Source organism: Lonchura striata, chromosome 12 (assembly GCF_046129695.1).
Source record: "Lonchura striata isolate bLonStr1 chromosome 12, bLonStr1.mat, whole genome shotgun sequence".
In the NCBI taxonomy this organism is placed as follows: domain Eukaryota; kingdom Metazoa; phylum Chordata; class Aves; order Passeriformes; family Estrildidae; genus Lonchura; species Lonchura striata.
In genome coordinates this window covers 1,503,688-1,646,858 of record NC_134614.1, presented here as the reverse complement: position 1 = coordinate 1,646,858, position 143,171 = coordinate 1,503,688, and the positions used below count along the sequence as shown (strand labels likewise).

At 45.8% G+C, this 143,171-nt stretch overlaps 2 protein-coding genes across 2 annotated transcripts; one reads left to right on the top strand and one right to left on the bottom strand.

The window, feature by feature from the left end:
• The first annotated feature begins 36,469 nt into the window (after positions 1–36,469).
• Positions 36,470–129,205, top strand: FBLN2 (fibulin 2). Its single transcript, XM_077786039.1, has 17 exons — positions 36,470–36,748; positions 60,279–61,733; positions 98,453–98,564; positions 100,679–100,808; positions 105,030–105,216; positions 106,017–106,223; positions 108,181–108,297; positions 108,727–108,828; positions 115,644–115,778; positions 116,846–116,983; positions 117,292–117,435; positions 120,712–120,840; positions 121,498–121,623; positions 122,222–122,338; positions 123,312–123,440; positions 125,601–125,724; positions 127,128–129,205. Exons 2-17 carry the CDS (start codon positions 60,404–60,406, stop codon positions 127,483–127,485), a joined length of 3,585 nt encoding a protein of 1,194 aa, XP_077642165.1. The 5' UTR covers positions 36,470–36,748; positions 60,279–60,403; the 3' UTR covers positions 127,486–129,205.
• Positions 129,206–138,400: 9,195 nt separating this feature from the next.
• LOC110479433 (histone H1.5-like) lies at positions 138,401–142,991 on the bottom strand. Its single transcript, XM_077786206.1, is given in 5 exon segments — positions 138,401–138,675; positions 138,678–138,845; positions 138,848–138,940; positions 138,943–139,026; positions 142,892–142,991. Coding segments are annotated over 5 exon segments (720 nt in total).
• Positions 142,992–143,171: the final 180 nt, after the last annotated feature.

Genomic DNA, 143,171 nt, shown 5'->3' with positions numbered 1-143,171 from the left:
GCAGCGGAGCAGCCTGGGCATCCCTGGCAGGCAGGGCCACGGCCAGGAGCAGCAGGAGGAGGAGGCACAGAGCAAGGGCCATGGTGCCTTGCCCTGTGCCAGTCCCGCTGCTCTTGCTGCCACCACTGTCCTGACACCGCTGTCCCAGTCTCAGCACCACTGCTGCCACCGCCGCTGCTGCCACAGCAGTTCTGCTCAAGGACTGCCTGCTCGGGCGTGGTGGTGCTGTGCAGCCACGGGGCTCGGGGACCTCTGTGACCTCAGAGCCTGCTGTGACCTCAGCCTGCTGTGACCCCAGAGTCTGCTGTGACCTCATGGCCTTAGCTGTAACCCCAGAGTATACCCCCTTCTGTACAAATGGACTGCCCTGACTGTAAATGTTTAAAATTAATTAATGGCTTTATACAAGGGCCATTGCTCAGCAAACCTTTTTTTTGCCTGGTGATATTGCTGGTCAAGGTGTGTCCCCGGAGATGCTCTTGTTGTCTTTCGTTTTTTCCTGGATAATATTTTTCAGCAGATCCATGCTGAGATATCCTACTGTAATAAAAAGAATCACTGTTTCACAGAATATTCTGAGTTGGAAGTGCTCTACACGGATCTTCAAGTCCAGCTCCTGGCCCTGCACAGTCACACCAGGTGCTTGAGAGTATTGTCCAATTGCTTTTTGAGCTCTCTTAGACTTGGTGCTGCCCTGATGTTCCTGTTTCAGTGCCCAACCATCCTCTGAATAAAGAGCCTTTTTTCTAATATCCAGGCTAAATCTCCACTGACAAAACTTCAGGCTATTCCCTGTCACTGGAGACAACAGAAGGAGATCAGTTCTTGCTTCTCCTCTTCCCATGCTGATGGAGACCCCAATCAGGTCTCCCCCAGTCAGGTGGGGGGAACACCGGCTTGGCCAGCGGCAGCACCACTGCTGCTGGTCCCGGAGCTGGGAATGAGGGGGCCGGGGTCGCACATCAGGGAACTGTGCGGGGACAGGAGAGCAGCCCCTTGTATCGGGCGGACGTGGGTGGTGCAGGGAGTCTGGAAGCCCGGGTGAAATTCTGTATTCCCGGGGGAACAGCCTCTTCTCACACCCTGCACGTCCTGCTCTGGTGGTTCGCAGAGCGGGATGCCAAGGAGCTGTGGCAGAAACCATGGTTGAGCGGGGTGGAGGAAGGGCAGAAGCTCCGAGGAATTGCTGGGTTTCTCACAGCCTGTTGGGAACGTGCACTGATGTATGAGGTCGGGAGAGGTTTCTCATTTATCAGTGGTCTTGAAATGTCCCAGGGTCTCAGAAGATACGAAAGAGAAGCTGGGGCCCAAGCCGGGTAACTCTTGGCTCAGCAGAGAGTCTCGGCTCCCCTCGGCCGGGTTTGGGACACATGGCCCTGCCCATGGGGCCAGGTCCTCCACCTTGCCCAGCATCGCCAGGTCCCAGAGCCTGCTGCTGGCTCTTAAAAAAAAAAAAAAAAAAAAAAAAAAAAGGCGGAAAGAGCTGTGTTTTCACTAACAGCTCAAAGTATTGGGAAGCCACGAATCAACCTCAGCCCAAGTGATTGAATTAAGGGCTGTGGCCATGGCATTTCAGAGATTTCATGGCATTTCAGAGGTTTCTCAAGTGTTGTGAATTTGGTCCTTTCTGAATTGGGTCAATTTCACTCAATTGTTTTGAAAGCCTTGAGTACATAATTTGGATCTGAATTCAATTTCATCATTCAAGCTGTCCCTTGAGGACATGATTGCATTGGCAGAGCCTTGCATGATTCTTCTATTAAGTGCACACACCTTGCAAAAGCAATTCTGATGAATGCCAATCAAGGCAAACCGGCTGCACCTTACTGGCTGGGACAAATCCCAGAGGCCTAAAGGCTTTGCAGGCTGTGGCGCGGTCCGCCTCTGGGATACCGAAACGTTCCGGTCGGAATCCCTGTCTGTGTACAAGGTTATATCGATGCCCGCCCAGATTGCAGTCAGGTCGGATGCAGCGGTATCTCCTTTGCACATTTATGCCGTACAGCGTCCAAGGTTGAGCCAGACCTTATGATCAAAGGGGAATCTGGGATTTACAGAAAATCCCCATTCCCAAGCCCAACACAAAAGTCTGATCAGGTCCTCTTCAGAAAGCCAAGCTCTGATAAGAGGGATGCTGGCTCACCAGGCAGTCAAGACTGCTTGCTTGACCGCCGATGGCTGGTTTCTCATTTTTAGGGAACCTTTCCCTAGCAGACATCAACTTCAAGAGTCTGACAGTTCACTATTCCAAGGAAAACCTGTCCCACTCAGTTCCAGGCTCTTAAGAGCCTGTCCACAGTCCAAACAGGACCCAGCCTTCTCCAGAAGGTGTGGACTTCCAGCATTACCTTTCTCAAGAAGGCAGAGGTGTCTGTTCACAGCCTCCAGGCTGTTGGCATGGAACCGCGCCAGGGGAAACCCCCCCACGAGACGCTGAGGTTCAGGTCTGCTACCGAGGCTGCAATTCCACTTCAGGTCACCAGACCCTGTCCCTTCAGGGCAGGGTGCAGTGCCACATCGGGCAACACCAGACCCTATTCCGCAGGGTAAGGTGTAATTCCACGTCAGTGGTCACCAGATGTTGTTGTTGAGGCATGACAGGAATGAAGTGACTCTGACTCAGAAGGCTGTGAGAGTAAAACTCCAATTTATTTAAAATACACTGTTCTTTTATACAGAGCTCCGCAAGGACCCAATCCATTGGTTCTGAAGTGAAAACAACCCACCACCATTGGTGCAGAGTGCTTGATGCACAGTGATAGAACTTAACTATAAACAATGTGAAAAACAAGAGATATAAAGAATTATTTACATTCTTTCCCAGCTCTTTCCCAGGCCTCTGCCTGGATAGAAACTCTCAGTTTCTTCCTATGACTGAATCTGAGTCCCACACGCCTGGGGCAGCTGCTCCCTGGCCAGTGTCTGAGGCGATTCCTCTCTGCTGGGGAGGCAGAGCCCACCAGAGCTGGTGCCCAGCTGGCAGCAAGCAGCACTGCTACTGCTGCTGAGACACCCACTTTGGGCCTCTTCTGGCATTCTGTGCTCTCCTGCTCCTCCTGGCCCAGCTTGAGGCTAGACTGGCTTAGTGTATGTGGCTGCTGAGGCCACACTCCTCCTACTCACCTTGTGGAGCCAAGAGAATCAAAAATTGCTGCATGTGGCTACTGCCTCCCAAGGAGGTTTCTGGTGCAGGCACTGCTGCAGCATCCCTCCTGAACAGCCTTCTGGTCTTGTGTTCGGAGGTGGGATCCCACCCCAGGGCTCTGCTCTGACATGGGGGACCCTGGCTCACTCCAGGATCTCTCCTAGGTCTCCTCCCTGAGCTTCATCCCATGGCTCAGCCCCAAGGGCCAGACTGGTATCTAGGAATTTCACAGCCTACCATTGGTGACTCATAGTCAGGATGCACAGGAAAACTCTAGCTGTGTTTCAAAATACCAGATGCTGTGTTGTTTCCTTCCCACTGCAGATTTTCCATCACCCCAGCCTCAGCCCCTGGCAGCCTGCCTGGGTGTTCTCCCTGCACCACTTCTGCAATCCCACTCATCCAGGTCCTCCTGGTTCTGTGGGCAGCTCTTTAGGCCACTGAGGCCCGGTTCCTCCTTTGTCTGGGAGCATGTCCGAGTGAGAGATGATTCAGGGGCTCAGCACCAAGACCTCCAGCAGCAGTGGTCAGTTCCTGAGTGCACTCAGTGGTCACAGGCAGTTACCCACAGCTCTGGCAGGGATGTGGAAGGGAGACTGTGCAGGCGAGCAGCCCCCATGCCCCAGCCCTGCCCATGGGGGCCTGCAGCCCATGGGTATGGAGCAGCAGGCCCTGGCATGACAGAGCCAGCGGCCGGGACAGCGGCTGGGCAGTGCAGCACACATTGCACACATCTACTGCAGGGATATGATTGCAATATTGTGTGCACATACACTCCAAATTGAAAAAATTCGGGCAAAGTGTAGCTTAATTTCAGAGTCATTGGGGAAGAATTATTACCACTGCTTTCCTGGCTGATTTTTGGAATATTATACTTTTTTTAATACTTTATAAAACAATCTCTAAGTCTGGATAGGGAGTTTTTCAATCACAAGAGTTCTTGCTTCACTCCAGGAAAAGCATAATTCAGTGTACCAGGGAGATTTTCTCTTAACACATTGCTGAGTTATCATGCTGCCACTCATTAGTAGAGATGAAATAATTTCTCACTGTTTATGTTTGATTTTTGTTTGGAAACAGTAGGAAAAAAAATGTACCCACTGTGAAGATTTGGTTCATGTGGGTCAGTTACTATTTCAGCTGCGTAAGTTGAGGGAGGAGTTTGCAGAGTTTTTCCCAGGCAGGATCTGGTGCTGATGCTTGTGCTATTGGGGTCTGGAGTGGGCTCTTTCCTAGCACAACTCACCATGCAGAGCTGCTGGGCATATCTGGTTTGTTTTCTGGTTTTTACTGACTAAGAGAAGCCAGGCATCATTTAAAAGTACCTAAAACAGATCTGTTGGTTCCTCTGAATCAACTCAAACTGTGGGTGTTCAGCCTGGAGAAACGGAGGATCAGGGGGAGTCTCGTGGCTCTCCACAAGTCCCTGAAAGGAGGGTGGAGCCAGGTGGGGCTCTGTTCCCAGGGAGCAGGGACAGGACGTGAGGAAATCGTCTCAACTTGCACCAGCGGAGGTTTCAATTGGAAATTAGGGAACATTTCTTCTTGGAAAAAGTTGTAAAGCATTGGAACAGGTTGCCCAGGGCAGTGGTGGAATCACCATCCCTGGAAGTGCTCAAAAGACATCTTGATGTGTGACTTGGGATGTGGCTTAGGGGTGAACATAGTGATGGTGGTAGTTGATGGTTGGAGTTGATTATTGTAAAGGTCTTTCCCAACTTTAAGGATTCTGTGATTCCACAATTCTAAACAACCCAGTGATAACATATCCTAATCTCTCTGATGTTTTTTCCACATCCATCCTCCAATGCATCTTCCAGCACATGGAAGGAATAAACCAGGTATGAAGACTGGAGAAGGAAAATGAGCCCACATCACTTTCCTTGGGAAGGGAATAGAAAATTCTGCAACTTCTACAAGGGAGAAGAAACAGAAAAAAAAGGTTTGAGAAGCTGATGTAGTGGAAGAGGTACCAGGGAGAAGAAATAAGAGGTGAGAGAAATTGTGTCTATGGATTGCAGGGCAGGCAGAGGGCACCTGTGACCCAAACAGTTTGGCACCTCCTGGCCATTAGGCAGCTGATCCCAAAAGTTCATCTCTGCTCAAAGGACACGCACAGCCTTGCTCACCCAACACAGGTGAAGGAACAGGATGAGGAAAATGGGAGGTGAGTGTCATAAACAACCTAAATACTATTGTGTATTTCCAGCAGGTTTTGCAGCCTGTACTGAGCACCTTGGTCCTGATTGCACTGTTCCCAGATACCAACACCATTAGATCAGAGGGAGCTGATTTAATCAGTTGTCAAAATAGTCAAATCATTTGAATTGAATGATAAGGACCATTTAAATCTTGCTGCTGCTGCTGCTGCTCAGAAGGCAGAGGATTGGGCTGAAGACAAAGCTTTTGAGGAACAGATAGTGACAGGTAGAGCCAGAGAATCATAGCATGGCATCCACCTCCATTTGGGAAGAATTATTTGCCCAGCAGGAGCCCAGCTCCAGAGCAACATCCCTGGAAACTCTGCATCATAAATAGTAGGGAGTTCATTCATACAGTAAAATATTTCCTGGCCTTATTGACCCTTCCACATTTGCTACAGCTCTTCATCTCAAAAGCCACCATGGGAGTACTCCGTCCATGCTGGAAGGCTTGTCTTTCCCCTGCTCCTGCTCTGCACCAAGATGTTCTCTGTTTTGCTGCTGCTCAGTGCATCTCCTGGCTCCCTACCACTGAAGGAAAAGAAATCTGTTTACAAGATACAAACAGCTTTGTGTAAATCACAGCCGTGGGCTGCCAATTGCATGTTCTCCCAGCCCAGCAGTACCTCCTTCCCCTAGCACAGAGTGCTGCAATAGCGCAGCACCAGGGGTGTGTTGCTATTAGGTCATGTCACCGGGGACTGAAAAGCACCAGACTATACCCTGTCTCTTAAAACTCCAGATGTGTGATGATTATCTCATTATAGTCATCATAGGTCCTGTGGTAATGGTATTTCTAATAATTTAGCCTTCAGGAGCTCTTAGGCTGGGATGAGCCTGTGCTTGGAGCTGGAGCAAACTGTGTGCTCAGGTCTGCTCTGTGAAACAGTCACTGAGGTCCTGGTGCTGCCTGTTCCCCAAAAAGATGGAGGGAACAGGTTACATTTTCCTGAGTCCACATGGGTTAAGCAAATAATTTCTAGTTGGGAGGATGGATAGCAATGCTCAAACCACTAATATCACTAAACATATTTGCATGAGATTAAATAAGAATACTCTTACTGTCAATCACACTCTTCTCCTACCTGCTTATATGGTAATATGTTGTTATAATTATTTCCTTATATTTTTTCTTTCTATATGTTGATCATCTCAGGGCTGCAGCTGCAGCAGGGGTGGAAGCACTCGGGGAAATGACTCATCTCCCTTGGGCCAGATGTGGATTTTGACCCAGCAGACCAGAGGAACACTGACATAAAGGTAGAGTGTTGTGTTAGTCAGGGAACAAAATGTCACAGCAAATGACTGCCTTGAGTTTGGTGTATTTCCTAACAGACTTGTGAAGTAAGTATGAAGGACATGTCCTTACTGTTTATTACAAAAGGTCAAGTGTACAAACACCTGCAGCTGCAGACATCTGAAGGATGCTGTGGTTACACTAGGCAGTGCCCTGCTCTGCTGCTGGGAGTCTCTAGCCTCAGAGCTTGTTCAGGCTGGGGGAGGTTCCAAGAGACAGCAGGAGGCTCTCTTTTCCTTTATACTCCCTTTTTCTTTATGCTTCTTAAAAATCCCTCCCCTCTTCCCACTAAATGTGCAAGCACTGTTGGATGCAGCTTCCAGTGGCAGATTTCTTCTTCCCGTGCTAGCGCCAAGCTCACAGGGCCCCACAGGAGGGACTCTGTGAGCGGTGGGATTTGCCCTCTTTAACAGCAGTAATGTCCCAGAGCAGTCCTGGCACTGCAAACATGTTTTCCCTCTGCAGTTTGCAGTAACACTCAGGAATATCTGAACTCTTGCAAAGCAAAGCTTGTTTAAAGGATGGGCTTAGTCCCCGGTGAGCTTCTGAGGACTCCTCCTCTGAAGCAGCGTGTGCAGGGGGATCTGAAGTGTTCCTGTACCCTCCGAGTTTCAGACGGATCTTGGAGAACATGTAACCCTCCCCTAACCATCCCCAGGAGCAGACAAGGGGAGTGTGATTGACAGTAAGGGTATTCTTATTTCATCTCTTGCAACTATGCCATCCCCCTTTCCCGGAGCTGGGAGGTGGAAAGGAGGAGGCTGAAATGGCAGTGAGGGGTGGGTTTGTGGCCGTCCCACTTCCAGCAGGCTCTGCCTTGAGGGGGCTCTGCAGCTCCCCCCGTGAGAATACCCTCTGTGCAGAATTCAGGAGTAATGCACAATCCCTACCCTCCCCAGAAATCAGACTGAGTGTATTTGCATATGTGGACGTGCCAATTTTTAGCCCAAAGAGAGTTTTATACCTGACTTATAACCCGCTGAAATAACTTTATTATGGAAGCAGTGACATAACTTTATAGTAATGCACACACACCACTCCAGTACTGGGAGTTTATAAGGCTTTTATGAGGTCTGTGTGCTGGAGGTGACATCCCCAGCACAGACAGAGCTGTCAGTACTTGGCCCGGACCCTTCCAGCAAGGGGCTGGTGGCCCCAGGGTGTCTGGCAGCACTGTGGAGGTGGCTCCTCACACAGCAGACCTGGGAAAGGGACAAGGACATGAGTTCAAATAGCTCATGGTAATGAGCTATTTGAATGGTAATGGTCAGCAGGAGCTCCTGAGAAAGTCTTCTCCTGAGTTCTGACGGACAACAAAAAAAAAACAATTTTGTGGGTGCAGCTGTTGATCAGCTGCAGGTGAGATCAAAGCAGAACTCCTCCAACCCCTGCTGGGGACTCTCTGCTCTGCACTGTGGCCCACTGGCATCAGTGGGTTTTTGCTGCCATGTCCTGCTTGAGGGAGCTGGGACATCTCTGAACAGCCAGGTAACTTGAGAACATCCCTGAGGACCAGGTATTAATTAGAATGTAAAATTTAATCTGCAGCCATCTTGCATTACTGCTGTTAAGAGGGTAAATCTTCCATTACCATATGATTTCCGAATGTGCTAATGGCTAAAGCTGGGGACAAGAAAGAGAAGCTTTGGTCAATTGGCCACTAATTCATACGTGGGTGGCATTCAGCACCCAGTTTGCTTTGCAGAACCAGTAAAGGTGAGGGGCTATTATAAACCTGAAAAAGCATGTTTGTTCTACAGCACTTGATTCCAAAATTGTCCTAGAAAAGAACAAATATGCCTTCATAAAAAAAAAATTGTGTGGGTTCTATTGCCCATCCCTCTACTGTGTGAGAAGCTGCCTGGAAGCAATACTTGTTCAGCTGATGTTCTGAAGGGATTGAATCAGAAACTATTACACAAATGCAGTATGAGGAAAACAGCAGCTTCAGTTTATAGAGTCATGGCGTCCTGAAGGCTGGAAAAGATCTCCAAGGTCAGGGAGTCCAATCTTTGACTTGGTATCTGCACTTACCTGATCTGCAGGAATCTCTGTGCTGTTGCAGATGATAGATAGATATGATTGTTCTCTCAGCTAGCCGGATGTCACTTCTGCCCCTAGATGAATCCTGGAGTGAAATGGACTGTTCCATCCCAACCCCCAAAAGATGTAAGGCTCATCCCACACCTCTGTACCTTCCCCTAAAACATTAGTGTCTGTAACCCCATTGGCCCATGCCTTGTCCCGGCCCACCTGGGAGCCCCTGATAAGGGGGCTCCGAGAGGCCATGCGGTCTCTTGGAACTTCTTCCCCCTCTTGGACCTCTCCCCCTCCCTTAGAACCTCCTCCCCTCCTGGGGCTTCCCCTCTCCTAAACCCTCCTTTTGTCTCTCCCGTCCCCCGCCCTCCTAAGCCCGGCCACGTGCTACGCCTGAGAGCACGAGGCATGGGCCTTCCTGCACCCCCAATAAAACTCTTTCCCCAAGAGCAAGCTTCAGAGATCTCTGCCTCCCTCCACCCACACCGTGCTGGAGCGTGACCCTTCTCACACTGTGCTGCTGTTTTTAGTGAGTTCATCTATGGAGTTTATGGGGTGAGCATAGGAAACACAGCCCAGATTTGACACATGAACAAAATATATGCGTTTTACAATTCCCCACGGACCTCAGGTCACCTGTGCAGCTGATCACCTCTTGCCTGGGACCAGCTGCTGTGAATACCCCAGAGACACAGGATTTTAGCCTCCAAAGATCTCTGGTGGTTTGACTCCCTTACCTGTGTGTCAGAGGGCCTAGAAGATCAGCTCTCTGCTGCAGGGAGCTGGCACATCTATTTAGCACTTTCCTGGCAGTGCAAGAGGTAAGAATGGAAGAAGTGGATAGCAAAGTCCAGCTTCATAATTTCTAGTAAGATCAGATGAAAATACCAAGGAATTATTTTGTTTAACATGAAAATAGGGAATAGTTTTAATATTCAATATGATTAATTTACAACAAATTCTAAATAGATTAATTATACATACACCATATTTCTTTTCCCAGATGATAATTTATCCAGGTAACTTTGCAAACCAACAATCAGAGCAGCATCTCCCCAGTGCTCCGATAATATTCTCTGGTGCTCCCAGGCTCAGGCTGCTCAGCTGAACGATGGATGGGCTGTGCAGCAGCTGAGCATGGCTGTAACAGCATCGTGGAATGATAAAGCATCATGCAGGAAAGCCTAGGGCTCCTGTGCCAAAGGAATTTCAGGACAAAACTTGCGGTAAACTGGTGTTTTCTTGCTTCCAGTCTTTTCCTCCTGGCATTTAAATAATAGCCAGAGGATAAGGCTGGTTGTGGCCTGGTTTATCTGCAGTTCCAAAGCAGTGCATCATTCCACAGTCCTGTGAGGGAAAACCTTTGGTATCTTTCCAGTCTTTAGTTTTTCTCAATTGTTAATCTGAGGGTTGCTTAGTCTCCTTAGTTGCTAAGTCTCCTACTTTTAGATAGTGTGGGGAGGTGTGAAGGAGTGCTGTTCAGACACAAACAGGTCCCTTCTCAGCTTCAAATGGCAAACAGAAATTCTTTCCCCATTCTTTCTCTTGGGCTGTGGTGACACCAATGGCTCTTGCTGAGCTCTTGCCAAGGCTGCAAGCAGGGCACAGCCCTTTCCCACCTCCTCCTGGGCAGCAGGAGCACTCTGGGAATGGTTTTGAGGGCTGTCTCCTGAGAGGAGTGCAGGCAATGCGTGCAGGAGGAAGCTGTGGTGGATTCTGTGGGTCATGTTTCAGCAGACATTTACTGCAGCCTGCAGAGTGAGGCAGTTCCTGGTGTCTGTGTAACCAGGTACTTGGGCAGATGTTAAGAAGAAATTCCTCCCTGTGAGGGTGGGCAGGTTCTGGCACAGGTGCCCAGAGCAGCTGTGGCTGCCCCTGGATTTCTGGCAGTGCCCAAGGCCAGGCTGGACAGGGCTTGGAGCAGCCTGGGACAATGAAAAGTGTCCTTGCCATGGCAGGGGCGGCACTGGATGGGCTTTGAGGTCCCTCCAACCCAAACCAGACTGTGATTCTTTGATTATTCTGTTTTATTTTCACTTGTGAACTGATTCCAAGTCTACAGTGGTTTCAATACCTGCATCACACAATGGGGCTGCTCCATCCCTTTGTGCACTTGGAGGAGGAGATGGTGAGCATGCAGCTTACAGTCCTGCTGTCCGTTCTCCAGGAACTATAAACACCATGCTTTTCTCAAGTTTTCTATTTGCATTATGTATTTTTATAATTAATTCTCTCACCCCTCAAAATCTTGCCTATTTGTCAGTCCTTGCATATGCTCCATTCCTCTCTGGCATGGTGGGAATGTGCAGGATTTCTGCTGGGTAACTTGATGCCGTAGGTTTTGGGCTCAATGAGCTTATGCAGAGCTGTGCTCATGCTGGAAGTTAAACTTTGTCTTTAAAGAGTCTGGAAGAGCAGCAAGGAGGATTTTAAGTTCCTCACAGCAGAAGCTGTGTCCACTTGGCACCTACAGTCATTCCAAGGCAGACTGTGAAGTCTCCAGAACAGTTTGATGATGCAGTGTTAAAACAACTTTCTGCCAGTGCTGGTAACCTGCCATGGCTTGGCTGAACTACCTATAGCTAAAGAACCACATATGAATTTGCATTTTCAGAGGGAATTTCCTGTGAAGTCTGAAAGCACTTTTTTTGTGACAGCAGCCTATTCGACACTGCCTTGGCTCACCTGAAGCACTCTTGGCTTTCAGTGAGTGTCCACGTTCACATTGTGGGTGTTGAACTATCAGAGAAGCTGTTTCATGTTTTCTAAGAAGTTGTTTTGAATTCTCCACTAAATGCTAAGCAAAGCTCTGTTGTGCTGCCAGTTTTGGTGAGGTTTCAAATGGTTTATTTTTGTGCTATGATGAATTTCAGTAATTGCTATAAGTATGCCATTAGTCAAAATGAGGGAGAAAGAAACCCAATTATTAAACTAGACTGCTGTGACTGGAATCTATAGTTGATATATTAAAGCCCAACTGTCATGCTTAATAATTAACTCAACCCACTGGCAATACTGGAAGAGAAAATGAACATTAATAAAGTGATAACTGGTCATTATTTCTTTTCCCTCCTACCATTAGAACAATATCTTGCAGTATATCAATTAAACAATAATTTTACATTATACACACTGTGTGCTTTCGCCAGTGCTTTGCTATCTTCTGCTTTCCCAACACCACTTTTGTGGAGTTAATGTTTTTTTCCAAGTCTTCCTTTGCTGCGTTGGGGTGTGTAAGGCCTGGGGGAGCTAAAAATGTTACTCAAAATGCCCTGTTTGCACCTGAACTGAAGAGGAATGATCCACATCCCCATTGACAGGTACCTATTTGTGAGGGCTTTCTGAGGCTTCTGATTCAGGTTTTCTCTCAGCACAGCTCACCCTCCTGCTGCAGCCAAAATCTTGGCTTTGATGTGGAGTAAATGCCCCCCAGGCCCAGCGGGTTGGGAGACAGTTCTCTGCACAGGAAGGCACCTCCCCACCCTGAAAGGTGTGCTGATATCCTGGAAAGCCCCACCTTTGGTGGAGAAGCTTCACAACCAAGATTTTCCCCAAATTATTTCAGAAAACTGGGGTCTTTCAGTGATAAATGTTCTTGCAGGGATGATGGATAGGCTTTCCTTAAGCAGTGCCCGTAGTCACAAGTGGGAGCAACCTCAAGGGACTCATTTTAATTTGGATTTTATCTCTGCATCTTGGCAAGCTCTGCCAGCTTCATCTTGCAAAAAGCACCATTTGGGCTCTGAACCTGCTCATATTTGCAAGGGAGTCTGAGAAACAGTAGAAACATTGCACAAATTCAGAGCACTACCTGAAGTAATTGCAGAGATGATGATTCCCTGGCATTCCCTGGCATTCTCTGTCACACATATCCCTCTGAAGTGTTTTGAGGTCTTCAATGCCCATCAGAGTGCTTGGGATAAGCCAGATCCCTTTGCACATTTACCTTTTTGTTTGATTTGGGTATTTATTTGAGGATGAGCCCAAACTCTCCAAATAGAAACCTGGATTTAATGATATCAGTAAGAGCTTATCAAATACAGGGCAGTGCCCATGGTGTCCCAGGGGGCTGGAGGGATTGATTTCTTTTGCCCTTGCTGTTCCTGATGAGAGGGCTGGCTTTAGACACAGCTGTGTTTGGGGGATGGCTGAACTTGAAAACACCTTTGGTGTTTGTCCATCCTCCACAAAGGCAGCGTGGACTTGGGCAAGAGCACTCACTCCCCACTGCTGGCCTTTGCCATCCCCCCCCCTGCTGTCCCCTGCTCCCCTGGGCATGCTCTGCAAGGTCCCTTCCAACCCAAACCAATCTGTGATTCCCCCTGCAGTCCCACTTCCCTCCTGGTTTCCCAGTCCTGCTGGGAGCCACACACAGCTCCGATGGCCGAGTGTGACCAGCTCCAGCCCGGCTGGGGAAGCCCCAGGGCTGGGGATGTTGTGTCCAGGAGGGCAGACCTGGGCTGGCTCCAAAGCAGCAGCAGCAGCCCCTGTTCCCAGTGGCTGGGGCAGCTGAATCCATTTCCTGAAGGACATTGAGCTCCAGCTCAGGGTTTCAGCTTATTCCAGGAAATCTCCCAGTCAGCTTGCCCCAGAGGTCAGCTGCTCTTGAGCACAAAAGTAGCAGGAAAACGACTTCCAGCCTTCACCTTGGTGCCAGCAATAAATTAAGTGATGAAATACCAGAAAAGCACCTCTGAAAGAAGTTGTCCTGCAGCTTGAGAAGGAAAAATAAAGGAAATCCCTGGACTTAGGAGTTGGTTGTAGGACTGAGAATGGAGGGAGTGCTGCTTTTGCATGTGAAAGAGACATCAAAGTACCTTTAGACTGAAAAGGGATAAACATTTGTAGAGAAAACTTTCCCAAATCAGAAGTTAGCTGCAGCAACGGGGGCAGTTCGGAGCGGTGACTCGGTGCATGGAGGTTATTTACCCATTTGCTTTAGATAAATCCCCCTGATGCTGATGTTATCTACCACTTTTCATTTTTCTATATTTAACAGGAACCAAAGTACAAGTCTCTACTCCAGGAACCATTGCCAAAGAGATGATTATTCATTAACTCTGGCTAAGGAAAAATGGGCAGTTATTAGGGGGGATTTCAACATCTAAGATCTCTGGAGGGAGTCTCTACGTTAATTTCCTGTCAAATTCCTGTTGGTATTCTGTGTAAGCATTACTCCAAATTAATAATGCAAAATAAGTAGAAAGTAGCAGGAACCCCAGGGCAAATATTGCAATTTTTAGCCAGAATGGGTTTAATTAGTATTGTTTTATGCATCTTTTGCCTCTGAAAAGTGAACTATTTCTGGTGCTGTTACCTGAATAACTGACTTTCTAGAGAAACTACAGCTAAACTAAAGCTATTACAGGAAATTTCACCTCTCAATTAGAAATGGTGGAATAATAATTGCTAATAAAGTGTTTGATTGAAATTCACCATCATTGTTGAGCGTACTTCTTATTATTAAAAGCCTTCATTAGTAAATCAGTGTCATATGATATAAATTAATTATTTGGTATGCTTCCCCCTATCAGTCATTGAATACATTATTCTTGACTATGTCTATTAATTAAGCCAGCTGCATTTCATTAAGAAAACAGTATAGTTCAGGGAAAGACTCTGTAATGATTTAAAAATCCACAGGGAATATTTCTCTCATATCAACATTTTTATAGCTATAATCTTTTACCCTGAAATGCCGTGTCCCAGGTCTAATTTGAGGAAATCACCAGAACCATTGGGATAAACAACCCTGTGTGTGTGAAGCCCAGCTCTGCCTGGGACACAGAGGGGTTGTGAGAGGAGAGGGATGCTGGCCTCAGGGTGTGCATGGGCTGAGGTGTCTAAAATAAGCACTTGGCTCTAGGGGCCATGCTGAAATGCCTGCAGGGCAGCAGAACCTGAGCACAGCCCCGTCTGTGGAAGATTTCCCATTAGGAAATGCAGGAAGGCTGGTACTGTTGTCCCTTCCTGCCCCAGAGCTGGACATCAGCATCCTTTTACATTGAAATCCCCCCTAATAACTGCACCAGTTAATGACTATTTGGCTGTAAGAGGTCAATGCAATTCATACTTACTGCTTAAATCTTGGGAGAATGTCTCACCCTGGCAGCAGCCTCATAGTACCCACCAAAGCACCCACTATCACTTTTCTCACAGTTAAATGGGAAACCTTTGAGCATTTAACATTATCTCCTATAAATTCTCCGCCTAATCATCCAAAGAGGAGCCAGCATCATTTTGATGTTTAAGCAGGAATAATCCTCTTTTCATTTCGAGAGTCTACTCCGTCATTTTTATTCCTGTGACTAATTGATCATGCATTCCTTGCTGAAAAATGCCCGTTAGTGTGGTTCATGGCAGGAATTAATGAAACCATAAATTGCACGTAGTCTGTGGTGATTCTTCCCTTTGCAGTCTGTCTGGGAGATGAAATTCCTTGGCAGTGCACTGTGTCAGGGGATGAGAATGCCTTTGTTCTGGGGAGAGCTGCAGAACCACAAGGACTTCAAAGGTGGATAAAGAGAGAGAGAAGGGTGAAAGCTCTGATCTGGTGTGACACAGCACTCCCTAGTACTGCAAAGCAATGATGGAGGTAGGTGAGAAAGAAAAGGGTCACATACCATCCACAAAACAACCTAAACCCATAAACCTCCAGCATAATTTCCATTCAATTTCATTAGTTTAACTTGGCTGGAGATGATGGAAAAGAAGCAACAGTCCCATTAAACAAAACACCTTGTCTTTCACCCATAGTAAGCAGGAGCAGAGAGGAGTTGAGCATCATCCCTTTAAGTGCTGGACAGGGCTTGGAGCACCCTGAAGTAGCAGGAGATGTCCCATGGTGGGGTGGAATGAGATGAGCTTTCAGGTCCCTTCCCACCCAAACCACTCCATGATTCTATGATTCATCCCAAGGTTTATCCATATGCATTGATGTTTTGTTGCTGCAGCAGCTCCCTGGCAGCTCTGAGAACCCCAGCACCCACAACAACTTGCAGGGAAACCTCTCTTGGCCTTGCAATCATCAGGGTGAACACTGCAACAACAGTGGCTCCTTGTGAAATACCCTCCTGCTCATTCCTGCTGTTTGGCTGGATGTGCCTGAAGCCAACCTCACTTCCAGGCTCTTTGTCAGGCTGCATCAGAGTTGCTGATATCAGTAGATAAAGAGATTCCTCTGTGCTTTCTTGCCAGAGCAGCCCTGTGCTCCTGCCAGCAGGGCTGCAGCACCTTGTGGTCTGCAGCTCCAGGCAGAAGGGGCTGACTGATGGTCTTTGGGCAGTTCCTGGGGCAGAGGCAGGTCAGCCAAGAGGATCCCATGGCTCTGAGGGGAAAAATAGAAAGGAAATGAGGAAAATAAATAAAACAAAAAGGCCAAACTCACTTTTGTAAGTGCTGTCTTGGGCTCTCTAACACCACTTGGGTCTCCATGAAGTGTTGGCTGCATGAACTTCCAGCACTGTACCACAGAACTGAAGCTGAGCTCCTGAAGGCATTTCCTGAACTACTAACTCCAAAGTACATAACTTTTTTTTTCTTTAATCATCAAGATTTTTCTCTTACATCTTTCTCATTCCCTAGGTACAACATATCTGATGTAAATCTTGACAGGAACGTGGAATGTTGCCCAAAGGTAGTGGCCAGTGATACCACCCAGTGCCTTTTTCTCCTCAGAGATTTGCAGGTTAGACTGATGCACGTGTACACCAGTGTGCTCTTACAAACTGCTGTACTGATTTGGGCTTACATAGTGTCCTAGGTTGTAAGATAAGCTTGTATTATATTTGCCATCTGTCGAAAGGTTGGGCAGGTTTTGTTATCTCTCCCAAAGACAATGGTTTGCCCCGTAGAGGCAATGGTTTGTTTATACACTATTGACTGACTCACTGCCGGGCTGGTAAATGTAACACCTTCCCATTGTGAGGGGTCCCACCCAGAGGGGGAAGCCAAGCACTCTATTATTGTATAAAGGGGTAGCTTTTGGGGAGAGAGGCAGCTGGCTCTCTCTCTTCGCGGGATTGCCAGAGAAGCAGCTCTTCTTCGGCGGCTCTTGCAGCGGAGCAGCCGGAGCACAGGGAGGCGGCGGCGGCGGAGCTCGGAGGCAACCCCGGCACAGAGGAAGACCGGCCCCACTGCCACCAGATCTTCAGAGGAAAACTATACCCTTCTAAAGATCACCACTGCAGCTGCAGTTCATCAACCACTGCAAGGGGAGCAATCGTCCCAGCAGGACTGCTACTGGCACCCCGAATCCTCAGGTTCTGGACTTTTTTTCACTGGTTTTGTTTGTACCGATTGCATTTGCCTTTTTAAATTGTTATCTAGTTTTCTCCTAGTAAAGAATTGTTACTCCCATTCCCATATCTTTGCCTGAGAGCCTTTTAATTTAAAACTCCTAGTAATTCGGAGGGAGGGGGTTTACCTTCTCCATTGCACAGGAGGCTTTAGCCCTCCTTCGCAGATTCCTGTCTTGTCGAACCTAGACACATAGTGATGCTGGTTTTCTATTAAAGTTTTAATGTGTTCTCTATGCAGTTATGCTCTGTGTGGTATCACGTTATTTTCAACTTGGACTGCTTCGATCATTTAATGAATGTACTGAAGAAATTCTGTTTACAATTGTCTTGAAAAATCTGGAGAGGTTTTTTTTCTCCTACTGATGGACCCTGATATAATATCACCTATGGGACACAAATTCTATTGTGAGACCAATGTTCAAGTCAAAGACAAAATCATGATGTGTTTAAAAAAGAGCCTGTGTCTCAGGAATATCAAATAACATTTCATAAACAGACAGCATTTCTAATTACAAGTTTATCCTGGGTCACTGCTTTTTAAAAGATTTTTTCTGGGATTGACAAACCAGGGAAAAGAGCAGCCAGCTGCCCAGAAAGGGCTGAAGGTTGTCTCTGCCAGTCTTTCACCTTGGGGAGTCACATTTACTGGGTGCTTTATGGGGGGCTCAGAATTTGCAGTAATTCATTTTTTTTTTTTTTTTCTGCTAGGGTTTTAGTAAGTTAAAATAGGAATGTTTCTCCCAAATTCATTAAATCACATCAAAACTTAAGTTGCTGGGAGAAGGGAGGTTCTTCACACCTGAGAAGAAGCAGAGGGGTGAATTTCAGACATGTGCTGTGGGTCTGCTGCAATCCTCAGTTATTTTTGGGTAGTGCCTGCCAGAGCACCTTGCTGACATATTCATTTGATGATGACAACTCTTGGATGAGTTTCCCAAGCAACAATTCAATGGCTGTGCTGCTCCCCACTCTCACTAAAGGCAAACCAGGTGCTTAAAGGATAACTGAAACAGAACAAATATTTAAAATTTGTAAATATGAGTGAGAAGAAATGAATTACACAAAGTAAAAAGGCAAATTAGTGTGTCATTAAGGAAAAAAGAAAGTGTGAATTTTGTATTAGAAACATCTTCAGAGATGGACATATCAGGCTGTGACAAAAACCAGTCAGAAGTTTCAACAGATGAAAGGCTGGATGAGTTGTTGTTATGAGCCAACATTTGATAGCTTGTATGGGAATCTGGAAGACAAACTAGGGATATACTATCAGCCCATTGTAGTGCTGGACTAAAAGGGCTCTTGATAGGTTTTGTTTCAAAGTGAATGAAAGTGGGAGGCAAACTGGCTTGCCAAGAGGAATAGTTAGCAATTAATGAAAAATAGCTCTGCTCTTTGTAGGCTTTACAGATGCAAGGATGGGACAAACACTTCTTTGGCCCTGATTCAGCAGGTTCACGGGGGTCACACAATTCACAGCACAAAACTCCGGCCTGACCTGTGGAGAGCAATCTGCTGGAGAGCCAGGGACCACAGGAAAGCCTTTGATCTCTGTGTATGCCTGCCAGTTGGCCTCTGCTGTGTCAGAAATGCCTCTGCTGTTAGCAGGGAATGTGAGTGTGATAAAGGAGGATTTCTGAGCCTGCTGTATGCTGAGCTCCAGCTCACAGCATCCAGAATGTTCTGTGGCTCCAGAACCAGCTGGATGGTCACACTGCTCTGTACTCCTCCACACACCACGTGGAGAAATACACAAAGCCAAGCTCAGAGACCCTCAGACAAGCTGGATTAAATAATTGGTGGCCACAGAACATTTCCTCTGGCTGCACAAGGAGATTCTCATCATTTCTAGGGCTGCCTCAGCTGCCAGCAGAGACAATGGTGGGTGTGCTGTCCCAGTACTGCCCACAGTGCAGTCCAGCTTGCAAGGATGGGCACCGTGCACTCAGCCTGCGGCAAGGAAAAGATGGGAAGGTGAGTGTGCCTGGGATTTGCAGGGAGACATGAGGTCGACTGCCCTGAGTGCTCAAAGCACATTTAAAAGTGCTTGCTTTGATGAGTTGGCCATGCAGAATTTCTCTGAGGAGCTGAGCATTGAGGAAGAAGAGGTGCAAAACTGAAGGCCGAGATGCTGCAGGTATAATGAGGTCCCAGCAGCCTCCCCAGGGCTGGAGCTGGGAGCAGGAACAGATCTAAAGGATGCGTTCCCTGCCTGCAGCCAGGGAGGGTGTGGGGAATGTGTGCTGCTGGAGGGGGGTGAGCCGAGGGGCATGGAGAAGAGGAGAGGGATTATTTTTGGGGAGAGACTGAATGAACTCTCCTGGGGGCCGGAAGGTGACCCAGAACAGCCCTGCTCAGCTGGGAAAAGTCAGGCTGAGGAGCACAGGGCTCTGGTGGGATGGCAGCAGCAGCTCTGGGAACAAGATGATTGAACTGTCTGCCTCAGCCTGTTCTCTGACTCACAACAGCCTCTCCTCTCCTGATTGCTGAGATCTTGCAGACAGCTGGTTCCTTGGAAATAAGAACTAGACCTCACAGCCCTGGACTTTACTGAAGGCATGAGTATTCTGGTCAAGTAGAAGGCAGAGACACTTATGGATGAGTGAAAAAGTGTTAGCATTTATTTATTTGTTTCTTTGTTTGTTTGCTTGCTCGTTTTTGTGAGTTGTTCTCTGTTTGCTAAACTGCCTTCCACTTTAAATTGGCCTTTGACTCTTTGTGACTGGTTACACCAAAGGACAGGGAAGAAGATCACGACTGCCTCTTGTGAAACCCCAGTGGTGTCCTTGCCTAGCAGGAGCATGAACCATGAAGGAAGGCCCCAGCATTTCTGAAATCCAGTCCCAAGCTGACACGGTGCTGGAATGTCTTTCCATTGCACAACAGCATGGTGAGCTGCTCTGGGATAGAGGTGAAGGAATTTTCTCTGTAGCTCTCCAGGAGCTGGATAAACCACATTTATTTTTCACACCACATAAGGATTTATGAGAAATGTTGATGTGGTCATGTCTGCCTGTCAAGGGTACAACAGCAGCTTCAGCATTTTTTCGGCACAGCTCTTTAAAATCCAACTGTTTACTGACTTGTTGTCTCTGTCTTACAGTAAAAAAGGGTAAGTTTGTTTTCCACTTCAGGGATCTATTCAGATAATCTCATCTCCTTAGTTATGAATAAAATGAGGTGTGATTTTCACATGTATATATTCAAACTGCAGCTACCAGCCTGTCCCTCATGTTCCAGGAGCAATTCGTCCAGCTCATACATTGATTTAATATTTTTATGGGTTTTTATAGCAGTTTTCTTTCCATAACAGGTACAGAAATCTGAGCATACATTCCTTTGTACTGTATATTGCATTATAAACAGGAACGAATTTCTCTGGGCATTAAATTCAGTTTACAAAACAATGTTCTTACTGCAGCCAGGACTGCCAAGAAAAATATTTGCATATTTACTGCTCTGATAGCCTGGCACTTGGAGTAGGGTGGATGGAAGCAGAGCCACATCATTTACCTTTGTTAAGAAGCAAGTGCCTGAAAGAGGATTTTATACATTAAAAGCCTAAAAAGGGCCGAGGAGAGAGGGATGAGGCTCAGGGTGATAAATGTCTGAGAGACTTACTGTAGGAACTTGGGTAGAATTAGAGAAAAACCAAAAATTCAGATCAGCCTCTGAGATAAAATCCTTGGGGAGTGGTGCAAAGGCTGGAAACTGAGACTGGGGCTAAAGCAGGGAAATGAGAGAACCAAACAAAGCCTTTGTTTTTGCTCAGTCAAAGCTTTTGCCTTTTATCCTGTAAGTCTAAATAACTCTGGATAACTGAATGCTGCAGTTCTAATAATCACCTGAATTTTCATGTGAAATAGTTTCTGGTTTTCATTGCTGAAATCAAAATGTATTAAAAATATTTAAGCTTATTTAAAGCCTGCCTAGTTTATGAAGGTGCCCATTGGTGAAGGTACAATTCCAGTCCATGGTGCTTACCCTGCCCTTGCTCTGTCCTCTCCTCCCTCCCAATAATTCAGCCCCAAGAGCTTCAGGAGACAGAGCTTGGGATGGTTTTCATTAGGCAGAAAGGCTTAAGGGAGGATTTGCTACAGATCTGTACAGCTACAGGATGTCCAGGAAGGAATCCAGCTTGGCTTTCAGATCCCAGATTTGAGTCTGTAGTCCTAGCAATAAATAAAGAGAAAAAGGAAAAAATCCCCCTGTGAACTGAGCATGCATTATCATTTCCTATGGATTCCCAGGGCGTTATGAAACCCCACCAGGCCAGCTACCCAGTGTCCAACTGGAACTGCACTGGGAAAAAGCAGTCACTGACAGGAGTTTGGAGCTGAACCAAGGGCTCTATGCACAACAGGTTCTGTGGGATCAGGTGCCGTGCAGCCTCAGCTTTGTGTCTTCCACCACCGTGGCTAGGCAGTGCCAGGTTAAGTACTGCATGAAAGACTTCTTAGAAAATCACAAATACTTTTGAAAAGGCCAAGATTTGCCCATTATTTTGGAAATACCGGTACCAATTCATGTGTGTGTCCTCAGCACAGAATGTCAGCAATTACTGACCCCACACTAATGGTGTTGAAGGGAAAGGGAAATGCAGATGAGTGTTCAGTCACTGGCAAGTAATGGCTCCTTTTTGTGGTTAATTCAGCAAGAAAGCACAGCAGACCCTAAAATTCAGGCACCTGCTGCCATCCTCCAGCTGTATGGAAGCTGCCTGCACTGTGAGACAACCACAGGAACACCTCGGTGGGGGTACCCAGCTGACAGACGCTGTGAGTGAGGAGGCAGACTGGTGAGTGTCATCCTACCAAAAACCAGCAGGGGCAAGACAAAACATGCAAATTTTTTAAGTAACCCCCTATGATCTTCTGAGTTCCAAAAGCTCTTCAAGCTTGAGGAATTCCGATTAGAAGGAGAGTTTGAGTGAGAAGGAATCCTGTGGTTTGGCAGGGCAGGAGGAAGCAGGGCTGGAAGTCCCCAGGCAGAGCTGTACTGCACGGGCAGTGCCTGGAGATGCTGCTGCAGAGGGGGTGTCAACATGCCTATGGACAGCTCTCTGGGAAAAGTTTTGTTGCAAATTCTAAATCAACACAAATAACTTGTGTGAGTGAGTTTCAGGAGCCGTGGAGCCTCCAGTGAGTAGGGGTGTGTATCACAGATGCCTGTTGAGGATCCTCTCTGTCACACTCCAGATAAGCCTGCGGGGGTCAGGACAGCCTCAGCTGCTCCAGTCGCAGCCATTCCTTCCTCAGTTGGGCACCAGGCAACTCCAGTATTCTGTGGGTACCTGTGAAACTAGGTGTTTGGAAAAACTTGATAATATGGGAGTATACTAGAACATTTATTGGATCAGGCTGCTGCATTACTCATGTGTCATTAATTCTCCAGATATTAAGGGAAGATTTCCTAATATTGGGTCGTAATCTGTTCAAGAGATACAGAACAGCTTGCTCAGGTTAAACCATGATGTCAGACACGCCCTTGGCCAGGCAGCTCCGGGGCAGGAGGGGAGGGAGAACCCCAGATGGGGCTGCTGGAGTGGGGGAGCCTGGCTGTGCTCACACATTTCACACTGCAGGCTGCACATGTACGTGTTTTACCAGCCCCCACCTGCAACATCTCATTGTTGGTGTTCACATTGCCCGAGTCCCAGGCAGGATCCTCTAGTGTCACAGCAGACCAATTTAATGCTCTTTATGGCATTCCATCTATAACTAAAACAACTGCTAACCTTGCCTGAGTTTGCAGAGAACAGGGCCATAGCACTGATGGCATTGGTACTGCAAAGTCACTACCTCTGGTTTTTAATTCCTGCCATTCTGGTGAGAATCTTCTCTTTTCCTCACTTACACATGCCCTGGCACTTTCACTGCACTTGTTTCTGCCATGCCAGAAGCACAAGCAGAATGTCAAATGAGCCTCTTTTCCTCTCTTCTCTATGTTGGTCCATAATGATGCTACCCACTGCTTTACAGCTCCTGTGAAACTGATAGCTGTGCACAACACTTCAGAACTGAGAGAAGCTGGGGGTGTGTCAGCAACCAACTGCTTTATTAGATTATTTTTCTGGATGGGTGAAGCTCTCCCCGCATTTTAAGGTCATCTATTAAGATGGAGTGCGGAACTGGTAAATGACAGAAGAAGGGCCCCCAGGGAGAGGCTGCTCTGAGCTCAGCATGAGTTCTCACTGCCAGAACTGTGTCATATTTCATTACTTTCTCCAGTTTTTAGGTGCTTTGTAGGTAGATACCTATTTAATTACAGCCCTAAATGGACATGGAAAGCAACCAAAGTGGCAAGGGCCATGTATGCAATGAGGAAAATCAGCTAAAGATGACTTGCAATGCCAGGAGGCTGGAGGTGTGCAGCACATGTGACCTGCCAGGAGCTGCCTGTCTTCTCACAGAGTCCCTGGGAAAAGTGGAGAGCTTCTGCCTTTGGGATCTATCTAGGATGGAAGCAGAGATGTGTGCAAACCCAGCCATCCTCGTGAGGAAAGGCTCATAACTCTGCTTTGCCTCTCTGAGCTAATGGAAATGGGTCTCTGCTGGGACTGCAGCCCTGGTGAGCTCAAGCACCCTGAGCTGGTGGAGCCTCTCCTGTGGGAGATGCAGAAGCAGGGGGGAAGAGGGAGTAGGACAGGTTGGATAAGCCATGTAATCCATGGGACCCAGTGACATTTCTTCTGCAGCAGAGTGAATTTTGCTGTCAAAACATATAATCTTCATTTGCCCTTGAATATAGAAGACTTTAGTTTGGAGGGTGCATTTTTTTCTTTTTTTCTTTTTTTAATATATTTTAGTGGAATTACTTATTATAGATATCCCTGCTGGCTATATGAAGAAATCTGAAAGGAAAGTATCTCTGCTTTTGGGAGCTGCTGGCTCTTTGTCACGGCACCAATTTCTTGAAACACAACCAGTTTTCTATTTAATCCATCCCATGTGTTATTTCTCTTTATGCTGCAAAGTTTTGTGGTGTTTTTTTTTTGTTTGTTTGTTTTGGTTTTTTTTTTTTTTTTTTTTTTGAAATGATGCTCTTGTGTATCATGTACAAAGCAGACTTTAAATCAAAAGATAATTTTGGCAGCTTACCAGATGGAATTTGGGAGGCACAATGAGGGCAGGTGAAAACCTAGAAAGCCCCAGTGGCAGGGGGTTTGTGGAGCTTTTAAACCAACGCTCCATCACTACAACCTGCTGCATAGTTAAAGCTCCTCAGCAGCAATGGAACTACAGAAGGATAAAGTGAGAAACTCCAGTGTGAAATCTGAAGGTGGAGGGAAAGGCTGTTCAGCACCACTTGATGAGCCAGGAAATTCAGTTGCTGCAGTTTTCAACAATTTTTTCATCTCTGGCATGTCAAGGGGGTGTTAATGCTTCCACAGCATTGCCACCACAGGGATTTGCTGTGAAAAAGAAGTCTGTGACAGCAGCCCCAGCCAGGTGTCAGCAGCAGAGGGGCAGGTGGTGCAGGGCGGTGCTGGAGGGGTCCTGCCTCCAGATCTGTCATTGCCCAGGCTGCAGGACAGATGAGAGAAGAAGTACAAATAGCCATGGAAGTAGTAAAGTAAACAATTTATATGGACAGTCAAAGCTGCTTTATTGTTTTTATCCATTGGATTAGGGTGAAAAATGAGACATGCTGGGAGTGTTCCTGCAAATGTTGCACGGGTCTGGGGCTGTGTAATACACACAACACCGAGGCCACCAAGCCTGCCAGGGTCCAAGGAGAGTTTGGACAATGCTCTCAGGCTCGTGGTGGGAACCTTGGGGTTCCGTGCAGGGCCAGGAGTTGAACTTGACATTCTTGGTGTGTCCCTTCCTTCTCAGGACACTTTATGACTCTCTGTCTTGGTCAGTGGTGAATTACCCACATGTTTCCTGGGCTTGTGGGCTCAGCCTGGACTGTTAAATGGCTGTGGCAGAACTTCCTTAGCAGAGACAGCTGATTTGTTTCCTCAGTAGCTTTTCCAAGCAGCACTTCTTCCTTTCCCACCTTCTCTCTGTGGGCTCTGAGGCTGTTGAACATTATCTAAGCACACAGTTTTTTAATGTGTCCCAGGAGCTGGCTTAGTCACTTAATGATTTTATGTATCTATAGCTCTTTTCCTTCAGGGAAGAGGTGAAATATCTGCTTTTCTGTCACTATCAGAGCCATGATCCCATGGAACTCACCGAGGGGACTAGGGAACCTGCAGACACATCAAGGGAAATCTCATGGAGCTTAAAGCAAAGCTGGAGGTGGCCATGGGACCTACAGAGTAACTGCTCTGGGGGTTGCCCTGGGCTCCATGGAAGCACCTGTGACACCCCAGTGTCCCCTGGGACAGGGAGCAGCTCACATGGTGTCTGTGTTAAGCTGGGGACTTCCAGCTCCTCCCTCCCCCCTGGGCTTTGCCCTCTTGCTCGAGCAGGATGTGAACTCATCCAGCAGGAGGGATGTTTCTTTCTGGGGGTCTCATTGGACCTGAGGCAGCTCACTCAGAACATGAAAACCTGGATGCCACGAGCCCTGAGGCACCCTCAGGAAACAGTTCAGCAGTGCTCGATGCCTTCCCTCTCCAAAGCCTCTGCTTGGCACAAAGGTGCCACATCTGACCCAAAGAGAGCAAAACAAAGATGATCATCACCTAAAGTCTCCTTGGGATCAATGACCTGCTAATCAGGTTAGCTATGATGAGGATAATTGTGAATATCAACACAGTTCACCTAACAGCCCCTGTCCTGCAGAAAAGAAGTGCCAGCAAGGATGAAGGATAAATAAACATGTCATTGAGCTAATGAGACACATATGCTTTTGCAGTGAAAGAAGAGTGAACTACATGCATGCAAGAACCAAAATGCAGATGAATGAACCATGACAGACATCCTGAAATCATGTTTAAAATGCAAATATTGATACTTCTCAGGCTTTTTTCCCTTATGTAAATCATATCTAAATAAGGCGTCTGGTGGAAGAGAACATATTTTGCCTTTGAGCTCAGACACAAATAAAGCAAACCCAAGTGGAGAGAACTCCTAGAAGCCGCTGTGATTCCTGAAAACCACAGACAGTTGGGAGTCACAAACCAGACTTGGCATCATGATGGATGCTGAGCCTGAAAGTCATTTATACACAAATCTGAACAAATTAATCAGAGGGGGGTTTTTACTAAAAATGCAAACGACATATTTTTCTCCTGGGATCAAACTGCAAATGTTGGGTTTGAGGAATCCAGAAATAATTGCAGTCAAAAAGCACTTCAGTACCAGAGAAATTATCCTCTTTCTTCTGTTTCCGTATTACTCGTACAGAAGAGGAAAAAATGAAAAGAGAAACAAACCACCAGCATTAATGAACTTACTATTATTTTTCAGTAAAGATGTAACTCAGGGAGAATTTTCACTCCTTTGTGAAAGGTTTGGGCTACTCGTTGCAATGCACTTGCTCTCTATTTCTGCTGGAACTGACATTTATTGTTTTGCAGGTCTGCAAGATCAGCCCACCTTTCTCCACCAGTGACATAATTTAATTGGGCAAATTATGTCTTACACATAGTGCTGGCAGAGGGCTACAAGGTTCAGGCTTCCCACCTGAGAAAATGTGCCAAAATCCTTCTCCTTGCCTTAGAATGTGCCACTTTGAGTGAATGGAGCTCCCAGCTGAGTTGGTGTGGGGTGGAGCAGCCACTCTGCCTGTGAGAGGCCGTCATTGCACCAGGCACGGCTGTGACAGCACAGGCTCATGGGTGCTGCTGCCTGTGATTAACATTTGCATTGTGAATTTGGGGCCAATAGGCTTTAAGGTCTCTTCCAACCCTAAACATTCTGTGATTCTATAATATATCACATGCCTGGGTTATGGGAGCAAGCTGAGGATCCTAAATAAAGTTTGGCTCCAGGGCAGTCATATCTGTTTTCTTATCTGCTTTTCTTCTCATATATATGCATTTTTGATGATATTCTTATACAATATGCCTTTTGATGATATTCTTATTTTTCTGACCACCCTTTCAGAGAACAGAAAAAAAAAAAAGAGACACCCTTTTGCTTTCCTTGGCTTCCCTTTGGACTATCTTCCTGAAGAGCACAAAGCTGTGAGTGCTCATCAGATTGAGTTCCACTGCCAATGCCCTCTCAGCTGGAGGGCTGTGCTGGGCAGCAGGTGTGGACACACTGACAGAAACAGACTACAAACACAGTAGCCACAGCATCAAGAGATGGAAATGTTTGGAAAATGCATTTGTGGGTTCCAGCTGAGCAGAGATTTTCACAAAACACAGTTTCAGGTTGGTAGCCCAGAGTTTCTAGATTTCTGCATGCTGAAATAGGAAGGTAGAGCTTTAAAGCTAAACCCAAAATGGAGAAATTGAGTGTAGAAAGAGCTATGCTGGTTAGCACCAGCTACGGACTTGGCTCCCAGCTCCTCTGTATGATCTGATTACACATGTTGTTGTTATGGTTTGTGTTTGTTTTGTTTCTATCTCTGCTGTTCTGGGATTTGACCACATTACAACATCTCCAGCTTGGTGCCTGCTGCAAAGGGCTCCTCTAATCACTGAAATATGACCCAGCACATGGGCTTAGAGAGGATGCTCCAAGTGTGACCTAAGTGTTGCTTATCAGAAACTTCTCCAGCCTAGTGTGGCACTGTCCCGTGCTGCCATCGGCTGCCAGGCCATTACAAACCACCAAGGACAATCTCCTTCCCTCATATCATCATATCATATATCATATCATATCATATCATAAATGATTAATAGACCACAGCAGTTGCTTATATCTCACTTGGCATGTGAAAGGAAATCCCCCTCCTCCAGGTTAAGGGAATTAAGATGGGAGTGTCATTCCTGCTTCACGAGGACTACAGCAAAGGCTTTTTTTATGGTTCAGGATAGAGGAGAATAGTTGCATTTTCCTGTTTCTTCTCACACACCCAAAAGGTTCAGTTTGGGATCTGATATTAACCAGCCTCATGAAGTGCACCATATGTTTTAGTCTCTTTTAATTACTATAGCCTTTACAGCCTCAGCTAAATGTCATATTAGTGCTTTGTTTTGCAATTAAATCTCTCCTTTGGGGAGATCCTAAGATCTTTTTCTCTCATCATATGTGAAGTGTAAATGAAAACTGCAAATTTACATTACTGTAGGCAAACAACAGTTCTGTTTGGAAAATAAACTTCCAAATATTATTATATCAAGATGCTTTTTATTAAATGCTGTGTTGATGCCACATAACAAGAATGTAGGTGATAAAGGATATTTTCACTGTTTTTCATTGCCGTGCATAAGGCAAAGTGTTGGTTTATTATTTGAAGATAACGGTCTACACAGAATAAAAAAAAAAAAAAAAAAGACAGTATCAGCTCAGGTCTCCACACCTTCTAAAGATCTTGGTGCTAAAAGGACAAATTCACATCTTGAGCAGACTGTTGGTTATTGCTGAAGGACTTGAATCTATTCACAGCTTTCTCCCACTCCTCAAACCCACACACTCTTTCTGCAAAGAGCTTTTTTGCACACAGATAAGTCTCATTAAAATAAAAAATAAAAAAAATCTTAACTAACAGCAAAGTAGCTGTTAAATGTAGCCCTTCTGAGGCTCCTGTGGAGACTACTGAAGGTCTGCTGGAACACTTCTCACTGCAAGCCAGTTCCTGGGTGCAGGGGTGGGAATGTGACTGTCCTTGGCTCCAGAGGATCCCTGAGTTGCTCCCAAGCTCTGGTTAAACATCAGAGCTCCCTTCTATGCTAGAGAAGGGATTTCCCCACACCTTGAGGGCATCCCCTCAGGTGGGATATAGGGTGCTGGTCCTGGGATTGTCTGGGACTTGTGAGGAGCTGTGGCGACTCTCATCACAGATTTCACCAGGCCCTCTGCTTGTGGCACTAATTCCTAACTACACTTTGTGCTACTCTGTGTAGGTAACACTGAAGAGGGAAATATCCATTATCTTTTCCAGTTTCTCTGTGAGTGGTGCTGATTTGCCATAGAAGCATTAACACTGCAGTTTGGGGGAAAATCAGTTTGATTTATTGCTGATTAAAATAGAGATGGTCAGAAACAAAAACATAAAATACCTTCCTCCCCTTCCCCTCTTCTGAGTGTCAGTGGGCTGCTTCTGATACTTCTTTCCTCACAGTCCTGTGGCATTTTAACCTTTCTCTGCTCCCTCAGCCTCAGGAACAGAGAAAAGGGATCCTTTTTTCCATCAGAAATGGAAACTGCCACCCTGCTCTGAAGGGCTTTCCAGAGAAGAAAGCAAGAAAGCAGTGTGGCAGGAGGGGTCTGTGCTGATGAGCAGCTACTCCAGGGCATTGGCAATCCCATTGTTCAGGTATCACCTTAAGGACAACCATAAACAAACACAGTGTTCTGCATGACCCTTGATTTTTCCCAGAGATGTTCACAGCTGACACTGGGGACCGCTGGAGTGGGACCTGTGGGCAGCAGGGATCTGCCCATTGCTGCCTGAAAACCTCTCCAGAGCAGCACTGCCCCAGAAACTGGAACATGCTGAGGAAGCAGACTGGGCTATTATGGGTCAAACCCTCACTGCAGGGTTTCTTACCTATTTTTTTTTTTTTTCTTTCTGATGGTTATAACACTAATGGGCCACATTTTTCATTCTCTCTGGCACTTTTAATGAGAAACAGGGATATAGGAATATCCCTAAACAGTTTACATGTGTGCTCTGAATCTCAAAGTAAACACCCAGCCAAATTTCAGGAGAGAAACTGGAGACAGCTGTGAAAGGGGAGTTGCTGCTGTCTGATTTATAGGGTCAGCTATTCCCTTCAGTAGGAACTGGAGCCATGTCTAAGGCAATTGTGGGCTGGCCTTTGAGCATGAGCTAACCAGGGCTGCACAGCATTCCAGCCCTGTTATGTTCCTGCACAGCAGCACCCATAAATTCAGCAAGTGAGTATGTGCTGTACGTGGATGCCTCTTGCACGGATCCAGCCCCAGTGCTGCAGTTTCAGCTGCGGTGGAAAAGTATTGCAGTTGGGTTTTTCAGAGCAGGTAACATTAGGAGTAACTTTTAACTTTGAATGGAGATGAACTGAGTATATTTGTGCAGGATGAGATGTCCAAATAGTCCCTGTGGGGCTTGTGAGCTGGTTTTGTTCAGAATTTGGCTGTCTGTGCGACTGTGCTGCCCAACAACAGGGATGTTTGCCTGATGAGATGATAACTTTCACATGTTAGAGATTCATCACAGCACAAGTCAGAACTAACCAGCTCACATGGCCTTCAGCTTTTCAAGATTTAATCATCAGGTTTTGAGGCTGGTTCAAGTTTTTATTAGCTCCACACCTTATCCAATTTGCAAAGCCTCTAATGTGAGGCCTTCCTTCTAGCTAGAGGACAGAGCTGGTCTGCCAGCACTTGGTGACTGTCACCCTTTTTCCCACAGCACTCACAATGCAGCTTTGCTTTTTGCTTTGGATCATTTGCATTTTCAAAGAAGTGAGGCAACAGTGGTGTCAGTAACTGCATATTCAAGAAAACCACTTTAGTTTCTATCCCAATTGGTTTATTTTAACAGAAAACTGGTTTTCTGTGCAGAGGTGCTACAAGCCTGAGGCTGGGATAGCAGGCAGCATCAAAGAGCAGCTTGTGCACAGGGTAACTTCATGACATCTGGGGAAACAGCCATTCTGGTAGTTTATTTGTGTAGTAGGTATTTATTACCATTGCAGGATGTTGCCTGGCCTCAGACCCTGCATTCTTGGCCTCAGTGCAAACATTTTTATTTAAGCCATTCACCAGAAGAAAACAATAATCTGTGATGAGTAATTTTAAGGGTTTGTGGACTCCTTTGTCAAATGGGACCTTGCTGTACCTTCCAGCTTGCCAATGACCCACACTCACTGGCAGCAGGTCTCTGCCTGTGTGGGCTAAGCTGGAAATGTCTCCTCAGCAGTGCCAACCCTTCCTTTGTCCGGTGTGTCACCTGGCTGGGCTCACAGCAGGGTCCTCTACAAAGTGCAGGTGCTGCTTGGGACAGAGTCGTGTGTGAGGACAGGGCAGCAGCAGGGGTTGGAGGGGATGAGACAAAGCCCCACCCTCATTAACGAGGTGGTGTGAAATGCTGCTGGGATTTGAGATCCTGCTGCAGAGCAGGGAGCTGTGGTAGGCTTAAGCGGCGTTACCCTCCGTGTTTGTGAGCACTGGGAGGAGGCAGAGGTAGTCCTACTCATGATTTGAGTGGTTTTGAAGAGCTGATGTTTTTGGCAATTTTCTCGTAGTTCAGTGAGTGGGCAAAGGCAGCAGGGAACACCAGACAGCAAAGCAGAGCTTGGGAGATGAGACTTCCTGTGCAGTGAAATGCAGAAACAGCAGATGGAAATCACACCTCACCTCAGGGATAAAAACACAATCCACTCATTTTAGGTGAGTAATGGAGTGTGTTACAGGGGAGGTGAACTTGCAGCTGGAATCCAGGTGGGACTATCCAGGCTCAGAATGATGCCTTTATAACGTTCTAGACTTCCTCCTGTTTCCCATCTTCCTCCTCTCTGTGTCCCTGCTGGCTTTCCCACTGGAGTCTCTCCGGTGTCCTAGCCCCTGCCATACCCAGCTGACAGAGCTCTGCACCCACAGAGGATCCTGCTGATGGAGCAGAGCTGGGTGTGGCTGCAAGAAAACCACATAAAACCAGCCCACACAGAAAGAGCCCGTGGGCTCTGGGTCCTGGTTGGCAGCCTTGCGTGTTTGTAAAGTTCTGCTGAAATGGGTTTTCAATACTTCAGCCTTGCTAAATTAGGAGCATGTTTCAGAATCATAAAGGCAGTCTGGTGGCTCCACGGGATGCAGCCTGCTGGTGGTCACTCTTATCTTGGATATTTGTTTTGTTTACAACCTGCTGCAGCAAATCTAAAGTGGATTTTGACAGTCTGCATTAGTCAGCTTATCCACCATGGAAAGAACCAGTGCTTCCCCTGTTCTTTGAAAACTTTCAAGGTCAATACTGACAGTCTCAAAATAGAATACAATAAGAAGAAATGCGTTATTTCAGTTACATTTTCGACTTCCTCACTCAAAATATTCAGGTACAATGGATCCAGTGAGAGGAGCTGGGATGGCCAGGAGGAAATGGGAGATAGACTGGGAAAAAAAACACCACTCTGCCTGCTCACTGCACACCTGTATGGATGTCAGACTTGAGCCTCTAATGCGTATTTGGAAATCAGTCCAAGCTAAAGTGTGTCTGACATACTTGGTTTGGGTTTCTTGGCAGCTTTACATTGACAAAACTGAAGATAACCAGCCCTGGCAGAGGGACTCTTTCTGCAGCTATGGGAGCTGGAGGGCTCACCTTGGCTGTCCTTGCAGCCTTTGCCACCTGAAAGCTCCTCACTGAGGTGACATCTGCTGGTGTCTGATTTCCATCAATTACTAATGATGAAAAAGTTTGAGAACCAGGAGCAGTTTCAAATCAGATTCCATGAGAAAGATTATTTTCCTGCTATTTCCCTTGAAGAGCCTTTTGATGTTAGATTTGGGTACATTTCTCAGACACTGGCAGTAAAATGTCAGAATCTGAAAGAATACTTTATCAAATGCTGCTTTTAAGTGCCCTTGCCTTGCCAGTACATTAAATTAATGGCAAGTCACTCTTAGACACGCTCACACCCAGCTTGAAGAATTAGGCTTTACTCTTTTTCACATGTACAACCTGATTTCCTCTCAGGGCACTGAAATGGGTGTAGCAGAGAGTGAATGTGACCAAATACCTGCAGAAAAATTGGCTGGTGATAAGGAAAGGGAGATGCCGTTTCCTTCCTAAACCGTGGTTTTCTTTCATTCAGAAATGATGGGTATTTCCATTTAGCCTCTCTTCTTTAAATCCTGGTTCTATTAGTTCTTCAGTGTCACTTGAAGTCAAAGCAAAATATTTTAAGTGATCTTATGTTGTTAAAAATATGGCTCAGAAACAGAGTAATTACTGTGGGTACTTTTCACACTGCAGGAATCTTCTCCTGTAAACTGCTTCTTTACCTTTTCCTTGTCACAAGTTCGGCTGTGCAGCTTGCAGCAAACCTTTACAAGTTGTGGTGATCAGAAATCCCTAGAATGGTGTGAGCTTTTCTGCATGGCCTCAGAGTAAGCATAGACTGTAATAGATTTGTTTGGATTGAGCTAGCCAATTTCTCTTGTATGAAATGTGCTAGAATAGTGACTCTCTGGTATTTTAAAGCAGCAACATCCATCTGCTGAAAGCTTTTCCTGTGTGAGCTGTGCATTTCTTGCTTCTCAACCATGCACTGCAATGAAAGGCATGCTCTGGAGTGGTTTGACTTTGGCCAAGGGGGCATTGTTTTCTGTTGCTTTGTGGCATCTTCTCAAATTCTGAAAAACTGTGGTTGGATGAGGACATGCAAACAAATATTTCAGTCTGAGTCTGCTCTGCTCCATGGCTATTCAACCAGAGTAGCACCACTTTCAAGTGGGAATGCCAGAGCCATGTGAAAGGCAGGGTCACAGAAGAGATGTGGCAAACCAGGTCCCACAATTTACAGGGCAGAAGAAAGGGGCAGATGACACTGGTGGTGTCATTCCACTGGTCTGCAATTAGGAAATTGTTGTTTAGGAATCACTAGAGACTTTTTTTTTTTTTTTAATCTTAGCTCTGGAACTCTTTCTCTTCTGGTTTGGTACCACTTCTGTGGGACTTTTATTTGGAAAATAAGTTGTTTCTAGGTGGGTCAAGGATTAACACCCCATGTACAGAGGTTTCTCTATGCTCTGGTTCCCTGCCTGTCCCTTAGAAGGGGACAGTGCTACCCTCTGTCCTTTGGTGCAGAGCTCAGAGCTTCAGGAGAGTTGGAGATGCAAAAAAAAGGGGCTGGATTCAAATCTAAACTTTTTTCCTGAAACCAGGCTTCCAAAGAGTTTTGCTTTCCAAAGCTAGTCCACGAGTGGGTATGTGCTTATCCCACCCATGAGGATGTCTGCTGTGGTTTTGTGTGGATTCACACGACCTATCTTATCCTTTCAGTCCCCAGACAATGTTGTCGGTTTCTTTCATTCAGAAATGATGGATATTTTCATTTAGTCTCACTTCATTAAATCCTGGATGTATTAGTTCTTCAGTGTCACTTGAAGTCAAAGCAAAATATTTTAAGTGATCTTATGTTGTTAAAAATATGGCTCAGAAACAGTAAGTTTTTACTTGGATAAATTGAGTGAAAGAGCTGCCTGAGGACAGGCCACCAGCATAGGGCTCCAATTTTTGGGTTAGGTTTAGGACTTCCTGAGTTTATCCAGGTGTGTGGTGCTCTGGTGAGATGCAGCTTCTACCCCCTCTTTGATCTGAGGAAGGATTTGGGTGCCTGAAAGTATTTCCCATGTCCATCAATTGGTCTGATGAGATAATTTAAACCTGCCTACAGCCTCTACCTTCCTTAGGGCATCATGGCTTTGACAGTAAAAGCTGCTGGAGTGATTTTGGGAGTCTCCTCTAATTCCTGGTTTAGTTTTATCACAGTCCTGACTCCTTTGGTCTCTCCTGGTGTTCCTCAAACACACAGCTCAGGGTGTTGAGCTGGCAGATGTGGGCTCACTGTCACCTCAGTCCCAGTCTCTGTGCAAACCCAGGTAAAGCACTACCCCAGCTCTGCTGCTCCCCTCTGCTCCTGCTGCAATGGGGGCCAGCAAGGGGCACTCATGGGCTGTCACCAGGCAATTTAAGGGAACTGTAACCCTGCTTTCAGGGCAGTAGTGCATCTCCACAGAGGGAGAGAGAAATCAGAGTCCTCTGCTCCTTTTATGCTTTCATTTTTCCTCCAGATGAAATTCAAGACTGTGTAGGAACATTTTGGGAGTGCTGATTATTTGCTTACAAAGTAAATAGCATTTTTCTCTCTGGCTATAGTTACACAATGATTTTGTGTAGTTGGTCCATCCCTCAGGGTGTCCAGCAGCAATCGGCAGGACCCTTCCCACATACACTGCAGCATCACACAATAACACAGTCCCGCTTTCCCAACCACTGGCTGTGTTGGAGACAGGATGCCACATTTCAGAAATGGAAACTCTTACCCTGCTACTTTTCCCTAATTGTATGCACATTTTGTCTGTGCAGACTTCAGTCTTGCCTGTGAATGGGAGTTGAGAGCCAGGACCAGCTCCAAAGTTTCCTCAAATGTTGCATTTATAGTGTCATAGATTGGGCCAGGCTGACTGTGCCATGAGGAGGAAGGTGCCCAAGCACTGTGGGGAGCTCCCACCTCTGACTGTAGCAGTGGATTCTGCTGCATGCCTTGCCTGTTGGGAGGGGCAAAGCTGGCAGCCATGCTGTGGATGCTCTGGTGCCTCCACCAGCTGTTTGCAGCTGTCCCCAGGGCCCGGCCCGGCCAGGCTGGTGCTGCAGAGCTGCTGGGCTGCGGGTTGGACAGGTGGCCTTGGTGGGCCATGGCCGTGCTCCTGCTGTTCTTCCCCGCTGGCTTGGGCAGAGCTGTCCTGCCAACAGCTCCGGCGGGCACCAAACAGGGTCTCTCCTTCCCATAACCAAATGCCCGAGAAGACAGAGGAGCCCTTCAGTGTGAAAACATCCCAGCTGTGTCTCAGCGCTGCGTGCCCCAGGAACAGGGCTCCTCCAGCCTGAGGGCCCGGATGGGGACAGCTGGCACTGAAGGGACAGAAAGGCAGGGCCAGCCGAGCCTGGTGCCCAAGGAGAGGTGCCTGAGCTCTCGATCCAGGACCAGCAGCTCGCTCTGGCCGAGCGCCCTGAGCTCACAGGCACGGCACACTGGGCTCGTTCCCGAGACCCTCTGAGGAGGGATGCTTTCCTGATGACATAGTGTTTGTTGCAGGGGCTTGGTTCGTCCCAGGGACTTGTCTCTAATTTATCCCAGGATGGGTTTCTATGAACAGTCGCTGTTGTCACACGACAACGACGGGACGCTCTCCATGAGCAGGTCGGGGGCCGAGCACCAGGCGCTTCCCTGAGGGCTCACAGCCAGGTGAGTCTGGGGCTACTTACATCTCAGTAAGCAGCTGTGGGACAAAAAGAAATCGAAAAGCCCTGCTTACAGTACAATCTGGAAGCCACCTTTGGTCGACAGAGCGGCGTTAACCTGCGCAGAGCCAGGTGAGGCCCCTCACCCCCGGCTTTTTCCTTTCCTTTGCAGTGCGGGCCCCGGGAGCCCGCCTGGGGGCTGCTGCTGTCCCCGTGAGCCTCCCCGCACAGCCCATCCCATCCTGTCCCCCTGTCCCACTGTCCCGGCCGCTGTCAGGTCGGACAAACGCCGCCGCCGCTCGGCCCCGGCGCCGCTTTCCGGCCCCTCCCTCTGCCCCGGGGTCCCGCGGCCCCTTCCGCGGAGCGGAGCGAGCGGCGCGGTAAGTGCGGGGCGGCGCGGAGCCCCTGCGGCCAGAGCCCTTTCCGGGACAAATCACGGATAGTTCTTTGCGCTGTTCCTCTCTCTCTGTCTCTTCTCTCTCTCTCTCTCTCTCTTTTTTTTTTTTTTTTTTCCTGTTGGTTTCAAAGCGGCAAATTGTCAAAGGAAAAGAAGTTGCTATGGATGTTTCGGAGCTGTTGTTGGTTTACTGCAAACAACTCACTGGGTGGAGGCGAGAGCAGCCCACGGGGCGGGGGGAGTGTTTGGAGAGCAAATGTCATTTGGCTGGAGGGAGAGCTGGCCTGATTGTTCCTCAAAGGCGTCCGCCGAGTCGTGCGGGCTTGTGAGCCGAGCGAAAACCAATGGGGAGTCCGAAAGGAAGAGGAGAAGGTATATGGCAGAGCTAAGAAAAGAGCTCTCTGCCTGCCCGTGCTGGTATGCTCGGATTTCTGGAGTGAGCGGCGTTTAAATGGCCCGGGGGCTGTGCCGGGAGCTCCGGGGGACAGGGAGGGATGTGCTGGGGAAGGTTGGGCAGCCAGGCTCGTAGGATCAGCGGAGAAATGGAGCTGCCGGCCGCACGCACACAGCCAGCCGGTTCTCGGCCCCCGTGCCTGCCCTCACCTTATCTCTGCCCTGTCGCTCGGAGCCCTGTGCGGAGCCTGGCGGTCGCCCCCGCTGAGCCGCCCCGGGGATGAGGTCGGAGGAGGAGGGTTTGGGCGCACGGTCTGTAACACCTGCGGGAAGGGCCTTGGAGCTGGTGTGTGCCCCACTGGTATCGAATTTTCTCTCTCAGCCTTTGGTTTTCTTTGGAAAGGAAAGTTGCCGTTATTGCCAAGTTATATTAGCGTCCAGTTTGGTTTCTTTGCACCTACAGGCAATAAGCAGACGGGCGGTGTTTGGAGTTTGTGTGGTTTTCTAACAGATCATCAGCACCTGAGTTCTGTCCTTTCCTGCTCCTCCTCATGACGCATTCTTGCTTTAGGCATCCTGGTCCTTTCAGATGCAAATGGAAGCTATGGGTACATCCCATAAACGTGGCTTTACTTGTAGCTTACGTCATTTAACAACAAAAACGACAGCTCGTGCTATACATTTAAAGGGTTTAAAATTGTCTGGGAAGATTTTGGACAGAAACCCCCCTTATTAGTGGAATTGATGAAATTAGTTTTATTATGAAAAATTTTCCCCTAATGACAGAATGGAGCCTACAGAGGCCAAACCCTAGTCTTTTAACTAGTTCTTCTCCCAAATGGCGTCAGCTGGACCTTCAAAAATCACTTTGAAGGCAGTTATACCAGCATTAATAGGGCTGATGTTGGCCTAAAAATATATTCCAAAAATCACACTCTTAATTGGCATTGCTTAGTTGGCAAAGCTTTCCCGGTGCTGCCTTGCTCTTCAGGAGCCATGTTATTTTAATTGCATCAATGTATTATGTCACAAAGTCAGTGCTCTGATCAGGGTTTATTGAGTTTAGTGTAGAGCCTAGAGCTTTAACTTTTCCACTAAAGACAAGAAACTGATGGCAAAACCATGGAGCTCTTCACCCTGGGAGCTCCTCAGAGACCCCACTTCTGTGGGACTGCTGATCCGAGCACACTGCATCAGGCTATTCTGCAAGTGACACTGGAATAAATAATAAGTAAACAGTAGCCTTGCAGTGTATATAAATACTAGGATAAATTGTTTTCTTTTAGTTTAAATCAGTTTCGGTGACTGAAGAGATCTCTCTTTACTTTCCATCCATCTGTCCATTGTGAACGGGAGTTGAGAGCCAGGACCAGCTCGGAGCTGGAAGAAATGGTGTTCTGCAGTTTTGTGCACTGAGTGTAGGTGGCCTCTGAGAAGTGATGGTGGGCAGAGTCCCCCGCAGTGCCTGGTGGCATTAAAGATGACATTACAAACAAAGCTCTTTCTGTCCCTCTCAGGCATGAGCTCGTGGGAGGGCAACAACAACCCCCATCTCTGGGGGCTGGGGGGTGAGTGTGGCTGAGGATCAGCAGGATCCCACTGGAAGAGGCTTGTGAGCTCCCAGGGAGTCTCACCAGAGTGCTCCTGAGTGCAGCTTCACTCCTGCAGTGTGTGAGATGGAGCCCTCCAGGCACCCCAGGGTGCTTTTTGGGACTCAGGTGGTAGATGGCAATGGAGCAGCAGCACAGTCGGGAAGTGGCATCTTCTGCATCTGATCATCTGTCCCTGGCTGGGATGGAGTCCTGGTGTTGCACTACCAGGAAACTGTTTTGCTGGACAGTTCCAGAGGGGACACTGCCGGGGCTTCCACGCTGCCAGAACCCCTCCAGCACTGCAGAAGGACATCCCTTCCTCTGGATTTGCAGGAGCAGAGTGGTTACAGCCCTTCCATCCAGGCTGCTTCCATGCCATGATTTTGTGCCTTTTTTGTGTGTACTGGAAGCTCTCCTGTTGCTCTCGCTGCTGTCATGTCTGGTGACTCAGGTCTCACAGGCTGCATGGAGGCTGCTGGGGATGGAAAGGACCTTGGCTGTCCCCCCCCCATCATCCCTGTGCCTCCAGAGTTTGCATCTCTTGTAAACCAAACCAAGCCTCCTGCCAACCACACCTCTCTCTGCTGCCTTCTTCTCTTAATCCAGGGAGATAAGGATTGGTCTTCTCTTTCAAACTGTTTTTTGAAATGTTTCCATGCCTGGGAGTTTCTTCCCATAGTTTGTGGGTACAAGGTGAGATTTAGCTGCTTGTGCCAAAACCAGAAGTGTCTCTTATATTCTGCAGAGATTTTGGTGGTTGCTGAAAGACTTGCAGTGGGCACATGCTTTCCTCCAGCTGCCTTCTGGCTGTTCAGCAGAAGAAACCAGGGTGCTGCTGGCTGGGGTCTGCCTCTTCCATGAGCCTTTGACCTCAGGGCACTGTGATCTCAGGTGGCCTCACAGTGCCCTGGGAGCTCCACTTCCTCCTATGTCCCAGGGCTGAGCATGCTGAGGTGTTTTTCTTAGTTGTATGCAGATCCCTAGTGAAAGAACGAACTGGGACTCTTAATTATTGTGCCTCTTATCTCCTTTTCGATGTGCCACCAGCCCATATGTTTAGAATAAGGCTCTGATCTCGTGATATGGGCTCATGCATTCACTTTTGTTTAGCTTTTCCCCCCATTCTCATGCATTAGAAATTTGGATTTCCTTCCAGCTCATTGGCATAACATAACCTTTCTTTATGCTGGAAGTGACATGTTGCCTTTAATAACAGGGGCCTGTATTTAATATCCCAAGAAGTCCTTTCCAATTCCACATTCATACAGATTAAGAGTTAAACAGAAGAGACTTGCAAAAGGGCTTTCCAAAAAGTGGTTTGTTTTCTCCTTCTTATGTTATTGTGTTCTTTCTGTTGGAAATCAAACAGTCAAAACAAACTTAGGTATGAAGAAATGCAGCTCACTTGTGGCCTGGCCACTCCTCCTGCTGAACATGAGCTGAGCAAGACCAGACCCTTTAAGCTACGTTTTGATTCTAGTGCATTACAAACCTAACCTACTATTCATGAAAATTAAGCTGTGTTAATCACATCCCTTGCTTTGCATTGGGGCAGGCATACATTCCTGTCTGTCTTGTTTGCTAAGGAGCTCTGTGGGTTGGAGCCAGAGGCAGGGGGAAGTTTAATCCCTGTCACTGATGCACTGACTCCAGCATGCAGAGGAGATCAGGGCAGTGTGCTTGAGCAGAGATGTCAATGGTATTTGCTGTTGGGTGTACTGGAGCCTGGGGCTTTCCCCAGTGTGGGCTGGTTTTTATGAATGAAGGCAGGCAGGGAGTGCCCAGCCCCATGCCAGGAACGCGCTCTGGGAGGTATGGGGTCCCTGGCACGGCTGCACGGACAGACGGACAGCCAGCTGCCATGGGCTGGGCTTGGGCACCCTGACAGACAGTGCAGGGTGAGGGTGCACTTTGTGCACTCCACACCTCACAGACCTTCTGTCTATTTTGGTACGATTTTTTTTTTTTTTTTTTTTTTTTAATGATCCTTGGCATGAAACTGTTTTTAGTTTAGTTCTGGTTTTTGCTCCTGACTATTCACTGAGAATACCTCAGAGACAAGGAGCTCATTTTTTCCTGTATCCAGAAAACCTTTTAGTAACTGCTAACCCCTTACACCTGTACACATAAGTCAAAAAAGGATCTTAATGCAGTTTTGTCTAGACTGGTGCTGGAGAGAGAGAGAGAAAGCAATTCCTGGGGAAGGCATACATGAAATTTTGGAAATAGAAAATACAACCAGCAAATATTATATCCCCACCAGAGCTGGCTGAAGGGGTCTGATGGGTGTTCTTAATCCACCTCACTGCAAATCCAGCCAGGTTAGCTCAAACCACCTTTGTTTTTGACTTGAATGTTCCCTCTGTCCCTCCTGCCAGACCTGTGGTGGGGGACTACCAGCCAGCTGCTGGTCCTCAGCCAGCTCCTGCTGTAGCCACGTCTAGGAGACACTGTGTGTCCCTGGGCTTCACTGAATGAGAGCTGGGCTGTTTGGCCAGCAGCAGCTTAAAGTGTGCCCCTTATACTCTGTTTGTGCTGTCCTAAATCATCTCAGCTTGGTACCTGTCCCTCCTGGGAAATTCCATAGGTCCATGGTGCTCAGGGTGGGCCAGCTGAAATCCTTCAGGGCATCAGTGTGATTCCTACTGAACAGCTGTTTTACCCACGGAGTGACAGACCTGTTCTGCCCAAGCATTGGTGAACCTTTTAGGATGGTACTGGATATGCATGGACAGAGGTTTAGGGGATGCCTATGAGATCTGAATTCCCATTTAAGTTATAAGGCAATTTTTTAATCTGAGTTTCTGTGGCAATCACATTTGAAGTGTCTTATAGAAAAAACTTCTAGGACTGCTGCTTTTCTGTGCTATGCTCTGGGCTTTGGAGGTGAGGTTACTTATAAAAAAAATAAGGTAAAAGCTGGAAAAACTCTTTTGCTGGTGTCACAAATCAGATCAGAATGAGAGAATGCATTTAAAACTCTGAAGTGAAACCTTTTCACAGGGGAGTGTTACTTTAAATATATGTCTGGAATGGGGAAAGCATCCACTTTTGCAAATGATTTTTTAAAAAATAATTAAATTCCACTGTTTAGAAATTATTAATTATTGTAACATGTGAGTGCTGCAGTTTCATCTACTCACAGTAGTATTTCAAATGATTTAAAGTTGTTTGTTCAAGGTTTGCTTTTAGTATGTCATTAAATGTCATGGATTTATTCCAGCTGTCCTCCACAAATGTATCACTTGTGAAGGATTTTGCATGGGAACAGGCTGCCAGATTTTAGTTTTGATAGCAAAGCCCAATTTTGTTTTATTTTTAATCTAGTTTTGCTTTGCTAAGTGTATTACTGGCTCAAAATGGAGTTGGAAGAGAAGATGGTAGCAGCTCTGCTGGGCAGAGTTACTGGAGTGGCGTGCACCTCCTGAAACCCCCTGAGCCCAGGGTCAAGGGTGGGCAGCTGGTGCAGATCCATGACCGCAGTGACCACTGCCAGCCCTCCCCTGCTCCAGGCCCTGCTGGCCACTGCCTCTGCACAGCTCCCACGAGCACTCCTTCATTTGCTTTAGACAAAGCCAAGTGGATTATCTCTAGCCACTAACTAGACTATTGTAGATAATCCTGCTGCCTTTTGAGTTTGTCTCTTTCTTTCCTGAAGTTAACTAGCGAGGACTGAGAGATGCTGTTCTTCCATCCACCTGAAGGAGCTGAGCTGCTGAGCCTGCCCAGAGGCTCTGCCAGCTCTGTGGAGGCCAACTTTTTATTTATTCAGTTTTCATCACCAGGACACTCACATCTGGTGGCACGGTACGTCCTTTTCTGATTTTGTCTGCCTCATGTGTGGAGCTCTGTCCTACGATCAATACAACATCCAGTCTGATGATCCTGAATGTAGGAGCTTGGGTATGATTAATGAATAAGAGTTGGATGGCTATTTGGAAAGGATATAATGTGATAGAGAGCATATTGGTTTGGGGGATTTACCCCTGAGTTCTGAGCTGGTGAAGTAGACTAAATTGTTCTGCTCAGGGGAGTTGCAGAATGCTTGGAAATGTTCATTTGCCTTCAGAGCAAAACCAAAAATGCATTCTGCTTTCTGACACACTGTTTGGTTCCTGGCATGGCTGCCTGCATATCCAGGAGGATATGTCCTGTGGAAAGTGTGTGTAATAATTCGTGAGCTTTTGTGAAATGCAGATGTTAACAGCAAGAGTGCACGATAAGCAATCTCTCCTTGCTTTTACTAAGATGTTTGCATTCTTCTCAAGGTGTTGACATAGCACACTATGCCCTGGGGTGCTGCAAGTGTCTGAATATTTAAGATGTGTAAAAGAACATTTAATAATGTCTCTCCAGTCTGGGCAAACAGGTTAACTTGAGTGCATCACTTCTATTCCTGCATTTAAATATAATGAAGTGAAAGAAACTCACTGGGGTTTACTTAAATTTACTAAACCCTCCATAACGATTTAAAAAATAAATCAACACTTCATGATGTTTGCCATGAAGATGAAGCATATGTCTAGACCAGACAGAGACAGTTCATGTATGTAGCTTTTGGTTACGTTTGTGTGGTTTAGAGTTGCTTGTCTCTGAGGGTGTAAATAGCACTTAAATTGTGTAAACTGTGTGTGTTGCAGTGCTGGGCACTGTGGCACTCCAACATGCAGCTGCATGAAGTTGCTGCCACAGCCTGGGGATGGCTTTGCACTGGGAAAAAACTCACTAACTGGGAATTTGAACTCGATAATTGTGTTGGATCTAGATGAACTTTAGGTCCTTTCCAACCCAAACCATTCTGTGAAAACAGGCAGTGAAGTGTGTAAGGCAAGCATGTGTGTGTTTCAAATAACCTCCAATGGGTTCAAAATGAAATGTTTCCATTTGGTTTTAAGCCTGCTTTTTGAAAACTCATTTAAAGAGCCTAAATAACATCTGCCATCAATAATGTTTGGGCCTTAACAAAGGACAGGACTCTGATTTTGGTGACTAAGGTGGCTGCAGAGCTGGGTGTTCTCAGGAGCAGAGACAAGGATTTCTCTAATATCTCAAGTAACAACTTCCAGTTTTCCCTCAATGCTGTTTTTTCCTGATGGGTAAAACAAGCAGGTCTTGTTTCCTCATTAAAAAGAAAAGCTAAGCAAAAGAAAAAAATGCTTTCTGCAAAACATCCTGTTTTCATCTTTATTTAATTAACAGGTTTTAAGTTGCAGAGTGACTGTCATCCATCTGACCTGCCTCCTGTCCCCTCCCCTCCTTATTGACACTGATATTAGAAGTATGGGAAAACTTAGACTGTTGGCAAAATGGGTGGAAAATCAAATGTTTAATGTTTTACTTGAACATTTTGTGGTTTCTCCTGAAATTCTTCATCTGAAACAAAGGATGTTCTTTGTTCTCTATTGGGAGGCTTGTTTTTACTTGAAAAAAAATATGCAATGTCATTGTGGATTGCAGAAGTTTCTACAGAAATGACATAAGTTCTCTACAAAAACATTTTTTAAGACCTGGGAAAAAAAGGAGACAGTTACAAACTGCAAAAAAAATTGACTAGTTTTGATGTTTTTTTGGCAGATTCTTACAAATACATTCAGAGTCAAAATGTTAGTGATTTGGAAAAATCTTGAAATAGAGTAATTTCACATGACCCCCTCTTGGAAACTTCTAGGTTTTGCATTCTTTGCTCCAACACAATTCCCACTGAAGAAATACTTCAAAAAACCAAGTTTATGGATTCTTTTTAAAATGTCATCCCTTGCTTTTCTGATAACTGCACTAAGTTGTGTTTATGTATCTTAATCATACCCTGATTTACATGATCAAAAGAAAGCATTTGTGGATTTGTTTGGAGTCTGCAAAGGATGTGAACTGAAACACGGGACAGGCCCTGGGTGCCCAGCTCCTCCAGCTGGATGTGGGGGTGCTGTGGGGTCCCTGGGCACCCCATCCCCTGTTCCCTGGGCACCCCATCCCTGTCCCCTGGCTCTGTGGCACTATGAGGACCCCCTGTCCCTCCACACCGGTGGGCACAAAGGCCTGGGAGCAAGCAGTGAGGATGGGGTGGTGATGGTGATCTAAAGTGGGAAAGAAAGGTGCCTTTGGGACGATGTGGTGGTCACACACCTCCCACCCTTCCACCAGGCTGGCTTTCACTGGCTTTTGGCCATGCTTGTGCTGTTAAATAGCTGGTAGTTGTCACTCCATGAGTATTCCTTTGTTATTTGAGGATTACTGAGACACTTAACTGGCTGTTCATTAGCTGCTTTAGAGAAAAATAAGATTTGATTAATCATCATTTCAGCAAATTATAGCCTATTCTGCAGGCTAATGGAATTAGGCAGTGAAGAGCTGGCTTCCTGCAGTGAGCCTCATTCTACCTGGCCTCACCTGGAGGGCTGGGTGGGCACAGAAATCGGGGTCACCCACACCAGTCAGGGATGGGGCGCCTGGGCTGCCAGGGTGGTGTGAGGACCACGGAGTGCTGCTGGGCGCAGTGCAGGTGGTGCCTGGGGCTGTGGATGCCTCGCAGCCAGGCCCTGGCACAGGTGCCCAGAGCAGCTGTGGCTGCCCCTGGATCCGTGGCAGTGCCCAAGGCCAGGCTGGACAGGGCTTGGAGCAGCCTGGGGCGGTGGAGGGTGGCCCTGCCCATGGCAGGGGGTGGAAGATAATGAGCTTTAAGATCTCTTCCAACTCAAACCATTCCATGATACTGTGCTATAAACACAGCCATCAGCATCTATGTTGGCGTCTATCCTAACCTTTGAGGTCACTTCACTTCCTTTTTGTTGTTTTTGGTTTGTAAGGAATTGTCACCCAATCAAGATCAAATTTCTGAGCTGACTGTTGAATTCATCCTTGAAAAATATATGTTTTCTCTGAATAGTCCATTACATTATTCCAAGTTTTACCTTACCAACATGCTAATTTCAAACATAACTGGGTTTAGTAAATTATGCAACAGGGAAGATAGAGCCCTCACCTTTGCTTTAGAGTAAAGGTCAAGAGCTTGAAGACAGGAAAGCTCAAAGGTGCAGAATGCAGTTGTTAGAAATCCCACACAAGGTATTTGTAGATGTTAAATACCAGGGCAAGGATTTAAAAAGCAGGGTTCTTTGCATGAAATTGCTTTGCTGCCTTCTGGCCAAGAGTTAAAAGTTCCCCCAAAGGTTTTCTGTTTTCTGCCATCTTCTTGTCTTACATCTTTCCTCTTCAGGTTCCCTGACTGTTGCTTCCCTTTAATCTGTTTTAGGGGCCCTCTCGTGGCTGTTGAAAAGCCCCTCTATCTGCTCCCCCATCAGCCCAGGGCTGGTGGAGAGGGAACAGAGACCTCCCTTCCCCTTTCCAAGTGGGACTCCCTCGGCCTCCCTGGCTTGATTTAGCAGTGGTTGGCCATTGACAATGTTGACATTGGGATTACATGGAATTTGCTTGCACAAAAGCTGGGGAATAGCACAGCCCGTGTCAGTTTGCACTTCACCCTTCTCGAGAGCAGGCACTCAGGATATGCCTGCACCACGCTGGTGCTGGTTGTTATCCCTGGGGTTGGTGCCCAGTGTTGGGGACCTGAGACTGGGGCTGGACCAGCAGCAGTGACAGGATTTGAGGACTATTCTCCCTCTGCTCCTCTGCACCTTCTCTGGTGCATTCGTGCTTTGCCAGCTTCACAATGGGTGTAACTCTCCCCTGTGCAGAATTTGGGAAGAAGAGGCATTTCCTCCTTCTCTCAGTGTAGTGTTCTTGTCAAGCATGATGGTAATTGCAAGCTCAAACCAGAAGTAGATTAATAACAATAGAAGATTATTAACAGAAAAGTTAATTGACAAAATTTAGAGGCTTCGTTTTTGGACACTGTTAATTGCTTAGCTGATGGCATCCCTGGAGAGAACAGATTGGACTCTTCCAGCCAAATACATGCAACATCTTCACTGCCAAAGATCCCAGACGAAATGCCCAGGGCTTTGCTGGGTCTTGAGGGGCCTCACCAGGGCCACCTCAGTGACGAGCCTTGGCTTTGGCCATAGGGATGGTGGTGGCCCCAGCACGGTGGTGGTGGCCCTCAGCAAGGAGTCCCCTCTGTGCTGCTACTGCAGTCCCTGCTGCACCAGACACGCAGGAGAAGGGAGAAAAGGGCCTCAGCAGCCCATGAATCCCCTCTGGGGTCTGGGAGGGGAATGAGATATTTTAGGGCCCCAGTGGGGTGGAGGAGGCAGCCCCAGCGCTGCCCTGGCTTCACCTGGGTCAGGCAGCCCTAGGCTCAGCTTTGAAATGTGAAGCAGCTTCCTTAAGCATTGCAGGGGGTAAAAAGTGAATTAACCATATCATAGGCACATGGTACTTCCCTGCTCAGATTACACTACAAAATCTGGGCAGTTCAAGATAGAGCTGGAAAAGGGGATTTGGGAGTGTGAGCAGCACTTGGAGCAGAGCACAGCTGACATGGCTGGGAACAAAAGGTGACAGGAGAACTCGCCACATCTGCACTGCTGCTCATATACAGGTCAGCAGAAATCTTTCCTAACTGGACATTTGTTATAAATTTGCTGGGAGAAGTGTAAAATAGCTTTGTTTGAGTGCTGGCTTTGCTTTGTGCCTTGTGTTCTGCTAGTTGCAGAGCTTGTGCTGGGTTTCACTTCGGTTTTTGTACTTTGTTTTCCAGATTTACTTCTTAACTGTTCTTTAGGCTCTAAAGCTGTTAAATATCTCCAGTTTGATGCAGTTTAAAGACTTAAGTAGAGAGGGGCAGGTTTGCTTTCTTAGTTAAGGCTGCTAAAGCTGCTCGTGGACAAAGCTTTTTGCTTTTTTGCAGAATTCTCCATAGGCAAAACGTGTTTGTGCTATTAGTCAGATCTTCATGGGTTATTTTTTTTGTTTTCACCTCAAAGTGAGCTTCTTATAAAAACAATTATTTTTAATGCCACTTCTGGCTTTTTGACTGGGAATTCAAAGTTTTACCTCACAGACTGGAGCGAAAGTTAGGTTTGTTTTTGTTAATGCAAGTCAAGGAGTAGCAGTGATTCACTGTGACAGGCTGAATGTGAGCCATATGAACCGAGCTGCACGGGCATAAAGGAGGATTGTGCTGCAAAATATCTCCAAGTAATTTAGATTTTGACACACTTACCACTTCTCAAGTTGCATTTCCCCCTCTCCTCACACTCCTGCCCTTCCCCCACCATCCAGGATCTGATGTGATGGAAAAATATAGGCATTGTCTCTGGGATTAGGAATGGCTGGGCTAAAAATGCTTTTTGCTTCTGCAGATTTTACTATAGTAGTGTGCCAGCTTCCCAAAGACATGGTAATGATTATATACACTTACATACAGGGTCTTAAATGACAACTTTCTGGGCTGAAATAATTTGAGTTTTGAGATGATCATTCCTATCCCTGGAAGCGTGCAAGTGTTATGGGCTGGTTTGTGTCACTGGGACGGTCTGTGCTGGGTTCCTGCTCCAAGGAGTGTGAGATGTATGGATTTGCTGGAGCCCAGCTCTCACAGCTGTAGGTGGCAGGGGACAGAGGGTGCCTGGCCCCAGGAAACCCTAGGAACTGGGGCATGGGGCCACTGTGTCCCACTCTGGAGGCAGCATCCTACAAAGCCCTTTTTTTCCAGTTAAATACTACTGATTCCTTTTGTGTGTATTTTGGGTTTTTTTGCTGTAATTTTCTTTTTCCCCTTCTTTATTCTGCAGTTTTCTTGTATGAATGGCAAATGGAGGCTATCTCAGTGTTGTCTCAGATGATACATACTCATAGCAGGACTTTGTCCAGCCTTTTTATTGATTAAGTATTGTAGCATTGGGATGTAGAAAGGAATGGCAAATGGCAGTTCATACCATTATGAACATGAGGTTTCTTACCAGTCAGTGAAAGGCAGAGTGTAGAGCTGTGTGTGAATGCAGTAAGTGTAATATTTATAAACTAAGACATACTTTAATGGCTCTTAAACTTGAAGATTGAATTCTGTTCTCTTAGAAAGTGTAGATACAACAGACACATGCCATGGGAAAGGAGAACAGAATTTGGTGTTGCAGTGAATTTGTTGTAACCCAGTGGCTCACTCCAATTCTCTTTCTCCCTGAAGTTATTAGCCAGGACCCTGCTGGAAGTGGGGATTAAGCCAGACGTTAAGGTGACATTGCGACCCACCTTTGCTGTTTAATGTCAAATGTGAAGTTTTAAAAGCAAACCAAAAATAATACATTGGATACTATTTTTAAGACAAAACCCCACCAAAATGTCTGTCATCAGATTCCAAATGATGCCTTGCTTCATTTCAACAAAGAGCTATCCATTATATGGTCTTAATTTATGGAATGTTAAACAGTTTCTGGCATTACTGTGCCCCTGCAGGAAGAACAGATGGTACTTTTGAATGAGTTTTGCTATGGGATAAAATGTTCCAGGTCTTCACCAGATCATATCCATCTGTAAGGAAGGAATAGCATTTTTGTAAAATAAACAAGATAAAGTCAAAGAACTCAAAATCTCCTACTGAAGGAAGAACACTGCCTGTGGGCTGAGGTGGTTGTACAGTTTGGAAGGTAATGTGGAAAGTACTGCTTAGTACTATTTCAAAGGTGAACACTTATCTTGATGAAACATTCCAAACAGGAAATCTCTTTTTATCAGGCCTTGGGAGGCAGTGGTCAGGGTGTGAGTGGTCAGCGTGTACTGACAGGAGCCTGTGCATAACAAGAGCACCTTATTTTTATATCTTGTTTGATTTATAAAGCTTTGACTCTCTGAGAAGAGCATGGAAACAATGAAAATCTAGATCCTGACAGTCTTTATTGTGTCCATGTATAATGTGGCCACCCCCACATTTCTGAGAGGAACATCTCCATCTGGAGGCACACCTTGCACCCTTCATAGAAGTTTGTCTTGTAGGTGAAACAGAGGATTGGCAGAATTGTGAGGTGTTGCACCATTTTCCTTCTCCATTCCTCTGGATGACCAGGAACTGTTGAAATGATGGAGTCCATAATTTTTTTCAGGGCTCTGCTGGGATTCTCCCAGTTGACCTCCAAGGGAATGACTGCTTTCTCCTCCTTGGCCTCTGCAGTGCTGTGGTCCACATCTGGTGAAGGAATATCCGCTTCACTTTATTTGTGTTCCTTACAATTCTGTAAGCTTTCTCCATATTGCCCATAGAGTTCTCCTTTGCAAAGTGAAAAATCACACACTCTGCAGCTTTATCCTCCCAAAACTAAGGTATGTATCATGTAAATCATGTACAGTCTTTGTATGATGCACAGCTGTGGGCTTCCCATCCCTGGAAGTGTCAAGGCCAGGCTGGACACGGCTTGGAGCAACCTGCAGTTGTGGAAGGTGGAACTGGATTATCTTTAAGGTCCTTTCCAGCCCAAACCAACCTGGAATTCTGTGGTAAAGCTCAGAGCAAAGGGATAATGCATCCCTCCCAGTTCATTAATTGCCTTCTGAAGTCTTACCCAGCCCTCTCCTGATTGTAGAGAACCTCATCAGCAAGGTGACTTCTAGAAAACTGATGTTAAACTGCACCAGTGATCTTCTGAGAACTTAAACCCATGGACCTCTTTGTTCTGTTTTTGTTCTTTGGTTACCCAAGATCATGATATCATCCGCTTGCTTTCAGAATTGAGCCTTCAAAATCCATGTACGGTTTATTACTGAAATCCAGTGAAAATGCTCCCCCTGCCAGGCTCCAGCTCAGTCAGCTGGGTGTGCACGTCTGGCTGGGCTGCCAGAGCGTTTCCATCGTGGCGGGTGAGGCAGGGTCGTGCCACAGGAAGGCTCCCTGCAGGTGCCTCTGGCTGCCGGGCAGCTGCACCTCAGAGAGCACTGACAGGGGAGTCTGGAAAGCTGAAATACCTCCCACTGCACCTCCTCTGCTTTCCTTGGTGGGGTTTTCATCCTTCTTTAATTGTTTTAAATACCAAATATTCTATACTCTTGGGAGACTTTATTTCATCTCTCATGTTAGTAACTTTTCTATCTTAATTTTCCTTCTCAGTCATGTGCTGGACTGTACATAACTAATGTGGAAGGAGGGACTACAACCTCATTCTTCTGTTGTACTAAATACTTATTTCGCCTTGTACTAATTATTTACTTCCCCTTGTATTAATTATCCTTACAGTTATAGGATTTCCACAGCTGGAAAATAAAATACTTTCCTTCCCTTCCAGAAGATCATTGACCAAAACATAAATATGTATTTTAATGTGCCAAGACCAAACAAATTGTTTGTACTAGTCAATACTACTTTAGCTGGAGTATTGTTTGCTGTGATGAAACTCAGATTGAATTTACTGTTTTGTCAGTGTGTTCAACAAAACCAAGATGATGATAAAGAAGAAAAAAGTATTCTTGTTTAAATTATGTGTGTGACTATAAGGTAACATATACAATTATTATTCAGTCAGCATTTTTTATTAATGCAGTGTCATCTGATTTGCTGGGATTTCTGTTTTGAGTATTTCACCTGTAGTTGCAAGTGATCATGGGTTTACTTGTATTGGGTGATGATTAGCAAATTAACATATTCAAGACCCTGGGTTGCAAGCTTCCCCAACAGATCATAGTAACTTCCTGTAGTATTAGAAAATGTAATGTGTAATTTACAAAATAAACAAGAGTTGCTTTTCTAATCTCAATCTGGTTTGTAGATTGAATATGGTACAAACCACAAATTGTTCTGAACACAAGTGCAGATGTGCATCTGAGGGCAGAAGCTGTCCCAGTGCATGTGGACACTTGGAAAACTATCACTGAGTGTGCTAACTTGGAGTTCTGTGCAGAAACAGGAAAAACCCATGCTCCTATCTTCAGGAAGTTATACTGCGAATTAAGGTTACCCCTGGACAATTGGGATCTTTTCCCTATCAAAGTAAGGGAGTCAAGATACACGATTCCACATCTGCTGTAGGCAAAAGTGCAGGATAAACCCGACATGGGACTTGTGTTAGCCCCTCCTGGAATTATTGTTGTCTCTGCATGATGGGCTCCGAGATGGAACAGCAGAGTAGCCTTTTTTCATTTGCAGTTTGGTACTCACCAAACCAAATTAATTCCATTATCTTTTATGGAAAGTTTGTGCAGGAACACTTTGGATTGATGGATTTCATTTGTGGTTGCTGACTGATTAGCAGCATGATAGATGCAGCTTCATTTACAGTGATTTACTTTCATTCATGAGAAAAAATCTGAAGGTTTCTTTCCAGCTTTTTTTTTGCACTAAAACTTTTCAAAGTGCTCAACCAATGGTAGGCTTTGATTTCTATTTTTTTAATGCATGTGGTAACCAACATTTCTATGAGAACATTTTAATCAAGTGTTCTAGTCTTTCCTCCATTAAAATATTTTTTTTTTTTTTACTTTAGCTGAAGAATTTAGTTTCTATATATAATAACCCTGATATGAACATTCTTTTGTCACCATGAGAGGGAACTGTTCCCAGGGAATGATCACTGCTGCTTTTTCTGGGTTTTATTAATTTATAATTGGCAATATGCCTTGTGGTACATCCAATCCATACTCCACATATGATCTTGTCTGCAGTCCATGGAGGTTGAGAAAGCATGTGCACGAATGCTGAAACAAGTCTGAGTTCCTTTTCTCCAGACCAAAATATACATGGGCAGATGCTCAACCAGATTCAGTAACTGGACATTTTTCAATGCCCAACAGATAGACTTTCACCATTTATCATGATAAGAAAAAAGTCAGGATGCAATTACAGGAAAATAATTTGCTGCAAACCTGCTGTATTGACATTTTGTTTTGACACTGATTTGGAATTAATTGGCAGACTGAAGTAAATCTCTCTGAGTTTTGGAGAGTCTCAAATCTATTCCTCAGTTCTGATGCTGAAGTTCAGGTGATGGGGGCAGCTCTGCCTCTCAGGTATGCTGTGCAAAGCTGCCTGGCAGCTCCCTTCAGCCTTCCCTGTATGAAAACTGTTGTTAATTATTTCCAAATTGCCACATGGCAGCGCACAGGGCAGGAAAGGCCACTTGCTAAGCTGTCAGCTAAATAGTAGGCTTTCTTTGGCCTAATTTGGATTTTAGATGGGGGTGGGGGACTTTTCAGTTTGAACTGTTTGGAAAGAGCTGCCTGAAATAGGTAGGGAGTGCTCAGATGTTCGAACCAACACATTTCCCAAGAAAAGGTCTGTATTACTGTCACTGCTTAGGGCAGTGGGGTTCAAAGTGCATAGCAGAAGATTGGATTATGAAAAAGAAACAAATGCAAAACTTAAATCTGCTGCTTACAGAGAGTTCTAAGTAGTATCAAAGTTCTTTCATGGAGAAAAGGAAAAATGGGGAGAGACAATCACAGAGGGAGTGAGAATGATATCTCAGGTTTTGCATGCCACTGTCCCTGCTGCAGGCTCTTTCCTTGGTGAGAGGCACTGCAGCCCTGCAAATGGGAGCTCTGTAGAACTGTGGGAAGGGGCAGGGGGCTGGAGCATCCTGCAGGGAGATTAGAGAAAGGAAGCAGAGAGAGAGAAATCTAGTCCAGGATCTTGAAAGGATATATTTAAGTGGCATGGTTATGAGATTGTGCAGGGGTTGTGCTTGAGTTAATTTTGAGAAATGGTAAATATCTAAATAATGAGGAACATCTTGGAAACTAGGGATTTGTTCCTTCCTGAGAGGGAAGAGAGGAGTGCAGCTCTTAAAATAAATGAGAAAAAAAAATATTTCTTTCACTTATCAGAGGAGCCTCCAGTACTGACAGTGCTCACCCGAGCCTGGAGCTGGTGCTGGCTCCTGGGAGCTGTACTGCCCCATCTCAAGGCTGTCTCCACATATCTGTGGCTGCTCAAGGTGCTGTGGAGCTCAGGGACCTGCCTGCTGCCAAAAGAGCTCTCCCTGTGCAAATTAGTTCATAACTTATGAGCTTTGACAAGTTTTTGTTGGCTGTGCCTTGGGAAACATTTTTGAGTGGCTGTTGCTGAGTTAGCTTTAATCTTTTCCCAGATTTCTTTGGCTGGTGTGGAAATAGCTGGATTATTTAATTGTGTTTTTAGGGAGTATATATAGTCACCTGAAACTTGGTGATGTAAAAAGAAGAGGAAAAAAGTATTTCAATAGCAAAGACATTTATTTTCACTCCAGTGTAAGAGTTTGGCTCCTTCTGCAGCAGAGCTGTGACCCTGGCCCAGCTGTCAGGTCTTGCTGCGTCCCCTGTGCATTGTCCAGAGAGGAACCTGGCTGTGGTCAGTTTGTCAGGGATCCCGTGGTGGGTTTGTCAGGGATACAAGGATTGCTTTGTCAGGGTTCTCGTGGCAGAGTCCTGGGCCTGTCCCCACAGTGCTGGCCCCTGCACAAGCCCATGCTGAGCTCCTGTATCCCATGTGAGCCTTTCCTCTCTGGCTCCTGGGCAGCTGCTGTGCTCCCCATGAGTCACTTTGGATCTGCTGCACCGGCAACTCCCAATGACACAGAATTTCACTCCTCTGGAATCCAAGTACCTGCCCTGTTGTGCTGGGCTGGGCTGAAGGGCTGCACTGACACAATAGCCCCAGGACATGATTCTCCTCTCCCTGGCTCTGTCATTCCCTTGGAAAAAGGCTGCCTTTGCTCTCTGGGACTTCAGAAAGCCCTCAGATACTGCACATTGTGGAAGAGTAAGTCCCAGAGCTGCCTGGTCACTTCTGTTAATGCTTGGCTACTTCAGCTGAAATACCTCGGGTGATGCTTTTCCATTACTGCAGCATGTTTGGATTTGGGCATGGGAAATGTCTTGGGAAGCTCCTGCAGCCTCTCTGCTTGAGGGTGCTTCTGCTGGGAAGGGAGTTCTTCTTGGAGTTCTTCTGGGAGACTGCGTGAGTTTTGATCCCATCCTGCTTTCTTCTTGTTTGTCTCCTCTTGAGTTTGCTGTTGAATTAAGTAAAAATCCTCCAGACTCCCAAATGTCCATTTTTAAAAGCTTTTCTATGAAAAAGGGGTTAATGCAACTGATTTCCTATTGAAAACAAAGCTGAGGAAAATGGCCTGCAAAAGCTATGACTCCTGAACACAGACTTGTTTAGCCAAGAATTGGAGTGTTGACAACTCCAGAGTGCTTTATTTTCAATAGCAAAAAGCAGCTCATTGGATTGGGATTTACCCTGAGGTTTATCCTACCCCTCTGGTCCTTCTGCCCAAACAGGGGTTCAGCTCAGCTCGGATTCCAGCAATTTGCAGGCAGAGGTGATGGGCCCTGGGCCTGAATGTTGCATAAGAGCAGTGATGGAAACACTTCTCCCTTTTCATTCATCCTCCCGGTGAATAGCCCTGCAGTTCCCTCTAGGAGGAGAGCAGCAGTCCCTTCCAGCAGCAATCCCTTCCAGCGCCTGGTGAGATCACAAATTTCCGGATTGAGAGGGTGTGAAAGGAAGATCTAATCCATGGGCTGGCACAGTCCAGTCAGGAGTGACTGGGTTTGGGGTTTTTTCCTGGTTTTCATACAAGATTCAAATGCTCTCACAAATTTCCATTTTTTTCTTGCATTTAAAAGGGATTGTTTTAAAATTGTTGTTTCCTTCTGTCTCCTCCCTTCCTCCTCCCTCAGTCTAAACTGTGACCGCAGGCAGTGAGAGCTGCTGGCAGCTGCAGCAGCCCGGAGCTCTGGCTGGGGAGAGGTGTGAAAATGCTCGGACGGGAGAAATACATTCCCCTTGCTCCTCGGGACGGGTGTGCACATGTCCTTCTGCCTGCTGCCCTGCTTTCTGCAGAGCTTTCACCGCTGTGAGAGAGATTCAGCATCGCCAAAAGATTCACCAGCACAGAGCAGGGCTGTGCTTCGTCCCTGCCTATGTACAGCTTGAACCTGCAGGGCCAATTTCAGCTGGCTGGCACTGGGAAACCCAGGAGAATTGTTCGTGGCAGCTCTGTGGGCTGATGATGTAGGTGAACTTAATGGGAAGAAATGATAATGTTTGACTCAATTCAGAAGGTTGAATGATTTATTTATTATAACTGTGGTAAAATACATTAATATACTATATAAAGGAAGATATTAAAATTACATACTCCTTTCTCTAATTCTATATCTAACTCTAACACAACTTCTGACTCTCTCTCTCGTCCAGACACAGGTTGATTGGATTGGCCACCAGGCTCAAACAATCCTCATTAGAATCTAATTAAGTATTCACTCTAGGTAAACAATTCTCTAAACATATTCTACATGAGAAATACAAGGAAACAGAAATAGAAATTTTCTCTTTCATTTCTCTCTGCGTACCTCTATGAAAAATCCTGAAAGAAAGTAAAATGTACTCCCACAATGGACTTGCTTTATGCACAGGTGGTGAGTGCCAGCCCTTCACTGGCTTTCCAGTGGTTGTTTCTTTATGTGTCTCAGCCTTAGGTGTGGATTCCTGGCAGGCTCAGATGCTGCCCCCTCGGTTACACCCAGCAGGGCCTATGCTCCCAGCGCCCAACACAGGAGGGATTGCACAGATGGCTGCCACCTTCTGTTCTTACATCAGCCTGGCATCTGGCCCTGCTCACTCTCAGAAGTGGAAGATACACATCAAACCAGCATTTCTGTTACTGTCATCCTCAAAAATGGCAATTTATTGAGGGACTGAGAGGTGGGACAGAGAAAAGAATTGTTCTGTCTAAACCTTTTCACAGGAGTCTGCAGCTGGTGAACTTGCAGGTACACCTTAAAGATGGAAGTCAGTGGGTTCTCCTACAGTGCACTGGATTTATTTTCTTTACTGCTTTTTGTTTATAAATGGCTGCCTCCTTTTGTTCAGTGAACATTTGACAGAATGCTGTTGCTCCTGTGGTATCTTTTTCACATGTGCCTACCTTCTGTATGTCTCTGGGGCACCCTTCACACAGAGACATTGTCTTTGTGTCAAATCTTTGAAGGAGTGTGCCTCCTCTCACCTCTGCTTACCTAGAATAAGCTTTCTGGTTCAGCACTGAAATGAAACCATCTGGAAAAAGAATCTCCCAATAAAATGCTCCTCTTAATTTAAAGAAATTGCACATTTAAAATGTCTAGATCTTCTGTGGGAACACACTGGTTTCATCAACATTTTAGAGTAATACAACTGAACAATTTTAATCAAGTCAACATTCTTCCTTTTGGTTTTATGTTATGGCTTTGAATGAAGTAAATCACTTGGAGTATATTGTTTTGCAAAAATGTCAAAATTTATAACTTTTTGGCCCTAAACCGAATTGAAATAAGCATCTTGAAATCTTGTTTTATTCCCCTGCCAGGAGACAGGAATATGGTATTTTTCAGCCAGGACTAGTTATAATTTTGATGGCTGCTGCTGCTGTTAGTCTTGAATGTCCCATCAGACAGATACTGGGTTCATCTGCTTTCATTTCCCATGAAAATGTGTGCCTGCAGTTCATACTTATTTGGACTCTTTTTAAAAAAAAGCTGATTTTCCATAAGGTGTCTTTAGTCTGCCTTTCCTAGGAATACTTTTTGAAGAAGGAAGCGAGGCATAAGAAACTGCGGCAGTGTAACCATCCTCTGTTTACTGCTGGTTTACCTCACATGTTTACATGGGTAGAATTTGAGGGACTCACTCTCAGTCCAGGGCATTGCCCCTCTCTTGCATGGACTATCCTGCTTGCTCAGGAGTTATTATGAGCACAGGAATGGCAACAAATTCTTTAAATGTTACACCAGTAAAATCCAGTAAAGCCAACAGGATCTGCCCTTGAACCAAAGCAGAGCAGGAGATACAGGTTAGGAAATTCCATAATGGAAATGAATGGAATTCTTGTGGGACATGAAGCAGGGCAGGAGGGCTGGCACAGGTAGCACATGTGCTTGCTGTAGAGAGCTCTGCAAAGCCTTCAACAGAGCCTTTGAAAGACTTTTATTTTAGGTGTGCAGGACGTAATTTGTCACTCAACGGAACAGCAAAATCAGTGATGTTGGCAAGAGTGGGTGAAGGACATTGGTGAGAGTACAAAGAATCAATTCTCATTTTAGTGAAACCCTTGTGTATTGCCCCAGTTGTGTAAAAGGATATCAAGGAAAACATTCAAATAGTTAATGGAAGCAAATTATTGCAATAAGATCTGCTGGTATCAAACTCTCCTGTCCTATAGAGATAATGTTTTTACCCTCTTTGTTCAGACCTTTATTTACAGCTCCAGCTTTGAATGCCGTTCCCCAGTAATGAGCTGCTGTCCCCAGAGCGTCATTACAGTGCTGGGACAGGGCAGGGATACAGCGGGGGAGCACATCAGCTGCGGGGCTGGCAAAGCACAGCTCTGTGTGCAGGGGTGGGGGCTTAGTGAGGCTCAGCAGCCCTCTCTGTTCTTCAGAGATGGTTTTCTCTGTGCCTGAAGTAGAGGCTGTTTCTTTGATATGTGAGTTTATGGGTTGGGGGGGAGTGATGGGTGTGGGAAACAGATGGAGAAATCATGGGGAAACACAGTGGTTTAAAGGAATAAAAAGTTACTTTTTTATTTGAGTCAGTGCACCAAAACAAGGAGCCTCTGAAGAAGGAAAGTGAGCCTGAGGAAAGGGAGGGTTGTGGTGTCATTCATGGAGGAAGGGCTTAGAAGGATTTCAGCCTTATCAGTTAAGCCTGAAAACTCAAATGCTGAAGGTGTGGGAATGGTGGGAAGAGGAAGGCACAGGGCGCTGAGCAGGGCACGGAGCAGAAGGTGTGAGAAGCAGGGACAGGGCTGGCCATGAGCTCTCTGGGCTCTCCAGGGGTGAGAGGCAAGGGAGCAAGGATGGGAACAGAGCAAGGACTGGCAGTGACCCAGGCAAGCAAACAAACCCTTGGATAGAAATGGGTGGGGGTGAGGGGGCAGGGGTGACGGCACAGGGGAGCAGCTCCTTTCACCAAAGCAGGACTGTCCTGTGGTTACCCTTAGCTGTCCTTGAGCACTCTCCCTGTGAGGGATGACTGCTTTCTGCCTCTTGCTTCAGCACCGGGTTTCTTTTGGGAGTTTGAGCATGTGCCTGAGGCGTTTTGGGGACCCCTTTACCTGGAGCTGTGCCCCAGCATGGGCTGGCTGGGCTGGGGTGTTCACACCAGCTCACCCACAGGTGATGCCTGGCCCTGCCCTGGTGCACACAGAGGCTGTCAGACCTGTGCCTCTGACACCCACGTGGCCCATGCTGGGCTCTGAAACTCTCTGGGAGGCCTGATGTAAAAAAGGGGGCTATGGCCAGGGCAGAGCTGAGCTCAGCTGCCTCCCCATGGGGTTTGCACTGAGGCATCATAGCTAGGAGGTACCATGGGAGGGCATGTGACAAAGTCCTGCTGTGAGCCCCTTGCAGAAGTCACGTGTAGTTGTCCATTATTTCCCAGCTAAAGCAATGTAGAGTTAAAAATTTGGATTACCTGGAAAAGCTGCTGAAAGCAGGATAAATTATTAATTCCCAGGCTGCATTCTGAAGAATTAATTTCAGCACCATATATTGAAAATTCTCCTTCATGAGAAATAGCCTGGTTTCGAGAGCATGAGATTCTGAAAAAGTGAAATCGTTCCAAGCCATTATTGTATTTTCTGACAATTTTATTTTTTCTTCAATCACTCTCCTTTAGCACACTCAGCTAATATACTTAAATTAGTAGTAGGAAACCCACATTCATAAGAATTCTGTATCTGTGTAAAGTACTGAAGTAATTTGGATTCCAGGGCAGAACTGTGGAAATTCTTAGCACGTTTCTCCGTATCTTATCAGAACAGGCATGCATTTCCCACAGCCTGGCCTCTTGCCAGAGGGACTGAGCAGACTTGTTGGAAGGCCACTTTGAATGGGAGAAGTAATCTTTCTGAATGGATTTTCTGGCACAACTCCTGTTGCGTGTGTGGTTCATTGTTCTGGGTGATGTGGCTGTATTTTACCCCCTAGATAAATGTTTTAGGATTGTTGGTTTTTTTGATGATGGGAGGGGTCCTGGGAAAATAATCAAGATTGCTAGTTCTATACAATTCTATAGGCAGATTGTTTTTTTGTTGCAAGTGGTTTTCCGTGTTGTGTAGCTTTGTGAGCATAATTTTAATATAAAGGACAACAGCTGATTAACCCTTGAACTTTCTGATGCTCAAAGGGCTTAGTAATTAAAAAGCAAGCCATTTTCTCTTCTTCAAGGCATTTTAACAGGGTTGTTATGACAGTTCATGTATGTATAGATGTATATTGTGTGTTCATAGTATAGTAATTCACTAAAAAGTACTGCTGGTGTTGTCAAAACTAAAAGAAGAGGTTGCCACTGGTGGCAGACCCTCAGTTACTGTAAATGTTCTCCAGTGAAGTTGGAGTCAATCTCTCTGTGCACCACAGTCCTGCTGTGGAGCTGTGCCAGCCTCTGTGAGCAGAGGATCCGACCCTTAATATGTATTACAGGATAGTTAGTATGATGTGTAACCACAAAGTAACCACAACACACAAATAAGTTCTATTTTAGCCCTGCTGGAGCAAAGAAATAACTGTTAATGCTGAAGACTGAAGTGCAAGAGATTGCTCAGTGGGGGAAGGAGGCAGAAAAAATCCAGATTTTGAGTTACCATGTGTACAGACAAATTCTCATGTCCCAAGGCTAAGTTTTGTCTATAAAAATTCTTTAAGATTTGGGTCTTTGTAATTAAAACATAAAGAATAATTATCTTAAGCTCATATCTGCAGAGAAAGAACTGTGTATTTACTTATTCTCTGCCAAAAAATCTTTTTAGCTGGAAAGATTAACAAAAAGGCATTGAAATATAAAGAAAGACCTTCCTTTTATTGAAATATATATGTTTTGTCAACAGATTCAAAACAGAACTGTCACAACCATTTTTTCTTCCTTTCTTTCTCAAAACAGGCGTGGGGGAAGCATCCAACTCCAAAATTAGTGCCTCTAATGCTTGGAGACATTATGATTAATTTTTGTCTTTAGGTTTCCAGATGTTGGATTTCATCCCAACTTTTAAAGACCTCTAATGTTTAACAGGATATGTGCTGAGTGTAGTCTTTAACAGAGTTTTCTTTCATTACTCCAGGATCTATGAGAAAAGGTAACTTAGGAGGCCGCTGCACATTCGGAGCTGAACCCCCAGCCTTCCAGGCGAGCAGCCAAGGCTGAACGTGCGAGGTTGGACCGGAGCCGCATTCCTTCGGGAAGAAGATGGCCAGGGCCTGGAGCTGGCAGCAGAGCCCTTGGAATGCCCTGCTCCTGCTGCTGTTGTGCACAGGCGGCTGCCAGGCGCAGAGGGACTGCACGGGTGCTGAGTGCCAGGCCCTGGAGAACTGCATCGAGGACGTGCTGGAGCCCGGCGAGTGCTGCGCCACGTGCCTGCAGCACGGCTGCACCTGCGAGGGCTACCAGTACTACGACTGTGTCAACGTGGGCTTCGTCAATGGCAAAGTCCCTGAGGGACAGTCCTACTTTGTGGACTTCGGCAGCACTGAGTGCTCGTGCCCCAAGGGAGGGGGCAAGATCAGCTGCCAGTTCATGCTGTGCCCGGAGCTGCCCCCGAACTGCATCGACGCGGTGGTGCCGGCAGACGGCTGTCCCCAGTGCGGCCGCATCGGCTGCCTGCACGAGGGACAGAAGTACGTGGCGGGGCACACCTTCCACATGCCCCCCTGCAAGGTTTGCCACTGCCCCAACGCCGGCGGGGAGCTGATGTGCTACCAGCTGCCAGACTGCGACACGTTCTCCTTGAACACGGCCAGCCCGGGGGACGCTGAGGATGGCGAGCCCGAGCGGCACTATGACGATCCCTACAGCTACGACCAGGAGGCCTCCGAGGGAGACAACACCCAGGTGGAGTCTCCAAAGAAGTACAGGAGTTACTCGTCCCACCTGGAGCATGAGAGCCTCAGCCAGGAGCAGGGTGAGGACTATGACTACCTGGCGGCCAGCGTGGCTCCCTCGGTGCCAGCCCCGGCTGACCCCCACACCGAGGGCACGGCACCGCCCAGCACCACCCTGGTGCCCCGGGACCCTGCCGAAGCCCACGGTGCCACTGAGCGCGGTGAGCGCCGCAGGCTGCCCTGCACCACGGCACCCTCCCTCCAGCAGGTGACAAGCAAGGAGGCACCAGCCACCACCAGGGCTCCTCCACAGCACACCACGGCCACCATCGAGACACCCCAGCGCCTGGAGGAGTTGGAGAGAAAACCACAAGGGAGCAAAGAGAGGAACGAGCAAGAAAGAGCCCCCCACTCTAAAATGAAAAAACATGCCAGGAAGGAAGAGCCAGAGAATAGCATGTATCAGGGCTTGAAAGAGGTGAACTTTACAGAGCCAAGCTCAGCGAGATCATCCCATGAACGCCTTGAGGGGAATGATTTCCCCAAGGTGAAGTTCAGTGCAACAACCTCTCCTCCTGTTCCTCTGAACGAAGATGGCAGCCAGTCCTCCCCAAAGCAGTCACAGACGCTGTTTCGGTACCATCCTGAGGAGGACGGAGACCCCAACTCCATCCACGCTAACCCCAGGCTACCAGAAGGTAAGAACTACTCCGGTGTGGGTGTCTAGAGAACTCTTACTCGTGATAACATTGGTGCTCATCCTCTGCTGTGTTGTTCTTCCTGTTGCACATGGCCTTGAAATCAACCAAACCACCACCAGCCTTCTTCCATCCCTTCAGGAGGTGGTTTGTGTTCTGTTTCACAGAATAAGCACCATTTCACTGTTGCCCACCTTGCTTTGATTTCACAGACAGTGGATAGGGTTTTCTGGTATTTTAACTTTATTTCAGGTGATGATTTATTAAACTCTGGCATTTTTCTTCAATCACTTTTAACTTCTGTTGTGATGTTAAAGAAACATCTTCCTCTACATAAAGGGATTTAATTAATTATCTCCAGTTACCAACTCAGTGTACTCACATTTGTAGCTTTTGTCCTATTCTGGAAAGGAAGTGAAACAGTTGTGCTTTCACTTTCTAAATAAAAATATTTAGAGCACTTGTAATATTTAGCTCATGGTTGACAGCCTGTCTAAGCTCATTAGTTTAAGAACTCGAGAGATATACTCAAATATTGCTGAGGAATAGTAGGGAGAAAAAGGGCTCTCTCTTGCTTTATGTTTTTTTGGGGCTGGAAGTTTATGATGTTTATGATCAGCTGTGGCAAGTATACGTATTTCCTCTCTGCCTCTGGATTCCTCTTGACATCTGCAGGGACTGTTGATTATACATTTTATGCAATGCTCATTACTGTAATGAATGCAAACTTTATCACTGTAAATTAGCACATACACAGCCCATATTTCCAATTCATTTTTCATCAATTCAAGAGCAGTACCTCCTCTTTCAAGATGTGGCACAAAATGTTCTCACGAGACTCAGCTGGAGGATGCTTGCAGAGAATACTGATGAGTCCCTGGGCAGTGGCTTTTCTCCTGGGCTGTGTAGGTAGCCCTTAAATCTTGAACGGTGCAGTCCATCTCCTGGAGAAGTTTAAGGCAGATGGGAGGAGGAGAGCAGATTTGGAGCTCAGACTCTAAGTCCCGACACACACAGCACCTCATGGCTATTCAAACAGAAAGCATGCCAGGTCCATGGATGGAGATGACAGCTTTTTCCTTTTCCCCTCTTTTAGTTGATTCATCCTCCCTCAAAATCTGAGCCACGCACCAAGGTTGTGTATAATACATGGGCCTGAATTAGGACTGACACAGAATAACTCGCTTCTTGATGCAGCTTTAAACAAGTTTTTTTTTTTTAATAAAATAGCCCTTTTTTTTCTTTCAAAAAAGGAAAAATGGGTTGAGCACCCTGATATTTTCAATGGGAGAGTTTAAGAAAATCTGTTGGGGTGAAAGTGTTCAGCAGCAGAGCTAAGTACTGGAATTTAGAGTCTGCTCGGTGATTTGCAGTCTCTGATTCCTGGGAACTGCTTGCTTGAGACAGGTCTGGTTGGGGGCTGGATTAGGTTTAGGTGCCTGGAGCAAGATGTGATGGATGGCATGTCAGGCATGAATTGTTCAGCTGACAGAAGTAGGCTTGGGAATCACTGGGTGCCATTTTCCCCTTAGCTGAGATACCTGCAATTTCCTTTAAATATTGCAGAGGTAGAAATGAGAAATAAATGTCCCGTGGGAGCATAGAACTCTGGGACTGGCTGTAGATGCAGCAGCTCCAAGGCTGCTTGCTTCCCTGCCCGGCAGAGCTGCTGCATGTTTTGGGAGCCATCACTGGTGCCACCACACCATGGCCATCACCCACAGTCACTGACAGGTGGGACATGGCCAGGCAGCCCCTGATCTGCCCCACCATTCCCATCAGGGATATTGGTGGAAGATCTGTAGGGAGCTGCAGCACCCTCTCCAAAAATGAGAGCTTTCTCTTGCCATGACCAGCACTCGTGCCTAGGGATAGCAGTGCTTCCACTCGTTCTGCTGTTTTAATTGACATGGTTGTGATTCATGGGAGTATCTCCATATGTTCCAAGTAATAAAACACATATATCTTGTGTCTTCGGTGACTCCTGAGCCAGTGGTAGAGGGGGAGTGAAAATATTAGTCAGACTTGAAAGAAAAATTAATCCTGCCTACAGATACAGAATGAAAACATACATTTTGTGCATGTATATCCAACTATAAAATGGCAAAAATCTACCAGAATTGCCAAATAACTTCTCCCTTCAGGAACTGCCGGCATGATGTAAACTGCATCAATCCCCTGATTTTCACAGCCTGTGGGGCTGTTGTGCTGCTCCCTAATGAGGCTGCAGCTGCTCTGGCACTGCACAGGGTTTTGTTCGACCAGCTCTCCGCAGAGTGCTCTGGGGTACATTTCTGTGACTCTATGGCCATTCTAGATTTATTTTTTATGTTTTGTTTCATGGTGCTTTTTCCCCAGAGTTTAGAAAAGTTTGGGAGCTTCCAAAGGGGCTCTCAGCCCAGGTTAGGTGGCTGTTGTATTTGTTCCTCCAGTTTAGCTGTATCCTGGCCCCAGAATTCTGCTGTGGTTGGGTTCTGATACCTTTAGTTAAAAACTTGGCTTCATTACTTGTATTTTGCATATCTCACTTTGATTTTATATGTAGCTGAGTTTTCATCTCCCAAATCTTTGCTGGTTCATATGTAATCAAATGGTGGAAACAACATGGAACACTTTGTTGCTCGGGAAAGGTTAATTTTGTGATTTGGTTTTCTTTCTTCTTTTTAGCATTGTTTTTCATCTGTAGTATTGCCCTATGTTCACATCAGCTACTCCATTCCTAAAGGAGCTGTAAGTGTACAGCAGAGGTAATTACGCAGCTGAAAAAGTGCAAATTAAATGCTTTCACCATGGGAAGGGATGAGATTAATGGAGACTGTTCTCTTTATAAAGTCTCTTTCCAAACATTGATCTTACCTGTCACTTACTGCAAGAGCAGCAAATGGGGGAAATTTTAATTTCTGTATTGCCTAATTCCTCATCCTAAAAATGCCCTGATCAGGGCAGGGCTGACTAAAACATATTTCAAGAACTTAGTGTCAAATCCTGTTATGATTTTCCCACTTTCTTCCATTTCCCCATGCTCTGGCAGTAGAGTGCTATTCCTTGGATAAATGTAACTCAGGTAGCAAGCAGCCTCATTGTGAATGTTTTATGATATGCATTCTGGTTTTGGCTGGCTCAGCAGCAGTTTGGATCTAGCTGGACCTGTTATGTTTCAGAGTGGAGGTGTTTTTCCACTTAAACTCCTCCACAACTGGTGATTTTTTTTTTTACCCTGGTGGCTTTTAGAGATAAAAATAATTGTTCTCAAGCTGGAATGAATTGCACCAATTTGGGATCTGAGAAGAGTGGCATTTATTGCAGGTGAACCTGCTCAGGCAGGAGCTTCTGCAGGGTTCCTGTGAAATTTCTGAGCATGTAGCTGAGATTCCAGCCACCCATCTGCTGCATGTGTGCTGATTCGGAAACTCCTGGAAAAAGATGACCTTGAATTTCTGAAATGAGGGCAGACAGATCCATGTGCAGGTCCAGAAGTTGGACTTGATGGTCCTTCTGGTCTCTTCCAGCCTGGATATTCTATAACTCTGTGAAAGCAGACCTGCAGTGAGGGTTTGGAAGCATTCCCTGAGCACACCACCCTTTGTCCCTCTTACTGCCACCATAAAAAGCACTGGAGGTGGGAGAATGCTTGCATGGTCCTTCAGAAACAAACTCTGTTTGCAGTTAGTTGGGATTTTCTTCTATCAGGTGAAGTGGTGTCTCATTTTTACTTGAATTACCCCAGGCTTAATCATGTGTTCTCTACTTTATCCCAGTCCTTTCTGTAACAGGAAGAAATCAGCTTTTGAGCCCTCAAAATAGGATATCTGAGGAATAAAAAATAAACCTCAGGAGGCTGTTGTGCGAGGAAAGGAAGCCTCTGGGAAAGTAAGTGTAAATCAACATGAATTACAGTGTTAGTGGTTCCTTTGGTAGTTGGAGTTCTGAGGTAGCACAAATGGGAATAAGGCAGTCTGAGATAGTTGCAAAAAGAGGAAGACTAAAATACTATAAATTAAAAAATGTTTATATGTCCTGCCAAAAGTGGCCTTTGTTACTTTATTAGGTACCCAGATGCTAGTTTAGAAGGAAAAAATGAACTAATTCAGCCATTTCTATTAATGAAAACATCCTATGTATGATATGTGGGGGGCTGATTCCCTCACGGCTGCTGGCACACAGCCTTCCCTGCACCCTTCCCTTTTCACCTCAGGCATGGATTTGTCAGCAGAGGGTGCAAGGGAAGTCCAAACCTGCCCAAATGACACAGAGGAGTGCATTCAGAGTAACTCCTCACAGAGTAACTCCTCACTGCAATAAACAGTAGCCAGAGTATCCAGTCTGTCTCTCTGCTTCCTCAGCTGCTGCTTTCAGTGGCTGCAGTGGTGGGTCTGTACCCAGTGCTTGGAGCAGTCCCGTGTGAGGATAGGGAACAGTCCCGTGTGAGGGATGGGAACAGTCCCGTGTGAGGATTGGGAACAGTCCCGTGTGAGGGATGGGAACAGTCCCGTTTGAGAATTGGGAACAGTCCCATGTGAGGATAGGGAACAGTCCCGTGTGAGGGATGGGAACAGTCCTGTGTGAGGATAGGGAACAGTCCCATGTGAGGATTGGGAACAGTCCCATGTGAGGGATGGGAACAGTCCTGTGTGAGGAATGGGAACAGTCCCATGTGAGGATAGGGAACAGTCCCATGTGAGGGATGGGAACAGTCCCGTGTGAGGATTGGGAACAGTCCTGTGTGAGGATTGTGAACAGTCCTGTGTGAGGGATGGGAACAGTCCCGTGTGAGGATAGGGAACAGTCCTGTGTGAGGAATGGGAACAGTCCTGTGTGAGGAATGGGAACAGTCCCGTGTGAGGATAGGGAACAGTCCCGTGTGAGGAATGGGAACTGTCCCGTGTGAGGAATGGGAACTGTCCCGTGTGAGGATAGGGAACAGTCCTGTGTGAGGATAGGGAACAGTCCTGTGTGAGGAATGGGAACTGTCCCGTGTGAGGGATGGGAACAGTCCCGTGTGAGGGATGGGAACAGTCCTGTGTGAGGATTGGGAACAGTCCTGTGTGAGGGATGGGAACAGTCCCGTGTGAGGATAGGGAACAGTCCTGTGTGAGGAATGGGAACAGTCCCATGTGAGGATTGGGAACAGTCCCGTGTGAGGATAGGGAACAGTCCCGTGTGAGGATTGGGAACAGTCCTGTGTGAGGATAGGGAACAGTCCTGTGTGAGGATTGGGAACAGTCCCATGTGAGGATAGGGAACAGTCCCATGTGAGGGATGGGAACAGTCCCGTGTGAGGATTGGGAACAGTCCCGTGTGAGGATTGTGAACAGTCCTGTGTGAGGGATGGGAACAGTCCCGTGTGAGGATAGGGAACAGTCCCGTGTGAGGAATGGGAACTGTCCCGTGTGAGGGATGGGAACAGTCCCGTGTGAGGGATGGGAACAGTCCCGTGTGAGGGATGGGAACAGTCCCGTGTGAGGAATGGGAACTGTCCCGTGTGAGGGATGGGAACTGTCCCGTGTGAGGGATGGGAACAGTCCTGTGTGAGGATTGGGAACAGTCCTGTGTGAGGGATGGGAACAGTCCCGTGTGAGGATAGGGAACAGTCCTGTGTGAGGAATGGGAACAGTCCCATGTGAGGATTGGGAACAGTCCCGTGTGAGGATAGGGAACAGTCCCGTGTGAGGATTGGGAACAGTCCTGTGTGAGGATAGGGAACAGTCCCGTGTGAGGATAGGGAACAGTCCTGTGTGAGGAATGGGAACAGTCCCATGTGAGGATTGGGAACAGTCCTGTGTGAGGATAGGGAACAGTCCCGTGTGAGGGATGGGAACAGTCCCGTGTGAGGGATGGGAACAGTCCCATGTGAGGATAGGGAACAGTCCCGTGTGAGGGATGGGAACAGTCCTGTGTGAGGATTGGGAACAGTCCTGTGTGAGGATTGGGAACAGTCCTGTGTGAGGAATGGGAACAGTCCTGTGTGAGGATAGGGAACAGTCCCGTGTGAGGGATGGGAACAGTCCTGTGTGAGGGATGGGAACAGTCCCGTGTGAGGGATGGGAACAGTCCCATGTGAGGGATGGGAACAGTCCCCTGTGAGGATTGGGAGCAGGCACACAGGCAGCAGCCAAATTCCTGGTGTCCAGACCTGTCCTAACCAGGGGCATGCTTTTGGGGCGAGTGCCGGTGCTTTGGGGTTTGTGTCTGGGTGATGGCTCTGGACATGTTGCTGCATGGCTGCTGCTCGCCTTGCTGTGTTTTGGGAGCTGCTCTGGGTCAGATCCTCCTGTTGCTTTTCCAACTGGCTGGGCTTCAGGGCACCTCTCAGAGCTGCAGGCTCTGCATTGGGAATGTAATTCTTTGCAGGAATTCCCCAGTTGAGCCCAAACCCTCCTCACCACTGTCCTTCTCCAATTCCTCATGTGCATCTTCCTTCTAAAACAGATATAAGTCGCAGTTCATGAGCTCCTGGCTGCAATACTTTTGTGTCAGGCTTTTATGGGGCTGTTTTGCTCCTTGTCTTAAAGAGTATTTTAAGCCATTACTGTATATTGAATAGTGGTCTTTAGTTAGAAAACACAGTTTAGACAATCCTTTTTAAAGCTGCACGTATCTGTGCTGTGATGCAGGCACAGGCCTGGTATGCAGAATGCCAACATTGGGTGCCATGCTTTGCTAAAAGCTGTGTAGCCTGTCATAGTCAGGTGTCTGCCAACTTTTAAGAGCCTAAATAATTTAAGAAATAGTCATATCTTGAGTTCTTTTCTTTTCAAACTCCAGTACTTGCCAATGTCTTAACCAGAGATGTGTAAGAAGGTGGCTTTCCATCTTCCTGTGTTACTCATAAAATTAAGGTAACAGCTGCTGCCTGCATTGTGAATCACTGGGAACCACAACGAGCAGGTACAGTCTACAAGGTGGGACAAGCGTGTGTTCCTGCAGCTCCTGCCAGTCCTGCCTCCATTAAATACTATCTGAAGAGCACAGTTCTTGTCCCACACACAGCTCTGTGTGCTGGTGAGGTGCAGTCAGATCTTCCTCTGCTGACAGTGCATTAAACCCCGGGCTGTTGGTGCTGCAGCACATGGAGTTACTCACACAGCTGGCTGGTAGTGTTCTGTATAGGGAAATCCATTGTGCTCAGTGCTGGCACCACGGGAATGTGCAGAGGAGTGGCTGGAAGTGGAACAGGATGGAGCATTCACACCTGGCTGGGGCCCGCAGTGGGAACCCATCCGCCCTGCAGCACAAACCCACCGCAGTGCCTGCGTGGGACAGGCTTTGCACAGGGACACTGAACACAGTGGGGCTTTCAGTTATTCTTTCCTTCAGGGGGTTTAGGTACTAAGATAGTTCAAATCTCAAATTGTTGCTGTAATACAACTGGAGTTGGGCACCCAACCTGGGATAGCATCAAAATACCTTTGAAAACCCATCTTATGTACCTGTTCTGTAGAGGTAAAATCATTATATTTACAAAGTCAGCTCCATCCATGGAGAACATTGAATCTCAGTTCTGAAATTCAAACATGCTGCAGACAAAGTGTGAAAATAAGATGGGAGGTTTTTTTTGTATAAATTAATTACCCACTGGAACAGACGAGGCTGTTGGTCTCTCCAGGTTTCTCGAAAGGATTCCATTTGCTGGTTATTTATAGTAAGTATCCAAGAATATTTTTTTTGGTGCATGATTGATATTCCTTCAGAAAATAGAATTTAAATGAGACTTCTTTGCAGTAATGTATCTGTTATTCCAATCGATCACCAAGGTATTAAAACTGACTCTGAATATAGCTCCTTGTTAGAGAAAGGAAAGTATAAGTAGTAATTCCTGATCCAGATTTTGTGAGACAATAACCTTTTGAACAGTTTCAAAAATGTAGGCCAAATAAATGTAGCTTTCTAGCATATGCTTACTCATGAAAGGATTTGTAATTTCATTACCCCGGGCCTCACAGCGAGCAATAACTCCTACCTCTCAGGGATTCTTAGGTAACATGCCAGCAAGTAATTGGAATTTTATAAAGATCCCCTTATGTGTGAGCAGGCTTCATGTTTTTTTGACTGTTCGCAGTCTGTCTGTGCTCTGCTTGAGATGACCAATTCTTTTCCAAAGCCACCAGAAAGTCCTAAATCGCCATCCCAAAGCACTGGGAGTGTTTATGCTCAGACAAATGCTGGGAAAGGGGTAGGAGAAAGAAGTATTTTATTTGTGCTGTGTTTAGGGCCAGCAAGCCTCCTCTGCACATTTCCCCCTTCCCTGCCTTTGCCAGGGGCCAGGGAGCTGCAGAGCCCTCCAGGAGCCACCTGCCTTGCTCCAGCACTACGTGTGGGTGTCTGGGGCACACCAAGCACCCTGCAGGTTTGTAAGCAGCAGCATTCCAGAGTCACCGTGTATGCAGTTGGTCACTGCCTGTTGGAATTGCTGCTTTCCCTCCATCCTGGGATGCTCTGGTGGTGATGGGCTGGCTGTGAGATAGTGGCAATAGCTCAGGTGGGTGCAGTGGGGTGGGAAGGGAGGCTGGGTAGCTAGGGTGGGCAGAAGGCTCGTGCTGGGGCTGCCCTGCCTGCCCTCCCCTGCCCTGCCTGCCCTCTCCAGCCTGGTGCTGCACTTCTAGCTGCAGTTTCTCCAACCCTTCCTACATCAGAAATGGTGCTATTCACACAAATCCCCGAGCAGTAATTCCTTCCTTTGGTGTCTTGAGTGCTGCTTGCTTTTGTGGTGCTGTTCTGAACCACAGGGAGGCCAGTTGTGTTCATATGGGCTCAGAGTTGTTTGACCATAGTTTTGAATTACCAAGTACTAAAATAAACATTTATGGCTTCAACAGCTCTGGGTTTAAAAGCTTTTAACAGTACAAAGAGTTGCCTGAAAGGGGAGGATCTGCATCAGTAACTTTTAAAAGGTGTTATAAAAGTTGATGGTCTTATGAGCTGTTCCTTTATGTAAACTATACATCTTAAAAACAATGAAAATCATCAGATGAGATCTCATGGCCTTACTGCTGCCATGCACCGGGCAAGTGACTGCTTGCAGCTGCAGTGACCCGTACTGCCCAAGGAATAGGTGCTAGTCCTGAACACTCTTCCACCAAGGTTACTGAGCTGGGCACATGAGGATGGCTCAGGGCTAAGGATGGTGACTGCTTAGGATGAGCTTTATTTTGTATGAGGTCACTCTGTAGAAATGTTATTTCTAGAAGCTGTGGGGGGGCTGTTGCCCAGCATGGGGACTTGGTGTGGGGACCCTGCAGCCTGGTGTTGGCCACCAGACACTGGGGACCAGTACAGGAACTCTTCTGGGAGAGCTGTAGGAAAGAAATGCAGGCAGACATACTTCCAGTGGTGTAAGGGAAGTCAACAGGTTACCAAAATCCAAATCAACTGGAAAAGCAAGTGTGTGCTCAGTACAGGATCATCAGTGAGCACTGTTGAAAAGGAAGAGAGTATGGAATGTGAGAAAGGGAATTTTCCATGGATGTCTTATATGGTCCAGAAAATTTTCAGCCAATTTGATGCAATATATTCTGGTGTCAGAGTGGCACTGAGGTGCTTTTTGGGTGATAATCCCCCTAACACCGTGTGAGGGCTCCAGTCTGGCACTGACCTGTAATAGCACTCACCTCCTCCTTACATTCTCTGTGAGCAGCAGCATTAGCTGTCTTTGGAGCAGGGGAGCTGGGGTTTGACTGGAGCTGGCTTCTAGGCAGGGAAAAAGAATTGAGAAGAAGATGGACGAGTTCTTGCAACAAGAACATCTGGCTGTACCTCAGTTTCCCTCTCTTCTAACCTCTCACTATTTTATGTTAATTTTAGTCTGAGTCTCCAAAGACATTGTATGTGCTACTTGCTGGAATAATTTTCTTAGCACAAGTTAAATTGATTAGTATTAGGGAGTTGCACATCTTGTATGAAGTAAATCAGCTAAAGTGCTTCTTGTATTCATGTTCTGAGGTAGATATCCTGCAGGGACTTAGGAACCCTACGTCATGTTTTGTCAGGGGTTTTGTCAGTTGTTATACTTGACAGCAAGTATATGCCAATGGCACAGGGAAAAGATATTCCAGGCACACAAACGTTGCCTTTGTAGGGAGGAGAATTCCCTGGAAAGCAAACACTGAACACCAAAGCACACCCTGCACTCCGGCTGGCCGAGCTGGGAAAGCAGAGCCTTGTCTGGAGGGGACTCGTGTCCAAAGTTTTCTGGTCTGTTACTCCAAAAGGGAACTTCAGGACTATGAAATGAAAATAGGTGGAAACATATCTTTGTAATGAAATTGGAGCTTATATTGTGGTGGTTTCTTACAGTCCTTTCCATACAGAGTTCTTCTGTGTTGAACAAGCAGAACAAGAAGCTGGGAGCGAGTTTAATGGTGTTTAAGGAGCCTTTTTTTCTTTCTTCTCCTTTTAATAATGATTATGAAAAGGCTTCTGGATAAGAGTGTGAAGGCAATGCACTGTGTGCCTGGTGGCACAGAGAGCTGTACACCCATCCCACATGACTGCCAAGTGCTGTCAGGGTTTGGCTACCAAGCTTCCAGCTGATGGCTTTAAAGCTTCCTTACACCCGACTGTAAGTCTGCAGCTATGTCTATAAAACATCTTGTTTATGGCCTATAAGCAGCTGAAGATTAATACAGTTCTCCCACTTATCCAAGAATCCTTCCTCTGCAATGTTCATTAATTTTCCTGGTGCTGGAATTGCCTTACATGGAATTACTAGTAGTTTTCATTTCCAGATTCAAACCTACATTGTTCTAGCTGAATGATTTTATAAGAGATTCACTCTGAGGAACTGTTTTTATTGAAGATAACATACACTTAAGTAATGTCTCATGTAATTATGATAAAATTTGTTCTTTTCCTGGTTCTGGATCAAAGTTGATAAGTGTGGTCTGAACCCATGGCATTCAAATCAAAAGAAAAGCATAGGGACCATCAGTGATGGCTGCCTTTACATTAGAAGGTTCCATAAATGTTAAATTTCAGTCAGTTTGGATTGACTATGGCGGTTTTGCTGGTGGAAGATAAATACAGAGACTTTACAGAATCTTGTGCTCTGGTGTCAGAAGTTTTGGACAATACTTTAAAGTGATGAATATGCTTTGCATGTGTTCTTGAAGTACAGACGTTTGGCTTGCTCAGCCAATGACCCTGGAAAAGTCTGTGCTCTTTCTCCTTCACCCTTGGCCTCCAGGGATATGAGGAGCAAGTTTGTACTGTGGTGTGGCCAAGAACAAGTTGTGGGACAGGCAGAGACTCTCACTGCCCTGGTACCATGTGAAGCTAACCAACTGAGATGAAAAAAGTATTACACTGCTGGTTTTCTTATTCTGAAGGAATGTAACCAGCCAGTTAAAATTAACAGAAGCTTTTAGAGTCAGCCAGTTACATTTGCCTTCCAGTGTGAATAATTTGGTATGTGGAGAAGTTATGGCATGTGGCAGAGAGAGGAGTTCAGGATGAGCACTGGTACACTCCTGCAGGGAGGATGAACAGTTCAGCACTGCAGGGCTGGGGCTGAACCTCCTTTAGCCTTCAGTCCCAAGTCCCCATTCTCATTCTGGACCATGCAGAGAGCCAGTGCATCATCAGCACTGCTGTTTGTCTGCACCACTTCAACCATGGGGTCTGACCTTTATTAGGTAATACTGAAGTCTCCTTTTGGTGTGGTGAATAGATTTGCACAGCTTTGAAATCTGACTCCGCTATTTCAGAGAGAGTGCTTGCTTGTTAGTCAGCTTTTGCATGGAGTCAGTAATGTTCCTCGAAAAAAGACACTGAAGGTCAGACCCTGTCTTGTCAATGCTATGTTAACCCCATTAGTTTCAGTGAGGTATACACTCGTTTTTGCTGCATTGCTCCTCTGACATTAAAATGGTGAAGGGCAACTATTAAGCATCTGAAATTTTAAAAATTAAATGTGATCTTTAAGAAAGAACTCCTTGCATCTCACATGGGCATACAGCAGTTGCTCTCACTTCACATGGCTTCCTTTGAAATGACAAAGCACTTAGTTGTTTCTTATATTTTTTGGTCAGACTCAAATTCTTCTCCCAGAATGTGCAGTTAATCTGTAGTAAGCGAATACCTCATAAACCATAGGATCACTGTGTAAATACATTATTTTAGCCATTTGTCTCTTTTGTTTGTAAATTCCCCAAACTGAACATCTGCGTAATGGACATTTAGGGCCATGCAGTTGATAGCACAGGGCTCCTGGCACCACACAGTGCTGAGGGTCACAAATGAGCTCCTCTTCCCATCACAGGCAGGAATGGATGCCTGCTCATCCAGCATCACCAAACACATTCCTCTAGGAAAGAAGAGCTGGTGTTGATTGATTAATATGCTTCCCCCACCCTTGCCAGGGTCACAGAACTGAAATTCTCACTGCTCTGTTTCAAATGTGCCACAGACAGCTTCAGACTCCCACAGAAAGTTAATTGTGCCCTTGAACATAAATATCTGGTCTATGTTTTGTGTAATACAGTCCGTTTTAGACCCAGAGGAATTGCAGAGTTTTCTAAGTATATATCATGAGAATTGTTCTTGTGGACTGCATTCATACTAGGTCAGAATGCTGCTTGTCTTGGAGCAAATCTTGGCTTAGTTTGATGTAGTGAAGTATCTTCGCTACACTATTAGTGAAGAAATCATCATAGCATTTTCCTATTTCATATTTTAATGGCAAGAAACATATATGTGTATATATATAATAGAATCACAGAATCAATAAGGATAGAAACCAAGGCCTCAGAGATCATCAAGTCCAAGCTTTCTCTCTCTTTCCCTCTCTCACTCTCTTGCAAGGTTCAGGAAAGAGTCCATTTCCTGGAGGGCCAGGGGACCACACTGCTGCTGACGTGGTGATTGATTCTATTCCCTAAGATGAACCAGGGAGGTTTCCTAACCCCTTCTCATTTGTTTTGGCTGGCTGTTCGCTGCCACCTTGCTGAGATTTTCCATTTGCTGCTTGAATCCACTCCAGATTCAGAACCTGAAAGCTGCCAAACCTCATGGGAGGGAGCTTTGAGAGGTAACAAGTGTTGGTGCAGTGGAAGGAGAAGCCAGGCTGGCAATGGCTGTTGAGGATGTTTTTGGTGTAGTAGCCCATGACACTCTCAGTACAGGCTATGTTGCCTTATCTGTGCATTCTCCCAAGGATGAAAAGCAAACTATCTGCTCTCATAACCTGTCCCCTCTCTGCTGCTCCATCAGTTCTAGTGTACAGTGCAGGTTTGTTTGCTTCTCATGGGGCCTTTGGAAAAGGTAAAGTTTAGCCTTTATTAATTCAGTATCTTGGTGTAATTAAGAGAAGGTGGCTCCATGTGGGCTCCCTCAGCCCAGCCCAGAGGCCTGGCTGTGTGTGCAGTTGGGGGAGAGTCAGAACAAAGCTGTAGCTTTGTGTGTGGATGTGCAGGCTGGGCCCTAGAACAGGAGTTAAACTGGTGTTCAGTACAGACATGACCCACAGTGTGCAGGATGAATGTGTCAATGCAGCCAACACTGCTGGGTGTGTGTGTGTGTGGCTGTTTGGTATCAAATGCCTTAAAAAAGGTGCAGAGGAACTTCCAGCTGTGTCCTGGGGAGCTGCCTGCTGAGGCTGGAAGATGCCTTTATCTGGTGTACCCTCTTTTCTTATTCCCTGGTAGTAAGACTTGGTTGTTAACTTTCAAACTGCTGAGCAGCTTTTAACTACTTGTGTGGACTAAATATCCACCTTCATCAGATGCTAAAATAGATCCTAACACATTCCTGAATTTGTCTGTCAAGCAGGGGAGAGTTCAGTTCTGCAGCAGTGATGGCGGTTGCCACAATTTATGTAATTGAAAATAAAACCTTTGTAAGCAGGAGTTTAGAAGGGGCAGAATTGCTCCACAGATGTGTGTGGTGCTGTGGGCATGCTAGCTGGCTCAATGTGAACACTTGGCATATAGACAGACGGAAATTTTGGCATGTCCCTTAAAAGTGTGGTGCTGCAGAGCCCCAGGGGTTTGGTCACTGGATGTCAAGCCAGGAGAGGTGAAACAGGGAACCTTTGCTTAGGGAGCTGAGCTGAGCCCCAGGGCTCAGAAGATCCTCGAAGTGATAAAAAGTAGGGCCTGGTTTGCAAAGCAAACACAGCACAGCAAAAGCATTTGTGACTTTAGCTTGATAACAAGGATGTGTAAACAGACTGCACCTGGCTTCCTGTTTAGCTGCATTTTTCTTCCATAACTGCCAGTTATGCAAATGGATTAATTTGACAGATTTCTGCCTTCTGTAGCAAGTCATGTTCAGAACAAGGAAGAGCGTTAATCTAGTATGAGGTTAAAGTTGTTTGTCAGGTGTTGTGCTTGTAAAGAAGATGAATAAACTCTTCCCAGCATGGAAATGTATGCCTTGGACATCTCCTACGAAATTAAAGGAGTCCCAAACTCTACAACATGTTTCAAATAATCTGATATATGAGGTTATTTGTAAGGTTCCATTCCCTGGAGTCCTGTGGCTACCCTAAGCCATCAACTTTCATTTAAAACATGTTTTTTAGAAAAATAGGAGACTCACAGTTTTACTCAAAGAGAAAAACTAAATCTTAAAGGTTTAAAACCAAACAAAAGACACAGACCCTGTAAGGAGAGAGCAAATTCAAACCTATTCATTAGACTTTACTGTTTAGATGAGATGTTTGGAAGGAATTCTTCCCTGTGAGGGTGGGGAGGCCCTGGCACAGCTGTGGCTGTCCCTGGATCCCTGGAAGTGTCCAAGGCCAAGCTGGACAGGGCTTGGAGCAGCCTGGGATAGTGGAAGGTGTCCCAGTCCAGGGCAGGGGTGGCACTGGATGGGCTTTCAGAGATCACTTCCAACCCATTCTGGGATTCTGTGGTTCATGTTTCTGCTCCATTGCTCTTGCATCCTTCCCCAGCCACCAAAGCCCTCAGGCAGGGTGGGGTGGTGGCAGGGCTGTGGTGGGGTGGCTGGGAGCCTGGGAACACCTGTCCCAGCAGAGACTGGGAACACCAGAGCCTGGGAACACCTCTCCCTGCAAGGTCTAGGAACACCTCTCCCAGCAGGCTCTGAGAATGGGAACACCTCTCCCAGCAGAGACTGGGAACACCTCTCCCAGCAGGGCCTAGGAACACCCTTCCCATAAGTTTTTGGGTGCACCTGCAGCACCCAAGGTCACTGCAACAAGGAAGAACCAAAGAGGAACCAACAGCTTGAGGGGATGAGAGCCAAACCAAGGCATTTCTTTTGCTGAGACCCACAGAAGTCACTAGAGAGGTGAAAGGAAGCCTTGCTGGAATGTTCTGCAGAAGGGAAAGGAGCAGACAGCAGTGTCCTGCTCTGTCACATGCCCTAAGCTGTTAGAGGAGTGCCTGATGGGGTGGGCTGGGTTCTTGTGTGTGGGAACTCAAAATGTCTCTCAGACATTTTTAGAGGTTCCAGGCCTTGGTCAGAAGCATTCTAGACCCTGGCAGACAGCTGAAAAAACAACTGTGATTTTGAGTTTGAGCCATGGAATGAATTACCAACTTTGGAGGTGGAACGAGCAGTCACAAAAGGTTAGATAGTATAGTAAAAGTAGTTACAAAGTAGAGGGGAAATTTTTTTAGTATTGTACAGGGGGGTTTTAACACATGTACAGGGGGGTTTTCACTTTGTACATGGGGGTCAGAAGTTCTAAGATGGAGGAAAGTGGGCTGAACCCATCCTTCTTCCTTCTTCTTCCTTACCTCCATGTTCTTGGTGATGTTGGCACTCACAGATTGGTTTAGAGTAAAAAAACACTTGGCAACGTAGGTAGTAGGTATTGGGGAATAATTGTAAACATGTTATACGTAATATATCTTATAAATGATAGTAGCAGCCCTGGGCGGAGAGAGACGAAGAAGACAGCAGATAGAGAGGATGTCAGGGTGTGTGTGTGCCTCTACCCAGGCCGCTGATCAAATAGCCGCAGTCCAAGAACATAATCTGTTAGATAACTAGCAATAAACTGCCTTGAGACCGAACAGCTAAAGCCTGCGGAGTTTTTCTTTGGAAGCACGGGTTGGAGGAGGAATTTCACCACCACATGTGGCCCCAAAACAAGGCTGGGGTTCTCACACTTGTGTCTATTTAACATTCAGTCTGGAGGTGGCTAAATGGGAATGGTTTAAAATAGCCCCAGGCGCAGTTGCCATAGATACTTTTCTAAATTGAAAATAGAGGTCTGGCCCAAGCTTGGAGTGTATCCTCCAAAGCCAGCTTTGTAGTGGGCTAGATGAGCCCCACAAAACTGTGGTGCTGCAGGGATTCAGCCCAGGATGGGGATATCTGGATGTGCTTGATGTCACCAGGCAGCTCCAGCAGGGCTTTGCTTGGACCTGGAGACTGGGAAGGGACAAATCCATGGAATGCTATTTTTGTGCCACTGGGTTTGGCTTTTATTTGTGAGATGTTACTGTGCAACAAAGCAATAGCAAATTTAAAGTAGTTCATCTGGATAAAAGCACCCTATTAAGTTAAATTTGGTTTAGTTGTCCCAGGAATGTGTTAGCGTGTCTAATTACAGACAAGGCAACTAAGCCTTTCATCATCTTTCAGTGAAAAAAACTCTGCAAATAATGTGGACAATGTTTTGGTGAAATGAAGGCCTTTTCAAAGATTTAGTTATCACAGACGATGGATGTTTTGGGACAGTTGCAGCTGACTCTGGAAAAGCTTCATTTTGTTATAACAATCTGTCCTTCTGCCTTTGGAGCTCTCTGGTGTCATCTCTGGGTTTGGGATGGGGAGGGCAGGTCTGTCCTTCTGCCTTTGGGGCTCTCTGGCTTTGGGATGGGGAGAGTAGGTCTGTCCTTCTGCCTTTGGGGCTCTCTGGCTTTGGGATGGGGAGAGTAGGTCTGTCCTTCTGCCTTTGGGGCTCTCTGGCTTTGGGATGGGGAGAGTAGGTCTGTCCTTCTGCCTTTGGGGCTCTCTGGCTTTGGGATGGGGAGAGCAGGTCTGTCCTTCTGCCTTTGGGGCTCTCTGGCTTTGGGATGGGGAGAGCAGGTCTGCAGTGCTCGGTGAGGAGGGTGGAGATGCAGGATTCTGACTGAAAAGTGCACATGTAGTAATGTGCCATGTTTCCTCTCCAATTTCTCACTCTGTAGGTGGCAGAGAATTAGTGCTTAATTACTTGCAGGCTGTGGACAACAACCACCACCTTAAACTGTTTACATTTCTGGATAAGGCTGTAGCTGGATGTTCTTAGAGGTTCAGTCCTTCCTAAAATCTATGGGAGATTTTATAGTGCTTATTTTTCTTTTATATGATGTACTGGGATAAATGTTCCCAAAGAGCTTCTATCCATTAAAAACCCCCAAACCCTCTTCATCCATGTCTACATCCCATTATATATGATAAATCCCATTCATGCCATTCAGCTTCCCAGCCTGTGAAAAGACCCAATCAAGAGGCTTGTGCAACTGGGGGAGTTCAGAACTGGGCAGAAAATCAGATCCAAGGTGGAGCTGAGTTCTAGACTTGCTTGGATACAAGGAATTATATCTAGCAAATATCACTTGAATAAAACATTAACTTCCCATTATAAAACATAATGTTGCTCTGATAATGGTTCCTGTTTTGAGTAATCCTCATTTCCTGCATCTCTCTAGTGACTCATCACAGCAGAGCTCTCATCCATTCTGCTCTGCAGATGCTCTCAAGCTGCCTATTCCCCATCTGACTCAGCTCCTGTGTATCAGCATCTCCTCCCATTGCTGTGGAGCTCTGGGAGTGTTTGCCTGCAGAGCACTTCAGCCTCCTTCCAGCCTAAAAATGACTGGTGCTCCTGGCTGTGCTTTTAAATTTAACTCCAATTTTTAACAAGTTTTTGGTTAAAAATTCACCTGTCAGATTTTCAGGTTGTCTCAAGTCTTGCATCTGGAGCTGAGAAGCCCAGATTGCTGAAGTGTGTGTGTGTCTATCTGTGAGAGGAACCAATCTTTCTTCCTTTCAGGTTTTCAGTTAATGGTTGCCCGTAAAACATTCCCAAATGTGATGTGTGCCTTCTACAGCTTTATTTAAACTTCAAGGGGTTAAAAGTGATGGGGTGCAACTGTCTAAATGGAGACTGTACCTCTCAGCTGTCACCCCTGTAACAAGGCCTGAGCTGCTGCTACTGAATTTTATAGGTAAATACAAAGTTTTAAGAAGGCTGATGGGTGAGTGGTGAACTAAGCAACAAAATCACAGGATCCAAAGAAAATTTTGTGGAATCTTGGAGGGCTGCAGTGCTCTGAGGCTCCATAAGATCCATGCAGAATGTTTCACGTGTGAATTCAGAGCCCCCAGAGCTGGGGTAGAGCTGTGTGCAGGGCTGATGTGATATTTGTGGTGCCAGGGGAAATATTTTTGAGCTCTGGGGATACAACAGAGGGTTTTCTGACTCTCTCTGCCCTTTGGGCTAAAGGAGAGGAGGGTGCAGGTGTTACCAGCTGCTAATCCCATCAGAATTACCTGGCTGTAAATAGACTGTTGATACTTCCTTCTGCTTCTTGTTTAAGGCTACAATAATTTGTTGATCCTGAAGAAATACTAACATTTCCTACCAGGAGGCCTGTGGGATGTGTGCAAGGAGGAATCTTGAACAGATGAGCCTTTCTTTCTCCTCCCAGTGTTCCCTCTGTGCTGTCCTAGGTGAGGTTTTGGGTGGAGGTTAATTTTCCAACTCCTGGATAGTGTTAGGGGGCTTTTTTTTTCCTTTTTTGAAGTCAACCTCACCCACTCATGAGCAAAATGGAACTTGGTATTCAATAAAGGGTGCAGTGCAGTGAATATATAACTGGTTGAGCTTGTCTGGGGCTTTCATTAACTCTGGTGAAGCCCATGGAATTAGCACTGCCATGGAGCTGCCCTCCTGCCACCTGTACCACAAGATGCACCTGGGACACACTGCACCACAGCCCCTTTACTTTTAATTGACTTCTCCCCTTATTTCTGGCAGTAATTTAAGCTTCTTAGGTCATATTTGGGTAAAGTTTTCCTTTCCATACTGAAAGCAGTTTCTGGTATTAAAAGTTACACATGGATGAGAGTTTTCACTGAATGAATGATGACATAGAGGGGAGTTTTGGGACAGTGCCATATTTCATATAGTTCCTTAGATAGATTGTCATGAGGTGGTTACCTCAGCTGTCAGTCTGTTAGAATTACATAACATTTTAAAATTATCTCCTTTACTATGGCCAAAAAATGATTCAGTCGTCTTGTATATTGTATTACCTCGAGCTCTTGGTATTTATTACATATGCAATCAAGAATATAAGAGTCTGAGGCTTGCAGAGATTTATTTAGCTCTCTGCTAGTAATTTGGTTCATCAGAATGAGGAATTTATTTCTGAATTGTCTTTTAATGAGCAGATAAGCAGGTTTCTCTATCACTCTGAAACTGTGGGTTGTCACTACAGGGCTTTGTTTTTACAAATGGAAGTTGTTATCTCTTGGATAGGTATCAGCCTGCTGTGGTAGTTTCCACTGGTTTTAATGGAGCTTGAGTTTAAATACCCCAGCTAAAAGAAGGATAAGAACCTTTCTCTTTAGAGATGTTTCTTTTACTGTGTATTTGGTGCTTGATGGAATTTACACAAGCAGAACGAACCCCTAAATGATTTTCGGTTCTGTGAATAGTGATTTTTTACTTGGGTAGATTGTGATAGGACAAGGGGGAATGGTTTTAAACTGAAAAAGAGCAGATTTGGATTCAATATTAGGAACAAATTGTTCCCTGTTAGGGGATGCCTTATGACACTGTAATAACTGGTTTTGCAAGGGTCAAGGCAAATAGAGGTATTTCTCTGTGACAAGGATTTATGTGACCAAAACAGAGGATGAGCAATATGATGTTTCTGTGTGGGAAATAAAAGTAGTTTATTAACTGATGGACTAGCTGGGATTTAACTTAGTGCTCCTGAAACACTGCATATGTGCAGCTGAAGTTGTCTGAAGAGAAGGTAGGGGACTGAGCAGAATTGTTAGAGGTGAATTCAACACCTGGGCTCTCAGCCCCTCAGTGCTGTGTTCCACAGGTTCCACAGAAGATCAGAGAATATCACAGAATCACAGAACCACAGAATCACAGAATGAGGTTGGAAGAGACCTTCAAGATCATCAAGTCCAACCCAGCCCCAATGCCTCAGCTAAACCATGGCACTAAGTGCCACATCCAGGTTTTTTTTTAAACACATCCAGGGACGGTGACTCCACCACCTCCTCGGGCTGGCCATTCCAGAACTTTATCACTCTTTCTGTAAAAACCTTTCTTCTGATATCCAACCTATATTTCCCTTGGTGCAGCTTAGGGAGGAGGAAATTCCTTCATTCTGGGGGAAACAGCCACAAGTTGCACCAGGGGAGGTTTAGGTTTGATATTAGGAAAAATTTCTTCATGGAAAGAGTTGTCAGGCTTGGGAGCAGGCTGCCCAGGACAGTGGTGGAGTCACCTGAATGTGTTCCAAAGCACGTGTGGATGTGGCACTTGGGGACCGGCTTTGTGGGGAACAGGGTGGTGCTGGGCTGATGGCTGGACTTGTCCAGTCTTAATGATTCCATGGTTCCTTTTGTCAGAGCCTGGAAGCTTCTCTGTGGGATGGGATTTCAAAGCCAGGCAAAGCTGGTGTTCCTCCTCCAGGCTCTGAATTGAACACAGTGTATGAGACTGGAGATTGTTTTAGAGATGTGCAGCTCTGTGGGGCATTTCTCTTTCACATGCCATGTGGAAGGGGAAAAGCCAGAAGAGCAGAGGAGAATCTGTGTGATGATCCAGTGGGGTTCCCCAACAACTTTTAGTTTTGGTTTTTTTTTTTTCTTTTTTTGGTTGTTTTGTTTTGTTTTGTTTTTTCTTTTTCTAATTAGAAATGTACAATTAAAAGTCTTGCTGCAAAGCCTGTAGATGGCACATGGGTTGACGGAGCAGTGAGTAGCAGGAGGCCTCCAAAGGGCTGTGGGAATTGCTTGCACTTTAACATGCTCATATGAAAGGTCATTCCTCTTCAGCCAGGAAGGAAAAGGAAAAGCTAATTCTCTCTTCTTCCAGTCTGGGAAAGCCACCAGGATTTCATCACACAGGACTGAAAGCTGCCATGAGGCTTATGGAACAGAGAGTGGGGTTATGGAAGATGTACCCAGCACCCCTAATTCAGCTGTCATGCAGTTTTAAGGCTGCTCTTCCTACAGACCATTACTGTTCACATAATTACTTACCTCTGGGTCCTGGGTTATGATGAACAGCATCAATCCCTACAGGTAGAAAACCCGCTTCCCTCATTTGCAGCTTGTGAAATCCTGTGGGAAGGAAAAAGTTAGTATTGGTTTAAGGAGATAGAAATGGCCAAGTAATTGCAGCTTCCTCTCTGTTTTACAAACATAGGCATGTTTGGTAGTGCAAATTCTCAGATATTTTCAAAGAAACACAGAATAGTATGTAAAGTGTGGGGGATTTTTGGTCAATATCCATTTTTTAAGGAAGTCAGAAAGCAGCGTAGTAGTAGGTGCAGTTCTTACTTTTTGTTGGCTTCTTGCCAGGGCATTGCTCTCTTTTTAAAGCCTTTTTTCTCCTTCAGTTTACTCCAGTTATAATTTATTTACAAACTTATCTCTCGGGAATGTCATTCAAAAACCATGTACTATGAGACAAGGCAGATTTTCATTTTTCACACCATCAGATTAAGCTGTGGATCAAACAGGACACATGGCTGACCTCTTTGAGTTTTTTTCCTCCTCTGCTGAAATAAACTCATAGGTGTGTGGAAGTAAATCCCCACTGAGAATGCTCATACCTGTGGGGGGATAAATCCCCACTGAGAGTGCTCATTCCTGTGTGGGGTTAAATCCCCACTGAGAGTACTCATTCCTGTGTGCAGGTAAATCCCCACTGATAGCGCTCATTCCTGTGAGCTGGAGCTGGCTGAGCCAGGTCTGAGGGAGGTGGGAATGCTGATGGATTCTGATAAATCAGGCAAGTGATGCACACAGTCTGCACCAGCTCCTCCTCAGCTGAGATGGCTGAGAAGGACAGCTCCAGGAGATGCTGATCTGCTGGCCCCCTCCCAGCTGGACGGGCTGGGTGGGCTGCTCTGGAGCCCTGCAGTGTCCCCAGCCCTGGCAGGGGCTGGACTCTGCCCTGGGAGCAGCTCTGCTATCCTGGCCCACAGGAGCCATTCCCAGCTGGAGGGTCATCCCAGGGCCCGGCTGTGTCTGGCCACACAGCTCCAGGGAATTTTGGCACTGCTGTCCCTGTGGCTTGGCACAGGCTGGGCTTTCGGCACGAGGCTTTTGGCAGGAGGAGTGACGTGGAGCAGGAACTCCACTGGGACCTTTGGCATTGCTGGCTGCAGGAGCAGGGCCCTCTCTGCTGCTGGCAGAGCCCGGGGACATCAGCTCCACTGCGCTTTTGTCTTCTGCCATCATCCCTGCACCTTGTGTTCCTCAAATCCTGCTGGCTACAAAGAGAAAACGAATGTGGGTTTTGGGGTAGTGGTTGGACTTGGTGATGTTGAAGGTGTCCTCCAACTGAAACGATTCTGTAAAACATGAAAAATCACCTTTTTCTTACATGGGGGAAGAAGGATTGAGAGGGGAAATTTGTATTGCACCAGCTCTGGTAAGTGAAGATTACCACTATTAAGAGATAAAACAGTTAAAAACATATCAAAACTGTATGTTGGCTTGGGTCCTACTTGGAAAAAGAAAAAAGTATTCTGTGAAAGTGATGTGTGATGGACCCATTTGTTTATCTGAGGTGAAAAAGGAGGGAAAAGTCATCTGAGATCTGTCTGATATGAAAATGACCTGAGCTGTGCTGTACATATCTTTAGAGATGGAAATTATATCTCTTGCTAGCAGCCAAAACACTTCTTAAGGCATTGAGGAGATTTTCAAGATATGCATGAAGAGGGATTATTGTGAGTTGGACTGCTGGGATTTAAATTATGGCCATGTTGAAGGGAAAGCATCCTCAGCTTGAAGCCATTCTAATTGATGTCAGGTCAGTCTGTCCTCAGAATTTAAAGTCATAAAGTTGTTGCTTAAAAAGTGGATGCATTGCAGTGTGGAAGAATTGGGACAGGCTGGGAATTTGTGGAGGTGTGACCACAGCTGTACCTGCAATCAGCAATTAAAACAATTACCAGTGATTATAGCTCAGTAAAATGTCAGATCCCTTGCATTCCTCCAGCAGGGCTGGTGCTGGGTACACAGTTCCTAAATTCAGTTTGTAACTTGTTTCTGTACAGCAAACAGGATTGGGAAAGTACTACATCAGGAGTTAAAAAGCCTGAGTCTTTTGGTTTAGCAAATATCACTGGATGTGAAGCAAACATATCAAATGTAATTGATTTTTAAAACATATTGAATGTTTTGGAGATATCCTGTGGAAATAGCATTTAGAAAGTTTTACCTGTCCATGGTGTTTCTGTTTGAGTTGGATCTACATGGTGCTGGCAGAGAACTAGGCAGTTTGGGCTTTTGGTGTGATTTTGTTTGAAGGCAGTTGCTGATTCTGGGAAACTAATGTAACTTTTTGTGTTTAAATGCAAGGGCGTTTTCTTCATTTACAGTTGGTTTTTATGTACCAAGTCTACTGTACACAGATTTGCAAAAAAAACCCAAAAAAACCCAACTTCTTTATGACTGATTGACAGTGACAGTTGATGTCATTAAGCCTGTGTCATTGTAAATTGACATGAAGCTGGAAATGTAAATTGCAAAGATGGAAGTGGCTAAGGAGTTTTTCCACTCACAGGTAATTAGGCAACTATAACATGGGAACACTGGTAGAGATAAAAGGATGTGGAAAGCAGAATTGTATTTAGGAGGCTACTTTTCACTCTGTTCAGTATTGAATATTACTTTTTAAGGAAATAACTTCCCTCCATGAATAAAGTGCATGGAGTTGTGCTGGTCATAACTTTAACAGATGATGGTAGGAAAAGTAATTAGCCTTCAATCAGAAATGGTTACACTACATGAGGCAGTGGTGCTTTACACTGCATGCACTGTAAATGTAAGTCACTTTAACAGTGCTGGGAATTCATGAAGCTCTGAACTCAGGTTTCCATGTTCTCTCAGGTTTGTGAAATGTTAACTCTTGGGTCGTGGTGCCAGTCAGTTCATGTATTGACAGTGGGAATTAGAAGTCATTGAGAAGTCAGTGAGCCGCTGCACAGGAATGAGATCTATTCCAATCAAATGGATTCAGTGCAAGTGTCAGGTTACTCTGATTTCATCCCCTGGCTCCGGGGCAGCACACAGGAATTGTGCAATGGGGTGGCATAGCACAGACACAGCACCTGCTGGTGCTTCCAGCGGGATGCGATCTGCTCTCAAACAGGATAAGGGATCTGCTCCGAAACAGGGTAAGGGATCTGCTGTGAAACAGGATAAGGGATCTGCTCCGAAACAGGATAAGGGATCTGCTGTGAAACAGGATAAAGCATCTGCTCTGAAACAGGATAAGGGATCTGCTCCGAAACAGGGTAAGAGATCTGCTCCGAAACAGGGTAAGGGATCTGCTCTGAAACAGGATAAAGCATCTGCTCTGAAACAGGATAAGGGATCTGCTCCGAAACAGGATAAGGGATCTGCTCCGAAACAGGGTAAGGGATCTGCTGTGAAACAGGATAAGGGATCTGCTCCGAAACAGGATAAGGGATCTGCTCCGAAACAGGGTAAGGGATCTGCTGTGAAACAGGATAAAGCATCTGCTCTGAAACAGGATAAGGGATCTGCTCCGAAACAGGGTAAGAGATCTGCTCCGAAACAGGGTAAGGGATCTGCTCTGAAACAGGATAAGGGATCTGCTCCAAAACAGGGTAAAGGATATGCTCTGAAACACGATAAGGGATCTGCTCTGAAACAGGATAAGGGATCTGCTCTCAAACAGGATAAGGGATCTGCTCCGAAGCAGGATAAGGGATCTGCTCCAAAACAGGGTAAAGGATCTGCTCTGAAACAGGGTAAAGGATCTGCTCTGAAACAGGATAAGGGATCTGTTCTCCAGCAGGATGAGATCTGTTCCAAAGCAGGGTAAGGGATCTGCTCTGAAACAGGGTAAGGGATCTGCTCACCAGTAGGACAAGGGATCTACTCTCCAACAGGATAATGGATCTGCTCTCGAGCAGGACAAGGGATCTGCTTTTCTCTAGTACCTGTGGAACACCATCTCAGGGTTCATGGCGCTTGGGAGAGCACTCTGAGCACTGTGGTCCTGACTGAAAGCAGAACCTCTGCCGGGTCAGCAAGTGGATGTGCACAGAGGTTTTGGACTGAAAAAGACAGACTGGGTGAGAAATATAGCATCAGTAGTGGTAGCCTTGCTGGATGGTTGTTGTGTCCTAACATGGAGGGAAATAGGTTTGGTTTTTGTTTTTTTTCTTCTGTTGGAGATTTTCTGAAGAGATGCAGGAAAATAAATAGCATTTTGGGGGGAGATAAGGAAAAAAGGGTCAAGAAAAATAGGGATAATGTTTGCTGGCAGGTAGGAAAGGGAGAAGACTACGGGACTCTAGAGAGGAAAAGCAGCAGTGAAACAGGGAAACCTTCAAGGGTGAGAGCTGCAGGACTCCAGCTGGACACAGATGACACTGTTAGTGCTGTAAGGCTAATATAGTTACTCCTGTCTGTCCCAGCAGCTGGGTCACTACTGCTTTTGTCACTCTGAGGCCATCCCTGTGTGACAGCCCTGTCTGTGCCCCTGCAATCTGCCTCACACAAGAAGATTGAAGAGAGGGGTCCTAACCTGGAAGATGTGGATGGCACTTTTCTGTTACTGAAAATGGAATATTCATATTTTTTATGAGCTTTTGTAACAAATTGCCTAGTCCCAATAGGGTTTATACTGGCTTTTGTCAGATAGCCAATCTTTCACTATAATGTGGTTGCAGCACATTTTACTTGAGTTTATAAAGAAACAACTCCTCCCTAAAAGCAGCCTTGCCAATACACTCTGTTGGTGGTCCTAGCCCTTGCTGAATGGAGCACAGCTCCCATCTCTTGTCCCACAGCTCTGATGCTGCTCCTGCCTGGCAACTTCAGCCTTGAACTGTGCTGCTGTTACAGAAAAACCTTCTCCCATGACTTTGTGCTGAACATCAGAACAGGGACAGTTAGACCTCAGAAAGCTTTATCTATGGGAAGGAGTGGAAAATACTTCAAATCAAAATGCATCTTAGATACCTGCAGCTTGATGTTGATTGGGTCAGTGGGTTTCCAGAACATTAATGTGTTGAAAATCTTGAGATTTTACTGCAAATTGTTACAAGGAGAAACCTATCTGATGTGAGAAGGGTTTCAGGGTTTTGTTTTGGTTTGCAGACACTGCAGGGGTACGTGTTGACACACTGTTATTACCATTTATACCTCACCTTCCCTCCACGCCTCTTCTTTCTCCTTGCACATTTACAGAGTGGCAGAGAAGTCAGATTGTGACCTGTATTTCCAGCTCTGTAGTGGAGGGGAGCACTCCCTCACCTCTCCCCGCTGTGTGGCTCTGTTCCATGTGAAAGCTGATGTCTTGCAGTGATGGGGAAACAGCTGACAGCTCACCACCAGAGTTTGCTGTGATTGGTGGCTGGGAGAAGCAGCAAGTTCAAAGCTGACCCTCTCCCCTGATGAGGAAAGATGCCTTCCTTGCAGGGAGGGGTCTGCCCAGAATGCGCTGTCCTGTCCCATGGCATCCCACAGATTGCTCCCAGTCCTTCCCACTGGGCTCTGGGCAGTTCAGGGGCATGAGGGAGGGGAGGGTGGGATGTGCTGTGGCAGCTCCTGGGTGTCAGGGGGCAGCCCGTGGTGCCAGAAGTCACGTCTGCAGCACAGCAGTCTCACCCCTGAAGTCTCAATGGGTTTGAGCTTTTCTGAGGTAAGAGAGGATTTCCCCTCACAGGGGTTGGGTATTGAGATGAGGCTTAGTGGGTTTAAATGTGACCTGGAGCCTGGCCCAGGTAAAGAGGCTGCTTCCCAGAGAAACTTGAATCCCTTCCTGCCTCCTGGTCCCATTTGAGATGTGCAGGATGTGCTGCTGGGTTTGTCAGAGCCTGTTCTCAGGACAGGAGGATTTTTGGGAGGTTAATAGGAAGAAATTGCATCTGTGAGGAAAATGAGGGGATGCCACCAGCACTTTACTGAGATCTATGGGTTTGCTTGTCAGTGCTCCCTGGTGTTGTATTTTGCTTTTAAAGATCCATTTCACATCCATTTGTGGTTGCAGACACAGGAGAGAAAGGTGTAACTGCTGAACCCAAATAAAAACAAAATAGATTTCGGCAGCAAGAAGACAAAATTGTAACAATTGCTGGAGGAAGCAAATAGTATGCAGGGTGCTGCTTCTATGGAGTAGTTTATAACAGACCTGTTTCTATATGAAAGACCTGTTTGTTGTTATTGAGTTAAATTCTGAGAAAAATGTGAAGTATTGTGGCCTTCCTCAATGTTGTGCTTGTGTGTGTGGGTGTGCACAACTCGGTGGTGCTTCAAGCCCTCTCAGGCACCCAGGTCCCAGTGTTCCAACCACTTCTATCCCTTCTCCTGGCTGATGACTCAGCAAGTTATTGTCTTTTTCCAGCAATGTCCAGACTTGTCTGCTTTAAGTATCCAGACACTTTGTTCCTTTCTTATTGCTGCGTCACCACAAAGGGCCTCATATGGATCTTGTTTTCAGCAGCCTCTGGGCAGCACTAAGGCTTTACTCTCATCACGAGCTGTTAGCACCCTGAACTAGAAATCTGGGTAAAACCCTTCAAAATTCAACCATCCCAATATTTTGATCATTCACTTATAATTTGCACAAGTGCTGTGTGGGAATGGATGTTGCTTTCCCAGGGTGCAGATGAATATTGAAAAAGAGAGAAACTGAGAAGTGCACTCTACTTATTTACACACAAGTAATGAAGACTGGGGTTTTTGGAAAAACATTGATGAAGTGGTATGTGAAGTTCTGCCTCTTTTAATATTTTCTTTTACTCTGTTTTAGGTGTCTTCTGCAGAAAGTAATAGTAATGAGTCTTTGTGGGAGAGATGAAGACTCCTCTACCCTTCATTAGAATTTGCTGCCTTATCCCAAATGCTCCAAAACACATTTAAATCACATAGTTGGATCTTTTCACAAGTCGGCGCCTTTTCTCTCTCTTCATCTCTGTTTCCAATCTGGAATGTGATTGGGAATGTAAATTCCTTTACAAGTGGCTGCAGCCTGTGTTGTCCAAGTAGGAAGTGTGAGCCAGAGTGCACTGCAGGAGATGGAGCTGCAGCTGGGGTTTAGCTTGTGTCTGTTTTAGGTTGTGCGTGTGGGGTGTGGAACCTGCCCCAGAGGACATTTGTCTGTCTCTGGCTGCTCAGGAGCAGAATCTGAGCAGAACCTGATGCCAGCTCTGTCCTTGCTGCTGTGCTTGTGCTCGCTGCAGTGGTGGATACACAGGAGAGGGACTGGAACTGTCCCTGCAGCTCAAAGAATTTCTGTAGAGACAGATTCAGGCTGAATGCTAATCTGTCCACAACAGCCTCCTGATTGTTTCATACTTTGTTCGTGCAGCTGTTGCTTGTTGGCTGTTCCCTGCAGGAATCACTGTCCCACCCATTCTTGCTGTGCCTCGGCGGGACTGGGGTCAGCAGAGGCCTCCAGCACGTGCCTGAGCTCCATCAGTGCTGCTGGACTATGGACTGTCCTAAGTATTAATATGTTTATATTTACTCTGTGTATAAACAACCCAGGCTGAATTGGACTTGCTCAGCCTGAAGAAAAGGAGGCTCAGGAAGAACCTTCTGTTTCTCCACAGTTCCCTGACTGAAGGGGTTGGGCTCTGCTCCCAGAGAACAAGGGACAGGACAAGGGGAAATGGCCTCAAGCCGTGCCAGGGAGGTTTGGATTGGATATTAGGGAAAAATTTCTTAATGGAAAGGGTTGTCAAGCATTGAAAAGGCTGCCCAGGGCAATGGTGGAGTCCCCATCCATGGAAATGTTCCAAAACAGGTGTGGATGCAGCACGTGGGACATGGTTTAGTGGTGGTGGTCCTGGCCTGATGGTTGGACTCAATCTCATGTCTTTTCCACAGAAACCTTAAGGATTCTGTGATTCTGCATTCAAGGGCTTTGTGCTTGAATTTTTACTAAAGGAGCAGGTGGTGCCTGTAGGCTTCCATGGGCATGGGGTCAAACCCCAGCTTTAGATGAAAACAGCCACTTCTGCCATAGTTTACAATTATTTTCAAGTGTTACCTTGTTTGAAGTTGACTTCAGTAGCAGAGCTGGCAGGTATCACAGGACTGTCATTTATCCTGATGAACACATACGTGAGTGACTCACTACTTTTAATTAGGAACATATAACTGAAACAAATTGTAGGAATTTTGTGTGTGATCTGAGTGGTGTAGATTTTTGACAGGGAGGAAAGACTTAGGGAATTGAACAGTTCATGTAAATATGTTTCTCTTGGTGTGTTGTGGGGTTACACTGAGCTGCACCCTGGACAGTCTGAGCTGGAGGCAAATCTGAAGTGGGAATGAGCAAAATGATTCACCCAATCCCTGCTGTGTGAATTCACAGTAACAGCATCAAACAAGGTGCTTCATTTAGAAGTTAAAAACTCCATTTGCCTAATTTCTACCCCAAACCATTACTTTCTTAGGGAACTAAACCCCCTTGTTTCCAAACATCTGTGGTTCTGAGGTATGCTGCATGGCAAAGGAGAGATTTCCTGCTGTGCTTCCTGCTAGGGCTGCTAAATTCCCCTGGAACAATCTAAACATCATTATCAGCCCATTCAAATTAGTATTTCCTCCTACTTCTGTAAGGAATAAAAGGAGGCTTGTTTCATTGCTGTTGATTTAAGTGTCCCACTGAAATTCCTTCACAATAACTGCTCTGGCACTGGGTGCATCTTGGAGAGTTTAAAACTCCTTGGGTTTACTGGATCAAGGCAGAACTGGGAGCCATCAGCTCTTGCAGCCTGTCATTAATCCAGGAAATGCCCTTGGCCACAATCAATAATGCTGAAATCTTGCCCAAACCCTGATTACAAACTTCATAAAGGAAAGCCTGGGGAAATGAGAGATCTCTTCAGAACATCATCATAAAATAAAAGAACAATGTAATGTATGATTATAAACCTGACAAGGACTAGCAAGGAATCCTGGAGGGTTCCCAAATAAGGAGATGGAGCTTTACAACAACTCTTCTGTTTAGTTTAAGCATCCCTGCTCACTAATTAGAAACTTAATGAAACTCGGAGGTTTCCTTCCTCTGCTATTCAGAATCCTTTTGTCAACAGTCCTCAGCGAGAGAGCTGGAGGGCACATTACTTTGTCAGGAGCACTCCTGGGGCTGTTCAGGCCACTGGCTGCTGCTGCCATGTTTCCTCCGTGTTCTTACCTTCTCCAGGTGTGCAGGCCCGGGCTGTGGCTGAAAGCTGTGCTGAGCAATGTGGCAAACAACCTGACACCAGCAGCTGAGCTCAGTCAGGAGGTCAATCTGCCCCGTGTTTTCAGTCACGTTCTGAACAGAGATGAACACTCAGTTCGCTCCTCTGATGAGTTTTAGTTTTTCTAATTTGGGTGAATTGGTGATGAGGAAAATGAAAATTTTGGCATTCCCCTCGCCACCCTGAGCTGATTTGAGACTTTCTCTGTGAACAATTTCTGAGTGGGTTCTCCTGGAGGCTGTGTACTTTTAGCCTGTGCTGCATGTGTTGAACTGGTGGAAGCGGACTGAGCACTGGGCAGGTGCTGGGGATTTTCTTTTCAGTTGCCAGTGTTACAAAACTCAAAATCCTAAAGGCTCACAACAGCAATCTGAAGGATGTTTGTCCTTTGGGGTCAGCTTCATAGAGCGTCTGTGAGCAGTTCCCTATCCCCTGTTAGCTCTGCCAGGGTGTACACAGTGCAGTCTGTGCCGCAGCAAATCAGATATAAATGTACAATCCTCCTTCAGACTTTAAACAAAAATACAATTTCCATGTGCTTGATGTGAGAATGAATAATATTATTTATATGGATTGCATAATTAAAGTGTGTGTAGTGGTTTTAGGCAATTGGTCTCTAAAATGGCACAGTAACTTGGTTTGTCCTTGATCAACACTCACAGTCCAAAACAAAGACCTTTTTCACTGCTAAACTTTTAAAATTTAAAGCAAAATGTGTCTTAATGGATGGCTGTCTCTTACACTGCAGTGTGTGGGTGTGAATGGGTAATGGTGAAATTAATGCATTTTTTTTTCTGTAGATAAACACTCAGATGTAAGGAGAGCATATAAGCTAAATGAAGGTCTTACACATCTATTTGCTTCTTTATGTTTGTTTGCCTTTATATTTTTTAAGAAGGAATATTGGTTTTATAATTTAGTTACCATTACAACCTCAGCTCAGTTTGTAATTGGTTAAGAACATCCTGGAAGTGCTTGGCTCACTCAGTGTTTGAGTTGCAGCAGATTTAGTGATCCTGCCTAATTTTCCCAAGTGCTCTGACAGGCAGTCCCTGACTACATTCCCTGATAAACACTATTCCTCCAAATTTTAACTTTAAAATTAAACAGGGCTGGTGGAAATGCTTTGAAGAAAGGAGCCTACCTAACCACAAAACAGATCACGCAAAGAGCTTGCTCTGCCCAAGATAAAATTCTTCAGACAGGAATTACAAGGATAATCGGAACCAGGCTTTCCAAAGCCTCAGCTCTTTTGAAAGTTAATAGCCAGCATAAATACACTCTGTGCAGTATCTGGGGAAGGAGGGTTGAGGGGGAAAATACAGCCAAGACTGGGCTGAAGGGCAAGAAACATTCTGCCTGCTCTGAGTTATTATTGTAACTGGTGGAAGGATGATTGTGCATGAACAGTTCTACTTCAAACTCTGAGGCAGAAAGATACAGCAAAATGAGACACATTTTGAAATGGCAGGAAGAGGAATTGCTTGGGTTTGTAGCTGGTGAAAAGGGTTAAAGAATTTATTTAGTTGTCTCCCCCCCCACCCCTCTTTCAACCTGGATCTAATAAAGGATGCTGTCATGGAAACCTTAAAAACCAAACATTGTCTAAATTATCTGGCCTCTGCCACAGGTAATACAAGTTTTAACTTATAAGGATTATCCAGAACTAAAGCCAGAGGGAGTATAAGGTTGCTATTCATTCACACTTTGAACAAAATCTGCCAAACAAGCCTGGCTGAGGCTGTGTTGATGTATGTCTCCACTGTATGGTGCACAGTAAAATGAACGTTCAGCTTGGGTCAGCCAGTTTTTCATTGTGCCTTGGGGCAGACACAGCTCTCTATGTTTTACCAAGCAAGCCAGCATAAGGAATTTATGCAAAAAGAATAATGTAGGAAACAGAATGTTTTCAGGTTGAAATAGAAAGCAGATGCTTCCCACGGAGTGAAGGCAATATAACAGGAACTTGTCCTGGATGAGTGGTGGGATGGATTCCCAAAGAGACGTAGGTGCCTTCAGAAGATGGAGGAGAGCACAGAAAACCACTTTGCTGCATGAGGTTTAAAATGAAGGCAAATTGCTCCAAGTGTGATGGACCTCCCTTACACTGCTGTGGTAATGGCCTGGCAGGCAGGAATTGAAGAGGGTGGTGGAAAAGGATTAGGCACTGAACTGAATCCATGAGGTGTGTGCTGAATGCTCAGCTCAACCTGTATTTCTCCTGCAATCTGCTTTTCTGTCATTTCCAAGGAGAGAAGCCTCAAAGACTGAGGAGAGCATGTGGGTTAATGCTCCGTCTCAAGCAGTGAGCTAACTGTGGTTTGGTCATGGAAACACTCCAGCACTGCCCTCATTTCAGGGAGATTTAGAGTCAGACACATCCTGAACACTGAGGCACTTGGAGGAGCCTGCAGGAACCTGCACAGAGTAAAACCCTCTGCTCATTTATCTGGGAACAGGTCCTGGGAGAGCTTAACCAGCCCCAATGACGTAAGTGATAGCTCATTTGGAGTGAAAGCATCTGACTTTGGGGCTGTGCTGTCATTCTCCCCTCCCCTGTCTTTGCCAAGATTAATGTTCTTCTCTTTACCTTACTCATTAAAACATCTTCCCAGCCATCCCAGATAAAACAAGTTGAGAACATGTTACAGTGTCCACCTAGATTGTGAAACTCAATGAGGGAGTTTAATAAAGCCTCTCAGGCTGTTGATAAGATAGGAAATGACAACCTGTTAAGGGGTAAAGCTACAGTACTTTGTTATTTATTTATTTATTTATTAGAGCTTTAAATGGTAAAGAGATTGGAGCAGGAAAACAGACCCACTGGAAACCGTTATTTTTCAGTATTTTAAGAACTCCCCCAAGTTGTTCTGTGAGTTTTTTTGTCATTATTTTTCATAATATATTATTTTATGTTGTCAGGCATGTACTTGATAAGGAAGTGCAACTTATTTTTCTCCAGTGTGAGCAAACAGTTCTTATTAAGTGTATGTGCTGGGTGCAAGTGTAAATACTGTGGGTTTGGGGAAGATAAACTACTTTCTTCAGGTATAGGAATGGAATAGGAAGTTCCATCATAACTGCAAGAGCTCAGCTCAGCTTTGGGAGTATGACCTTTGCCTCTCTCACATGTGAGTGCTGATCCAGCAATTAACAGCTGGAATTAAAGCCAGCAGTGAAGAGATGTGGGTGCCTGGCGCTGGCAGTGCCCTGCCTGACACCCGGATCCTCCTGGTGATTCATGCAGTGCTCTGGCTTTCCCTGGCTTACAGATAATTGGTTTTGGTGTTAATACCAGTTTTGAACTTCACCTCTGCCTGAAGTCAAGTGATTCTGTCCCAGGCCCCTGCACTGTGTCTGCCTTACTTGGGTCTCTCTGTAGTTGAAGTTGCTCTCTGACACTCGTTAATGTCATGACTCCTGGAATAATTTTAGTGGAAAGGGAGATAATTGTCCACTCGTGCCTGGGAGGCTTGGGTGGGTGGTTGGGTCAGTCCTTGCTGCTCCCATCGTGTGAGGAGTCGTAGACTCACAGAACAGTTTGTGTGCAAGGGGATTTAAAGCCCATCCTGCCCCACCCCTGACCTGGGCAGGGACACCTTCCTCTGTCCCAGATTGCTCCAGCCTGGCCTTGGGCGCTGCCAGGGATCCAGGGACAGCCACAGCTGCTCTGGGCACCTGTGCCAGGGTTTTACCAGGCTCAGTGAGGAAGTGCTGATGTCTTAAGGTTTGTCTGCCTTTCTACTGAGACAAAAGAACCGCTTGGAAGGAATGATGGCTAAAGCTGCTGACAGCTCAGTCAGGAGTGCTGGCTCCAGGAACGGAAATTTGCATAACAAGAGTTATTCAGGCGATGCAAATGATCTGCGGAGGTGCAGACCCGAAGTGAGAATGGGAGGAAGCAAACTGGAGGTGTTAAAGGTGTGAAATGGTCTGGTTGGAAATTCAGGTGAAGCTGAAATCAGGGGGACTATAGGATCAAAAAAGCTGTAGCAAGAAACTGAGATACTCTATCACTTCTTGACCTTCTAGAGTTGGCTGATGATTTATCACTCTGGAAACATAATTTGTGAACACTGGGAGGGAAAAAGGGGAGGAAAGTTTGTGAAAATCCACTTTTTCTCCTAACAAACTTTGCTGCTGTAACAAACTTATGGTTCAGTGTGACAGTGGGAGGAAATAATTGAGTAGCCTTTAACTGTGTGTTTTTCTCAGTTTGAGTTTCAACTAAACTTTGTACCTCAACATCCACCCACAGCAGATTTTTGTAACTGAAAGCTGAAATTCTTAGTATGTAAAAACTGTGTGGATATCATGTGACCATGGAAAACCTGGATGTGTCCCTGGGTCAGCTTGTGACCATCCAGCTGCTGCTCAGGGTTGGATCAGGCACTGAGAAAACTTCAAAGCACAGGCAGGGAAGAGTTAAAATTCTCTGAGGGAAAAGGGTTTTTCAAAATACTTGAATTAACTTCTAAGTGTCTTTAAAAGACAATACACCAGTTTTTGAGATTAGGCCAAAATGCTCAGTAGTTGATATCTTCAGACTGATGCAGAGGGATAATTGCAGGTGAGTTTCTGAATTGCAAACAAGTGAAGAAAATGCTGCTCTGCTGCTGCTTTCTAGTGCCTGATGTAAATTACTTTTCCTTAGTGAAGATACCTATAAATAGCACATTATCTATTAGCAGGTGGGTTTTGAAATTATTTTATCAGATTCACACATTATATTAAAAAAAAAAACAGGATTACAGACTTATCTAACAAAATTACTTGGTTTTCCATGACGAGATGCAAATCTGCTCCTAAATCTGCTAATATCATGGAAGCCCCAAATAAACAAAGCTCTGTGTGAATGTTTTTGTGTTTCAAATTCTGTTCCACACAGAGCTGAAAATCTCTATCCACCATAGCAGCTCTGTGATCCCCAGCCCTGTGTATGTATTTAGTTGTGTATATTTGTTCTTCCTAATGGAGAATTAAAATAGCGTAAATCTGTGCTAATGTCTGTGAGTCCTATTATGAGTTATTCCAGGTTCTTTTAAATTCCTGATGTAGATAAAATGCAGTAGTTTGTTTATTTTATGATAACTTCATTCTGGGTTTAATTATTCATAAGATCACAACAAAAGGCAATATATTTTGCAAATATGACTGTGTAATAGTATGGCACTTCAGTAGAGCAATCTGATATTGAATCTTCAGTGAGGAATGAGTAACTTGCTTTTAGTTGAATTATAAATCATGTAGATTACTGCAATATAGATAGTTAGATTCTGCTCTATTCTCATATTCCAGCAAGAGCAAAAAACATAGTTCAGCACTTGGTAAAATGAATGAAGTTTCCACCAAGGGAGTGAATTAGAACTATGTTAAAATTTGTTTTATAGCAATGTGTTGTAATTATCTGGTACTGGATATATTTCCTGCCAGTTTAACTGCATAGATCAAACCTCCAATGTCACAGAGCAACTCCTACATCTAATACAGCTCTAGGAGTCAAGGATATTTTAAGATTGGTAATGGGCTGTATAAAATGAAAGCATTGCATAGCCTGGAGGCTATGTGCCGATTGTTGTGGTGCCACTGCCCAGGTGTGTGAGCAGGAGCTGGGCAGGGGGACACAAATTGCTTTGATCATTAACCCCCTGCACCTGCGGGACTGGTTTGGGCTGTTCCTCCCCGAAGACTTGAAGACAAAAAAGTTCCCCAGGTCTATGCAGTAGGTGTAGAGAATCACCAAAATCCTATTTTACTGCACATTTACATCTTCGGTGCAAATCCGCAAAATAAAATACGGGAGCTAGAGCAGCATTCTCCATGTCCACCTCTCTTACTACATCTTAGTGCCAGTGTTCCACAGCCAGAGTTATGGCTCCTTTTCATTGTATTTTTAAGCCAGCTGAACCATGCAAGGCTGGGGTACTCTATGCTAGCCCAGCCTGTGTAGTGAGGGCACTGTTACAGCAGCATAATGACTAAATCAACTTGCGCCAAGAGTCCAAGCATGATTTTTCAAGGATTTTGCTCAGAGTTGTCAAATATAGGATGTTCTTCAAACCATTTATGTAATTTATAGTATTTAAAACTCTTAATTTCCTTCTGCTGTTCCCCCCAAAAGACATCACCAGGTGGTGGGTTATGTCAAGATGTTTCATCAGTTGTCTCTTTCTTTTTTTTTTCCTTATTACCAAACCAAATGTGGAAAGAAAGGGAAAAATTGTTATTTTAAAGATCTTCTCAATTAAGAAGCAGAGTTAAACCAAATCCATTCCATACAAAAGAATCTAAAAAATTCTGTGTGTATGCTTCATACAGGTTCCACGAAGGAGTTGATTGAGAGCTGCTGTGGAGCTGGCCAGCAGTGGGCTATAGACAACGGGGAGTGCACAGAAATCCCTGTAAGTGGCATGGATGGTGATATTTGCAGGTACGTAAGGTAAAACTGAACATTTTCGGTTAGCATAAAGAGTAGCCCTTGAGGAGAAATCAAATGTACTTTGTGGGATGTCCAGGAGACTGGAAACCGTGTCATTCATTGTCTGAATTATTTGTATACTGGCAATACTCATGGCTAACTAGAAGCCAAGATTTCCCCCTCCATTTCCCCAAAAACCTAAACAAAAGCTTTTTAAGGTTTCTTTTTGTCTCTCCCATGAGCAGAGCACAGATTTCTGTGTCCTGTTTTCTGCCCATCTGCGGAGTTGCAGTTAAATGGGAGGGCAGAGCTTGGCAAGTTCCGAGTGGAGTAATTATCCGTGTCATTAAGGGATGTGTTTATTGCTCTGTGAGTGGTCCCTGGTTCTGCTGGAGGGGGCACCACATCCTGTCCTGCTGCTGATGTCAGCAGCACCTGGTCTGAGCGGGAGCAGGAGGACAGGGATGGGTGCAGGGTAGCCTGGATAAGCACCCCACGAGCTGCAGTTCATCCCATTCCCTGCCAAAAGCCTGGAGCGGCCCTTGGGGTGGGATGGAGACAAAGTCACTCCAGACTCACATTATCAATACTGATCCCATAATTTTGAGCATTGAAAAACTTTGGCATAATCCATTTTATCAAATTTAGCATCATTGCACCTTTCTGAAGTTACTGGGAGATTGAAATCCTCCCTGCTGGGATCTGGCATGACATCACTGACACATGGTACCAACTATCTGTGTAGTGAAGGCAGATGAAAAATTCCAACCTCGGCCTAAGTAGGTGCAAATCCAGTACATTAATGAGTTGCACCTGCACATCTGAGGCTGGTTGTAGATGAAAAAGCCAGATACTAAATGTTTCAGTCCCTCTGAACCTACTGGGATTAAAGGGAGTAAGAGATCAGGGGTTCAGTTATCTTACTTGTTAAATTTCAGTTGTGTCCCTGTTTTAGAGATTTAAGCCTGCCTATGAATATTATGTCTAAAGAAAACATTTTATGTGAAAAAGTATTCAAGTATGTGGCCTCAGAGCCTGGAAAGCAAGGACAAAATCTTGCTGCTGCCACTGGGAGCTCTGCCAGTGAGCAGGAGCTTCCCCTCTCCAGCCCCAGGGCACTGCCTGTGCTGGAACCCTGCAATTCCTGCAGCTCCCAGGAGTCTGCTCCAGCTCAACTCACTACCTAAAGATTGTAAAATCCCAGTCTGGTTTGTGCTGGAAGGACCTGAAAGCTCATCCCATTCCACCCTCTGCCATGGGCAGGAGCACCTTCCACTATCCCAGGCTGCTCCAAGCCCTGTCCAGCCTGGCCTTGGACGCTTCTAGAGATCCAGGGGATAGATAGGAAGTAGATACTGTTATAAATGAAAATTTGTCCAGCCAAATTTAAAATGAAAAAACATAAAATATTTATTTGCAATCAAATTCTATCTAGCCAGCCACAAGGAAAGAACAGAGCCGAGCCTGGGGTCGGCCCTGGGTGTGCCACGAGGAGTCAGCCTCAGCAGAGGTTTTTCCCTATGCCCACACACCTCCATCCTGGCACAGGCGGTTTTTATAGGGAAAATTCTGCCCGAGGCTAAGATTTCGGCAGTCAGTCTTTTCTTCCATTCAGAGTCCATAGGTTAATGAGATTTTCTTTTTTGGTGCTGAAGAACAATTCAGTGTCAGGAGCTGGTGAATCTCATGATGAAATTTACGGAACGCTGCATTCACATGTCTGTCGGAGGATTTCCATGAGCTCCATCCCGGGTCGTTCAGGCAATGATCAGCACCTGGGGTCCCGTATCTCCCCAGACATGGCCCATCCCCATCTCCTGGCGAGCTGTACCTTCTTACTTGTAAATGGGGTTTCAACACGCACCCGGTCTCGCCTGCGAGGGCGGGGGGGAGTCCTAAAGCAAACGTGTATACTCTAACAAATATTCAATATCACAGCTATCATATTAGAAATGGCACGGATTATATCTACTACACATAACAATGCTCATTATAAAAACGAGTTCCTCTCACGCTGGGGTAGTTTTCCGCACGCCCGTGGGTGTTGGCAGTGAGTAGCGGAGGCGGCTCTGGGGCATTGCCGGGAGGGCCGTGCGGGCGGGTGACGGCGCTGGCCTGGCCCGCAGGATCGCCCAGCAGCAGTGCTGCGTGTCCGCGCTGAGGGAGAGCAGCTGCCTGGCCGGGATGCTCGCCGCCAGGGAGGGCGACGCCTGCGGCGCCGAGGACAGCGACCCCTGCGCCGGCTCGTCCTACAAGGTGAGTCCTGCTGCCCCTGGGGCGGGAGCGCCCTCCCGCCTGCCCTCCTGCGGGCCCTGGAAAACATGAGCTCGCAGGAACGTGGCAGTGAGATGGCGCCATTTGCATTGCGGTTTGCAGCTATTTTTAAAACTTTGCGCTAATGCTGTTTTGAATTGATTTCCGTCTCCATTTTGGAGACCTAATTGGCTGTATTGCTTCTGCTTCCTCGTTTTGGAAGTAGCCGAAAAGTCCATTTTAGTTTTTATATCTATAGTGTAGAAGAATTTAGAAAATAATGGGGCAGAACTTAATTGAAGATATAATGTGAAACCCATTACTGGGTGCTTTGCTTGCCTCCAGTGTTGAATTGTTGCCCCCTTTCCCAGTTCTGCACAATGCTGGACTAGAGGAACGAGCATTTAGATGATGATGGAAGCTTTTCTTCATAAATAAAGGCAAACCATTAATGGACAGCACAAATCACAAATCCTGAGCCACAGCCTCTGCTTAGATAAATGAAATTTACTTTATGAGAGCCAGTGGAGCCAAACCAATTTAAACCAGTTTGAAGATTCAGCAGCTCCGCTTGTCCTGTTTTCACCAGAACAGTTCTTTTCAGAATTCATTTCCCTCTGATCATAATTTACATAGCTATAGCTCAGCTTAAGTGCAGCTTCCATGGGCTCAGCAGGAACCTGATTAGTTCTATCTGTTCTTTTATATCGCAGATTCTCACAGATAATTGTTCACTGGAAAAGCAGAGAATGTGGATGTCCACTGCAGGGTTTAAGGGTTAATTAGCTGTGCTGATTTGTCATCTTTAGGACCATTGCTTATTTGGGTCGGAAGTCTGTCATTAGAGTAAAAGGAGAATTTGTGCATTCGGGAGAAGACATTAATATGTCTGAAATGTGACAGAATTGTTATTCTTGGGTTTTCAGCAGGGTTTGTTTGCATGCTGAGCAGAGCCAGGCTGAGGAGTCAGCCTGATTACACAAACGATTCCTCAGGCAGGTGGCAAAGGATAACTCCATCATTCCTGGCTGAGCTGAAACCAGTGACAAAATACTCTCGTGGAATGGTTCCTTATGCCAGTTCCAATGGGATTTTTCCCTTAAGATAAACCATCTCAGACAGTAAAATTACTGAACAGCTATGCTCACCTATTTAGCTTGTTTAGCCCTTGAGTCATTGCAGCTACTGCTTGAAAAAAAAATCAGTAAATATTGAGACTGTTGAGACTTCATATTACTTTAGCATTACAGTATGTACTGCTGTAATACAAAATAATCCTACCTCGTACTACTTTCTAATGCTTTGTTTTACAAGAAAGGTTTTCTAATTTTATTATGGTTAAACATTGTTTCAGAGGGGATCTGGCAGAAGATGCTGACAGTCCATAGTGGTGTTTCTACTGATCTGTCTGCTCCTAGTAAATGCTGTGGCATAAATCAAAAAAGTTTGTCTGGAATGTGGAAAGATTCATTAATTGCCTCAAAACCCAGCCAGATATTTACACTATCTTGCCAAAAGCCAGGGTTTTATCTCTAGGTTACAAACATTTGTAGGTCTTTGGGCATTTTAGATGTTTTCACCTCTTGCTTCAAGGTAAATGTGGCAGTGCTGGTTTTTCAGATCCAGGAGTTCAGCCTGTGCTAGATCAGCCTAATCTTAGGGTGCTTTAATTATTATTTACTCTTAACAGAAAAAGCACAGGCTTAGGGATTTTTCCTAGTGGATGGAGACTCCACCAGGGTAAATCCAATTATGCAGGATTCCAGCTAAGATAGTTTTGAAGCAAATGCAGAAAGCTGTGAACCAAAGAATGGTCCTCAAGGTGGGTTTCTCAATTGCAAGGTAAAAATAGCAGTATTTGCTACTAAATCAGTTGTAGACTTCCTGGGAAATTCAAAAAGCAGCTAACAGAAGGTTGAGTCATTCAGATTTTTGCATTTTAGTAGGAATTTTTCAGGGAACAAGTTTTTACACTGGAAAATGAGATAGTTTTGTTCACCTGGAAAATATGTGAGGCCAAAGATGCACGGCTGATTTAATACTCTCTGTCATGCCTGCACATAGGATAAATTGTGAATCAAACTATGACTGAAAGAAACCAGGGCCTTCAAGCCAAATACTGATATTTTGCAGTACTTTAGTAAAAACATGTATTATCTTTATCTTCTATTTTGCATATTGAAGGTGACAAATCTGAGCTAAAACAACAACAACAACAAAAAAGGCAGAAACCAGAATTTTTTTTCATAACATTTGAATTTGCGGGTTCTGGATTTTGGGAGGATGGCAAGAGGAATTTTCCCTTTTCTAGCATCCCACAATTCATTATTGCTAGGGTTTTTTTGTTTTTTTTTTTTTTTTTAAATATTCTTTTGAAAAGATAATTTAGCCTATTTAGTGTGCAAAATAATTCATCCTCTTCAAGGCCCATAGTGTAGATTTTTCACAAATGTATTTGGGCACGTGAAGGGAGCTCCTTATGGCTGTGCATATTTGCAGATGTGAGTAATGTCTGCTGTTTGGTGTTTGGGGATTTCTCAGATTAGGAAGCAGGGCCATAAAATGTGAGCTGCAGCCATCAGTGCTGGCTGAACATGCCAGGCTGTGCACTGAGTGTGAGGTGCTCACAAAACCCCAGAGCTGTCCTGAAAAAAGGAGCTCAGCAGAAGAGTTTCTGAGCATTGAGCTGGCAGGGGGATGCATCTCCCTGGAGGAGACAGGCTCTGTATTGATGGGAATGCCCACCTAGGATTTCTAATGATGAAAAGTGATCCCTCCCCATTTCCACACTCCTTTCTACACTGCCTCTCTTAGTGGCCTGCCCAGCTCAGGGATCTCCCTCCTGGGAGCTGCTCTGTCTGTGATGCTCCTGCTGCCAGCTCGAATCCTGCCCTTCATTTCCTGTCTGATCCCTTTTCACAGGCTGAATGTTTGAACAGGCTGGAGTCTCCTCTCTGGGTTCAGAGAGGCTGTTCCAGTGTGACTGCAAACTCTCAGCGAGTGGGTGACTATCAAAGGAGTTGCACAGGGAAAGAAACTCTGCTTTTCTGTCAGTGAAACATGTTATTTATAGCTAAAATACATGAACAAATAAATAAATAAATTAGGGGTGAGAGGACACCTAAATTCAAATCCACAAAGGCATCTCCAGCTCAGGTGTGACCTCTGTGGTGTCTGCAGCAGACACAGCTCCTCAGCTTCCCTTCTTGGTTAGGTATCCACTGTGCATCCACAGCATGGACTTTTTGAGTTTGGTATCATTTATCTGATGCCTTTTTGTGGGCTGACTTTGCAGTAGATTTGTCTGGGAATGAGTAAAGCAGCACACAGTTTTTGCCTGCCACCTGCAGCAGAGCAAACTGCACGAGGTGGGAGATGAAGATGTCAGCAAAGCTGCTGTTTAGATACTCTGGGGAAGGAAAAAAGAGGCAAAGAGCTCATCAAAGACACCCTGGCCTCCCTCCAGCCAGTCCCAGCAGGATGCTGCCCAGCACAGCTGGGTAATTAAAGGTCAGAGCAGGTTTGCAGGGCTGTAGTGCAGAGAGGAGAGTCTTTACTGGCACCTGACAGGGCTGGGATGCTGCTGACTCTCATGTCTGTGCAGGCTATTCCCAGTTCCTGCCACATGGCTTCAAACTGCCCATGACTTGAGCTCTAATGCAAAGAGGTGCAAATCTGTGGTATTTTGTTTATAATTTCTGTTCATACTTCACACAAGCAAGGCCTGTGAGCAAGAGCTGGAGGGAGCTGATGTGCAGCACCACTCCTTCCTGGCATGCAGACCTGCTGAAATCACTGGTACAGCCAGACTTTGTATTTGTTGTGGCTGCAGTTGACCTGTTACTGCAGAATGGCAAAAACAAGCACAAGTAAAGCTTTGATATTTAGAACTGTCCACACTCCAAATGTTTTTCCAGATGCTCCACTGCTTAGGAAAGTACAGATCAGTTCCAGGTGTGTGTGGGCTCATCCCTGAAGCTGTGTTGAATCACTGAATAGAATTGTTGAGGTGGAAAAAGACCCCTAAGGCCATCAAGTGCAACTGTAAACCCAGTACCACTGCCCTATTCACCACTAAACCATGTCCTCAAGTGTCACACCCATACATTTTTTGAACACGTCCAGGCGTGGGGACTCCACCACTGCCCTGGCAGTTTGCTCAGTGCTTCCAAATGCATGTTGCTGATGTTCCAAATGCTGGTTGCTGACATTCCCGTCTTGCAGCAATGCTGTGATTGCTGCAGCCTGGGCCTGCGCCTGAGGAGTGAGGGGAGAAGCTGTGAGTCCAACATCAACCTGGGCTACCCCTGCAGCCATGTGATGCTGTCCTGCTGTGAAGGGGGGGATCATTTCATCCATCCCGAGCTCAAACGGCATCCGGAGCCTGTGCCAACGGTGACCCCCGAGAAGGGTGAGTGTCCTTGGGTCACGGAGACCCTGCAGCCAAGGGCTCTGCCTCAGAGGGCTTTCAGCAGGGTGCTGGAGGGAGCAGAGCATCAGGGGCTCAGCTGCTTTCTTTTCAGATCTAGCATGGATTGCCTTGTTCCTAAAGCAGGTTGGAGAAAGCAAAGAATGTGTGGATGTTTCTCATCCCTGAGTATACCTGAGATCTCACTGAGCAAGGAGCTTTGGCACTGCGTGTTCAAGAAAAGCTGATGGAGAAACTCGCTTGAGGATTAATTTTAATGTCACAGAAAGCCTTGTCAGATTTGGTCAGGAATGGAAGCAGGTGTTCTTCCAGCTTTGGCTGGTGTTGAAAGGCAGGAGGAAGGACAGCCATGTCACTGCTCAGTGGCTCCCAGGCTGCTGCTAATGCTCACAGAGGAGAAGACAACAAATTGTGATATTGGAAAGGTTCCAGAACATCCGGATAACTTCTCCTGAAATTTGAAATTCAGCATGGGGTCAATTTCAGCACAGTACTTCAGCTCTGATGTCAGTGGGAATGGGGTTGGCAGTGATGGGAAAGGTGAGCTTGTGACCTCCTTTGTGACTGTTTCTCAGTGTCTCTGTAAAATATCTGTCCCTGCAGCCCTAGGGAAGGAGGAGGTGGCCCTCCAGCACAATGGTGTTATCTCCAGGATGGGTTAATTTTCCCTTATCCTTGCAGTAACTGTTTTGGGTAGATCTTCTCTTGGCATTTTTGTGCCCACCCACCCTGTTCTGTCCAGTCCCAATGGCAGAACAGCTGTCAGAGATGTTCTGCTGTAGTTTCAGAGAGGGAAGATCACCACGAAGCCTTGTCCATCAGCAGTGAGTCTGAGCTGTCCAATAACCTGCCTGGAGATGACCTGGATGAGTGTCTGCTCTACGGGGGGGAGCTCTGCCAGCACCTCTGCATCAACACCGTGGGCTCCTACAAGTGCTCATGTTTCCCAGAGTTCACCCTGCAGGAGGATGGCACCAGCTGCTCTCCAGGTGAGAAAAGGGACATGAAGGGCAGTATCTTCATACCTTCGCTCATCAGACAGCCTTTTCTTTAGTTTCTCTGCAGTTTCTCTGAGGTTTTTTAATGCATGCATGGGCATGTTCTGTAGAAATTGTAAAATGTAAAGAAAAATGGTAATTTAGGACATTCAGTTAAGCCTTTTTTTGTGTTTGGTGGTATGGGATAAGGGTGGTGTTTCATATGTTCAAATCAAGAGTGTTTACACTTTTCAGAAGGGGATTTGTAAAGATTTTTAAAGAAATACCTGCTCTTCTCAGAGTAATTTTGTGTTTCACAGTTAGGTTTTCTTTACACAATTTTAAACAAACTTAACTCGGTTCAGACAGACAGCATTGCTTCCTGAGCTTTAATTTTTATCTAAAATCATTAACATACTTCAGTGATAACAAATTCTAAATTTGTCTAGTGTGATGGAAGTCTGGAAAAGAAAGTTGTTGTGTTGTAATTGTTTTGATGTGTGAAATTCTCCAATGGCACAATTTCAGGTCAGATAACCCAGAAAGCTGAAACCTCCTATTAGTTACAAGTGCTCTCTGTTATTTAACAAGCAAAAGCAGTGTTTCCATCCAATGACAGAACTCCTTAGGCTTCTAATCCTCTGCCCAAGACAAACAATGAGCATTCTGTATGTCATCTTCTGAGTGTGGTGTTACAGCATTTACCTCTAGAATGCATTTGACTGTTCTTGTGGCAGCTGTCTGCTCTGCTTTTATTGAAATTCTGGGAAAGGAACCTCATCCAAAAGAGGCAAAGAAAATTTCTTATTTTAGCACTGCAGAATTTGGCCAGATTGCTCACCTGGAGAGTATTTGTGGTTTTGCTTTGCTGTTCCTCTCCCAGCACTGAGGTTCTGGGTGAAACATCTTGTCATCTAAGAAGTCATGGTCCTGCAGGTCTGCAGGGCTGTGGTGCTCAGGGCTGTGCCCAGGGGTGCAGAGGGGTTTGCAGAGCTCACCTGGGGAATGGGATTGTGACAGGGGCAGGGGACCCCTGTGGGACCTCAGAGGTGCATGGCAGGGGCCAGGGCAGGGAGGGCTGGTGCTGCCTTTGCTGTGCCAGGCTGAGGGAGGGTCAGGGAGGGGATTGGGAACCTCAGTGGCTTTGCTTGGCTGACCCATATGTGGCACAGTGGCCTTTCAGTTCTCCTTGTCCCCATGTGTCTGTGCCCATCCTGGGCATTCCTGGGGAAATCATTCAGGCTGTGCCCCAAGCAAGTGATTTTTGTTTGCCTGTGTTCCACAGCCTGTTAGGTGTCTGTGCTGACTTCGTTTGTTTAAGGAAATCACTCTTCCCACACCCCAAACCTGCACTGCAGTCACCTTTGGTCATTTAAGGTTGTCACTGTATTGGGGATCACACTTTGCTCCAGGTGACCCTTGAACTCTGGGGACAGGACACATCCCTCTTAAGGGACAATTTAGCCCTGTGGATTTAGGCTTCTGTTTTGATGATACTGATACTCTTATTCATGTAGCAGAGTATTTTTTTTTTTTTTTGTGATACCTTTAACATTACTGACTGTTGAAAATATTAGTGGCAGCCAAGTAGAAAACATGACAGCAGCTGTCATGTACAGAAGTAGTTTCAAAGTACTCTGTGCTTGTAAAGGTGTTTGTTGTTTGTCTGTGTTGAAATAGGATGGACAGGATAGGGTCAAAGGCTTGTTTTTTTCCATCAAATACCAAATGAAAGACAGCCACTGTATTTAAAATACAGCAAATGTTTAAAAAATGAAATTAGCACTTTGTAGTTTATTCTGATATTGCAGTACTTTACAGAAGTTATTGTCAGCCAGGCTCTCTGATCTGTGTCCATGATATTTGTCTCCTCCTCCAAACCATGATGGAGTGGGATGAATGGGATCACCCCTTGCTGTGGGGCTTCTGGTAGGGTTGGTGCTGTCCCTGATCCTCCCTTGCCTTGCAGATCCTGACAGAGGACAGATGACCAGGCTGGAAGCCGAAGCCACCATCCCTCCAGTAGCTTCTCCCTCCCAGCCCATCCTCGTGGTGTCCTTGCAGGAAGAGCAGGACAAGTGCAAAGGTACACTGGAGTTGTCAGCTCCAGGGGAATGTTTAGAGACAGAATAAAACTCCACTCGTCCCTTCTCCAATCTGATTTCAGTGCACAGCTTCAATCTATTACTGTGGCACAAGGCTGAGGAATTGTCAGGGGAAACCTGAGGGAGAAATCTGAGGCTGCTCTGCTTTCAGGGTTACTCCCCACCTGCTCCTCAGGCTGGGGTGGCAGTGCAGCAGTGCAGGCTGGAGTGAGCAGTGCAGGAAGGAGGGGCCAGATGTGTCTGTGTGCAGCAGGAGGGTTGGAAGCAGTGCTTAGGACTGCCTGACAGGTTGGATCCAGGCTGATTTCCCTTGCCTGAGCTGGGATTGTGCCTGGCAGGCCTGGCAGTGTGGAACTGCAGCTGATCTGTGCTGGGGGTCCTGACGTACTGTACAATTTTGTGTTGTGCAGATAACGGCCCCTGCAAGCACCTGTGCAACATCGTGGAGGGAGATGCTGTGTGCTCCTGCATGGCTGGGTACACACTCATGGCTGATGGGGTTTCCTGTGAAGGTGAGTGCTTTGGGCTCCCCACAGAGCCATGGTTAAATGGTCATGTGCCTCACACCCCTGGGTGTTGCTCGTTTTCAGGACTGGGAATTGCAGTGCCATCAGAGAGACCATTTGGCAGAAGGAGTCCCCGTTCTGCCTCACAGATACCTCCTGAAACACAGCGTGGCTGTTACCTGGCGAGGCAGAGGCAAGCCTGGGCTGCTGCTTTTTTCCTCTGACATTGCAGGCTTTTTTTCAGCCCTTCTGGTTTCTCTTCCCACTGAGGTTCCACGGCAGACTCTGTGTGCACAGCTGTGGACACGCAGCACTCTGGCTGGGAGCAGAAGCAGCAAGCAGGACATGGGCACTTTTGCTGTCCTGAGCACCCTCAGGGCACAGCTCTGCCCTGGCATCTGCTCTGTTTGCTTTTTGCTCCTCTTGCCTTGGAAACCTGAACTCAGGGAGGCTTCACAGCTGGGGCAGGATGTGCCATGGGAACTGGACCAGCTCCGGGTGATCACTTGCTGCTGGAGCTCTGGCCTGCCCAGTGATGAGCAGTGAATTCCAAAGCTGCATCCTCACCATTCACATTACAGAAGTTTTAAATGGACATTCTTGAGTAGTGACAAGGGATATATGTGTCCAGGGAGGGCTTGGGGGTCAGAAGCCATGCCCTGTGACATACCTTAATTATAAATCTCTAAGTGAGGGAGCAACAGTGAAATGCAAGCAGGAGCTCCCAGTGCTCAGAATTGCTCAGAAATGATCCACATCACTCTTAATCTTAGATCTTATTGAATAACAAATCATTTTCATGAAATTCGAGACAGTCTATGAAGAAAATGGCATTTTAATATCACCAGATGAAATATTCACAGTAAGCACTGCTTACCCAAGTGTGGCGGAAGCTAATTTGATTAATTAATGTCAGCATCAAAAGGGGCATTTCAAGGCAATCTTTTTCCTACAGGAAATTTAAAAAATGTATATTTGTCAGTGGAAGCAGTGAGTTTAAACATTGGCAAGGGACATTTATAATCTCTATTGAAGTCAGAATCTGATGGTGAGGGTGGTGGTGCACTGGAACAGGTTTATTTCAAGGAGTGTGCACTGTCTCTGTGTGAATGCCTGCTTGTTTCTAAGGATATTTCTTTCTGGAATGACAGAAGTACAGACTGTGAGCAAGGACTGAATGATCTCCGAGGGTTTATTCCAGCCCTGTTTTCAGTGTAACACTGCATGTATGGCAGCCTGGTGCTGATGTGGGAGCTCCAGCACACTTCATCTCAGCATCCCCGGCATGAGAGAAATGTTGTTTAATTTCAGGAGCTGTTCTAATGGAGTTCTGTTTTTCCCTTTCGGCTGCCCCGTGCTGCTGTAGATTTGGATGAGTGCCTCACAGGTGCTCAGACTTGTTCCAGCGGACAATTATGTGAGAACACACTGGGATCGTTCTCCTGTGTCAGCCACAGTGGGATGTGTGCAGAGGGCTTTATTCTCAACAGGCATAGGAAATGTGTTGGTAAGACGAGAAACACACGCCGTTCCCCTCAGCATCCCAGCTCTCCATGCTCTGCAGCACCTTCCCACCATCCGTGCTCCAGGCCCCTGGTCATCCCTGCATCTGACATCTCAGAGCCACTCGGCACAAACACGTGTGCACCATTTGCTCAGCCCTTCACCTCATGAGTTGTGTGCTGTTTGGTTTTTCCCCAGCCATCTCAGGGTGCAGATAACCTTGAGCAGGAGCCCCGAGCCCACAGGTGTGGTGAGCACAGCAGCTCTGGTGGCTGCAGACTGAGCTCAGGGATCAGAGCAGCTCATCTCTCTGCACAGTTCAATATTGCTAAGTTTTAGACACCACCAAACAATAAAACTTCAGAAATACAGCTCAAGAATTTGCATGAGTCCGGGCACTGGAAAAGATCCATTCCAAAGGGAGGGAATTTTAAAATTCACTTGAGTCCTTTGTTGATTCTGGCATAAATTTCGTGGTGTAAAAGTCAAGGATGCATCATAAGTCTGCTGGATCATCCCTGCTGTTTGACTTCATGTAAGAAACCAATCAATTCTTACAAGTGTATTTATGAGGATTTAGTTTGCTTCCAGCAGCCAGGACCTCAACTTATATGAAATAATTTCTTTTTTGGATACTTTTCTAAAGGCTGGGTTAGGAGGCAGCAGCAGTGTTGCCTGGAAAAATGGAGTACCTGGAGACCTCCAGTCATCCATGAAAGCATCAGTGCCTGTTTGTGTAATGTACTGTGTGGATGCAGTGCTCTCTTCCACCCCTGTCCTCCTCTCTATATTTATAACACTGATTTTCTGACCACCACAGCATCAGTTTTGTTCCTGTCTTTAAAGCTCTAAAATCCTATTTGGTTAATGAGCACTGTGTGGCATTTGGGCATGGGCAGGAGCACTTCTGCAGTGTCAGCATCCAGAGAAGAACTGTGATGTATCACCTTTTCGGTGTTCTTTAAATTGTTGACACTGGATTTTTATTTTTGGTTGTTATTATTATTGATTTTTAAATCAGAAGTACTGGTATGAATGGGAAATGAATGAAATTATTTGGTTTAAATAAAATGGCTGAGAGAGCAGCACTGGAAGGAAGGAGGCCTTTATGAGACAGCTCAGCCTGAGCTGAAGCTGGTGCTGGAGGTGCCCAAGGTGTGCCCAGAGCCTGCTGCAGGCACCACACTCCTGCCTGGGAGCCTGGCAGCTCCAGGAATGGGCCCTTCCTCCAGCTCTGCTCCTGACTCTTGCCACTGAACCCCCTGCTGTTTTCCCTGGACTGTGCAGGAAGGATGGATCTGTCCTTTTTCACCTCTTCCAGGAGTGTTCTGAAACCAAGCCAGTGCCTGTGTGTCTGCAGCTTTGGCAGGAGCTGCTGTGGCAGGTGCCAAGTGCTTCCTTTGACTCACATTCTCCCTCTGCCCCATGACATTAGAACAGTTTTATTATGGCTGATACCACATAAACCTCAGGCACTGCTCATGAAAGCAAAGACACAACTCCCATTTGTGAAGCCCTTCTCTCTCCCTGAACACCAGACTTCTGTGTTCCTCTAATGCAGGGCGGTTTTTACAGGTATCCTTTTAAATAACCTAAAAAACTTGGGAAATGCTCTTCCTTTTTTTTTTTTTTTGTGCTCCCTCCTCCCATCCAGTTCTACTCCATGTATGGTGCCACCAGAACATTTGCCATGTTTAACATTTTTTCCTACTTTTGTAGTCCAAGGGGAAAGCCACAGGCATACACTGTGATTTGTGTTTTGGTCTCTGCCTCATTCTCCTGGGGTATCCTTTTCCAGCCTAACAGCTTCTGTTCTCCACCTTGAGCTGCCCCAAACACGAGGAGAAAACCCTCTGGTAATCAGTTTGTAAATTCTTGTTGGTTTAACAATGTTACTCTTTGCATGTTTAGGGACAGGAGGAACAATCTTTGCACAAGCACAAAGCAGTTGATAATCTTTGATCTGTGTAGTTTCCTTTAGTCAGAGGTGAGGGATTATAACTCCAGGTGCACTTAGGAACAGACACCCAGGATTCCCAAAAGCCAGCCATGCATAGCAGAGTCCTCAGCTGTTTAAACAGCTGTCACACAGCCCCTCTGTGTGTCTTTGGGAGCAGACACTGAAATGCCTTTGGGCTGGAAGCTCCGTGTTTTCCAGAGATAAGAGCCCGGCTGTGTGTTGCTTTTCTGGTGACTTTCAGGCAAAGTCATTCCCACCACCCACTGCACACTGACAGCTCTGCTCCTCTGTCTTTGCTACTCCCACCCACCTCAGTTCCCTCCTGACAGGGAGCAGGACGTGGTCTCTTTATTCCTGGACCCACAGGGTGGGTGGTTGCAAAATAACAAAGTGCCTGCATTGCACAGATGTATCCCATAAAACAGAGCTGGGGCGATTTGAAGAGGAAAAAATAATGAGAAACTGCAGATGCAGCACAAGAAAAGTCTGCATTTCACTTTTTTAATGGAAGGTGCATCAAAATGAGTTTTTGATGTCAAAGTGCATATTGAAATAAATAGCTGTAGGTAAAATGTTGATGGCAGAGATGCCAGCTCTTGGGTGCAGCAGATGTGCTCAGGGATTGTGCGTGTGTCGCTGTTTCCAGGAACAGTTCTGCAGAAAAAAAAAAGTTACTACATGATTACATTTCATTCTGTTTTGCTGACATAAAGTGAGGAATGTTGCTGCCACACACACAGAGTGAGTAAATTCCTCAAAAATTAACTGTGTGACTTGTTTTCAGTATAGTACTGAGTTATTTTCCTCTTTTCCCTGTTTTTTAAAGAAAATATCATCTTACCCTCCCTCACAGCCTTAATTGGATTGGATGAAAACCACAGCTGGTCCAGAGTTGGAATTAACTGTGTTTGAGACTGAAAACATGACTCCTGTTATTCCTAGTGCTCTGTCAAGCATCTTGCTGACTTGTGGAGTTGGCTTCCAGGACTGGAGAGAGACAGGTCATGGGCACTCTGGATTCTAGGGTAAATGTAGGAATTTGTTTAGAAAAATGAATAAAACTGGGCATGTTTGCATGATAAACTGACCAGGGGACTGTGGTGGGCTGGCAGCTGCCCTGATGGCACAGCCATAGTTTCCTGCCCTGACTCTGGACAGGCACAGCAGAGCTTTGCTAGGCCATGGCTCAGGGTTTAAGCCTTGCAGCTCAGCCCAGCTCACAGTCGGCCTGTAGAGCTTGTCAGTGTCTCATGTGCACAAAACTTCCATTGAAAACAAGAATTCTGCCTTGTAATCTGCCAGTTTCCATAATTTTAATTTTCTCAAATGTCTTCCAGCCAGTTCTGCACATTTTTTCAAGCACTTAGAGCTTTGAAAATTGAGTCAAAAATATAGACAAAACATGAAATCATATTATATTTTTTCCCTCTGTGAAATCACCACCTTTTTTAATGCCTGTTACTTAATATTCCACCTGCTGATCAAGTGGAAGGTCTCCTACCCTCTTGGGTTCATATGTCAGACAAACATACTTTCTCTTTTGACATCATGCTGGACTGACTCAAGCTCATGAGCTGCAGTGTGATGCTGTCAGTTTGTTTATGTTTGTGGTTTGCAAAAACATAGATATCTCAGATCTGTAGTACTGCTGGCAGAAAGCCTTGTGGTGCTTTGGGTGCTGTTAAATGCCCATCCATTGCTGGTTTTCTCTAAAACAAATTTTAAAAAAATCAAAATCATTAAAGAACTAAGTCTAAGTAGGTGAGAGAGATCTACTACAGCACCTTGTATTCATCTCCCAGCACGTGATGGGGGTTTTGCTACCTGCATAAGATCACTTGTGAAAATACTCTTACTCTGCTTCACTTGTGATAATACTAATTAATAGAAACTGGGAAAGTGCACAGGGAGACATAACCCTGTAGGAACTTCGGGGCAGGCAAGGACCTGCCCCTCAGTGGAGGAGCTCAAACTTCATGGGAGACAGGTAGAAAGAGATCCAGGTGATGGCCAGGACCTTGCTGTGGATTAACCAACTGCTTTGGAAAGCAAGCCCAGAGCATGTGGATAGTGGCAATGGCAAACAGAGAGGGAAAAAAAAACCCCAGGAAAATAGGAATAAATGAGAAGTGTAATGTAACCAAGCTAATGCAGGTCTTGCAAAACTCCATACATCACCAGTTATCTGAACCCACCAGGAACTGAAGGTTTTTGGTGCTTCTCCTCATTTCTTTGCTAGAAAACCAGCTGTCACATTTTTAAATACAAAAATCTTTTCAAATGGCTTTTCCTGTTCTTGTGCTCCGCAGGGGAAGTAATATATCTGATGTACTTATCTGAGAAGGAGGTTCTACAGCCAAAATGAAAATCTGATTTAAACAATACTCGCTTTATTGTGTAGTATGAAAACAGCTTAATGCACAGAGCAGCCAGAGGACTGGTAATGGTTCTGGTCACATTTGGCTTTTGTTAGCTCTAGCAATTCTTAGCTTTTTATAGAATTGGGAATGTGTGAGGTTTTGTGGAGGTTGGCAAAGAAATTCTTCTTCTCAGTCTCTGCCCCTTTTTGTTGCTTCTCAGTATTTGCTCATCATGCCATTCCAGCTTTCATTATTAACATAAGCAAAACCTGAATTTCAGATTATTTCATCCAAGCCTATCAAAACGTGTAATTTTTAAGGTGTTTCATATTCCTTCCCTAATTGTCCCATGCTCTGCAATCTTGTGTTCAAGTGATTTCTTAAAAAGAACTTTTTCACTACTCCACTTGCTGAAATCAGATCTCTTTAAAGCTCTAAATACAGATTTACAAACGTGATTGAACTGTCTCCATGAGTTTCTGCATCTCCAGTCCCAGTGTTGTATTCCTTAGGGACTAGGTGCCAGCATGATCCAGCTCAGCAGGCAGTCTCAGCTCCCATCCCTGGGCAGGGCCACCCCAGCAGCCCCTGGCAGCCTGGCCCATGGCAGCAGGGCTGCTCAGTGGCCTGTGCTGTGGAGGTCTGGTGAGAAGCAACGGGAATTAATCCCTTTCTCATTCCCTTGTCCGGGAGTTCCCTTCACCATCTCATCAATCCTCTGCCTTTCCTCAGTTCTGTCCATCCCTGTCCCCAGTGCCTGCACCATCCCCTTGGTGTTTGGGAAGAGGGGAGGAGGAGGAAATCCCCCTGTGACTTGTGTCTCTTCATTCACTTTGTGCTAACTAAAGACCCTGGACTAAAAACATCTTCCATCAGAGCACTGTAACAAAGCCTGTGTTGAGTGCCCTTCATTTGATCTTTCTGCTCCTTCCAGAAGAGCAGGAAGAGGGAGATGCCTTGGCACCCTGTGGCACTGATTTGTTCTCTCTTTCTCACAGACATCAACGAGTGTGTGACAGAGAGACACACCTGCCAGAGGAGAGAGCACTGTGTCAACACCATGGGTTCCTTCCGCTGCCTGCAGGAGCTGAGCTGCCAGCCTGGCCACGAGCTGAAGGATGGCGAGTGTGTGGGTAAGGAAAGTGTTCTCAGCTCTCACAGAGGGGAGGGAAGGGATTGCAGAGCATCCTGGTGTTGCTGCTCTGTGATACCAGAGCTGCAGCTCATCATGGAAGTGTTGGGCTTTGCAGGCTTCTCCTGCACATTCACTAATTTGAAATGGTTTCCAGGGATAACTATAAATTACTCAGAACATGGATGAAACCTTCCGAATTAGGATTTGACATCTCCCTGAAGGAAGAATCCCCCTTAGCTCCTCCGCCTGGCTCAGCTGATGCTGTTTGCTGGCGATTCCAGAAAAAATTCCCAGCCTGAATGAATCACGAGGCTGACAGCCCCATCCTTGCTGTGTTCAGAATCCTTGTTAGCAGTTACTTATATTTTACATTTACATGTAACAATTTGGAATGGGTTAAGAAGTTATTCTTCATGCTCCCTGTCAGTGTCTAAGAAAGAAAGGAACATCAGTGCTCATGGCAGCACAGGAGTGTGCAAAGACACACGTGCCCTGCTTTCAGGGCAAAACTCACTGTTATTTACACCTACAAGTTTTACAGTTTCCTGACAGCTGCAATAAGAGATGCCTAAGGAAAGAGCTTAGCTTTTGACATAGAACATAAAGAAATCTCCCTTTATAAACAGGTGTCATAAATGAAGCTTGGTTTACTTGAAGAGGATGTTTTGTGAATGTCTTGTTCAGTTGTCTGATTCTACAGTATTTCTAACATTTATTACTAATCTAATTTACTCTCTAGTCTTGAATTAGATTATAGAGGATTATAATATTTACAAACTGTTTTACAGTAGCCTGTAAAAAACTGCAGATATTTTGGTATTTGTGGGTTGCAAGAGCTGCTGTGAATGAGGAGGTAGGGACCTGAATCAAATTTGCCGCAGAACCTGACAAATCTTGAAGTGATGTCCAAGAGCACACACACTTAACACTCAGATTTCCCATTGGTAACACGTGTCTGTTGAAATAATACCTCCTAATTTCCTTTCTGGAGGTTAGCTGGCCATGAAGGCCACTGAAAGGTAGAGCTGAACTCACCCCAGTGTGGTGTTTTGGTGTGCTGGACAGATATCGATGAGTGCAAGAGAGGAACTCACAGCTGCAAGGTGAACTTTGTTTGTCAGAACACAGAGGGCTCCTTCTACTGCGAGTCAAAGCAGCGCTGCATGGATGGGTTCCTGCAAGACCCAGAGGGCAACTGTGTGGGTGAGTGTGAGCAGCAGAGTCTGTGCCCTGTGCTACAGCTCCTGGGCCTCTCAGGAGCTGTGCATTGACCCCTTGGATATGGAGTTGTCTGCAAACCCTGCTGTGAGCTTAATGTCAACATTGCTGTCTATTTAAAAATGCAAACACTTGTATGTTGAATTTGGAACTATCCCCATAGCAGACCTGCATCAGCCTTGTCTTTGTAGCAGAAGAAATTGAAGTGAAGGAAAAAAAGTGACAGTTTGGAAGAAAGCAGATCAGAAGGGTTAAATAGCATCTCTCACTGCTCTATTCATGTTCTTCACCAGATATCAATGAATGCACGTCTCTCCCTGAGCCCTGTAAGCCAGGATTCAACTGCATCAACACCGTGGGGTCCTACACATGCCAGAGGAACATGCTGAGCTGCAGCAGAGGGTACCACTCCAACGAGGAGGGCACGCGCTGCGTCGGTGAGGACACCCTGGGGCTGGGGGGGGCTCTCCCAGGGGAAAAATCTATTTCACTTCTAAAGAGATGTTTGGAGTTACTTCCAGATTCCTAAATGCATTTGAGGAATGGAAGTTTGCTGTCTCTACAGCTCTGGGATTTGTTTGAGCTGCAGGATCCTGATGTCTCATTGCTCCATGGAGTTTCTCTTGGTATGCTCAGCAACTGGTTTTGGCTGCAGATGGGATTCACTGGCTTCCACTCTGGAGAGAGTGTGTTTTAGTTACTTTTTTAACTGATCCTGTCAGTCAAGACCGCAATGCCTTGGTGGTTTTTGTAGTTACTCCTTGAAAATGAAGTCATCTGCAGCAAATGGGAAATGCTGGGTTTGGGGGCTTATAAGAGTAGCACCAAGTGGATGATCTTTGTAGGGATGCTCTGTTCATGGTGTTCCCCATTACATCCACTTGTGAGGGTGGTTAGGATAGATTCTCACTGTGTGAAAAGAATTCTGAGGAGAATGAGTATATGAAATATTCATATAGGCTGACATGAAGCTTGATCCTGATTTGTATTTGTTCCAGTGTATTTAGGGAGTTACTGACTCAGAACAGCAGATTTCAGTGCTTGTTAACATTTGTTTGTAAATGAGCACTAGTGCTCCCTGAATGGCACTTTTCCTGCAAGGCAGCAGTCAGCCCTGAGCAGCACAGCCATCCTGGCTGCAGTGCCAGCAGCCTTTGCCCTGCTTGCTCTGCAGATGAGGGCAGGGTTGCAGTCCCCATCCCTGAGCGTGGCCAAAAAACGTGTGGATGTGGCACTTGGGGACATGGCTTAGTAGTGAACATGGTGGTGCTGGATCAACTGTTTGACTTGATGATCTTGGAGGCCTTTTTCAGCCTTAATGATTCTGTGATTCTGTAATAGCTGGGGCAAGTTATGTTCCTAAATTTCAAATTGATGGTACAGAAAGAATCCAGCTTTTCTTCCCAGCTATTCCTAAAAAAAAAGTGACTGTATGTAAATCCAGGAGAGAGGAGGAAATTGCCATTAATCCTCCAGCATCTCTGCTCTAGAGCATGGTGAGATAATACAATGCACTGTGATTCCTGATGGCCTTCAGTCTCTGCTTTACACTACTCACAAGGCTCTTCAGGAGCAGGCATAAGGAGGCTTCTCTAGCTTGATTTAGGTAAAACATTAATTGATGTCAATTGGTGATTTCTCTGTCTTTCCTGTGTGCACGCTGTTCCTACTGCTGGTCTGTGTTGTTTGGTATTTTTTGAATGGCTTTTTTTTAAGTAGGTAGAGAGCACAGAGAAGAAAGAAGAAAAGCATATGGTTCTAATTTCCTCTTCTGTGATAAAGACTAGTGTCTGTGAGGCATTACAATAGCTAATTAGATCCCTGAATCAGATTTATTCATTTCACAGTAGTAAAAACATCATCTGCACATGTCTTTTCAAGAACAACACTTGTAGGGTCATCTCCTCTGTTTAGAGAATTCATCTGTCTTTAAAATGTTCAGATTTTCTGATTTAGCAAATGAGTTATTAAAACTTGCTTCTTAGATTTAGCTGAAAACTGCTCTAAGTGTGAAATATGGCAGAGTTCTGATGGTGTAATGCTCTAGAACTAATTAAAGTCTGAATGCAATGGAATACAGAACTAGCAAAATGATTGCACACACATATTCATTTCAAATAAAGCTGCTACTTTACAATATGCATAAGAGACTTCCTTGTTTTTGCTGCCACCTCTGATTAAAAGAAAATGAGGACTCTGTTCCAGCAGAAATCTCAGTTTCTGTCAGGACTTCCTGCATGGTGAGGGGCATTCCCTGCCACCTCTGACCCCGGTGCCAGCAGGGACTGTGTGGGTGCTGCCTCTGCAGGGCTGTTGTTTGATGGAGTACTGCCCAGGAGCCCTCTGAAATGATTCAGTGCTCAAATTTATGACTTCAAATAGCCCAGTATGGTGAATTTGCAGCCTTGGGGATCCATCCTGATGATTATTACATATGGGCTTAGAAGGTCTCTGTGATCTCCTCGGTCGGCTCAGCCGGGAGGAGCTGGCTAATAAATGAGGAATGGGAAAGGTGGAATAGCCCAGCAGATATAAACTGTAATAACCAAAACAACAAAACGTGACACAGGGTACAGAGGCTAGATTCCAAAGACCTCTGGGCGGGGCAGGTATTGGGGCACAAGGTCCAGTCACAAAGGTGAACTTGGAACATGACCTTATATGAGCTGGGCATGGAGCCAGCTGGAAACAAAAACTGGAAACCTGACTAAATAGAGAATAGGCCTGTTAGCATACTGCTAATTCCCATGGCCCCACTCTTCCCACCGTAGCCTGGTCAGGTGCTCCCCACCTCAGTACCCTGCCTGCCATGGTTTGTGGCCAAAGCCCTCTGCAAATGCATCTGAAGCAGGAGTCGCAGTTGGATGAGATTCCACAATTACATGAGCAGGGATTTGGGTTGGAAAAGTAGTTGAAGATGTGAACAATAGGAAAAAAGCAGGATCTGTTTACTTAGGAAGTGGCAGAGCTTGGAATACTTGAAGAAATGTACAATTGTGAGGATTAATCAGACTTTTTGATGCTTCTTGTCGCAGATGGTAAGAGGGATTTGTTAGATGCTGATGAGCTATTTAGTCATGTTGCAAGTCTTGTAAATCAGCCTGTATTGAAAACTCTCATCTTCCTCCAAGGATGTTTGAATGAGATTGGAAATTATGTGTGTGAGTGGAGAAGCACATAATTTGTTGGTATTGGATTTTGGATGAGAGGCCTTGGGGAATATCAAAATGGGAGCTGATTGAGAAAAGAAAAAATCAACATTGGGAAAGAGCAAAAGGTAGACAGCAGGAACAGACTGAGAGGGCAGTTGGAGATGAAAATAGCTGTTGCTTTAACTGAAGGAATTTAATTGAAGGAGCAGAATTTCTGGCTGATTCTTGTTGGCTTGGTGTGACTCACAGAATGGCAGAACATCAAAATGGGGCATTTAAATGTCATGGTTTGATCAGAATCAAAGTGTGTTTACAGTGAAATGCAGAATATACTGGGAGAGCTCCATTGCAAGTCCAGTTAATATTTTCACTTTGAAGGTAAGGCTCTGCTTTTCCCAAGTTTGACTCAACTGCCTCTGAGAAGAGCACAGAGGGAGAATCTGGTGGTATTTCTCCTGTCCAGTTTCTAATCTTGCTATTAAAAGGACCTTTTTGTGTCTCTTTATAAACACTGAATTTAAGCAAACTGTACTGACGCTGATGCTCTGTGTGGCTCTGCAGATGTGGACGAGTGCCAGACTGGAGTGCACCGGTGTGGAGAGGGGCAGCTGTGCCACAACCTGCCCGGGGGCTATCGCTGTGACTGCAAGATGGGCTATCAGTACGACGCCTTCAGCCGCAGCTGCATTGGTACTTGGGGCATGGAGGGGCTGGCAGCTGACCCTGACTGAGCCCTGGGCCCCGAGGCAGTGCTCAGCACCTCTGCAGTCTGAGTTGTGCAGTGCTCAGCACCACTGCAGTCTGAGCTGCTCAGTGCTCAGCACCACTGCAGTCTGAGCTGCTCAGTGCTCAGCACCACTGCAGTCTGAGTTGTTCAGTGCTCAGCACCACTGCTGTCTGAGTTGTGCAGTGCTCAGCACCACTGCAGTCCAAGTTGTGCACTGCAGTGCCTCAGAAGAGGTGGCATCACCTCCAGAGCTGGGCTGTGCAGCACATCCAGGGCTCTGTCACTCCAGGCTGGGATTTGGGACCAGGCGCCCTTGCCTTGCCTTGCCTTAGCTGCAGTTAAACCATCTGCAGAGTGCTTCCCTGTGGGTTATGCTTCTGCTGCTGTGGGAATTTGTCTGTCTGAAGGTTCCACCACTGCCCTTCCAAGAGCCATGACATACACTCTGTCTGTGGTCCCTCCCATGCAGTAATTAGAGCTCAGAGTCACACACCCTCAAACCCGAGCTTGCAGCACTTCATGCTCTGCAAATCAATCTCTGACACTTTAAAAAATACCATCCTGCACCTTGTTTGCTCGTGTCCCTCAGCTGATTGTGCATTTGCTTGTTGTGCTGGCAGACATCAACGAGTGCTGGAACTACCCCGGGCGCCTGTGCCAGCACACGTGTGAGAACACTCCCGGCTCCTACCACTGCACCTGCTCCTCCGGCTTCCGCCTCTCCTACGACGGCAAGCACTGCGAAGGTACCAGGCTTCTCCTCCATGAGGAAGGAACTGCTCTGGGGATTAGGAGACTTAGGAGAAGGTCTTGAGGTGAAATACAAAGGCAGTGATCTTTGTATGCTCAAATTTGCAAACAGTCAAATGCTGGAATTGTCAGATGAGCGTCAAGAAGTTTCTCCTCTCTCTTCCTTTGTCCATGTGCTCTTTGCTTTTCCTTTCAGATGACAGGGGAACAGAACAAAGTTAAAACAGGAAACCATTCAAATTTTGATAAAGATGAAACTTGGTAGTGACAAAACTTATAAAAACTAGTTTGAATTGAATGGAAAATTTTTCAGGTCTTCATGATGTTTTTATTTTAGTGAACTGAAACCTATGAAGTCTGAAACAAATGTCTCCATGTGTGTACTTCCATTGGCATATGGAGAAATGAAATTGAGGTGCAACAGACATGCTCTGGCTCCTTGGCATTCTGCCCACATAGCAGAAAAAATAGGGACAAATTAGTCCTTCCTTAGTCACTGTGACTGGAAGGTAACGTTTTTTGGGGCCCGGAAACAGTGGAAGACACTGTTTTGAAGCACTGTAGCCATCTCTGTGGGTTTGTTTTTGGATGCAGATGTGAATGAATGTGATAACAGTCCCTGCAGCCAGGAGTGTGCCAATGTCTATGGTTCCTACCAGTGCTACTGCAGGCAAGGCTTCCAGCTGGCAGAAGATGGACATTCCTGTAAAGGTAAGGTCAGGCTGCCTCACCAGTTCAGGGGTGTGTGTTTATTCTCTGGAGCAGGAAGAGCTCTCTGACCCTCTGCAGCCCCTGATGCTGCAGGTGATACCTGAGGATGGTTGTGTGCTACAGCTGCCACAGAGGCTGCAAAAGGTCACTCTGCTCCTGCACAGTGCAGTTCAGTGGGTGGAGCACACCTGTGGGACTGCACAGCCAGGGAGGTTGTTTTAATGGCTTCATGGCGCCAGAGGTCATGACTGAAGAAATCAGGTGGGAAGATGTTCCTGTATTGCATCAATGAACACTTGCACTGCTGAGTGAAGATTTGCTCTGATTGCTGCTCATGGTGAATGAGGAGGAGAGTGATCAGAATGAAGAAACTTTAGCTGAAGTTACCAGCACTGACCACTGGAGAGTCTATATTTAAGGAATGGTGAAGAAGCCAGCACCCTTCCTAGCGCAGGGAAGCCTGGCAAGAAATCCTAGAAAAATTAATTGCTGAAAGGGTAGTGAGGCCCTGGCACAGGTTGCCCAGAGAAATTTCCCATCCCTGGACTGTTCAAAGCCAGGTTCAGCCTGGTCTTGTAGAAGCTGTCCCTGCCCATGGCACGGGGTGGAATGAGCTTTAAGCTCCCTTCCAGCCTAAACCAGTCTGTAATTCTGTGATTCTCTCAATTACAGAGGCACCAGAGAAAGAGTGCTTCAAACTCAGATGTGCCCCACCCTCATTATTCCTTCCCATGAGTGTGTGCTACTTGCAGTCAGTATTTCTGGGAGCAGGCTGGTGTTCAGCATTTCAGAAAGCACCAGAGCAATGCCAGACCGTGGTTGTGCTCACGTTTAGCAATATATTGTAAAGAAATGTGTCAGTTGAGAGTTTCCTGGTGTCCTGCAGCCTGCCTTTGCAGATCTGTGTTTTGTTTTAGTTTGTTTTATTTTGTTTGTTTTGTTTGCTGGGGGTGTGACTGTGCTCTTTGCCCAGATATTGACGAGTGCACGCAGAGCGCCGGCATCCTCTGCACCTTCCGCTGCGTCAACGTCCCTGGCAGCTACCAGTGCGCCTGTCCTGAGCAGGGCTACACCATGGCAGCCAATGGCAGGACCTGCAGAGGTAACAGCAGCTCAGGATTGCCTCATCCACAGCCTTGAAAGAGCTCAGCCATTACAGTTGCTCAGTCAAGTCTCCATGTTTTGTATCAGTCACTGTTCAGAAGTCAGTCTTCAACAAAGTTGCCAATATTGGTATCTGCAAAGTCAGTTTTCCTGTGCTAGAAGAAAGTGCTGTGGCAACTCAGCTGTCAGTGTGAGCTAGTTGCTTCAATGAATTCTCAAGGAGCCCACTTTATCCTTCAAACTGAGGCACTTGCTGACTCATGTGAGCTGTGTGTGCACCTTGGCAGCACTCGATGGTTCGGGATTTTAGAGGTGCCAGATGTAGAAATCGCAGCTTCTTTATGAGTTACAGTTTTCTCCCCCAGAAAACTGGGAGATTAAATGCTGGCGCTGTAATTGGGACTTGGCCATCCAGCAGTGTCACCTAAGCTTAATTGTGCTGGCATTAATAAATATTAGTGAAATGACAAATACCCTCCTGTCACACACCCCTTTTCCTCAGAATTGTGGAGATGTCTTCTGGGAGTCTGGTGGTTTTTATCTGGTATGCAGCTGTGTGGTTCTGAGCTGAACCCCACCTTCCAAAGGATGCACTGCCTGTGTAACCTGATGGAGGATCTGATTACCTTTAGTCCTCTGCACATTCCTGCCTTACACCAACTGCCAGGCATTTCCTGCCCTGGATCTTTCAGGAACCCTTCATGTAATGAAGGATTTGGTTATGTATCTCCTCTGCTTGAATTCTGAGTGCTAATGGCAGTGAATTTTCTCCATGTAAATCCTGAGAAATGTGAGCATACTTAACCATATGACTGTGGAACAGTGAAGCAGATGAAATGACAACTAAAATCCTTTAGAAACATTTTAAAATATTTTCAAATATGTTTTTAAGTATGATTGTAGTAATATCCACATGCACTTAAATTCCTAAAGTTCACCTTTAGAAAACTGCAGCTCCACTGGATACATCCCCTTTTTTGGAGCTCTGCAGGTCTGTAGGTACAAGTCTGGGCAGATACCAAGGTGTTTCTGAAAATGTGGTCAAAGGAAGGCTGGGTTGGTGTTGGCTCTCTGTGCAGGGAGAGTATGTTGGTTTCCCTCAGCTAAAGATCTGGCTCCAGTTGGTCATCATCTGACCAGTTGTGAGGAGTTAGTGGTGGAATGTTCCTCGTACCCTGTTTCAAAAGATGAGTTGTATCTCATGGAGTAGTGGCTCAGCATACGGATCTTTTCTGCAGAAACTGGCTGTGGTATTTTGCAGTGCAGCCAAAGGGGTGCAGGGAGCACTTTCATGACAATGATTGCAATATGGAAGAAATTTTGTTTTCACCTACGGGCACTGCTGAGAGCCAGCAAGGGATTTACTTGACTTTGATTCTCTCCTATTTCCTATTGTATACTTCTCTTTGCAAGACTTTTAAACCAGCCGGTTCAGTGTGTGAGATCAGTTCTCATCCCAGGGGAATGGAGGGAGTGGAAGGCTATGATTTCCCTCTAAGTCTCTGCTCTGTGACAATTGGCAGAGCTGCAGGGCCCTACACAGTCCACATGCCTTGTCTGTTAGAATTTATTTCATTTTAAAGCCTCTGTGCATTGTCTAGACGTTTGGGAGTACACAATGTTACTGCGAGGGCTCTGCCAATGCTTCCTGCTCAGGCTGGATCCTTCTCACTGCATCTGGTTTTCAGCATTGTCAGGCCCATGGCTTGGGCTTATGGGTATGTGTTATTTAGGTAACCACGTTGTTCTCTGGGCCATAAAGTGCCTTTGAGCTTTAAGTGCTCTTTATTTTCTTCTGTAATGATGTCTTATTATGGGGAGATACTTGTGTTCAGGTTTTCTAAACTCTGTGCCTTGAAGGGTTGTTCTCAGTTCCCATGTGCCGCATCTCCTGGATCCTGTAGACAGCAGTGACCACTTCACATTTGGTTGCTTTAAGTCCAGATTTAATTTAGTTGTTCTGCTTTAATCCAGAACTACTTTCATGCACAGATGCATTCTACTGGCACAGCCCAGCTTTCTCCAGTCTCAAAAAGTCAGTGAGAGGGTCCTGTAGGCTTTTAGCATGGCTTAATTATATCCTGGTAGTGTTTGTTCATACCCGAAAAATACTAGGAAGTAATTCTTACTTTGAACATCTCTTTCTTGTATTTCTTAGATATTGATGAGTGTGCAATAGGAACCCACAACTGTTCAGCTGCAGAGACTTGCTACAACATCCAGGGCAGCTTCCGCTGCCTGTCCTTCGAGTGCCCTTCCAACTACAGGAAGGTGTCTGACATGTGAGTACGGCCTTGGGGCAGCCCAGTGCCTGTGGTGCTGTGGGGTGCTTGGTTTCTGGGTGAGTGTGGGTTTCACAGATCTGAGAAGCTGCTTTGTTACCTGGAGCTCATAGACCTTCCCTGTGCAGAGTTTCTGTCTGGTTATCCTTCGTTCTCTCAAGCCTTAGAGCATCTGTTTGCCCTCCAGCTGCTGCTGGAACAGCAGAGATCAGAGCCTGCAGCTCTCCTTGCAGCTCTAAAATGCCTCTGTTTATAATTAACTTTTAAAGTACGATCTTCTGTGCTGTTTGTATCAGAGCAGAAGCAGCCAGGCTGCTCAGTGCTCCACTTTGACAGTGGGTTTGGGGCTCCCTGTTTAATACTCAGATTGCAGTTCCTCAGAGGGAGTTAAAGGAGAGTTTGCCAGGCCACAGGATTCTGAGAATGGCACATCCCCAGCTCCTCAGCATCTGGGGCTCAGGAGCCCCAAAATCTCCCTGCCCATTTCCTGCCTTGGTGGCTTCCAGTGCTTTAGGAACCCATATTTAGTTGCTTATGTCTTAAAACATACTTTTCCTGCCTTACAGAACTGAGCAGCTTTGCCAGTTGAGGAGTTTTTTTCCCACTCCTGTGTTTTAGGTACCTTTTCAAGGGGTCTCATTGTTATTTTCTTGGAGCAGTGACCCAGCCCTGCCGGTGATGAGCCCCTTCCTGGCTCTGTGCCTTTCAGCCTGGCTCTGGCTGTTCTGTGGGGCTTCCCCACGCTCTCCTCGGGCTGTGATCTGTGCCTCCAGCTGTGCTGCTCTCTCAGTTACACACCCAGATGTGTTTGTGGGCCCTGTCAGGGCAGAACAAGCAGCTGCTGATCACACACTGAGGTTTGGGACTGCTGTTGTCCTGATGGGACTACCTCAAAACAGAGGCCAGACAAAATTAAGAGAATAAAAAGCTGTTATATTTATTGAAGGGCCTTCAGGTACATTTAAGGCAGAAAAAGCCCCCCAGGGCCTACATGCAAAATGGACTACGGGTCATGGGCTTTTATACTTTTATAAGTTTGGTCCATTTGCATACTGGGGGTTAATCTTCCAGTTGCAGCTTCAGGTAGTGAAGTCATTTACCCCAAGTTTGCTCCCCGCCAAAATTCACTTTTGTTTCCATCTCTCAGGGCCCAAGACACTGAGGTATTCTTGATTCCCAGGCCTGGAGAAGAATTGTTGTGTCTGATCAAAGTGGGAAAGCTGTAGTTGACCCTGTATGGAGTTTAGAGTTATACACTAAGGAATTGCAGGATTACAAATACATGAAAAAACAAAAGCTGAAATCCTAAGGTGTCACTCCAATCCTTTGCAATGCCCCGAGGTTTTTATGTTTCTCCCTGCTGTTCCCTGGCCACTGAAGGTGCCTCTTTCCTCTTTCCCCAGGAGGTGTGAGCGCATCAGCTGCTTCAACTACCTGGAGTGCCAGAACACGCCGGTGCGCATCACCTACTACCAGCTCAACTTCCAGACCAACATCGTGGTGCCAGCCCACATCTTCCGCATCGGGCCCTCGCCCGCCTACGCCGGGGACAACATCGTCCTCACCATCACCAAGGGCAACGAGGAGGGCTTCTTCAGCACCCGCAGGCTCAACTCCTACACGGGCATTGTCTACCTGCAGCGTCAGGTCAAGGAGCCCAAAGACTTCCTGTTGGATGTGGAAATGAAACTCTGGCGTCAGGGAACCTACACCACTTTTCTTGCCAAAATCTACATTTTCATCACAGCTCATGCCTACTGAAACCTGTGCTGACATTGGATTTTATTGGTGCTATGCTCTTTAACTGTTCTACCAAAGCTTAATACCGTTGAACTGGCATTTCATGTATCTAGCCTTTATATTCTTTTTCTTTTGTTGCTTTAAACTTTTTTATTGGTTGTGTAAATTAAGTTAATTTCTATCTTTTTATGTTCTGTTTCCTTATGCAATTCTGTACATCATCGTCTGCCAGCAAACAAAGGAAGAGTTAGAAAGGCAGTACAGGCCTTGTGATAAATGCTGGAACCTTTTCTTAGCAATTATTTTTAGGTGTAGTCACTTCTGCAGGGTATTGCACTAGAGAGGGAAGGTGTTCATGTGGGAGTACTGGGAAAAAAACATGGAATGATTTCTCCTTCTGACCCAAAGTTCTGGTTTGGCCAGGCCAGAGGCCTCACTGGGGTGTCTCTGCTGAGGTGCTGAGTTCAGGGCCATCTGTGGACACTGATGGGGACCCCACCTCCTGCTCCCAGGTTATTTTCCTCCTTCCAACTCTCGTAATATGTTGCCTTAAAATATATATAAATAAAAGGAAACTCCACCAGTGAAAAAGCCAATGGATGAGTCTTGCTTTAGTAGGAGTGCTCATGTGCTGAACATTTGCAAGACCAAGGCCTTATCAGAATGTTACACTTTTAAGGTAAAAGCTCACATTGCCATTTTTAGTAGTTGTTTTTAAAGGTGTTGGTGTTCCTTTGTTCCTCAGTCTATAATGTGTAAGTGCAGATTTGAAGTTTTGTAATTCTTACAGGAATGTCCAAATGGAAATAATGAAATAATAATTATTGCTTCTTGTTTTAAAGCTTGGGCATGTCCCTGAGCAATAACTTCTAGTTTTAAGTAGACAAAAAAGGGAGTTGTTTTTCTGCTTCAGGAAAATGCCTCCTGAGGTGTTGCCAAATCATGCACAGAAAAATGCCACTGAAATTGGTGGGTTGTATTTTGCTATTCCGAAAAGAGCACAACCAAAGTTTTGATCTGGATTTCCTCTGGTTCTTCGGGGAACTAAATGAAGTCCAAAGTTGGAGGCCAGACCTGGCAAAGCATAACATAATCGAAGTATTTATTAGAATTTAGAAATTAATATCAGAACTTCTTTTTGGCTGTTTTCTTTTTTTTTTTCTTCCCCAAAAGCTCCAGTGTTACAATTTTTGGAGCTTCCTTTGTTTCATCTGTAATTATTCTGCAACATGTTTTAAAGGAAAAACATAGCTACAAGACATGGGTGTTTATTTCTCTGCAGTGTAATAATCCTAGAATCCCAGGTTGGATGGGACCTCAAGGATCCAACCTTTCTTGAGAAAACAATAACCTGTTCTTTTCTACAGTCGATCTTATTTTGGTCGATGTGTGCACAAGAAGAAATGGAGAAATTAAATCTAACATGCTTTTTTTTGCTGTATTCAACAATGTTATGTTGTAAAAATCGCATTTAAAAATCTTGTAAGTATCACCTATATGGTGAGAGGTATTCACTATATCCCCAGGCCAGTGTCTGCTACTTCAAGTCACTCCTTTAATTTTGATGTCCTTAAAATAAAGGGCAAATATTTCTGTATCTGAGATCATAAAATCCCATTAGTGGGGAAAAATTATTTATGTTCCCCAGCTGTAAAACAAGGACTATCTGTGAGCTTGCATACGTCAAACCTCTCTTTGGTTTTTTCCTAGAAAAACCATTTAATAAAAGATCTTTCATCCATCTTTTGTTTTCCATAGTTAACAGTTCTGCAAGCATGTAAGGGAAGTGCCAGCTGAGAAACACATGCTTGTGCAATTTGTCATTCCAGTTAATTCCTGTCTTACAACTCCAGGCCTTCCAGATCCATCCTGCCCACATTCAGGGGTGACACATTTCTCCAGGCCCCACGGGGGCACATCAGGAGTCACCAAAACCTGGAGTTTTCCATCAGCATTAGGATTTGATTGAGCACAAATGATACGCAGGCCTTGTCTGTGCTTCTTGTCAGAGAACAAATGAACAAGTCATTTGTTACCAGGAGACCTTTTGCTGACTAAAACCAGCCACAGTCAATCATATTGAGGATCTGGCAGTTCTTAGCACCAACTCTTCATTTTCTAGACAGGTAATTGATGAAGAAAGTTTTAGGGAAGGCTTTGCATACTATTAGAAGAAAAATGCTCTGCTAGGAAGAAAGGTGTATTCATCTGTAGTTGGGAAAGGTTGGAAAAGGTTGCTTGGTGCAACTGGTCAAAGCAAGGGGAAGGATTTCAGGAGGTAATTTCATATTCTTCTGTTTCCAGATTAACCAGAGAAGAGTTTTACTGGCCAAAGAGTTCGTGCAGTCAGTTCATGGGGGAGCAGGAGCTGTCAGCACTGTACCCGTAGCTCTGCCATGGGGCAGCGCCTGTGCCTGAACTGGGCAGCCCCAGCCTGGCCCACAGGGGGGATGTGCTTCCACGTGGTCTCAAGTGGCCTTGAACTGAAATTTTGGTCTCCTTCAAGTGGTCCAGCTCCCAAAGGCCCAGTCTCCCTCTCCATGAATGCTCCTTCCACTGTATTTGGCTGGGTAACCTGCGTGTGTCTCTATGTGCACAGGAGGCCTCAGTGGAAAGAGTTCAGGCCTGGGCTGTATTTCTTTTCTTTTGAGTAGGTTTCATTTATTCCCTTTGCTCCTTTGTGGCCCCCCACCCTTGCCTGGGTGATATGAATTAGGAACAGTTATACAAGAGCTGTGCAAGCTGATAACTCACGAGGAAGACAACAGCTGCAAACCTCATAAAGAATTATAGCTGGCTTGGGGCATCTGTTCTGTATGTGTGAAACTCAGATTATTGGTGTGTTCCCCAGGATGGAAATGACCTTGCTGTGACCTGCCTGAGCAAGGCCTGCTCTGCTCAGCTCAGCTTTACTTGCTCCTGCCTCAATAAAATCTGACCTCTCTGCACTCTGCTCAAGATCAAATGAGTGGTTGTAAAGAACAAGCAATGTTCCTCTGTGTGTTTGCTGGAAATTCGAGTGGGTCTATTCCAGAAAGAAGCATCAGGTTTATTTGGACTGGAATGTATATAACAGAGTTGTATGTACATATGTATGTACATAACAGAGTTGGAATAGCAGGACACTGGTGAGAGGGATGTTTTTACCTCGTATTTTAAATTGTTCTCTTTCTGGAGCAGGGAGGAAGTGGTTTACAATCTCTTTGTGTGCAAATACATGTCTGGGTCACTGCAGGTGCTGGCCAGCCTGTGCCAGCATTCCTGTGTGAGCCTGGTGCAGGGAAAGGCATTGGATGGCTCAGCCTGGGCCTCGCTCCTTCTCCTCACACTGGGGAACCAGAGCTGGGGAGAGAGCTCTTAAAGGGCCCAAATTTTTACATTTCTTCCAAAATAACCCAAACAGACTTTCATTCTCTGTTATTTCTCTGTACCAGTTATTCAGTTATTTATATCAATTATATCCGATTCAGGACAGAAATAAATTCCAGACATTTTATAGTAAAAAGCTGTAATAAGGGCCATTCTGCACTATCTCTTCAACTTCAGTGCATGAGAGCTTCTTGTGCAAAGGTCCCAGTGCCCCTGTCAGCTGAAGGCATCTTGTAGAGTGAGGGCAGGGCTGAGCCCTCTCCACCCCTGTTCCCTTGTGCAGCCCCTGGCACACAAACACGTTTGGCAGACCCTGGCCATGGTGGCGCACACACATTGTCCTTCTGTGTTCCTCTGTGTCTTTCTGCAGACCTGCCTCAGACCTAGGGAGATGGTTTCCCATTACTTTGCCTTTTTTTGCTTTTGTCTTCCCATTGTTCCCACCCATGCCAGGGGGAAGAGAAAGTTCTAGCTGTGGAGAATTAGGATTGTGGAGTAAAAATAGATTTTGAGGTAAAATAAAAAGTGTCTTCACACATCCAGTGTTCTCTGCATTACAGAGACGTTCATTTTGAAGTGGCTACTGAAAAGCAGGATTTAATTATATCTGGTTTCAATGATGTGAAGCTGGAGTCACAAACTCGAACCTTTTGTCTTCTAAAGCACAGTTCTTTCTCTTGCACATTCTCTTCCCATAAGCTGAGGCTCCTGTTAGTTTGGAGTTAAAAATGACAACATCTGCAGTGAATTTTCCCTTTTTAGCAGGGGCTGGAGAGGAAGAGGATGCCATTGTGATGTCTGCCCTGCACGCAGGGGTGGGACAAGAGCCTTTGTACATCAGTGAGTTCTTGTGTGGCAGCCAAGGATTGTGTTCAGTGCATAAATGCACAGCAGGATGTTTGGAACATGGGATGGTGCAATGGTGATGGGATGGAGGCTGAGCTGGTGATGCCAGGCTAGGCTGCAGCAGAAGGGACTCTGATCTCACTGCCCCATGCCATACAAACCCCGGGCTCACTCTGTGTGAAGAACTGGTCTCGCGTGAGATGCCTTGTGCCTACACATGACCCAGGGTCAGGTTAGTGAGAAAGGAAATTAAATTAGTTCTGTGCAGGGTTCATGAGATTTGGTTCATTGCTAATAGTCTGTAATTCAAGCATTCAACCTCCTGAGGAAATACAGAGTTTCTGAAGAGAAACTCTGATTATAGAAAGGGCCATCTGAAGGAGTCAGAGTTTTTCCCAATATAACAAGTGTGGAATGCTGTCCTTTCTGGGGAAGGGTAGAGGGGGAAGATGTAAAATATAATTTTATTCAGGAATAATAGTCCATTGTGCAGAGCACTAAACTCTCCTCTGTGCCACTAGAAACTAGAAAGGGGTTGTGAAACTCCTTTCACAATATTAGCAACACCAGTTGATCCAATGTAAGGAAAATGCATCCAAAAAGGAGACATGAATCCCCTGGGGGAATGGGAGGGAGGAGATGCCTTTCTCTCTGTCAAGGAGGGCCCCTGATGGCAGCACAGACTCCACCGGCTCTGCTCCAGGGCGGGAATTTGGCTCACTCTGATTGCAGTTACTGGTTGCAGCCAGATGCACCATAGAAGGGGAGAGATCCTCCCCAGAACTCATAGCCAGGAGGAAAATGTATGTGGAATACTTTCAATATGGGAAAAAAGCTGATAATCTTTGATGAAGGACACTTGAGGTGGAACACTGCCAATGCTGGAGTCTGAGTAAACCATGGAACATGGAGGCTGAAAACTTCCCACTGGTGTTGGTTCCCTTCTCCCAAGGATTTCCCACAGCAGACACCAGAGATGGTGCTGGTGGCTGAGGGCTGAGGCTGAGTTTGTTCTCAGGTGCCACAAACCTGCAGCTGTGCTGGGTTGTGCTGGGTGCTACCAACACCTCCTGCTAACCCCGGTAGCTCTACAGACAAACAACAAAAACCCCAAACTCAATCACCTTGAAAATAATGCTTGCAGAGGTAAAGACTTAATATTCTCGAGAAAGAGTTTTCCCCAGGTTCCCAACAGCTGTTGATGCAGAGCTCCATTGAAGTGGATGGGCTGGGTGAAGGCACAGCTTTAATCATAACTTAATTTTCCCCTGGGGACAGGAACAGACACACAAATGACATGTGCTGCTATCGTTGCCTGAATCACATCTGGAAGATGCTGACATAAATAATGATGAAGGCCATTTAAAAATGTGATTACTCCATGTAAGTACCTGGATTTTCTTTCAAAAACATATGTTTGCACTAGTAAATGAAGTGCTCAGAAGAGGGTGAAGGCCAGACCTCCAGTGTGGAAGGACACCAAAGCCAACAAGCAGAGTTAGAGTTGCCAGAGTGCAATGTGAAGCTCCCTAGCCTTCAGTCAGCCTTGACCCCTGCATGGAGGGGGTGTTGGAGCAGTTTGGGTGTTATTGGTTAGACTTTCTGAGGTTTTCCTTGTGTTTTTACTGATTTAGGTGGAGAGGGAGGCTGTGGCTGTTCACAGCTCTGCCACGGGGGTGTTGCGCAGATCATCTGCACCTCACCTGGGTAGTCCAAGTCCCTTGGCAAGTGGCGTACAGTTCTCTTTCACATGAAGTGTGACTTTCTCAGGACTCTGAAAGCTCTCACCAGCCTCACTTCCCAGCCTCCCCATCCTTGGAAATCCAGGAATTCACAGTTTATTTGGTAACTTTGGTTCCTTTCACCCCCAACAATCTCCATCTCTTTCTCTCAGCAATTCCACTTGCAGCCTGTCCTTTCTGCAGCTGTCTCCTGTGTGTTCTCTTGCTTCTACCCCACTGCCAGGAGATCTTTGTTTCATCACTTCTCTCCCCTTTAAAAGCACACAGGTCAGAAAGAGAGACATCCACCCTTTTTTCTTGATGCCTGAGAGCCTGCACCAGCATGACAAGCTCACTGCCCTGCTGAGCCTCTGAGCTGCCAGGCCAGATCCTGAGAAATAATATTATTCTAAACTACACCATGGCTTTAAACTGCAGTGTTGCAGGTTTGGAAGGCAGCTGCTCTGTATCTTCGTGACCTCAGGGTGTGTTGTTGAATGAGTGCCCTGGGAAATCACTAAAAATGATGATTTATATTTCCCCAAATTCCACTCTTTGTTTTTATTTTTTTAAGGCATTATGTTTTGTTCTTTCTTTGAATGTTTTTGTAGAAATGTAGAGCTTAATGTTAAATATTTGCTCCCATGTGTTCGTTTTTGAGAGGATATTGGGATTTTCAGTTGATGTCCTTCAGCATCATCTCCCTCCCAGGGAACTGTGTGGGGCAGGGTGGGGGCACTGCTCTGGTGGTGTCTGGCCCAGCCCACAGCTGGTGCTGAAGTGGTTCAGTCAGTTTTGGGCCCATTGTTACTGCAGACCTGCCTGGGTTTATTCTGGTGTGTTTGGTGGTGCTATAGCTGACTGGAACAGTGGCCATGGAGGTGTTCATGGAAATACACAAAAAATAGAGAAATGGCAGAGGGATTTCTTCTCTCTCATAGCAGACTTTGAAGAATAGGCTACAAGACCAGTTGTTACCTGCACACACCATTTCCCCAAACCTGTCAGTGACGTATTTATCCCTCCCCCCATGACAATAACTCAATTATTTTGTAGGTTGTTGTACTCCCCTGCACAGGCAGGACAAGCAATTTTCAAATGCACATCCCAGTGTTTCATCGTCTCTGTTGTACATTGCAGTCATCTCTTTACAATCAATAATACAGAGATTTGCCGGCTGGTTTTCTTTCAATGCTGCTCTAATTAGTTAATAAAATAATAGTCTCTCCCCTACCTCCTCCTACTTGTTTCCCCCTCATTTCTCATCTTAGCCACTGAAAAAATATTTCCTCTGTTCTCACTAAAGGAATGCATTTACACTTGCCACAGCAGTTCAAAGATACCAAGAATATATTTTCCTTATGCTGATAATTGCTTTTCTTGGTCATTAGTTGATCAAAGTGGAGGAAATAGAGTGGGAGCAGTCAGACTAAATAATAGATTTGGAGTAGAACTGGGACTGGAGCTTTCTTGGGGTTTTTCTTTTCTTTCAAAGTGCTGAGTTACTCAGTCTGTGCACAGGGGTGCCTCCCTGGTAGGTGTGGAGTAACTGTGGAGTTACTGGTGTGGTTCCTCCATGGTGAAAATCAGGCACCAGCTGCTCCACATTGTTTCTCCAGACTCTGAAGGAGCTCATAGCTCCAACACAGGTTTATCTCACAAGCAAACTGAGGAAAGCTTTTTTTTTTTCCACCGGTCCAGCAAAATATGCAGGTGGTAAGGAAAAAAAAAAAAAAAAAAAAAAAAGGAAACCTGGAGATATGATGTATGATGCTTGGGTTTTTTGCTTGATATTTTGTTTGGAATTTTTTTAGAAAGGTAAAAGTTAAGATCATTCTTCCATGCTTTCTGGCACTGTTCTTGTTTGGAAAACTTGTGTGGAACATGAAACTGAAACTTCAGATTAGCATAAACATTTTAAGGTCTTTCATCAAGTCTGTTGCACTTACTGTCAATGTACTTCATCATTGTGGCTCTTTAATGAGATTTGGCTGGTGCTGGCGAGACAGACAGTCAGAAGTTCACTTTTGCTTCATTTGGTTTTTTGTGGGTGTTTTTCCCCTGCCTGTGTACGACCCAGTGAGCTTTAGTGGATTTGCTTGGAGACAAACCAGTTTCTAGATTTTTCCTTATTTGGAACAAGTGGCCTTATCAGTGTTGCCAAGAATATCCCAGGCTGAGTGGCAAAGGGCCAGGAGCTCACCACAATCGCTTGGAGGGCTGGAATTCCCAGGGAAAACTGGGGCTGACATAATCAGTGCCACAGGAGGGAAGGTGTTGGATAGGCTGTGTGTCATCCCATGAACACCATTTTCACAGAAACATTGGTGTCTTTGGTAAAATTCCCTTTGTAACTGGGTGCTGAGGTCAAAGATAACTTATTTTAAACTAATCTTTGGGTTTTTCACAGTAGAAGTCTCATTGCTTACTCAGTGGCATTTCATCATTTCAAGATCCATAATACATGTAAATACTCTGACAAATATGGGAGGTGGATGCTGTAATTTGCTTTTTATTCCTCAGAATAATTTCCTGGAATATATTGGATAAGGATTTTTATGAGCTTCCTGGGGAAATTGCTGCTGTTCTGCATTCTTGTAATGAAGGATGATCTTGGAAACAACAAACAACTCCTTGACTTGGAACAAAAGGGGAAAAATATCTGAAATTGTTAATATGTATTTATTGGAAGAGAAGGTGGCATTAAATAGTCTTAATGATTCAAGATAGCTCAGTGTTTTACTTTGGGTATGGAGGAAGTTTGCTTTGAAGACCTGGCTCAATTTCAGTTGGGTTTAGTATGTGTGATCTGCTTTTGCATGTATGAACAATTTTCCCTATGGATATCCTGGGAAAGCACAGAGAAAAATCACATCTGATCTTACTTCTGACATCAACAAACTTATAACAGAGATGAAAGTAATGGAGTATTTCTACTTGAAAAAGGGGAAAAGCAGAAACACCTGGGAACAGGTTAGGTGACCTTGGAACAGATTAGATGACCTTAGTGTGTGGAAGGATGGCGGGGGTGCAAAAATTGTTCCCTGGGATTGTTCGCCTGATCATTATTAGTTTGCCAGAGAGGACCACCATAAGTGTAGGAACCACACAAAAAGGGAAACAAAGTCAGGGGAAGGGGAAAATGGAGGGGAGGGTCACCAGTGGAAAAATTAAGACTTTCTTTTAAATGCAGTTGGTAGAAGCAACAACTGAATGAGCTGCAGCGATCCCAGCCCTGCTAATTCTGGCAGGCATAATAAATGTTTAAATGTTTGAAACTGGCTGTAACAGCGCAAAATTTTATGGACTCTTCACCAATAAAGATCATCATGTACTTTTAATTAGTACCCATCAGGGAAGCAGCGCACCTTCAGGCATTTCCACGCCCTCTGCCATGCCCACGTTTCCCAGACACAGAGAGGAGCAATGCACACCCACAACAGGGCTGAGCACCCCCCACGCACACGAGCCCCATGCGGGACACCCTGACAGACCTGGCCTCGGAGACCTCCCTGGGAAGGGTTGAAAAGCTCCATTTTAGGATCTCCCTGCCAGGAATCACATCCCATTATCCTTAAGTGCTGTGGGCCAGGGGATGCAGCTCAGCTCTGGGCTCTTGGTGAGATGAGTCTGGACTCACGTGAAGTCATGGCAGTGTGGCATGAGAGCAGCTTAAAAATGGAGCCGAGCAGAACTCACCCTGGCTGGAGGCTGGCAGGAACAGAAGGGAGGGTTATTTTTGAGTTTCTGCGTGCAGGGCTCTGATGGGGGAACAGGCTGGCTCTGGTGGTGTAGAACAGGCTGACATAATGCTGAAGGAAGGAGCCAGCAGAGTGGGTGGATCATGCTGGTGCTGCATGCGTGAGCATGGCTGGCACATGGCTTTGAGCGCACATGGACAAGGGGACAAAGGCTGGCAGGAGGTTTGGTGTCTCTCCTGGGAGTGCAGGTGTTTGTCTGGGACCTGTTCCCTGTGTTTGGGTGGTGGCCATGCTGGCACAGAGGCCAGCCCAGAACTGGAAACTGATCCCCGTTCCTCCTTTCCATGGATGCTGAGGTCTTCAGGCACCACCTGAGCAGTGTGTAAATGAATTTCTGGGTATATAAATTGTACCTCTGCCCACTGTAAGGCCACCTCACCCTGGCAGAAAGCTGCAGAGTGGTTTGTGTATAAAAGTGTACAAAAGGTGCCTTGTTGGCTGTCGCACTGGGGAGAGACGGAGACACGGCATAGCACCCGTGGTTCGTGCAGCAAAGACTTTATTGGTTCATACAGCTCTTATATGCCCTATTCAAAACACTCCACATTCAAACCCGATTGGCTCTGACTGGTCACCACCCGGCTCACTGACCAACAGCTGCCTGCTTGTGTTCTTGTCAGGGCTTGGCTCGCCATAGCCAAGCTCCTCCTCCTTTTATGGTGCATACAGTGCAGCTGTATGCTGTCATAGCTCCCCCTTTTCTCTTTTTAAATATAAAAGCCATGTTTGTTATTGTTCTGTGGGGCCCCTTTGCGGAAAGGACAAGAAACATGGTACAAGGAGAATTAAATTCTTCACTAAACTGACAAACCTAATCTTTCTCTCTTTCTATTGGTGCGTACCATCAATTTTTTACTATCATGTCCGGGAGCTATCAAAGGTTCAATGTTTCTGGGTGGCATGCTGCAGGCTAGTTACGTAAAATTCACAACTTACAACTTGAATATTGTAAACAAACCAACATAAAAACTATCAGAGATAACATTTAAAACTGTCAGAGGGAGCATTTCCTTTTGCTTGTAATGTCCTTAAAATGGCTGAATCTTGAGGTCCAGGTGAATTGTCATTCCAAAGGTCTGGGATTTCCATCCAGCTGGTGCAGAGGGTTGTCAACCCATCGGTTGTCACCCAGTACCTTCGGTTTAGGTAACTGGACATCATTAGAGGACTGTAATGACAAAGAATGATTTAAGATGACAGGGTTTATTTAAATGAGACTTTCAATTTCTCTCAGACATCTTACTTCTTTTTTGGCTCCGCCTTCTTTGCTTTGGCCATTTTGGGTTTGAATGTGTTAGGCTTGGCTGCTTTGGGCTTCACCTCCTTCACCTTTGCTGGGCTCTTCACTGCCTTCTTGGGGCCTGCTTCTGCGGCTCTCTTGGCACTCTTGGCCGCTTTCTTGGCTGCCAAATTCTTTGCCTTCTTGGGGCTCTCCTTCACTGCTGCTGCTTTCTTGGGATTCTTGGCCATGCCAGCAGGCCTCTAGGCCGCTGGCTTCTTGGTCATGGCAGCTGGTTTTCCTTCATTGCCTTTTCTTCTGTCTCACCTGGCTTCTTGTTCAGCTTGAAAGAGCCAGAGGCCCCAAGGCCTTTGGGCTGCACCAGGGTGCCATTGCTCACGAGGCTCTTGAGCCCCAGCTTGCTGCAGCTCTTGTTCTTCTCCACGTCGTAGCGGCCAGCACCGTCCTGAGCACGGTGAGGGAGAGCCCTGTGTGCTCCGTGGAGGCGGGCACGGCCTCGCTGATCAGCTCGGTGACGCTGGGCCCCGCGGGCTCCTCACCGCCTTCTTCGGCTTCTCGCTGGCGGCCCTGGTCCGCGAGCAGAGGCAGCGGCAGTGGGCGTCCAGCACCGTGCCGGCCTCTGTCCCTGACCCAGGGACACCAGCTGCCTGCCTCCGTTCCTGACAGGGACTGGCTCCAAAGGCTCCCAGTCCTCCCTTCTGCCTGCAGTAAAACCATGCTGGGGATTCCCCAGGAGGGCTGGTTTGGCTTTGGCCCTTCCTGGGACTGCTCTGTCCAAAGGACAGTGGGATGGGCACCTCCTTGGAAAGGAGCAAGGTTTAATTCCATGCTCTGGTAGGGATGTGGTGTGACTGGGCAAATCAGCTAAACTCTACCTTTCTTCCCTCTCAAAAATGGGGAATATGCCATTTCTTATACATACTGCATAAACACAAAAGCCTGATTGGCTTTTTTGTACAGTTCTGATAAAAATAAATGCTACCTAAGCATCTACAATATGAGTTTAGGGTATTTCCTGTTTGCTTTAGTTTTTTCTAATTATTTTTAGGAAGAACTAAAACTAATTTTGCTAGACCCATAAACTCTTTTTTTGTTAACTCCTTTTTCTTCCCAGTAAAAGATTTTTCTTAAGGATTATAGACTAATTTTACTGTACACATATTGCACTGAAACAACTGGTAACTTTTCCCTGTGCCTACTCAGAGAGCTGACTCCTATAAATAGTATTTCACATGTAGGCATAAAATACCCATGCTCTGTGGTCTGTGCCAACAGTTTGAGGTATGGAAATGAGGTTAATATTAATTTAAAATATCTATTTTATTTGGAGACCCTTCTCTGCCTGTTCCCACATTGCTGTGGGAGAGGTGGGAAGCAGTAATGGACAGCAGCTTCATCCCTGGGAGCAGATGGAAGGTGCAAAGCAGACGTCTTCAAGAAGAGCTGACATTTTAAGCACTATCGAGTCTGCAGGGAGAGATAATATCGTTCCTGAGACATAATGATATTCTTGGAAGAGCAGACAGGCTTTACAGCATGCCAGTTGAAAAAGCATTTTGAGCCCAAATGCTTATTTCTTTTTATCATTCTATCCCTATGTGCAATAAAGATGCTATCTCCTCCCTCAAACTTTGTCTTGCTTGTATCCCAAGACCTTAATGTACAAAATTATATCAAATTTGACTTTCCGGCTTCCTTTCCCATCCTTGATATTGATGTCTGCATCTTCCCACCTTCAAGGCAATGCTGCATGTCCTGGCCATGTGACACAGCATAAGGAGAGCAAGGGTTTACTCTTTATTTGCTGTCTTCATTGCTTTTACTAATGAATGTTTATTTATCCATCAAGTCAGAATAAGCAGTCATTTGCACTGGATCCTGATTTCAATTATGGATATATTAAGTATTTGAGTAATAATGTCATTGTTTGTTATTAGGTTTTAAGTAACAGACATGAGTAAATAATAAGACAATATGAATATAAATCTACTTAATTATCTGAGCCTTAAATGCCAGACAATAATACCTAATCTAAAAAAAGAAACCCATGTGAATTACTAGCATCAGAGAGTTTTCAGAGAGAATCTGGCTCTTATTAGATTTAAGTGGGTCAAATCCTGCAGCTCCTTCAGTGCAGGGGACAGGTTTGTTCAAGGATTTTAATGGATTACACCATGATAAATGATGACAGAGGGGGTGATAAATGCAATGTGTTGCTCATTAGGACAGGCAGAGATGGGCTGGTAAATGATGGGTACAGATCTAATGATTTATTTGCAGAAGTACTGAGAAATATTCAAGCCCTACCTTAAGCTGTAAATTGGGATGATACTAAATGAGTTTGTACAAAACTTGAGTCTCAGGGAGTTAAATCTTACCTTATTTGTCTTCTATATAAGCAGAAGTAATAGTAATAAGGAATAAAAATGTATATCCTAACAGATTGATTGAAATTACAACTTTAGGGATTTTCTTCATCAAAAAGTGGCAGGAAGTATTTAGTGCTGGCTGGGTGTTTTCCATTAACTTGTGAAGAGCTCATCTTTGGGTGAAGCATTAAAAGGGAGTAAAGTGGAAAATTGACAAAAGCCTTCAATGTTTCTTGGGTTTCAGCACTTTGAGCTGATCCTGTGGCACCTCTGGGCTCAGCTCATTGTGCTGTGCAGCTCAGATGAGCTTCCCTGGATCACCAGGACCCCAGGACACCATCACTGCTCAGGAGATTCCTCCCTCCCTGTTTGAAATGGGAGGAATAACAATCGATTAAAACATTGCCTATGCTTCTGCAGCAGCACAGGGAAAGAAGAACTAACTTAGGAAGCTTTGTGTGAGTTCTTGGAGGGGTGATGGTGCAGCAGTGTGTTCTCAGTCTTTTCCAAGACAAAACTGGATTTAGTAACTGGGAAGGAACAAACAGCAGCCACAGCTGGGAGAGAGATGGGGTGGGATGAGAGGGAAGGAAGGAGCAGGGAACAGACCAACCTGCCCAAGGAAAGGAGCCTTCAAGGGCAAAGATGATAGTCAAGGTCAAGCTGTCAGGGACAACCACAACCTGTTATATAAAACTGATGGCAGCTGCTCCAGGGCTTTGAGCATGCCAGTGCTCCTCAATTTATTTTACATTCCTCAGGGGCAGTGAAACGTGTGCTCTCTACCCCTCAGATGTGTGAAGGGAAATGAATTTCTGCTCCCTGCAGTGGGACTCTGGAGGGCTCTGACTGAGACAGAGGAGGGGAATGGGCCTCAGGACAGTTTTAGAGATGTGAGGACAGGGGTGGGAGCTCTGCTGCATGGCTGAATGGGGGGTCGCACCACATATGGCCGAGAGGGAACTGGTTTGCAGTTCTCTCACTGCCTTGCCAAGAGTCACATCTTTGGAGTCTCTCGGGAAAGGACTGCAAACCTCAGTGCAATGTTGAAGCTGCAGCTTTGCTGTTTCAATCTGCATGAGTTTCAGAAGCAAGCAAGTATTTTGGTATTGAATTAATTAGCAGTTCTCTTACCACAGCACTTTCACAGGAACTTCATCCCACACCTGCACCCCTTCACCTTTTCTGGCTGCAGCCCCAACCAGTTTCTCAGCCAGGCTCAGGGGGTGCCAGCACTATTTGCCCTGAGCCCAAGTCCTGCCTGCTGTGATCCTCTTCCTTTGCAGAGCTATCCCCACAGTGGCCTTGCTTAATGCCCTCACTGCAGAGCCTGGTGCTCAATCAGCCTCTGCAAAGCTGCTGGGGCTGCTCTGGCCCTGGGGACAGGCTGGGTCTGTGTCCGTGGGCAGCTGGGGGTGCTCAGTGGGACAAGAAGAACATCACAGCACCCCTTCCCCGCTTGGTTTTAGTGTTCCCTCTGGCTGTGCAAAGGTTTAGAGTTGTACAAGTGAAAATAGAGGAGAAGCTGATGGCCACTGCCTCCAGTTATGAATTAATGTACCAGATGTAGCCTGGCTGCCAAAGAAGGTGTGAGGACTGCTGAGGTGAGCACAGTGCTGAGCCTGTGCTGGTCTGTGAAATGGGCAGGCAAAAACTGCAGGATGCACAAGGGGAATCAAACACCTTCCCAACACATTGGGCAGTGCAGGTCACCAGTTTTCCCTAGAGCCACCAGGTTGAGCACCTCTGCTCTGGAGCCAGGCTGGGAGAGCTGGAGAAGAGAAGGCTCCAAGGAGAGTTCAGAACCCCTTCCAGGGCCTAAAGGGGCCCCAGGAGAGCTGGAGGGGGACTGGGGACAAGGGATGGAGGGGCAGGACAAGGTAGAATGGCCTCAACCTGAAGGAGAGTAGATTTAGATTAGAATTTAGGAAGAAATTTTTCCCTGCGGGAAGAACTAGACTACAGTAAAAATGCAGCAAATCCTGGATCCAGGGAAGAAATGGTGATGTCTGGCTCCAGATCAGAAGGCTGAAGGATAGCTTTATTAAAACTATACTATATTACATTAATATACTATTTAAAGAGATACTATACTGTTTTACATACCGACTTCTTACTTACCTAACTCAAACTCGTGACTCTCTGCTGAGAGCCCGAGCCACAGCTGGGTCCCATTGGTCACTGAACCCAAACACCCTTCAGCAGAATCCAACCCAGCCATCACTGCACATAAACAATCCCCACACCACGTTCCACATGGGGAAAATTAAAGAGCAGAGATAAAGATTGTATTCTCTTCTTCTCTCTGTGCTTCTCTTGAGAGACAGAATTGTGTCTCTCTGTCCAGAGAATGTGAATGTCCCACTACCCTAAGAGTGGCAGGCCCTGGCACAGGGTGCCC

Coding starts and splice junctions, on each gene's coding strand:
- FBLN2 (XM_077786039.1), top strand. CDS start 60,404: ATGGCCAGGGCCTGGAGCTGGCAGCAGAGCCCTTGGAATGCCCTGCTC. Junction 122,339..123,311: donor AGATGGACATTCCTGTAAAG/GTAAGGTCAGGC, acceptor CTCTTTGCCCAG/ATATTGACGAGTGCACGCAG. Junction 125,725..127,127: donor TACAGGAAGGTGTCTGACAT/GTGAGTACGGCC, acceptor CTCTTTCCCCAG/GAGGTGTGAGCGCATCAGCT.